This window comes from Schistocerca americana, chromosome 3 (assembly GCF_021461395.2).
Source record: "Schistocerca americana isolate TAMUIC-IGC-003095 chromosome 3, iqSchAmer2.1, whole genome shotgun sequence".
Classification (NCBI taxonomy): Eukaryota; Metazoa; Arthropoda; class Insecta; order Orthoptera; family Acrididae; genus Schistocerca; species Schistocerca americana.
Genome location: NC_060121.1, coordinates 142,283,284 through 142,427,462, shown reverse-complemented (window position 1 = coordinate 142,427,462; position 144,179 = coordinate 142,283,284).

Genomic DNA, 144,179 nt, shown 5'->3' with positions numbered 1-144,179 from the left:
TCGACACGACGGCAGACATAACAGGGCCATTTCATCTCACATAAATAACACTCACTGTGACAATACCTCCACCAGCTGTTAATTGATTATTTCTCTTTTCAGAGACGGGCCGCACCTCTTTAAGTGACGGTCACCTGTCTCACCATCGGTGTGTAGTTACATGTGTCCAGCATCCCATCAGGCTACCTTTTCGCACGTCTAGTCGTCCAGTAAGGGTTATTTGGCCTCTCAGAGGTTCTCTTAACGCTGTGACATTTGCTTAGAAATACCTAGGACAGAGTCTGATCGACTATTTAGTGAAAGAACCTTCATCAGTACATTCAGGAGCAGCGGAAGCTATCTTACCACACAGGGTGTACCATTTATCCTGATTACCACAAACAGTCTTTTATCCAGAAACAAAATAAAAAATTTACAAAGCGAATATTGTTTAACTGTTTTTGTTGTTGTGGTCTTCAGTCCTGAGACTGGTTTGAGGCAGCTCTCCATGCTACTCTATCCTGTGTAAGCTTCTTCATCTCTCACTAATTACTGCAAGCTACATCCTTCTGAATCTGCTTAGTGTATTCATCTCTTGGTCTCCCTCTAGGATTTTTACCCTCCACGCTGCCCTCCAACGCTAACTTTGTGATACCTTGATGCCTCAGAACATGTCCTACCAATCGATCCCTTCTTCTTGTCAAGTTGTGCCACAAATTTCTCTTCTCCCCATTTCGATTCAATACCTCCTCATTAGTTATGTGATCTACCCATCTAATCTTCAGCATTCTTCTGTAGCACCACATTTCGAAAGCTTCTATTCTCTTCTTGTCCAAACTATTTATCGTCCATGTTTCACTTCCATACATGGCTACACTCCATACAAATACTTTCAGAAACGACTTCCTGACACTTAAATCTATACTCGATGTTAACAAATTCTCTTCTTCAGAAACGCTTTCCTTGCCATTGCCAGTCTAAATCTATACTCGATGTTAACAAATTCTCTTCTTCACAAACGCTTTCCTTGCCATTGTCAGTCTACATTTTATATCCTCTCTACTTCGACCATCATCAGTTATTTTGCTCCCCAAATAGCAAAAATCCTTTACTACTTTAAGCATCTCATTTCCTAATCTAATTCCCCCAGCATCACCCGGCTTAATTCGACTACGTTCCATTATCCTCGTTTTGCTTTCGTTAATATTCATCTTATATCTTTCTTTCAAGACACTGTCCATTCGGCCGGCCGCGGTGGTCGAGCGGCTCTAGGCGCTACAGTCCGGAACCGCGCGACTGCTACGGTCGCAGGTTCGAATCCTGCCTCGGGTATGGATGTGTGTGCTGTTCTTAGGTTAGTTACGTTTAAGTAGTTCTAAGTTCTAGGGGACTGATGACCTCCGATGTTAAGTCCCATAGTGCTCAGAGCCATTTGATTTGAACCACTGTCCATTCCGTTCAACTGCTCTTCCAGTTCCCTTGCTGTCTCTGACAGAATTACAATGTCATCGGTGAACCTCAAAGTTTTTATTTCTTCTCCATGTTTAACTACCATGGGGACATTTACCAGCATGACTGTCATTGTTGTAACATCGTTCTTTAAGATGATATGGACAGCAGTCTTTTTTTTCAACAGCATCCTATATTTTTTTATTGGGAAATCATAAATTAAGCAATAATATTATAACAAACAATTTAGAAATATGACCTACTGGAAACTAACACAAATGTCCACTTTAAAGACAGATGGAATCTCGGAGGAAAGTCCGACGCCAGCCGCAATCGCGCGTCAAAATAATTCAATAGTGAAAGTTGAAAATTTATGCGGCACTAGACCGATTGTGGTTGGTGTCTACCTTTCCTTTGAAGTTTGATATTTATGCCCACTGAATCAACAACAGTGTGATGTCCGTTCCGTCGGATATGTTTTAGCATACCAACCACTACAAACACACATACATTGAGGCGACGAAGTAATGCGATACCCCATAATATCATGTCGGATCGCCTCTTGCACGGCGTAGTACAGAAGCTCGACGTGCCGTGGACTCATCGAGTCGTCGGAAATCCCTGCAGATACACTGAGCTATGCTGCATCTACAGCTGTCCATAATTGCGAAAGTGTTGCCAGTGGAAGATTTTGTTCTCGAACTGACCTCTCGAGTATATCCATCCGGGTGACAAATCACTCGCTCGAACGGTCCGGATTGTTCTTCAAACCAATTGCGAGGAATTAAAGCCCGATGACATGGCGCATTGTCAACCATCAAAGTTTCATCGTTGTTTGAGAACATGAACCCACGAATGACTGAAAATCGCCTCCAAGAGGCCGAACATTACAATTTCCAGTCAATGATCGGTTCAACTGGACCAGTGGATCCAGTCCAGTCCAATCAAACACTGTCTACACCAAATACGGAGTCACCACCAGCTTCCACAGTGCCCTGTTGACAACTTGGGTCAATTGACTTCGTGGGGTCAACGTCACACTCGAACGCTGCCAACATATCTTACCAACTGAAATCGGGACTCAATGTTCCATGCGTATAGTTCCAACTACCATTCCGTGTTCAAAGGAATCAGAATGGGTTTCGAAAAATATGATCGTGTGAAACGCAGCTCGCGCTATTCGTCCACGAGACTCAGAGGGCCATAGACACGGGTTCCCGGATGGAAGCCGTATTTCTTGACTTCCGCAAGGCGTTTGATACAGTTCCCCACAGTCGTTTAATGAACAAAGTAAGAGCATATGGACTGTCAGAGCAGTTGTGTGATGGAATTGAAGAGTTCCTAGGTAATAGAACGCAGCATGTCATTCTCAATGGAGAAAAGTCTTCCGAGGTAAGAGTGATTTCAGGTGTGCCGCAGGGGAGTGTCGGAGGGCCGTTGCTATTCACAATATATATAAATGACCTTGTGGATAACATCGGAAGTTCACTGAGGCGTTTTTGCGCATGCTCCTGCAGTATATCTAGAGGTTATAACAATGGAAAATTGTGCTGAAATGCAGGAAGATCTGCAACGAATTGACGCATGGTCCAGTAAATGGCAATTGAATCTCAATGCAGACAAGTGTAATGTGCTGCGAACACATAGAAAGAAAGATCCTTTATCATTTAGCTACAATATAGCAGGTCAGCAACTGGAAGCAGTTAATTCCATAAATTATCTGGGAGTTTTCAATAGGAGGGATTTAAAATGGAATGACCATATAAAATTAACCGTCAGTAAAGCAGATGGCAGACTGACATTCATTGGAAGAATCCCAAGGAAATGCAGTCCGGAAACGAAGAAAGTAGATTACAGTACACTTGTTCTCCCACTGCTTGAATACTGCTCACCGGTGTGTGATCCATACCAGATAAGGTTGATAGAAGAAACAGAGAAGATCCAACGGAGAGCAGCACGCTTCGTTACAGGACCATTTAGAAATCACGAAATCGTTACGGAGATGATAGATAGACTCCAGTGGAAGACTGTGCAAGAGAGACGCTCAGTAGCTCGGTACGGGCTTCTGTTGAAGTTTCGAGAACATATCTTCACTGAGGAGTCAAGCAGTATATTGCTCCCTCCTACGCGTATCTCGCGAAGAGACCTTGAGGATAAAATGAGAGAGGTTGGAGCCCACACAGAGGCATACCAACAATCTTTCTTTCCACGAACAATACGAGACTGGAATAGAAGGGAGAACTGATAGAGGTACTCCAAGTACCCTCCGCCACACATCGTCAGGTGGGTTGTGGAGTGTGGCTGTAGATGTAGATGTTGAAAGTCTTTTAATTCCGTCGTGCATCCATAATCACACCGGAAATCTTTTCACATGAATCACCAGAGCACAACCGACAGCTTCACCAGTGCAGTGTCCTTATACAGGGTGTTACAAAACGGTACGGCCAAACTTTCAGGAAACATTCCTCACACACAAATAAAGAAAATATGTAATGTGGACATGTGTCCGGAAACGCTTAATTTCCATGTTAGAGCTCATTTTAGTTTCGTACACCTACGCTCAATGGAGCACGTTATCATGATTTCATACGGGGTACTCTACCTGTGCTGCTACAACATGTGCCTTTGCAAGTACGACACAACATGTGGTTCATGCACGATGGAGCTAATGCACATTTCAGTCGAAGTGTTCGTACGCTTCTCAACAACAGATTCGGTGACCGATGGATTGGTAGAGGCGGAACAATTCCATGGCCTCCAGGCTCTCCTGACATCAACCCTCTTGACTTTCATTTATTGGGGCACTTGAAAGCTCCTGTCTACGCAACCCCGGTACCAAATGTAGAGACTCTTCGTGGTCGTATTGAGGACGGCTGTGATACAATACGCCATTCTCCAGGGCTGCATCAGCGCATCAGGGATTCCATGCGACGGAGGGTGGATGCATGTATCCTCGGAGGACATTTTGAACATTTCCTGTAACAAAGTGTTTGAAGTCACGCTGGTACGTTCTGTTTCTGTGTTTCCATTCCATGACTAATGTGATTTGAAGAGAAGTAATAAAATGAGCTCTAACATGGAAAGTAAGCGTTTCCGGACACATGTCCACATAACATATTTTCTTTCTTTGTGTGTGAGGAATGTTTCCTGAAAGTTTAGCCGTACCTTTTTGTAACACCCTGTATAACTTATATACGCGCTACGACCGTCCTCTGTTCAAGTGCGTGTGAATGTCCTATAACTTTTGTCAGCTAGGTGTCAGCTATAGGTAAAATTGTCAAGACACTGAAGAAACTGAGTTCATTTTCAAATGCCACGTATTGTACGGAAAAGACGTTCTTCAGTTTCAAGATACAAGATGAGACCCGACCGACGTGCTACGGCTTCGCTGTCCACCTGTTATACAGATAATTGGAAAAAGTTTAGTGTGTTACTAAATTCATTACCTGAACAATTAACAATATATTTCGAAAAGTTTTAATATATTGTACACCACTTAATTGTGTAGCACGCGAGATATTTAAAACTGTTGCGCGAAACACAACCTCATCTCTAACAACAAAAACTCCAGAAAATAGCGATAACAGCTTATGGCCGTCTCTAGAGCGCAGTTCTTCATGTGATTCTAAAATCAGTCACTATACTGAACTACTGGCAAAGTAATCATGCGTTATTATGTAGACTATCTTCTAGGTACAGCAGTCTCCTCCACTGCCGTACAGTAGAGTGCATTTACGTGAGCTAACGTAGCTCGTCCTTCCTTTCTAGCTGACAGTAAACAAAATAATGGAAACAGGAGTAAAATTCGCTCCGGGTACTCAGTTAACATTCTTCAGCTGAAGGTTTGTGTGAGTTAAGAGTACACCTACGGTGTGCAATGCGTGGCAATCGGTTGACTGGTGGCCGGAGGCCCTATTTTCGAAGTCTCTATAGATATCTATCAACAAGATTACGCAAGAGCCAATGTTGCCAATGTAGTGCTGGCTTACCTTCATATGAAACTGGTTCGACTGTTGCCATAGCACAGTACAATCTCTAGACCATTGAAAACAGCCGGTCCGGTCAAGAACTGACGATAGTCTGCCAAGCCCTTCCCCCTGCTCCCACCCCCCCTCACATACACACACACGCACACACACACACACACACACACACACACACACTCGCCCCGTCCACGGCCCTTCACGGGCCACAGGCATTGCAATATCGTATTGTACAATTGATGAACTTCTGCATAGAGCTGAAGCAGAGTGGTATTCTGCAATCCAGGTTCAGTTCGACTCGAAGCCCACTGGAGCCATTCCACTGTGCCGAATATCTCATTACAGAGGTCAACTATCTGTTTTCTCCCCCTGTTTCCGAGAAACTTCAACTCTTCCCCCAGTGGGCTTTCAATTCCACACGACTTCGGATTCTTCATCTCCTTCAGCGCTTAATCTACTTCTGTCTGTCCATCTTCTGGCACGTATACCTCCTCTTCAATCTTAATTTCATTTGGTATTTGATCCATCTCATACAAAGCATGCTATATATTCCTGCCATCTGCTCAAAACCTTCCGTGTTTCTTCGGCTAATGTGCTATCTGCTCTTTCTATTTACATCTTAGTCTTCCTTCTTTTACATTCAAAAACGATCTTACTACCCAATCTGTACATCATTTCATACTTCCCCATTTTTCCATTTTCTGTATTTCCGCGCATTTTTCTTTCATCCATCTTCATTTTGTTACTTCAGTTTCTCTTCTTAATTCGTCACTCATTTTCTTTCCTGTGCCTCTTTTGCCTTCTTCATTTTCCACATTTTTCCACATCCTCTGTTCTTCCACCTTTTTGAAAGTATTTTCCGTTATCCATTCTTTCCTTACACTTTTGGACACTGTAAGTCTCAGTACCGCTTCTTTCGCAGAGTCAATGAGTCGTTCATTGTTATTCACTTGTAATTTACACATTCTTTAACTCTGTCCCATTTTGCGATAAACCTGTCATCCAACCTCCTTGAGTGTCTCCGAGTTTAATCTTTCTTTTGCTTTCCCTCTCCCCTCTTACTTCAAATTCACTTGTATTTCTGTCACTACAAGGGTTTGATCTGGGTAAGCTTTGACATTCTTCAGACAGTTCCTGACATTTTTTGTATGGAGATGCAGTCCACCTCATCCCTTTCTGTATTGAATTTTGATATCCATGTGCAACGTCTCCTTCTATGATTTTAAAAAAATATGTGAGTTTTCTTCGCAAAACTAGTTACCCGTTGACCTGTCTTATTTCTTTTCCATAATCGAAATTTTCCTGCTATATCTTCGTCTTCGTCACCCATCATTGTATTCCAGTCAATTAATGATCACTTACAAGCGTTTCGATTGCGTCATCATCAAAGACGTCATGATGATTTTTAGTCCTGTGATCCTCAGACAGGTCATGGTCCTGTCCACTGTTTTATGAGTAATGTCTTCTACAATGACGACAGTGTGACTGGAGAACTACCGTGCTAGCGAGATTGAGTTTTCTTTAACGTCTACGATTACGTCTGAAGGTGAAATTAGTGGTCGATAGAAGGTTACTAATTTACGCTTTGGTTTGATGTTGCGTCTTGCGTATCTTAGATGCAGGTTCATTTTACATCTCGGTAGATTTCAGCTACTAGTCTACTGCAAGTAATACACCACCGGCATTTCGCGTTAGACTACCGTTTCGATATCTACTTGCAAGATTAACTCCGAAAATGTCAATGTTGTCAAATTCAGGTTTTAGCGAATTTCCTGTGCCCAGTATTATGTGAGCCCAGAGCTGCTTTTACAGGCACTTCAAATTCTGAGATTTAGTTGTGAATGTTCCGGAAATTTATCATTAGAATTTTAATAATCAGTCCTGGGGAGGGCGGATTTATTTGAGCTCTATTTCAGAGTGTAGAACAGATACCATTATCTGAACTGTATGAAGAGATAAATGGTCAAAGTAGCCCTTGTGTGCAGTCCAAACACTGTCAACTAACTGGTTACCGGCGCTTGAGGTATACTGCACGCCGGATCCATTTATCAAGACACTACACTTCTCATTCCGGTCAAAACAGTCACAGCCTAGCTCACCGCAAAACAATCGAGATCGCTAGTACCAGCCTTCCACTCAGAACCAGGGGTCCCACGGTTAGTTCTGGAAAGAAATGAGCTTCGTTGAACTGCGTGTGCAACAACAGAGTTCTCAAACGTCAATCGTTAGAAAGATCCAAGCGTGACATCGGAGCGCAAATAACAGACATCATTTGAAGTTGGAAGAGCCTGCCTTGTATCTGGTATGGGAAGGGAGGTCGCCCCCCCCCCCCCTACATTCCCTATTATTCCATTTTCTCTATTTCCTTGTATTTTTCTTTCATCAATCTTCCTCTTGTTTCTTCGGTTTCTCTTCTTAATTCGTCACTCGCTTTCCTATCCGTCTTTTGCCTTCTTCATTTTCCACATTTTTCCACTTTCTCTGTTCTTCCATCACTTTTAACGTATTTTCCGTTATCCATTCTTTCCTTATGCTTTTGGACGCTGTAACTCCCAGTACTGCCAGAGTCCATGAGTCGATCATTGTTATTCATTTGTCCTTTACACAGTCTTTACCTCTTTCCCATTTTTCGATAAACCTGTCATCCAATCCTGAAGCATTACTTACCTCCTTGAGTGTCTCCGAGTTTAATCTCTGTTTTACTTTACCTCTCCCCTCCTACTTCAAATTCACTTGTATTTTGTCACTACAAGTGTTTTTCTCACAACAAAATGATTAAAAAGTCGGTATTACGTATGTTTTTAACAAGATCGAAACTGGAACATTTTTATGGCTACTTTCAACTCACTATTAGTCTTCCAAAATATTAAAAATACTATTCGTCTTTCAAAATGTTAAAAATATTCCATGCTCCCACCCAGGTCATGTTCCACCCGCCTTCCCCTTAGTAACTACCATGTGTGAACTAAGAGTAAAGACTCTCTCGCAGATTTTTTACTAGAAACAGCTTTCATATAAAAATTATGTGAATTATGATTTTGAGTAATGAAGTATCAATCACGTGTAAGGCCAAGTTGAAACTCATGTACGCAGGAAGTCTGCTCAGATACCACATTTCGACCATTAATTGTGGACCGCACTGCAGTTATCGGTGGCCTGCCCTAGTACCCACCCATAGTTTTCTCTAATGTAACCCTGTATTAGTGTCCATTCTGTACCTTTCCCTTTGCAAGTTAATCTAAATTCGTGCTTCGATTGCCATTCCTAATTATATGTGACCTGAATGATCATTTTACCTCCGACGTAATCATATCTTTCATCTTATATATGTTGTGAAGTAAAAGTCAGAAAATCCGTCGCTTGGGGAGCATCATAATGAAAAGCACCAATCAGTACTGGCCTAAGCAATATTTTAAAACCACGGCATAAAGTTACAACATAACATCGTTGTCGAAATATCCTCAGGTGTCCTTAAAACTCGTAACACTAGGACGCTAGCGTTGGAAGGTCGTAGCCGCTACTTCCCCACATAGCTCTTCTCTTATCAAGCAAATGATCCTTCTAAAGTTAGAGCGTTGTCTCTCGAATATAAAATTGTGACCTTCTGACCTCCTTCACACCTTTCGCTTTTAATTTTCCTCCCATTACATGTTCACACAAAGGAACTGCGTATGTTACGTTTGCATTATTCCATTATTAAAACTGTACATTTCATAAGGCTTGTGTATTACAACAGTCAAACGAAAGGAAAATGTTATCGAAAACTGTATGCAATTTACTATCTTCATTGTTGACCATCTGAGGCTATTCGCTCCACGTAACAGGACTGAGACGTTTTCGTATCACGAAGCTACCTAAACGTTTACTTTCCTCAAATTGTCATGAGATTCGAGCATCGTCCTTGAAATACAAATCATTCTATGCAGTATAAAGGACTGAGCTGTAGGAAAGGTAAAGGCACCAGAGAGGCAACTCTGACGTTGCAACTGTTAATCGAAGCAAGACTAAAGAAAGATAGGATTTGTCGATCTAGAAAAAGCGTTCGACAATGTAAAATGGTGCAAGGTGTTCGAAATTCTGAGAACAATAGGGGGTAAGCTATAGGGAGAGACGAGTAATATACAGTATGTACAAGAACCAAGAGGGAATAATATGGTCGACCAAGAACGAACTGCTCGAATTAAAAAGGATGTAAAACAGGGATGTAGTCTTTCGTCCCTACTGTTCAATCAGTACAATGATGGAAATAAAAGAAAGATTCAGGAGCGGAATTAAAATTCCAGGTGAAAGGATATGAATGATACCATTCGCTGAAGACGTCGCTATTCCGAGTAAAACTGAAGAAGAATTACATGACTGCTGAGGAGTATGGACAGTCTAATAAGTACAGAATACGCACTGACAATAAATCGTAGGAGGACGAAAGTAACGAGAAGTAGCAGAAATGAGAACAGCGGCAAACTTATCATCGGGATTGATGGTCACGAAGTAGATGAAGTTAAGGAATTCTGCTACCTAGCCAACAAAATAACCATTGACGGACGGAGCAAAGCAGACGTCGAAAACAGACTAGCACTGGCAAAAAGGGCATTCCTGGCCAACAGAAGTCTACTAGTATCAAACTTAGGCCGGAATTTGGCGAAGAAATTTCTGAGAATATACGTTTGGAGCACAGCAGTGTATGGTTGTGAATGATGGACTGTGGGAAAACGGGAACGGAAGAGAATCGAAGCGTTTGAGATGTGGTGCTAGAGACAAATGTTGAAATTAGGTGGACTGATAAGGTAAGGAATGAGGAGGTTCTGCGCATAATCGGAGAGGAAAAGAATATGGGGAAAACAATAAGACGGAGAAACGACAGGATGATAGGACGTTTGTTAAGGCATTAGGGACTGACTTTCATCGTACTAGAGAGATCTGTAGAGGGCTAAAACTGTAGTGAAAGACAGAGATTGGAAAACATCCAACAGGTAACTGAGGACGTAGGTTGCAAGTGTTACTCTGAGATGATGAGGTTGGCATAGGAGAGAAATTCGTGGTAGACTGCATCAAACCAGTCAGAAGACTGATGATTCAAAAAAAGTACAACAAGATGGCAAAGTATGACTGTGTAACTACACTACTGGCCATTAAAATTGCTACTTCAAGATGAAATGCAGATGATAAACGGGTATTCATTGGAGAAATATATTATGCTAGAACTGACATGTGATTACATTTTCACGCAATTTCTACATCTACATCTACATTTATACTCCGCAAGCCACCCAACGGTGTGTGGCGGAGGGCACTTTACGTGCCACTGTCATTACCTCCCCTTCCTGTTGCAGTCGCGTATGGTTCTCGGGAAGAACGACTGTCTGAAAGCCTCCGTGCGCGCTCTAATCTCTCAAATTTTACATTCGTGATCTCCTCGGGAGGTATAAGTACGGGGAAGCAATATATTCGATACCTCATCCAGAAACGCACCCTCTCGAAACCTGGCGAGCAATCTACACCGCGATGCAGAGCGCCTCTCTTGCAGAGTCTGCCACTTGAGTTTATTAAACATCTCCGTAACGCTATCACGGTTACCAAATAACCCTGTGACGAAACGCGCCGCTCTTCTTTGGATCTTCTCTATCTCCTCCGTCAAACCGATCTGGTACGGATCCCACACTGATGAGCAATACTCAAGTATAGGTCGACGAGTGTTTTGTAAGCCACCACCTTTGTTGATGGACTACATTTTCTAAGCACTCTCCCAATGAATCTCAACCTGATACCCGCCTTACCAACAATTAATTTTATATCATCATTCCACTTCAAATCGTTCCGCACGCATACTCCCAGATATTTGGGTGCATAGGTCCTGAGAAATCAGTACCCAGAACAACCACCTCTGGCCGTAATACCGGCCTTGATAAGCCTGGGCATTGAGTCAAACAGAGCTTGGATGGCGTGTATAGGTACGGCTGCACATGGAGCTTCAACACGATACCACAGTTCATCAAGAGTAGTGACTGGCGTCTTGTGACGAACCAGTTGCTCTGCCACCATTGACCAGACGTTTTCAGTTGGTGAGAGACATGGATAATGTGCTGGCCAGGGCAGCAGTCGAACATTTTCTGTATACAGAAAGGCCCGTACAGGACGCGCAACATACGGTCGTGCATCATCCTGCTGAAATGTAATGGGTCGCAGGGATCGAATGAAGGGTAGAGTCACGGGTCGTAACACATCTGAAATGTAAAGTCCCCTGTTCAAAGGGCCATCAATGCGAACATGACGTGACCGAGACGTGTAACCAATGGCAACCCATACCATCACGCCAGGTGATACGCCAGTATGCTGATGACGAATACACGCTTCCAATGTGCGTTCACCCCAGTGTCGCCAAACACGGATGCGACCATCATGATGCTGTAAACAGAAACTGGATTCATCCGAAAAAATGACGATTTGCCATTCGTGCACCCAGGTTCGTCGATGAGCACACCATCGCAGGCGCTCCTGTCTGTGATGCAGCGTCAATGGTAACCGCAGCCACGGTCTCCGAGGTGATAGTCCATGCTGCCGCAAACGTTGTCCAACTGTTCGTGCAGATGTTTGTTGTCTTTCAAACGTCCCCATCTGTTGACTCAGACGTGTCTGCACGATACGTTACAACCATGCGGGTAAGATGCCTGTCATCTCGACTGCTAGTGATACGAGGCCGTTGGGATCGAGTACGCCGTTCCGTATTACCCTCCTGAATCCACCGATTCCATATTCTGCTAACAGTCATTGTATCTCGACCAAAGCGAGCACCAATGTCGCGATACGATAAACCGCAATCGCGATATGCTACAATCCGACCTCTATCAAAGTCGGAAACGTGATGGTACGCATTTCTCCTCCTTATACGAGGCATCACAACAACGTTTCACCAGGCAACGCTGGCCAGCCTCTGTTTGTATATGAGATCGGTTGGAAACTTTCCTCATGTCAGCACGTTGTAGGTTTCGCCACCGGCGGCAACCTTGTGTGAATGCTCTGAAAACCTACTCATTTGCATATCTCAGCATTTTCTTCCTGTTGGTTAAATTTAGCGTCTGTAGCACATCATCTTCGTGGTGTAGTAATTTTAATGGCCAGTAGTGTATGTACTAGGCCTGTGGTTCACTACGTATCAGAGGAAGGGGGAGGGGATGCTGCGATGAGAAAAATACAGTACTGTACAAAAACTAAGAATGACAGTAGCTTTCATTCGATGTTTCACTGCTAAGTAACATAACTCGATGAAACTTGGTCTGTAGATAGAAAGAACTGCTACAGTAGATAACAGGATGAACTGAAAGAAATACATTATGAGAGGAACGGAAATTATACTTTTATTCAATGACAAAGTCACCGCGTTTTATAACGGTCACTTGGACACTGCAAAGGGCGGCATGTTGTTCTTAACAGGGTACATGTAAGGCAGTGCAAAAAAATAGTTCAAGTGGCTCTAAGCACTATCGGACTTAACTTCTGAGGTCATGTGCCCTAGAAATTAGAACTAAGTAAACCTAACTAACCTAAGGACATCATACACTTCCATGCCCGAGGCAGGAGTCGAACCTGCGACCGTAGTGGTCGAGCGGTTCCAGACTGTACCTCCTAGAACCGCTCGGCCACTCCGGCCGGCAGGGCAGTGCATGCTCTGTGAAATTCTCCCATACGGATCACACGATTCTAAGGAGTTTTTGTGGTAGGGCGTTCCATTACCCCACCAGAGCGGTTCACGACTGTTGGATGGTCGCTGGTGCATGTGTACACGCTACAGTATGTGTCCCGAACTCGTTCCACATGTGCTCCATAGCATTTAAATCGGAGAACGCGCAGGTTAGTCCATTCACCGGATGTCCTCTCTTTCCAGGAGCTCCTCCACCTGTGCTGTGCGATGAGGTCAGGCATTGTCATCCATAAAAACGACGCCAGGGCCGTAAGCTCTGATGAAACGACTCTCATGGGGAATGAAAACAGTGTCACAGCAACGTAGTTGACATAGAATGTGCCGCTATTTGGGGGTCAGTATGCCTATGAAGGATTATGCCCCCCACATCATTACACCTCTACCACCAATACATCATGTTCGACGATATGTCTGGGTGCATTATGTGTTGCCACGCTCGCCATATGGCGTTGTTGTTGTTGTGGTCTTCAGTCCAGACGTTGGTTTGATGCAGCTCTCCATGCAACTCTATCCTGTGCAAGGTTCTCCATCTCCCAGTACCTACTGCAACCTACATCCTTCTGAATCTGGTTAGTGTATTTATCTCTTGGTCTCCATCTACGATTTTTACCCTCCTAGCTGCCCTCCAATACTAAATTAGTGATCCCTTGATGTCTCAGAATATGCCCTACCAACCGATTCCTTCTTCTATTCAAGTTGTGCCACGAATTCCTCTTCTCTCCAATTCTATTCAATACCTCTACATTAGTTATGTGATCTACCCATCTAATTTTCAGCTTTCTTCTGTAACACCACGTTTCTAAAGCTTCTATTCTCTTCTTGTCTAAACTATTTAACGCCCATGTTTCACTTCCATACAAGGCTACACTCCATACAAATACTTTCAGAAACGACATCCTGACACTTAAATCTATACTCGATGATAACAAATTTCTTTTCTTCAAAAATGCTTTCCTTACCATTGCCTGCCTACGTTTTATATCCTCTCTACTTCGACCATCATCAGTTATTTTGCTCCCCAAGTAGCAAAACTCATCTTCTACTATAAGTGTCTCATTTCCTAATCCAACTCCTGCAGTAACACCCGATTTAATTTCGACTACATTCTATTATCCTCGTTTTGCTTTTGTTGATGTTCATCTTATATCCTCCTTTCAAGACACTGTCCATTCCGTTCAGCTGCTCTTCCAGGTCCTTTGCTGTCTCTGACAGAATTACAATGTCATCGGCGAACCTCAAAGTTTTTATTTTTTCCCATGGATTTTAATTCCTACTCCAAAATTTTCTTTTGTTTCCTTCACTGCTTGCCCAACATACAGACTGAATAACATCGGGGATACGGTTCAACCCTGTCTCACTGCCTTCCCAACCATTGCTTCCCTTTCATGCCTCTCGGCTCTTATAACTGCCATCTGGTTTCTCTACAAATTGTAAATAGCCTTTCGTTCCCTGTATTTTACCCCTGCCACCTTCAGAATTTGACAGAGAGCATTCCAGTCAACGTTGTCAAAAGCTTTTTCTAAGTCTACAAATGCTAGAAACGTAGGTTCGCCTTTCCTTAATCTGTTTTCTAAGATAAGCCGTAGGGTCAGTATTACCTCACGTGTTCCAACATTTCTACGGAATCCAAACTGATCTTCCCCGAGGTCGGCTTCTACCAGTTTTTCGATTCGTCTGTAAGGAATTCGTGTAAGTATTTTGCAGCAGTGGTTTATTAAACTGATAGTTCGGTAATTTTCACATCTGTCAACACCTGCTTTCTTTGGGGTTGGAATAATTATATTCTTCTTGAAGTCTGAGGGTATTTCGCCTGTCTCATACATCTTGCTCACGACATGGTAGAATTTTGTGAGGCCTGGCTATCCCAAGGCTGTCAGTAATTCTAATGGAATGTTGTCTACTCCTGGGGCCTTGTTTCGACTCAGGTCTTTCAGTGCTCTGTCAAACTCTTCACGCAGTATCATATCTCCCATTTCATCTTCATCTACATCCTCTTCCATAATATATTGCTCTCAAGTACATCGCCCTTGTATAGATCCTCTATATACTCCTTCCAACTTCCTGCTTTCCCTTCTTTGTTTAGAACTGGCTTTCCATCTGAGATCTTGATATTCATACAAGTGGTTCTCTTTCCTCCAGAGGCCTTTCTAATATGAGGGTACGTCCTGTAATAAAACTGAGTACGGTGAGATAAATATACCTTTGATCTTGGATCATATAAAATGAGCGATTCCTAAATTGAAGACTTAAAACCCAGAAATCCAATACAATAGAGCTAACGCAGAAAGCCACTATACGAAAATGTATAAACTGCAACACATGTAAACATTTTATGCAATTACTATATTGTGGACTTCTTAAAAAGATAAACAATTATTTGTGCTTTATTTTTGGAATGTAGGTTTCAAAGATAATTTTGAGTGAATAGATCGATATATGAGAGTATTTTCTTTGCTACTTGTTGTTATAAACTGAAGTGAAAAGACACCGGTAACGCCTGTATAAGACATGTGTCTGTTGCAGTGGAAACAAATGCAAAGCACTGTGACACTTAGCCCGCTTTTGTCTCACCAGTCAGCAGGCACACACCGCTCATGTTATCTTTCGGGTCTAATAGGCACTGCTAGAAATGATTGTTGCGCTTAACCGGCTTTTCACATTGCTGGGAACGGCACTTAGCTTGGTTTCTCAGGTCTAACTCAAAAAATTACTTTTAGCACTTACCCCGTTATTGACGTCCACTCTGCATTTGTTGCTAAATATAAAACGTATTTCATCGATTACCTCTACACTTTTAAAAGTAATTGTAGAAATCGTGACATTTTATTCGGTTTTTATTAAGTTATGGAATTAGATTTTGATCGCTCAATTAGAGATGTAATGTTCTTTTCGTTTAAGAGTTTTGTGGCTATGCGCTTGCCCTCTTGTATGCTCCTATAAACATGGTAAACGAGCATTCTGCGAAAGATACGTCCGCCAGGGCGCTAAATCCACCGCAGCAGGCTCCGTTGTCGCTTCATTTCAGGCTCGTAGTGCCGCCTCGCAGCTTCCCTTTAACGATGACGTCACTGGTGCCGGTCTGAAGGGCCGCGCGGCCACGAGAGCGCTGTTCTGTCCAACCAACCCACTGCCACCCACTCCACACCCCCGCCCAGCTCAACCCCTTCCACCCGCCGCACACACACACACACACACACACACACACACTCACAAAGAGTGAGAGATAAGGATGGCTATACACAAGAGGGAGCTAGAGATTAAAGGAAAGGGAGAGAAAGTTCTCCTCCCCCAGCTGTTTCTGCTGCGCCAGAAAAACACCAGGAAATTAGGGGAAAAAAAAAGAGAATGAACAAAATGAAGGAGGAAACGGAAAGAGAGAGGCGGGCCATTAAAGGGACAACGTCAATTTTACCAAAAAAAAAAGAAAGGAAGAAAGAAATGGATACCAGAAAGGATGGTAAGAGACGGGCCGATATCGAAGCTAACAGCTGGGTATTTTCTGTCGCTCTCTCTGATGTTGAACCTCTGTTCACGCCTGTTTCAAAAAGCTCCAGGTGTGACGACTGCGATGTTTAATTTTACACTTTAAGTTTACGGATCTGTTAACCTCACACTGCATTTCTTCACATAATTGGACGTCCAATTACTTCAAACAGACGGACAAATGTACTCGTATTTTACAACACGTTTAATCGTTTTACTCATTATTTCGGAACTTAAATTTTTAAAACACTGTATGTCGGTGCTATATTCATTATCAAGTACTCAATAAACGATGGAAGTTCTATGTGATTAATTTGACGCTGGACTGGATTGATGTTCTGTCTTTCTACGCGAAAAAAACCGAAGCAATTGGTGTGCTACGTTTTGTTTAACAGATATTTATTTCACACCCAGATAATTTCCACAGTTGTAACTTTTCCTATCTGTTAATTCCTCTTTTTGTTTGTAAACAAATAATATTAGAATTTAATGCCCGTTTACGCATTTCGGTATTGCAGAAAAAAGTGAAAACATCCTGAGCGCAAATTAAATTACTGCTGATTGACTGTTTTAGTTTTATATCATAAAACTCTTTTGCTAAGAGAGTGAACAGTTAAAGAGACAACAGGTGAAGGAAAAGGAACGATTTTTGCGTCATTTCAAATGAGTAAAGGTTTAACACTCGAACTGAGCTGAGATGCTATTTTAGAAAAAAACTACTACCGAATTAGCCATATCTGTTCAGTGTCCCTACCAGCTGATGAAGTGTACATTCCACTTACAGTCAGTAACGTTTAAAAAGCGCTGGTTATATCTGGCCGAAACTATTCAGTTGCCTTTTCATCTGTAGTTTTCCTACATGCAGACGATGCGTAATGACTGAAGTAGTACAGTTCATACGAGAAAACGTTCCAACACAGCTGTACGTTGAGAATGTCTTTATTCTATCGCACGACTAGTTGGCATTAGCGACAACGCAGTGCCGAGTGTAGATTCCTGATGAAATCTAGCCCATGCGTGCTAGTAACAAGGATCTCACTGTAAATGCGCCAAGGAAATAAGAACATTCTCAGGATACAGCTATGGTGGCACTTTTTCTCATTTATATCATCAGTTGAAGTCGCTCGTCCATGCAGTAAGGAGGACATCCATAAATTTAGCCCTGTTTATTCAGTAAAGTGTCGGGAGAAAACACTGAAACGAGACGCAGATAATAACTGCACTTGATGTACTCCACTGGACAGGAAAGTTGAGTGCGTCAGTCCAATTCCGGACGTACTGTTCTCGCGAAATGACCTAGAGGGTAATATCAAGCCTAATATTCGCTGCAATACTTACAAATGAATAAGATACACTACTGGCCACTAAAATTGCTACACCACGAAGATGACGTGCTACAGACGTGAAATTTAACCGACAGGAAGACGATGCCGTGTTATACAAATGAGTAGCTTTTCAGAGCATTCACTCAAGGTTGGCGCCGGTGACGACACCTACAACGTGCTGACATGAGGAAAATTTCCAACCGATTTCTCATACACAAACAGCAGTTGACCGGCGTTGCCTGGTGAAACGTTGTTGTGATGCCTCGTGTAAGGAGGAGAAATAGGTACCATCAGGTTTCCGACCTTGATAAAAATCGGATTATAGCCTATCGCGATTGCAGTTTATCGCATCGCGACATTGGTGCTCACACTGGTCGAGATCTAATGACTGTTAGCAGAATATGGAGTCGGTGGGTTCAGGAGGGTAATACGGAACGCCGTGTTGGATCCCAACGAGGCCGTATCACTAGCAGTCGAGATGACAGGCATCTTATCCGCATGGCTGTAACGGATCGTTCAGCCACGTCTCGATCCCTGAGGCAAAAGATGTGGACGTTTGCAAGACAACAAATGGTTCTGAGCACTATGGGACTTAACATCTGTGGTCATCAGTCCCCTAGAACTCAGAACTACTTAAACCTAACTAACCTAAGGACATCACAAACATCCATTCCCGAGGCAGGATTCGAACCTGCGACCGTAGCAGTCGCGTGGTTCCGGACTGAGCGCCTAGAACCGCTAGACCACCGCGGCCGGCTGCAAGACAACAACCATCTGCACGAACAGTTCGACGACGTTTGCAGCAGCTCGTAGGCCATGGCTGCGGTTACCCTTGACGCTACATCACCGACAGAAGCGCCTGCGATGGTGTACTCAACGACGAACCTGGGTGCACGAATGGCAAAACGTCATTTTTTCGGATGAATCCAGGTTCTGTTTACGGCATTATGATGGTCGCATCCGTGTTTGGCGACATTGCGGAGAACGGACATTGGAAGTGCGTATTCGTCATCGCCATACTGGCGAATCACCCGGCGTGATGGTATGGGGTGCCAATGGTTACACGTCTCGGTCACGTCTTGTTCGCGCTGACGGAACTTTGAACAGTGGACGTTACGTTTCAGATGTGTTACGAGCCGTGGCTCTACTCTTCATTCGACCCTTCGAAACCCTACATTTCAGCAGGATTATGCACGACCGCATGTTGCAGGTCCTGTACGTGCCTTTCTGGATACAGATAATGTTCGACTGCTGCCCTGGCCAGCACACACTCCAGATCTCTCACCAATTGAAAACGTCTGGTGAATGGTGGCCGAGCAACTGGCTCGTCACAATACGTCAGTCACTACTCTTGATGAACTGTGGTATCGTGTTGAAGCTGCATGGGCAGCTGTACCTCTACACGCCATCCAAACTCTGTTTGACTCAATGCCCAGGCGTATCAAGGCCGTTAATACGGCCAGAGGTGGTTGTTCTCGGTTCTGATTTCTCAGGATCTATGCACCCAAGTTGCGTGAAAATGTAATCACATGTAAGTTCTAGTATAATATATTTGTCCAATGAATACCTGTTTATCATCTGCATTTCTTCTTGGTGTAGCAATTTTAAGGGTCAGTAGTGTATTTATGTAGGGCAGTGTTTTTATGCCCTCATCTACGAGGCGGTATGCACTGCATTTGCGAACTGTAGTTGCCCTGACCAAATTGTTCGATGCTGCCCACGTGTACGTCGCTGAATAGGAGGCAATCAGGCCGTTACTACGACATAGAGCGGTGATATGCTAGCCGTGAAATTTGGTCCTGGAGGCGTTTAACCGAACTGGTTATGTTACAGAGGATAAGCAGGAATTGCGACGAATTTGAGTAACGAAAGGCGTAGCATCCTCAGGTGGGTGTGACTATGGAGTGGCACTGATGGTATTTCAAATCGGCGGTCACCAGACTGGGGAAGAAGTGTTCGAAATGTGAATACCCGGAACTAGTGCGGGTATCATTTGAACGCAGTCCCAGACATTCTGTACGGCGACGTGTTTAAACATTACATATGTCGCGACGTCCATCAGGCCGCTTATTGGATGATTTGAAGTTTCATCCTTATAAATGCCAGCTGGTTCAAGAGTTGAGAGACACTGCAGTGACATTCTTGCAGTGATTACCGAAGACGCAAATGAAGTAATATTTTTCATGGTTGGATGTGTTAATAATCTAAACTTGTGGTATTGGTATGAAACTTCCTGGCAGATTAAAACTGCGTGCCGGACCGAGACTCGAACCCGGGATCCTTGCGAGGGAAAGTGCTCTACCAACAGAGCTACCCAAGCGCGACTCACGACCCGCCTTGACAGCTTAAATACTGCCAGTACCTCGTCTCCTACGTTGCAAACTTTACGGAAACTCTTCTCCGAAACTTGGTGTCACAAGAATAAAGGACGCGCACATGAAAAGCTCCAGGCCACTCTAAAATCTGTGATATGGCGCGTTGTTGGCATGAGTGTAATTATCGGCCCATATTTTTTTGAGTATGATGCCGGAAGTGTAGCAATAGTGAATGCCAACCGTTACTGCAAAATGTTGCAGGATTTCCACATTCCGAAATTGCAGGAAAGATGGTAATTGAATAACATTTGGTTTTAGCAGGATGGCACGCCGCCTCTCAAAGCGAGCCGAAGTACAGCTGTACAAACGTGTCCAAACCGTCTGATACCCCTCTTTGCTAATGTGACGTGGTCATCATGTCCCACAGTTTTAACAGCTCCGGATTACTTCTGCCGAGGTTGTGTGGAAGAAAGGGTTTCCGACAGTCGTTTGCAGAGAACTGAAGAACTTGCGACTGCCATTTCCCGTGAAATAAGCTCCATTCTGCAGTATACATTAGGGAAGGCTAGGGAAGGCTTCACGCGATGACTTCACACAGAGTATCCAGGCAAATGGGAGTCATAAGGAGAAAGTTCTTTTCAAGATCTAATGAGGTCTTCGTGCTGCAGTAATAATCAAGTTATGTACTTCTTTCATACCTGTACTAAATTCAACTTGTTTCTGTTATCTTTTGACATTGGTACTTATAATAAGCGCCACCTTGCAGATACTGCAGAGTTTGGGAACGATAATTTAGTCTAGTCTTGCTGATTCCTCTATGTAGCCCTAAAAGAATCTTTCCGAAGAAACAGAATGAGACGAGCTACACAAAAGCAGGTGACTAACAGATTTCCACTGATACACCAAAGTTCTCCATCGTTATACTGGTGTGTGTATTTTGCTGAATCTTTAACTAATGCTTAAGATATATTTTCTTGATATTTTGAGTACAAAATCAAGAAGACATTTTTGAAGCTTCTGTTTTTGGCCGTAACATTCGACTTCATTCCCTGATTTTTAAATTTTCGTTTGTCTGAATCTGTTTCTGGCCAATCTGAAGTACATTATCTGATCAACAGTATCCGCACATGTGTTAGTCGACATTATTAAGGGGTGTGTCCATCCTTCGTCTTTATGACAGCTTCAACTACGCTGGAAACTGTTTCAATGAGGTATCTGAATGTCTGTCGACAAATGGCAACCCATTCTCTCTCAGGATCCAACAACAGACAAGGTAGTGATATTGGACGCTGGTTAGCACGCCTGGATCGAAGTCGACGTCATTATTCAAGCCTAAGTTGTCCCATCGGGTTTATATCGGGAGTCTCCATTGAAGGACCTTTATTTTCCATAACCCATCGCTTCGTACACTGAAGCGCCAAAGAAACTGGTAGAGGCATGCGTATTCAAATACAGAGATTTGTAAACAAGTAGAATACGGCGCTGCGGTCGGCAACGCCTAAAACAACAAGTGTCTGGAGCAGTTGTAAAATCAGTTACCGCTGACACAATGGTGGGTTGTCAAGATATACAAGTAAGTGAGTTTGAACGTGGTGTTACAGTCGGCGCAAGAACAATGGGACACAGCATCTCTGAGGTGGCGATGAAGTGGGGATTTTTCCGTACGACCATTTTACGGGTGTACCGTGAATATCAGGAATCTGATAAAATATTAAATCTCCGACATCGATGCTGCTGGAAAAAGATCCTGCAAGAACGAGACCAACGACGACTGAAGACAATTGTTCGACGTGACAGGAAAGTAAACCTTCCGCAGATTGCTGCAGAGTACAATGCTGGGACATCAACAAGAGTCAGCGTGCGAAGCATTCAGCGAAACATTATCGATATGAGTTCTCAGAGCCGAGGGTCCACTGGTGTTCCCTTGATGACTGCACTACACAAAGCTTTAGCCTCGCCTGGGTCCGTCAACCACTGGATTGTTGATGACTGGAAACTTATTGCCTAATCGGATGAGTCTCATTTCAAATTGTATCGAGCGGATGGGCGTGTACGGGTATGGAGACAACCTCACGAATCCATGGACCGTGCATGTCAGTAGGGCACTGTTCAAGGTGGTGGAGACTCTGTAATTATGTGGGGCGTGTGCAGTTGGAGTGATATGGGACCCCTGATACGTTTACCTACGACTCTGACAGGTGAAATGTACGTAAGCGTCCTGTATGATCACCTGCATCTATTCATGTATATTGCCCATTCCAACGGACATCGGCAATTCGAGCAGGACAATGCGACAGCCCACACGTCCAGAATTGCTACAGAGTGGCTCCAGAAATATTCTGAGTTTAAACACTTCCGCTGATCACCAAACTCCCAAGACATGAACATTATTGAGCATATCTGTGATGCCTTTCAACGTGCTCTTCAGAAGTGATCTCCACCCCCTCGTACTCTTACGGATTTATGGACAGCCCTGCAGTATTCATGGTGCGAATTCCCTCCAGCACTACTTCAGACATTAGTTGAGTCCATGCCAATTTGTGTTGCGGTACTTCTGTGTGCTCTCGGGGGCCCGTACACGATATTAGGCAGGTTTTCCAGTTTCTTTGCCTCTTCGGTGTAGATGCTGCCTAATGACGGATGCATTTTCATGCTGGTACAGTCATCGCCTCTGAACGGTTCATCTACTGTACGCTGTACATATCGCTATAAAATGCTTTCCGGAAAAAAAGCAGTCTCGGTTGCGAAATTATTTAATGTCAATGATGCGTTTCACCCTTTTGGGGCACCATCAGATTGTGTACAAAGAGAATAAACCAGTCAGTTAAAAATAAATTGAGGAAAAGAGCTTGGTCCTATCTTGCACTGCTACGGACACAACGTGAACTAAAAGTAGTAAATTTTTTCCTAAAAGTATCTGGATATGAGACCATTCAGTCATAAACCACATATAATGTAAGATAAACACCAAGGTAACCAGATACATAATCCCCCCGTCATGAAACATCTAAAAAATGTAGTGGACCTATTGAAAGGAGAGAAACACTCAGAATAACATCGTGTGTTTGGTCGAGCACACCAGCATGCTCCGCCAAGGAATTACAAGATAGGGCCACGCTTACAAAACCACGCACGAGCCGCACACGGCACAACGTCTGTTTTGGCGAGCACACAAACATTACTATGACAAATTGCTGTAGTAATATAGTGCGACAAGTAGTATCTATGTGGCGCACATGACCGGCTTAAGGCACATTTTCGATAAAGAAAATTGAGTAAACTAGTAATTAAAACGCACATAAACAAAGCAATGCAGACACATAAAACCCAAAGATGAGATAAAATAAAAGTACCCCCACATATAGAATAGGTAAAACGATTATATGAAAAACAACGAATCAAAATATGTCATTAAAACTCCGTCACAGGGAGTAAAATAACTAAATTTTTGAGTACATTCATAGCGTATGCATTCTCAATCGATAAAACTTCAAGACACCAGGATCGGGGGCAATCTTAATCAAGAAATTACAAAAATGGTTCAAATGGCTCTGAGCACTATGGGACTCAACTGCTGAGGTCAGTAGTCCCCTAGAACTTAGAACTAGTTAAACCTAACTAACCTAAGGACAGCACAAACATCCATGCCCGAGGCAGGATTCGAACCTGCGACCGTAGCGGTCCTGCGGTTCCAGACTGCAGCGCCTTTAACCGCACGGCCACTTCGGCCGGCAAGAAATTACAGTTAAAGCAATACAATGAAATGTATACATGAAGAACAGATACCATCTTCATATATACTCTTAATCATCGCAAACAAGAGACAAACGTATTCCAGTCGTTAAAATAAAGAAACAAATTATAAAACGTAAAGAGGTAAAGCCATCTTCGATAAAAAGTCATTAAAAATTCCCCTCTAAAATATGGTTACCCCAACTTTCCACACAAAAACGACAAACTGAGAGTCATGCTGTCGATATAAAAGAATCTGTGCGGCAACATTCCGATTACTGGAAACATTTTATGATAATACACTCCTGGAAATTGAAATAAGAACACCGTGAATTCATTGTCCCAGGAAGGGGAAACTTTATTGACACATTCCTGGGGTCAGATACATCACATGATCACACTGACAGAACCACAGGCACATAGACACAGGCAACAGAGCATGCACAATGTCGGCACTAGTACAGTGTATATCCACCTTTCGCAGCAATGCAGGCTGCTATTCTCCCATGAAGACGATCGTAGAGATGCTGGATGTAGTCCTGTGGAACGGCTTGCCATGCCATTTCCACCTGGCGCCTCAGTTGGACCAGCGTTCGTGCTGGACGTGCAGACCGCGTGAGACGACGCTTCATCCAGTCCCAAACATGCTCAATGGGGGACAGATCCGGAGATCTTGCTGGCCAGGGTAGTTGACTTACACCTTCTAGAGCACGTTGGGTGGCACGGGATACATGCGGACGTGCATTGTCCTGTTGGAACAGCAAGTTCCCTTGCCGGTCTAGGAATGGTAGAACGATGGGTTCGATGACGGTTTGGATGTACCGTGCACTATTCAGTGTCCCCTCGACGATCACCAGTGGTGTACGGCCAGTGTAGGAGATCGCTCCCCACACCATGATGCCGGGTGTTGGCCCTGTGTGCCTCGGTCGTATGCAGTCCTGATTGTGGCGCTCACCTGCACGGCGCCAAACACGCATACGACCATCATTGGCACCAAGGCAGAAGCGACTCTCATCGCTGAAGACGACACGTCTCCATTCGTCCCTCCATTCACGCCTGTCGCGACACCACTGGAGGCGGGCTGCACGATGTTGGGGCGTGAGCGGAAGACGGCCTAACGGTGTGCGGGACCGTAGCCCAGCTTCATGGAGACGGTTGCGAATGGTCCTCGCCGATACCCCAGGAGCAACAGTGTCCCTAATTTGCTGGGAAGTGGCGGTGCGGTCCCCTACGGCACTGCGTAGGATCCTACGGTCTTGGCGTGCATCCGTGCGTCGCTGCGGTCCGGTCCCAGGTCGACGGGCACGTGCACCTTCCGCCGACCACTGGCGACAACATCGATGTACTGTGGAGACCTCACGCCCCACGTGTTGAGCAATTCGGCGGTACGTCCACCCGGCCTCCCGCATGCCCACTATACGCCCTCGCTCAAAGTCCGTCAACTGCACATATGGTTCACGTCCACGCTGTCGCGGCATGCTACCAGTGTTAAAGACTGCGATGGAGTTCCGTATGCCACGGCAAACTGGCTGACACTGACGGCGGCGGTGCACAAATGCTGCGCAGCTTGCGCCATTCGACGGCCAACACCGCCGTTCCTGGTGTGTCCGCTGTGCCGTGCGCGTGATCATTGCTTGTGCAGCCCTCTCGCAGTGTCCGGAGCAAGTATGGTGGGTCTGACACACCGGTGTCAATGTGTTCTTTTTTCCATTTCCAGGAGTGTATATTTGGTTAGTGCTGTTCAGTTGATCGTTCAGCAACCTGTCTTTCTCAACACCGAGATGTTTAACAATTTCCAGCTCCTCAAGTAGATTCAACTTCTGCTGCTTCTGAGCAAGGTGTAGTACCCTCAGGTTTGCCTGCCCGGTTGACCGTGCGGTCTAACGCACGGCTTTCCGGGCGGGAAGGAGCGCCTGGTCCCCGGCACGAATCCGCCCGGCGGATTTGAGTCGAGGTCCGGTGAGCCGGCCAGTCTGTGGATGGTTTTTAGGCGGTTTTCCATCTGCCTCGGCGAATGCGGGCTGGTTCCCCTTATTCCGCCTGTTACACTATGTCGGCGATTGCTGCGCAAACAAGATCTCCACGTACGCGTACACCACCATTACTCTACCACGCAAACATAGGGGTTACACTCGTCTGCTTTGAGACGTTCCCTGGGGGGTCCACCGGAGGCCGAACCACACAATAACCCTGGATTCGGTGTGGGGCGGCGGAGGGATGAAGTGGACTGTGGTAGTCGTCGTGGGGCTGTGGACCACTGCGGCTGCGGCAGGAACGGAGCCTCTCCGCCGTTTCTAGATCCCCGGTTAACATACAATGCAATACCCTCAGGTTTTCTAGTGTGTGGGACTGGCGCTATATGATGCTCTCGTACCCTACCACATACATTGTTTCCTTAAGCGCAATAAGCGAGCCACACCCCAATCAAGAGAAAATATCCAGTGCTGACACGCAATGTTCTCGGTACCTAACAGCGGGCACTATAAATGACTGCAGGCGACGTTCTCTACGAATGCCACAGAGTAAAGTGTGATTGATCACTACAACCCCGGCGACAAAGGCTGGATGGAGTTTACACGCTAATACCACAAATGGACTTGCACTGGGTGGCGACACGTGGCCTACTCAGATGAATGGCCTTTTAGGCTCCAGCGAACTGAAAGCTAATACCTTGAAACAATCGACGTACGGGTTCAGGTCGGAGGAGGGAGCGTCATTGTCTTGGGAATGTTTTCGCGACCTTTCCTGATTGATCTCGTCATTCTGGATGGCATAAAGCATGCATCAGTACTTGGAGACCATGTCCCACATACAGTGCCCTTTTCCTCCCCACGGCAGCCACCAACAGCTCGACCCAACGTGTCACACAGCTAGCAGTGTACGTCCGTGGATCGAAGAGCACCATGATGAGTGTACCATATTCCCCTGCCCACCAATTGAACCCAATGGAGAAGGTGTACGATCACCTCGCGCCATGGATCCTCAACCGAGACCCTTAGTGCAGGTGGCCATTGCTCGAATCGGCATTGCTACACATCTCTCACTTTCCAGAGGCTCACAGACGCTCTTCCTGCATGTTCCGCAGTGGTCCGCGCACCAAAAGGTGGTCACGAAAGGTGGTCTCATATTAATGTGGCCAGACAGTACGTGACACAGTATTTAGGTGGCTTTGTCGCTTCCGGTGTGGTCAAACAAGTGTGAATTACGAAGTGACAGACTACCTCTCCGTAAGGAACCGTGATTCGAGAAAGTGGAGCGCCTGGTGCTCGAAGACGGGGGAATCACAATCGAGGTGATAGCGGAAAAAGTGAAAATCCCTCATGGGTCAGTCTTCAAGATCTTGCACGCATTCCGCAACACAGACACCCGTTCTAAAAATCTGGCGAACGGAAACGGCATCGGAATTGTTGCGGCTGTGTCAGGACTTTAATCACCACGGAGGAGTGCCAGGTGATCCACTATGACTCCAAGACAAAGGAGAAAAAAGGAAAACATTGGCACACGCGGACGCACCACCGCCGAGAAAGGCGAATACCCGACCTCAGAGTCGTCGGCAAGGAGATGCTGAATGTGCTTTGCTAATACCATTATGTCGTGCTAATGGATTATTTTCCGAAGGAAGAAACCGAGCAAACTACCGAATATTGCTGACGGGATTACCACAGGATGTCAAGACAAGGTGCCGAGATAAGCTGTCCAGAGCGGTGTTTCTACCCCACAATAACGCCTCAGATCACTTTTCACAGGTCAGTGCCCCCTGCTGCTCCTTTGGGCCATCGAACTGACCATCGGTGCCACCATTACCTTTTTACTCTTTCTTCGGATAGAGGAACTAGACGTTTTTAAAATGAGGACGAGGTCATTTTAAAGGTACAACGTTTCCTGAACAGTAAAAATTCAGACTTTTGCCAACAAGAATTCCGGAAATCATCCAATTCAGAACAAAATGTATCGCATTGAAATGTGTTCAAATATGGAATTTTAGAGAAAGACTGGCACCAAATTTCATGGTCACAGCTTGGTTTTTATTAGGTAACTATAATTCCAACCATCGTATGCGAGGATGTGTTGAAAAGTAATCCCTCCGAATTTTTTATTTGAAAATTCTTAAAGCTTTTAAAATGAAATAAAACCAACGTTGTTGACATTCTACATCTTTATTCTTCATCTCTACGTATTTGCAGCACTCTGATACTAGGGGGCTCCGAATTGTAGGGTGTAACACGGCGTTGTGTGACGTGGATAAGCCTGTGCTTGAGAAACAGCGCGCCGTGATCGAGTTTCGAACTGGAAGAATCTGCCCACACACAGAGCATCATCTCTTTTAGCACGGCAATGCCAAACCACACACGAGCACTGCGACCTCTGCGATAATCCGACGCCTTGCGTTCACTGTCACCTGTCAGTCCATACGATCGCGACTTGTCCCATTCCGATTTTCGTCTATTTCCAAAACTTAATTCACCTTAGAGGACTTCATTTTGATAGTGATCAATCGGGCAAGCAGAGGTGAGGTAGTGGCTCCGTCTTACAGTGTCTGTACCCATGAAGTGGCCTCTCGTCGGGGGACGGGGGGGGGGGGGGGGGGGGCGAATGTGTTTCCTCGCCATGGTGACTATGTCGAGAAGAGAATAGAAATGTAGAATGTTAGTAACGTTTGTTTGATTTAAAAAGCCTTTAGAGGATTTACAAAAAAAATCGGAGGCATTACTTTTCAGCACGTCCTCGTATAAGTTTTATACTCAGAAATCTTTTGTCAGTAGATAGGTATGATGCACAGCTTGCTCAGGGGAACCACATTCTTGCAAACATCAGGGCTGCTTTTATGTTACCATAGGACCCATATTTTATTCAGAAACTGGTCATCAGTTTTACCACTTGTACACTGAGCAAAATTCACCCCCAGTTTCTATCTTCATACATATAAAAGGCATTTTTTGTGAAATCGGGTGAATAATTTTGGGACATCCTGTAGTTTCACTTTCGCTTCTCATACAAAACTGATAACCAGACACATTAATTAACGTCTCACTTATCATAACTAATCCTCTTTATATAAGATTAATTTGACTCCTTTTTCCACTAGTACCCGCTCGCTGATTTACTGGAACGGTTTCTCTCTCAAACTTGGGGTCCCACTGCTTTAACCGTTGGCCAGCGACACCTGCTATTTTGCAAACTTCAGGTACCAAAAGACGGCCTCCCCCTCCACCTCGTCCCCCCCCCCCCCTCCGAAACCACCTGCCCCCCTCCAGGTCCACCAGCCCAGCGAACAACTCTCACCAAGTAACAGATTTTTGTCACGTAATCACAGTAGCGAAAATTTGTCCACCCACCAATACAGACGGGACTGCAGCAAAGGTATTGGAAGGCAATACCGAGAGTAGCGGTCGATTGCTCGCACACGTACCCCAGAGTGGAGATAGTAGCGAGTAGATTTAGCATTCTGATCACGTCCTATAACATTCCGCAGGAACGTTTTTGTGTCACATTTCTGGACACGTGAGCGTGACTGATATCGAGAGCAGTGGATGGCAAGTTTTCAGTACCCGCGAGTCGCAGAGGCAAAATCTCGATGGCTTGTGAGCCGCACAAAGTCCCAAGTTCTTGAACAAAAAGTAAGTCAAAAATCGAGCAACAATTTTTTTTCTTTTTTCCTTTTTTTTTGTAGCAGTGATACAAATCCACTTAAAATTTGACGTGAGTAATCTACTGAATGTATTTAAATCACAAAGTTATTGGAGAAGAATAAAATTAAAAACAATACTAGTAAACATATGTTTCTAGACTTACACAGAACATTTATGTACGTCTACGAGTCATATAATAGCAGTTTCAGAGAAACCGAACTAAAAATAAAGGACTGGAGAGAAAATTTGTATCCTTCAGTTGACGACTTCGAGGTCACATAATTCCTGAAATATTATTGGTATCTGGCATAGTGTAAATAACAAAATGTTCTGGTCTTGAGCCTGAGTAAAAACAATCATGGAAATTGACACATTTTGAAATTTGTATACAAAAATGGATAAATGAAACTGCATTTAAAAAGAAACGACTTGTGATTATTTCGAACATGCTACAGTATCAGAATATGAGGTAGAATGCTGATTAAAGCGTTTAATGACAGCAATTTTTGAATTTAAATATGCATCTTAGTATTCCTAACAAAGCAGTGGAAAAGGAAACGAAATTAAAAAGATATTGAGCAACGTCGACACAGTAGCAGCCACGATATCTGTAAGCAACCAAGCATAGACCGCAGTTTTGAAAATGTAAGATAAATACTATAGTAGCTCGGTTCCATTGGATGTCATAGTGCATCGAAGTTTTCGTTCATTCACTTATATGTCCACCGTACATTGTAGACCCCGAAAACAAGAAAATTCTCAAGGGACGAGCATCAGATAACGAACATATAATAACCGAAATGGAAAGAACTTTCGATTTCTTTATACTTTTCATTGTTAGGAGCAAAATTTGCCACCAACCACAAGAATGCATGAGAAATACATGACATGTAGTCGGAGTTGCGAATGTGAATAACCATCAGCTTTACAATGGAATGACAACAGTGAAAATTATTCTCGGACCGGGACTCGAAGCCTGATTTCCCGCATATCGCTAGCGGTCGCCTTACCATTGGGCTACCCGATCGCGACTCAGCACCACACGCAACTTCTGTATGTCGCCTGCACTCGTATACTCATTATGTATGTTCCCGCGCAGGGGAAACATGTGAATTGAAAGTCGCTTGCACAGTGTCGGCGGATAAATACGACACTACAGTGCCTGCATTGTTACAGAAATTCCTTTGGAGATGCATGTATATATGCACGAGGAAGGTGGTAAGGCAACGATCTACTGACGAAGGTAAACCGATGATTGAAGCAAAAAAATCGCTGCTTTTGTGTGTGTAAGGGTTGTTTAGAAAGCTATTTTCTTGTATGAAAAACACATTAAATCTCAGGTACTATTATTCCGGGTATCACGATATACACATTGGATGGGTTGCTGACCACTGTGTAGGGAAAATTAATTACCAGCGTCTCTTAAGGTTGATCTCTCATACTTATCTCTACTAAATTCCGACCTCTTATAACCGAACGAAACAAAATCGGGATTTTGTATTCTGTTGTAATTTATATCAGTGCTCAGTAACTAGTGGTAACTGTTGTTTGTAATAGTATGAAGTACAATGTAACAGAGATACACTCTGACTTGCTTTCAACTGTAAAATCGTGCTCTTAGAACAGCTATCACATTTTGGATGGTAAAATGAATTCCAAAACGTGGCGATTTTCTTACATTCTAGTACAATAAGCAGGTACATAATAACTATTTGATTCATACCTAGAATTACAATAATTATTATAAACACTAAAGAACATTTTACATTATAATAATTGTTGATGCTCCTCAAAATATTTATCTCCGTCACATATAAAAGATAAACTTTAATCGCGCTCCGTGCACATTCATGTGATACTATGTGAAACGAGGGTAATACGCAGGTTCAGCTCAGAGCCACTAACATTATAATATACACATAGATCTTACTGTTTTAGCGATCCCCATTCTATTTCTCAGCCCTCCTTACCACTTCGCACTGTTTTTACTGTAACAAAAGTATAGGTCCACACAGAGTGATGGGCAATTTAGGTGCTCTATAGAATCGACAGGAAGATACCACCAAAGGCTTGACAGACGGATGATGTGAACATAAAGTTAACATAGCCTCATAATCAGACAGTTCTTTATCCGAGATGCCGTCTCGTGACTTGAAATAACTGATCAGCGCAGCGACTTTCCTGAAAGATCTGGGTTAACACGATCGTTAGCAATCCTTGTCCCACTTTTATAATCTAAGAACTTGGTAAATTTAACGTATCTGATTTGCACACAAATGGCGGGTAAATCCGCTGTATCGGCGACAGCTTTTACAATTTAGTGCGATCAAAATCGCATCGGAACACCGCGCCTGACGTAGTGCTACAAGAAAAAGAAAAAAGTAGAGCGAAAAGCAGCTCTTTGAGGCCAAGAAGTGAAAGACTACTACCTTGTAGGCACCTTGACTAAACCGCTTCCAATTTAAAATCGTGCATAACACGAAAGAATGTGCTGTCAAGAAATGGGTGCCGTTTTACTTATTTTCTATTCTGAAAGATTCTTTACAGGATGACCAGCAGCTATCATTAGGTCAGCGAAAGACGCAGTAAATATTTTCCCGTTTTATGTTGCACAGTGATTTTATTAGCTCGTTATTTACACAAAGGATGAGTATCATTGGAACAGTTTGCCGTTTTCAAGTTATCCTGCAATACACAACGTACAGTTTTTTCTGTATGGAATTAGAAAATGTAAGTTACATGACTTACGTCTACTTTCGTAGATATTTACGTTTTTATGTGTCACAATATATTATGTACAGAATGTCTATTGAGATTGTGTCCCAGATTTCACGCTGCTGTCTTCGAACTTTATATATTGTGTGCACTTTTTTATTTGCACTTATGATAGTCTAACGGAAACATTATATATTTCCAATGAATTTACATTTCACTTTCACGGAATTTCAGCCATAATAATTGCATTAAAATTGTATTGTTCTGTGTCTTCATGTGCTGTGCAAAGATATAAATTCGTTCCAGAGTCCAAATGTTTTTATTCACAACGTGGCATCGGCAGGCACTGGAAATTATCCTTTCTGTTTATTCAATCTGTACACCTAGAAGTACAAAACACAAACGCAGAAATAACAATGATAAGAGAAAAAAAAATGCAAAAAATACTTACACAACAGCATCGTACATTGGCCAACTCAATAAAATATTTAAATGAATTAATCCGAAAATGGCGTTCTGAACCAGTAACGCTTTGCAAACAAAGATATCAGCAGAGAAAATAAAAATTCCAGTTTTTTCGAACCCAAGAACTTATTAAATCTCATTCAATGATTATAACCAGATTTATGTCGGACAAACGGGTAGGAACTTGTCAATTAGATTTAAAGAAAACATGCGAAATTTTGAAACAAATCAATCCATAATTTACATATGCTTACGCGATTCTATACAGTAAGCACAAAAAATAGAAAATGCAATGTAAATTGTACTTCGTGTACCTAAAGGAAACAAAATGAATATTTTGGAAAAACTCGAAATTTATATCCACACAGACACATTTCCAGACAAAATTCTTAATGTGCAAAAGAAACTAAAGCACAAGCAATATTTAGAGCACTTTATTGACTTTTTAAAAGAGAAAGTATAATTTTCAGCACCTCACGAAGCAACGAAATAAATAAAAAACTGTTGATCTCTCAAGACAATTTATATCTTCGTACAGTGCGTGAAAACAAGAAATAATACGATATTTATATGTAATTATCATCGCTGGAATTCCATGAATATAAAATGTAAATTAAGTGTAAAGATGTGTCAGTGGAGTGGATTGTGCTGTCAAAAGAAGTGCGTACAATCTATGAATTTCTGACAAGCTTCAACAGCACGGAAACTGACACACTCTCAGCAAACACTCTAAAACACTGTATTGCGACATATAAAAAACACAAACAGCTACAAAAATTGACGTAAGCTACCAAACTTGTCTATTATAATTTTATAAAACTGTACATAGTTTCTTGTAGAATTACTTGAAAATGGCAGATTGCCTCAGAGGGACCCTTCGTTTATGCACATGACAAGCTAATGAAGCCATTGTGCTGGAGAAAACGGGAAAATATTTAATATGTCACTCGCTGATTTTCTGACAAGCTGTCCCTGCTTGTGCCGCAGGCGAAATATGACACATCATTCACTGAACCTTCCACTTTTCCACGTGCAACTTCAGTACAGTACACACTCCTCTGCTTATTTCCAAGGATTTAATTCTCTCTTCTGTACGAATTTTCGATGTCATTCAGAAAGCTTTCGTTGAAGAGCGACGTGTTACCCCTGCTCCACTCTGCTTCTGGTATCAACCAATATTGCATACGGGACAATGTACTCCATTCGCTTCTGCTACTGCATGTTGCACATTTTCGTATTTAGTATGCCAATAAGCTCTTTCTTCCTGTTGACAAGTTTCATCTTGCCTCCATCCATCACCAATATTCTGTCCTAAAGCTAATTGCAATTCAATCAACATGTCTTCTATGCCTCTTCTGACTGGTGACTGTGTTCACTAATAGACTGATATTTATATTCATTTCCTTCTTTATCCTTCTAGAAATCTGGCTGAGCACATCATAGATGGAAATGAATTGAGCAGTATCGAATAATTTTATTTATTTCATGCGTTATTTATTTTCTAGTCCCCTACAAATGTGAGACAAAAGCAAACATTCATCTTACAGAACCCTTATTAAGGATTTTGGAATGCTAACATCCTCTTTCCTACTCATTTGCTTCTCAGTGACAATAAAAATCAGTTTCATCCTAACAATGAACTAGGCAAACATTATACATGAAATAAGAATACTTTTCGTATAGACTTCGCCTCCTTAAGTAGAGTTCAGAGAGAGGAAATGTGCCGGCCTGTGTGGCCGTGCGATTCTAGGCGCTACAATCTGGAACCGCGCGACCACTACGGTCACAGGTTCAAATCCTGCCTCGGGAATGGACGTGTGTGATGTCCTTAGGTTAGTTAGGTTTAAGTAGTTCTAAGTTCTCGGGGACTGATGACCTCAGCAGTTAAGTCCCATAGTGCTCAGAGCCATTTTTTTTAGAGGAAATGTTATTTGGTGCATCTAACATGAACCAAGAAATTGGAAATCTTAACCAGTTAAACAAAATTGACAATAAATCTCATTATCCACTCTCTTCCACAATTTACCTGATTATTTAAATTCAAAGGCTGGAAAGAAAACGACGCACCGTGAAGGAATTATGTGAATGGATGTAAGTTGGTAGATGTGAAGTACACAGTATGTGATCAAAAGTATCCGGACACCATCAAAAACATACGTTTTCCATATCAGGTGCATTGTAATGACACCTACTGCCAGGTACTCCATATCAGCGACCTCAGTAGTCATTAGACATCGTGAGAAAGCAGAATGGGGCGCTCCGCTAAACTCATGGTCAGCTGGTTCGGTGTCACTTGTGTCATACGTCTGACCGCGAGATTTCCGCTCTCCCAAAACATCCCTAGGTCCACTGTTTCCGATGTGATAGTGAAGTGGAAACGTGAAGGGACACATACAGCACAAAAACGTACAGGCCGACCTCGTATGTTGACTGACAGAGACCGGCGACAGCTGAATAGGGTCGTAATGTGTAAAAGGCAGACATATATCCAGACCATCACGCAGGAATTTCAGACTGCATCAGGACCCACTGCAAGTACTATGGAAGTTAGGCGGGAGGTGAGAAAACTTGGATTTCATGGTCGAGCGGCTGCCCATAAGCGACACATCACGCCAGTAAAAGCCAAACGACGCCTCGCTTGGTGTATGGAGCGTGAACATTGGACGACTGAACAGTGGAAAAACAATATGTGAAGTGATGAATCACGATACACAATGTGGCGATCCGATGGCAGGGTGTGGGCATGGCGAATGCCCGGTGAACGTCATCTTCCAGCGTGTATATTGCCAACAGTAAAATTCGGAGGCGGTGGTGTTATGGTGTGGTCATGTTTCACATGGAGGGGGCTTGCACCCCTTGTTTCGCGTGGCACTATCACAGCACAGGCCTACATTGATGTTTTAAGCAACTTCTTGCTTCCCACTGTTGAAGAGCAATTCGGGGATGGCGATTGCATCCTTCAACACGATTGAGCACCCGTGGATAATGCACGGCCTGTGGGGGAGTGGTTACACGACAATAACATCCCTGTAATTGGCTGGCCTGCACAGAGTCCTGACCAGAATCCTATAGCACACCCTTGGGATGCTTTGGAACGCCAACTTCGTGCCAGGCCTCACCGAGCGACATCGATATCTCTCCTCAGTGCAGCACTCCGTGAAGAATGGACTACCAGTCCCCACGAAACCCTCCAGCACGTGATTCAACATATCCCTGCGAGAATGGAAGCTGTCATCAAGGCGAAGGTGGGCCATACCATACTGAATTCCAGCATTACAGATGAAGGGCACCACGAACTTGTAAGTTATTTTCAGTCAGGTGTCCGGATACTTTTGATCACATAGTGTATATAGACGCACAGATGATTGCAGTTTGAGGATAACTGGATGATTTATTCAGGAGCAAAAGCTTCGCAAATTGATCAAGTGAGTCTTCATGTCCATATGCAAACACATTCGGTTTGGCATTGACAGGGTAATTGGATGTCCTCCTGAGCGATGTCGTTCCAAATTCTGTGCAATTTTCTCGAGAGATCGTCAAATCCCGAGTTGGTTGGAGGACCCTGCCGATAATGCTCCAAACGTTCTCAGCTGGGTAGAGAACCGACTACTGTGCTGGCCAAGATAGGGTTTGGCAAGCGCGAAGACAAGCAGTAGTAACTCTCGCGTTGTACGATCGAGCATTATCTTGCTGAAAAGTAAGCCGAGGGTGGCTTGCGATGGAGGGCAACAAGACGAGGCGTAGAATATTGTGGACGTACCTCTCTGCTATAAGCGTGCCCCGGACGACAATCAAATTAGTTCTGCTGTGAAAATGAATGACACCTCAGGCCAACACTCCTGGTTGTCGGGTTGGAGAGTGTCCAAAGACGTCTCTGGCCTGCAATCTCATTGACTCTAGTAGAATTGTCTTCAGTGAAGAGTCCCGTTTCGAACTGAGCCCCGATGGCTAGCGAATACGTATCCGGATGCGCCCCAGGCAGCGATGGGTTACCAATCTGTCACCCACTATACAGCACGTGTGACGTCACTTCCCTCCTTCTGCACTCGTCGGGAGGAGCCGCGACTCGTAATGATGTTCGTCCGCGTCAGTATGACGTGGAACAGCACCTGTAACTCTCGTAAAACACAGCTCCTCGTTTAGTTAAGAAATATTCTATTGTTCGTCCGTAACAGTCATACCAGTTTGTGTCAACTGATCAATTGCAATTGTTTATCTTTTATCTTATGCCCGGTTAGTTTTGTTGAGCAGTGAAATCTTGGTTCTTAATCCTGTCATCACGGTCGTTGTTCACATCATCCTTAGCGAGGATTAATAATTGCTGTTCGTAATTCCGTCGCTATGCCGGCCGTGGCTACTTCAAATTATTAACAAGGGTCCAACGTAACTCCAGAGATCACTTATGTTGAAGTAACGTCCTTGTAACACGCCGTAATGCCGATTTTTATATTATTCACCTTTCACTTTCTGTTATTCCTGTCTTTACACAGTCACTTAAAATTTTTAAAAGACTCAATCACTAGCATGAACACGCGTAATATTATTCCATGAATCATGTTGGCGACACATCTGATTTATCTCTTGACTAATAATTTATTAATCTTTTTGTAATTAATTTTTTGTCCCTATCACGCACACACACCGATATCTCATTCAAGATTAACTTCTCGTCAGTCCAGTAATCGTGACGTTGACAACAACTTTTGATTGAACGACATATTGGTTTTCTTGATGACTTTCTATTATTGCGTCCTACTCATGACTACGACTAGTTTTCGTGTCACTGATCCACTACTATCAAGTTCGCAACTGTTCTTCAGTCCGAAGGTTAAGTCCAGTAAATCAGTATCAATTAAAATCACCGTCGCGTTGATAACGGTAAAGATTACTTTATTCAGTCGAATGACTGAGTATGGCTTTAGCCTCTCCCTCACGAACTATCGAACTTTCACAACTGAAACAATCTAATAGCGTTTGCTTCTAGAAGACTATCGCAATAGTACTCTAGAGCGACTCAAGAAGAACTAAGTAAACATTTCCATATCCGAGTGGCATTGTAGGCGCATTGAATTTCCTTTTAGATGTGGCTACAACTCTCTTCCGTGGTAAATGTTATCTTTGACCGAATTACCTCTGTGGATTTAACCTTCGTTCATATGAATGTAAATTTATTCTATAGATGTTTAAAAGATAATGCATGGCATCCCTTTCCTTTGATCTCCTCTTTTGTATGTTACTCTCAGTATTTAAGTGTTATAGTTGTTAATCAAAACATTATGAGTGTAACTATTTTTTTATCACCAATAGTTTTTGTCCTTGGGGTGTTACACACGACAAATAAGGGTAACGGCCTGAGGTGCTATTTCTTTTTAGGACGCCTTTGGTTGTCACCGGCAGCATCCTTACATCACAGCGGTACGTCGATGATATGCTACGCCATGTTTTGTTGCGCTTCGAGGCAACCCATCCGGGGCAAACGTTTCTTAATGCCTGCTCACACATGGCGAGAGTTTCTATTGCTTGCCTACATGCTGGTCAATCCTTACCTTGGGTGACAAGGTCGCCAGATTTTCTCTGCAGATGGAGTCATGAGCAAGGTATTCCAAACAGATAGGGATTTTGACGCTCTAACTTGGCAGTTGGAGAGAATCTTGGGCCCTAAATCTTAATAGTTTTAACTTCTCTGGGATGAAAGCGTTCAAAATACCTTTATTAATGACACAGACACCTAGGAAAATGTGACAGTTATGTGTCACACACCAGGTGCTAGCAGAAAAGTATTTATTAATTTTAAAATTTTTAGACAAACAATTATATAACATTAAAGTAATTTAACAATACGAGAGAAGGGAAGTTACTACTAACCATATAGCGGAGATGCTGAGTCGCTACTACTGAGTGTAGTTTCAGCTCTCTGAGACTACAGACGTGTGCGCAAGTTGCGCTTGCGTGAGTGTGTGCGCGTGTGTGTATGTGTGTCTACTGCTGACAAAGGCCTTAATGGCCGAAAGCTATGATTGTGTGAATCTTTTTATTGTGCCTATCGCGACTCAGCATCTCCGCTATATGGTAGCAACTTTCCTTCTCTCGTATTGTTACATTCCATCCTGGATTTGATTAAAGTAATTTATATGCATAGAGAAGTAATTATATTTAAAATATCTGTATTAATGTATTTAAAGTAGTATCTGATACACTTGTAGTGTTGGCATACTCTTATGGTATCAATTTCGCAGGAAAAACTTATACAGGGTGTTACAAAAAGGTACGGTCACACTTTCAGGAAACATTCCTCACACACAAAGAAAGAAAATAAGTTATGTGGACATGTGTCCGGAAACGCTTACTTTCCAAGTTAAAGCTCATTTTATTACTTCTCTTCAAATCACATTAATCATGGAATGGAAACACACAGCAACGGAACGTACCAGCGTGACTTCAAACATTTTGTTACAGGAAATGTTCAAAATGTCCTCCGTTAGCGAGGATACATGCATCCACCCTCCGTCGCATGGAATCCCTGATGCGCTGATGCAGCCCTGGAGAATGACGTATTGTATCACAGCCGTCCACAATACGAGCACGAAGATTCTCTACATTTGGTACCGGGGTTGCGTAGACAACAGCTTTCAAATGCCCCCATAAATGAAAGTCAAGAGGGTTGAGGTCAGGAGAGCGTGGAGGCCATGGAATTGGTCCGCCTCTACTAATCCATCGGTCACCGAAACTGTTGTTGAGAAGTATACGAACACTTCGACTGAAATGTGCAGGAGCTCCATCGTGCATGAACCACATGTTGTGCCGTACTTGTAAAGGCACATGTTCTAGCAGCACAGGTAGAGTACCCCGTATGAAATCATGATAACGTGCTCCACCGAGCATAGGTGGAAGAACATGGGGCCCAATCAAGACATCACCAACAATGCCTGCCCAAACGTTCACAGAAAATTTGTGTTGATGACGTGATTGCACAATTGCGTGCGGATTCTCATCAGCCCACACATGTTGATTGTGAAAATTTAAAATTTGATCACGTTGGAATGACGAAACTAACATGGAAATTAAGCGTTTCCGGACACATGTCCACATAACATCTTTTCTTTATTTGTGTGTGAGGAATGTTTCCTGAAAGTTTGGCCGTACCTTTTTGTAACACCCTGTATACTGTAATACATTTTTCAGTATTTAATGCACAACGACAATTATCTTGGCCACGTAAATTGCAACTAATCTTGAGACTGTTTCTACAATGTGGTCACAAACCACACGTGTTACAAAAACAGCAATCACATGCTTTTATCCTTCCAGGAAAAAATTCTTCTGCATAACTCATATGTAATTAGCACAATATTTTTCCCTTTAGTAGCATTCGGCCTGTTTAGGATTCTCAGCAATTTGTTTAGTGCATACAGATAACTCAGGGATCAAAGAGAGGAAAAGTACGCACATTTTATACCTACGAATATAAAATCACATTCCACTCAAGTATAGTATTCCAAATCAGCTCTTCATATGCTGTTTGTCAGGAATATACAAGCAGCTAGTCACATGACATTCTATTTTGGTCCAAAATATCAAAGCAGCCAGGCATTTTACTAGCATGAGATACTCCCCTGGTAGCACCGAGATCAGCAAGTGCAAATATCTCTGGCTGACATGTTAAAATTCTCACTTATCGGAGATTATAGTTGCGTATTTCATGACACTTTAATCCCCTCCTGAATAAGAAAACTAATTCCTTTTTACTTTTGCATCATATCACCAAGTCAAAGATTAACTAGTACTTTCCCTTAACTTAAAAATAGAATTTAAATTTTCATTCAGAGAAAAGACACCCCTATCTACGACATTCAATTCTATTAATCAGTACACCAGCCCGAATAACTGCTCGCGCAAGGGCCACAAGTGGACCACCAAGCTACTGGATTGCTCAGTTTGTGAAGCGCTTTCTCTTGAATAATTTCATCCAAAATTTCTGAAATCGTGTTCATTTATTTGTCTGTACATGTACGTTACTTTACCTGTTTCCATCTCATTTGGATGGTGCGTTTTTTTCTTTCCTAGTGTATTACAACTTCTGGCTTTAAAACTTGGCTTACTTTGTTCAAACTGTAACGTAAGCTTACACGTCTTAATGCCGAGATTATTTAAAATTTTAAACTCCGGCAATTATTAATTACTGTATATGAAATACTGAGAGTAAAAGTGTTGTTCACCCTGGAAGGCATTACAGAGGCACACGGGATGAATGTTGTGCCTGTTTAGAATATAGGTTAGTGATGAATTATTAATGATGTGTTTTAAAAATTTATGACCAACAGATTTTTCATTTGTTACTGTTTATTTTCAACATTTTATTTCCACTTTGGGCAAGCAGGCTGCAGTGTGCTGTTGAAGAGGTAAATGTCGCATCGCAGACCGACTATTGTAACACGACTAGTGACTAGCAAGTGCACTCTAGAGACGTGTCGAAACTGCCCGGCGCAGAAAAAAAGAGTGAGGGAATGGAGGAAAGCCTGGCGAACAAGCGAAATCCATTTTAAAGCGGCGCTGCGCGTTGCGGTGCAGTCATTTAGTGGCGTAGCGGCGCGTGCTGTGTTGAGTTGCGTGTTCCGGCATCGGGCGGATAGCCGCAGCGGCCGGCGCGAGTATTTGGCGGCCGTAAAGCGAGCGGCAAACGAGGCAGCTTGTCCACTGAATATTTCAGGCTCTCCGGAGCGGCGGCGAGTGCTGCGCCGCGCCGGCCGCCGGTGGTCTGGAGAGCGCGCCGATCGGATAGGAGGCCACTCCTAGCGGCTAATTGCCGCACCTTCTGCTCGCCACTGCCTGGCGTAAGCGCCACTGTTCGCCTCAGGCCATTAATGGAACCAACCACCTTGCAGTACCAGCGAGGTACCAGCCTCTTGGCTAGAACACTCGAAGAAGAAGCCAGAGTGGATATGAACAACAATACTGGCCATTAAAATTGCTACACCGCGAAGATGACGCGCTACAGGCGCGAAATTTAACCGACAGGAAGAAGATGCTGTGATATGCAAATGATTAGCTTTTCAGAGCATTCACCCAAGTTCGGCGCCGGTGGCGACTCCTACAACGTGCTGACATGAGGAAAGTTTCCAAACGATTTCCCATACACAAACAGCAGTTGACCGGCGTTGCCTGGTGAAACGTTGTTGTGATGCCTCGTGTAAGAAGGAGAAATGCGTACCATCACGTTTACGACTTCGATAAAGGTCGGATTGTAGCCTATCGCGATTGCGGTTTATCGCATGGAGAAATTGCTGCTCGCGTTGGTCGAGATGCAATGACTGTTAGCAGAATGTGGAATCGGTGTGTTCAGGAGGGTAATACGGAACGCCGTGCTGGATCCCAACGGCCTCGTATCTCTAGCAGTCGAGATGACATGGCTGTAACGGATCGTGCAGCCACGTCTCGATCCCTGACAAGACAACAACCATCTGCACGAACAGTTCGACGACGTATGCAGGAGCATGGACTATCAGCTCGTAGGCCATGGCTGCGATTACCCTTGACGCGGCATCACAGACAGGAGCGCCTACGATAGTGTACTCAACGACGAACCTGGGTGCACGAATGGCACAACGTCATTTTTTCGGATGAATCCAGGTTCTGTTTACAGCATCATGATGGTCGCATCCGTGTTTGGCGACATCGCGGTGAACGCACATTGGAAGCGTGTATTCGTCATCGCCATGATGGTATGGGCTGCCATTGGCTACACGTCTTGGTCACCTCTTGTTCGCATTGACGGCACTTTGAACAGTGGACGTTACATTTCAGATGTGTTACGATCCGTGGCTCTACCCTTCATTCGATCCCTGCGAAACCCTACATTTCAGAAGGATAATGCACGACCGCATGTTGCAGGTCCTGTACGGGCCTTTCTGGATACAGAAAATGTTCAACTGCTGCCCTGGCCAGCACATTCTCCAGGTCTCTCACCAACTGAAAACGTCTGGTCAATGGTGGCCGAGCAACTGGCTCGTCACAATACGCCAGTCACTACTCCTGATGACCTGTGGTATCTTGTTGAAACTGCATGGGCAGCTGTACCTGTACACGTCATCCAAGCTCTGTCTGACTCAATGCCCAGGCGTATCATGGCCGTTATTACGGCCAGAGGTGGTTGTTCTGCATACTGATTTCTCAGGATCTATCCACTCAAATTGCGTGAAAACATAATCATATGTCAATTATAGTATAATATATTTGTCCAATGAATACCCGTTTATCTTCTGCATTTCTTCTTGGTGTAGCAATTTTAATGTGCAGTAGTGTAACAACAGAAATACAGGTTGAGGCAAATAAAAGCGGACTGGAGAACAGAGTTCCAGGGAACAAAGAGACACAGCAGAGGAAAGGAAATACAGCACTAACCTGACTATAGCAGAAGTTGATAGTTGGCACTTTTGGTCAGCAAGTTTCTGAAGGTGGATGGAATTTGGACTGGTGGAATTGCTGCAGTCTCATCCAAAATGTTGTACTGCCGTTCTTGAAGACTATAAGGGTTGTTGCGATATACGTTAGACTTCGGGGGTCCCCACACAATGTAATCGCTCAGTGACAGATATGGTGACCTGGGTGACCAGCAAGGGCCGAGACCGGACTGACCTCTGGAAACAACTCCGTCAGGCGTGATGATTGTGCAAATGTGCTCGAAGGTTCGGCCGGCTGTATGGGCAGTTGCTTCATCCTGTCGGAAGTAACTGTAGGTCTTTTCCTGCACCGTTAAATCTGCTACAAGTGATTTCAAAATGTTTGCAATGTAACACACCGAAGTCAGGGTCTGATGAAATAAGATGGGTCCAATAATGCGGCGTGCAGGCTTTGCACACAAAATCCCAACCTTCGATCCTTGCAATAGTGTTTAGTGGAAGTTATGCAGATTCTCCGTTGCCAGAAGCTGTGATTCTATGGGTTCACATAACTACTGAGGTGAAACCAGGCCTCATTACAAAGAACATATCCATATCAAGCCAATCATTGTTGTCTCAGTGAACAGCTACTCACAATACTGGAGGTGCTGCGGAGCGTCTGCTGGTTTGAATCCATGAACCACTCTGTGGGGATGCATGTGCGCGCCCAGGTGGAGCACTCGTCTGCTTGATCGATGTGATATGCCGGCTTCATGCGACAGGCGTCGGGTTCATTTGGAAGGAACCTGGTGAACTGCAGCCACATTTTCTGGTGTGCGGGCATGTTTCGGAATGTTTTTTGACTTGTCCAAAACAAATCCTCTCTGATACCACTTGGGGAGAAAATGTTGCATCGCACTCTTTGCTGGCGCTTTGACACCGTTACACTTCTCAGCAAACAAGTGACCACAACGATCCCACGATTTCGTTGTCACGTAATTTTCGACAACGAACATCTACTGCTTCACTGTGCGTTCCATTGTTCCCTTTTGCACTGCTCCATTTACATGACACAGCCTGTACTACGCTCTGAACTGGTGTGAATCAAGTGGCGGAACTAGTCGTGGTGTGCGCGACACGGGGTGTAGTTATACCCATGCATTCACGTCCAGTCGTATACACTCGTCCGGGCCACTTTTACTTGCCCCACCCTGTATAAGGGCATAGGCGGTCGCAGCCGCGGTACATCACAATAAAATTCTTACAGGTGTTTGATCGCGTCAGGGGTGAAACCGTAGTAATTACAATACATATGGTGAGGTCACACATTACAAAAATTTAATTGAGAACGCAGGAACTTCATTCTTGATGAGTAAAATGTGAACATTGGCTGCATAAAATTTGTTATGCCCTCGGACTTTCTACCCTCCCCCCCCCCCCCACCCTCTATCTCCCCCACTCGAAGACACAAGCAGCAACAGGTAAGTAACCGACTCTGTAACTTTTACGAGTTCCTAACCAGGACCGAATTTTATAACATCATCTGAGTCCTTTAGTTTCTTGAGTTTCTGCGTGTTAATTTAATATCTAATAGCCACAGTTCTCGCGCTTTCGTTTGCATCGGAAAGTAAACCGATTTTGTGACATATTACAAGTTCCTAATCAGGGGCAAATTATTTTTTCACCTGAGTGCTTCGGTAGTTATGTTTTTGAATCTCTGCATATTAATCTAATTTATTACACACAGTTCCTACTTTCTTGTCAGGGTCTATAGTAGAGTTGCGCAGCGCGAGTCGACAGTCCATTTATCCGCATAGTTTCGTTTCCACGGTCGTTAGTATGGATGGGAACTTCGAGCCAAGTTGGTGACACTTCGCTCTCAGCTCCAGGCTGTGATGGCCTTGGTTACACAGCTCGAGGCTGCAGTAGATGGGCACCACTACTGTGGGCCGACCATGGGGATCCAACGAACGTGTAGCACGTCAAAGTCCTCCGTTCGGTCCTGAGTAGTGGCCATCCCAGTTACTGCTCACACTGAGGTTGACCTCTCATTTGTGGTCGAGTGGGAGGTCGCCCCAGGCCATAGCAGGTGGCGAAAGACATCACAGGCGGTCGCACATAGGGCCTCCTCGGTTTGTCTGACAAACAGGTTCCAGGTGCTGTCTGTGGCTGACACTGTCGCTGAGCCAGACGCTGTCGCCTATCCTGTTTCAGAGGAAACCACTCAGCCTTCAAGATTCGGGCAATCACAGAGGGTGGGATTATTGGTAGTTGGGAGCTCCAACGTTAGGCGCGTTATGGGGCCCCTCAGGGACTTGGCTGACAAGAAGGGCAAGAAAACCTATGTGCACACTCCGTGTGCATACCGGGTGGAGCCTCTCCAGATGTGGAAAGGGTCCTCCCAGATGCCATGAAGAGCACAGGGTGCAGCCAACTGTGGGTGGTTGCTCACGTCAGTACCAATGATGGGTGTCACTATGGATCAGAAGAGATTCTATCTGGTTTAGAGACGCTAACAGAAGTGGGAAAGGCTGCCAGTCTTGCTTGCAAGATGAAAGCAGATCACTATCTGCAGCATAGTCGACAGGACCGACTGCGGAGCTCTGGTACAGAGTCAGGTCTGAATCAGAGGCTGAGGCGGTTCTGCGACCGTGCAGGCTGCATATTCCTCGACTTGCGCCTAGGGTGGTTGCGTTTTGGGTTCCACTGCGTAGGTCAGATGTCCACTATAAGCAAAAGGCGGCTGCATGGGTAGCAGGGGCTGTGTGGCGTGGACTGGGCGGCGGTTTTTTTGTGTTAGTGGGTCTCGGGAAAACACAAGAAGGGCTTCAGTCACAATGGGTGCAGGCCGAACACAGAAAGAACGTAGATACAGGAACCATCGGTATTACAGTTGTAAATTGTCGTAGCTGTGTTGGGAAAGTACCAGGACTTTAAGCGCTAATAGAAAACACTGATGCTCAAATCTTTATAGGCACTGAAAGCTGGCGAAAGCCGGAGATAAGCTCAGCCGAAATTTTTGCTAAGAACCTAACAGTGTTCCCAAAGGATAACCTAAACACGGTTGGCAGTGGCATCTTTGTTGCTGTTAGGAGTAGTTTATCTCGTCGCGAAATTGAAGTAGAAAGTTCCTGTGAGTTAGTATGAGCAGAGGTCATTGTTGGCAACCGGAATAAAATAATAATTCGATCCTTTTACCGACCTCCCAATTCAGATGATACAGTTGCTGAAAGGTTAAAAGAAAAGTCGAGTTTGATTTCAAACACGTACCCATGACTTTAATTTTCCCTCGATATGTTGGAAAAATACATATTTAATTCAGGAAGTACGCGTAAAACATCATCCGAAATTGTGCTAAATGCATTCTCTGAAAATTTATTTCGAGTAGTTAACTCATAAGCCCACGCGAGCAGTAAACGATTGTTGAAACACACTTGACCTCTTTGCAACAAACAATCTTGAGTTAATAACGAGCATCAAAACCGATAGAGGGATTAGTGAACACAGTGTTGTCCTAGCGAGATTGAATACTGTAACCCCCAAATCCTCCAAAAATAAACGAAAAATATACCTATGCAAAAAAGCAGATAAAAATTCACTTGACGCCTTTCTGACAGACAATCTCCACTCCCTCAAAATTAATAAGTGTAGACCAGATGTGGTATGAATTCAAAGAAATAGTAGCGGCAGCAATTTAGAGACTTATACCAAATAAACGACGGAGCTGATCCTCCCTGATACACAAAACAGGTCAGAACACTGTTGCAGAAACAACGAAACGAATATGCCGAATTGAAAGAGACACAAAATCCCCAGGATTGGTGATCTTCTACTGAAGCTCGAAATTTAGCGCGGACTCCAATGCGAGATGCTTTTAACAGTTTGAACAACGAAACTTTGTCTCGAAACCTGGCAGAAAATCCAAAGAGATTCTGGTCATGTGTGAAATATGTTAGCGGCAAGAAACAATCAATGCCTTCTCTGTGCGGTAACAATGGAGATACTTGAGGTGTCAGGTCAGAGCGGTGTTCTGAACACAATTTCGACACAAAGCAGCTGAATAGGCTGTGGAGTGGAAGGGGTAGGCTAGCAACAGAACAGTGCATCATCATTGACTAGACACTCATTTATTGAACACATAAGTCAGGTATTACCCAAAAGGAACAATGAGTACAAATTACAAAATAATATTCTTTTCCTTTAAGTCACTCAAACATTTAAACAGGCAAATAGCAATCATTTAACTGAAAGCCTTTTAAGAAAGCAAGACTAAAAAATTTGAATGATGAGTTAAAATCACATTTAAATAGGCTCTGACAGAGCACATATTTTAAAACGAAATACTTCCTTTAAGCAACCAGCGATCAAAATTAATTACACAATCCTCAACAACCATATTACATCCAAGACATTTAAGATTAAACAGTAATATATAACTTCAGAGAGCTGCAGACCCAAGGTTTAAGCAGCACGTTTCAAATGGATTGTACTGCAACAGTACAATACAAGTCCCTCAGAGGATCTCCCCACACAGGGAGTTATTGCTGCAATCGACAAAATATCAACATAATTCCATGTACAGACCTAAAACAAATTACAAGCTCTCTTAAGTTTGGTACAGTTAATTCCCTTTCAACATAACATACATCACAAGTCTAGCCCTAGGACGGCACCGACACCCCACAATTTAGCACGTAAAAAACTACAGCGATGCACTCACCACGTATCCTTACAAAATCCAAGAACAGAGAGCTGGCTCCCCAATAGCGGAACATTTAACCACGCGCAGCATGCGGGTTTGCGGGATGCTGATCTCGCCCTTAACCCCAACACCAGTTCAAATACTCGTCAGCCTGAAATCCTGAACCACCATACACATTCCTTCCGTTACTGCATAGAAAGCCAATGTGATAGGCAAACAGACCAGCATATGATAAAAGCTTAAGCAATTTCCTTACTAGACAACCCTTATGAATAGTAGCCGTAATTGTTTTTTAAACGTGAGCACACTCACAATCAAAAGACAAACAACGCCGGTCATAAGGACAGTAGCACATAAGCAAGTAGCAATGGTAACTTCTGCTTAGATTGGCTACAAATCCGCGCTTGATTTAACACACCAGAGAACAGTCTTTACAACATAACCATCAATACAATAGCAAATTACTCACACGTGTACTCCCCTACGATTTCAATCCGCAAAGCCATTGACAAAACGTGGAGAACGTATCACTTAGACCAACATAATGGTGCTCCCTCAGTTGCCCCAAATAACTGACTCCCTTAGTTGCACAGCAAAGAACCAGCCCTAATGAAACCACCACAGTTTTCGCCTCTAAATTGTCACAGTACAAGTGAGACGCAATCGCAAATGTAATTTTACATCACCAGTTCCCGTATAGTCAATGCAAGCGCCTGATTTTCACCTGTTTATAACGGCAGGCAGCAACATCCTACGGAAAAGAGCGTAGACACAAGCTCTTACCAATTCTCTTCTCCGAAAGCAGCCACCGCAACTCTCGGGAACCACTGGGACATCCAATGCAAAAATCGTTACTCCTTCACACAAATTACAGGACGCCCGCTTCCCGCTGCTTGCTACGGCGCCTTCCGTTCAGAGCCAACTTGTATATCTCCATGGGATAGGTCCGGTCCCACACTCGCTGCGTCAACCCGACAGCCGTCTTGCACCACGTCCCGGATCACACCCCCACAGGACCTCGCCTCGTTACTCCTCGCGTAGGCCCCAGAGGGCGCTGCTTACCGCCCTGACCGTGGCAGGAAAAATAAACCACCAGAGTGGCACTATCGATATGAGCCGCCACGGTTCAATACTATCGAAGACAGTGCTGCCAAAGCAGAGTTACTGAACACAGCCTTTCGAAATGCATTCACAAAAGAAGACGAAGTAAATATTCCAGAATTCTAATCGAGAACAGCTGACAACATGAGTAACGTAGAAATAAATATCCTCGAAATAATGAAGCAACTTAAACACTTAATAAAAGGAAGTTTTATGGTCCAGAATGTATACCAATTAGGTTACTTTCAGAGTACGCTGATGCATTAGCCCCCTACTTAACAATCATATACAACTGTTCGATCGACGAAAGATCCGCATCCAAAGACTGGAAAGTTGCACAGATGAAGCTTCATCTACGAGGTCCAACTTTAACATCGTCTCAGCTGAAAGAAATGCTCTACGAGAATTGAGAGAAGACCAAGACATCGTCATCTTACCTGCTGACAAAGAAAATGCTACTGTGTTTCTCTCACACACTGAATATAACAGCAAGATATACAAATTGCTCGACGATCCTGCATATAGTAAATTAAGAAGTGACCCTACGGGTAGGATCCAGAGAAAAACTGTGGACCTCATCAGGAAGAGCTCGATTCCAGTGAAAGTCGCTAAGGGTTTGCGTCAACAGGCTGCAGTTCCTCCTACACTCTTTGGCCAAGATCCTTAAGAATGGGGTGCCTCTCCGTCCCATTGTAAGTAACATAGGAGCACCTACTTATTTTGTTGCCAAATACCTGTCATCACTATTGGGACCTCACGTAGGCAAGTGCGAACATCACATTCGAAACTCTGAATATTTCATATGTCGCCTGAAGACTCTCAGATTGCAATCATCGGATCTGTTAGTAAGTTTGGATGTTGTGCCTCTATTTACAAAGGTCCCCTTGCAGGACTCTTTGGAGCTCATTAGCAACAAGTTTCAGGAGGACATAGCAGCATTATTTAAACACGTGCTTACTTCAACATACTTCTTACTTTATGACCAAAATTTTGAGCAAGTGGACGGTGTCGCCATGGGAAGCCCTCTGTCTCCTGTGGTGGCCAGATATTTTATGGAGGACTCTGAAGAAATAGCACTACAGTCAGCCACTCTCAAACCCTCTTGTCTTCTGCGGTATATGCCTGATACATTTGTGGTGTGGTCACATGGACTTGATACTCTACGTTTCTTCAGCATCTAAATTTGCTCCATTCGAATATAAACTTCACAATGGAAGTAGCAAAAGATGGTGCTTTACCTTGCAAGATATCACGTGTGGGAGGGAGAAAGAGGTGTGAATTTTATTTAAATTCTATAAACCAAATGCAAGGAGGGCTGTTCTACATAAATGTGGTTTATTGAGTGAAACTGCATTAAACTGCATATGCAATAATTATTGAAATTTTATCCAATTCATTTAACAATCACATACAAATTGTTCAAGTAATGATAAACAAAAGCAGAAAGTTTGGGTCGCCAGATACTGTGGAAAGTATTTTAAAAAATATATATAATTGAATTTGCACCAACAGCTCACAACAAGTGAATTATATAAGGTGCCTGCTCTGGTATTTGCCTTTTAATATAAGCATTGTATGACTTCATTCTAATTTAACATATAAATAAATTACACAAGATGGGTTGACCTGGTGTAATAAGTGAGGAATCAATTAAAAAAAAAAAAACAGCTGAACATATGACTCTCTTCGCGGGGAAACGGTGAATACTGTGTCTTGCGTCTTTATGAGTATCTGACACATTGCAAGGAAACTGAAGAAAGCGAAAGAAGAATGCGCAGCTAGGAAAGCTTGCGTTTTCTGTATTACCATGTTCATAGCGTGGTCGGCGTGGCGGTGGAGTCGGCTGATTGCGTGTGGCTGCATCAAGGCTCTGCCGGCGACGTGGTTGATAGCGTCTAACAGGCCCTACGCTGAAAATAGTGACCGAAACCTGCTACTGGAAGTTATCATTACTGGACGACGGTATGCGTACATCTGCAAGTGCAAACTTACGTGAAACTGCATTAAAGAAAGTTCAAACCTGTTCTAACATTACTACCGTCATCGGACACGTAGTAAATCAAAATGTGATCCTGAGTTAAGCTCTTGATAACGCGCACAGTGAGTGAAGCTCGCCTACTTGGATATAACAAACTTTGCTCTCTACGCTGTTGCCACAAATGCAAAGTGCACTGTCTCATGACAAGCGATAAGGGAAGCCTTGCGACTTATCGGAAGCAGTCAAGAGTGAACTCCTGCCTCCTCAGAAGCAAAATTCGGAATCCAATACTAGTGCGCTCCTCGCACCTGGAGAGAGAGAGCCGCTCCCCTCCAGCGTCTTGTCTCCGCCCTGCCGCAAATTACGTAGCTCGTACTATTTTTCAAAGCGAACATTAGATTATTGCCAATGAAAAGGTCCCTTTCAAAATTTCCTCCCTCTTTGCCGTCGTATTTCGCGGGGAGAAGAGAGCCATTCTCTGTATGAGACAGAGTATACAAATAAACCTTCTCTCTGCTGCTACGTTCCCAGATGTTCTGCTCACGGGAAACGGCCAAAATTTCCCGAGCCACTTGAGATTCTTGGACACCCAAATCGGGCTGTTGCTATTCAACTCGCCGCTCTGTCCGCGTTACCTAGAATCGTGGCAAAGCTGTTTTTCGCTCTTATTTTATAGTTTCCGTTGCCTCGGGCACACGTGCGAATGTCCACGGCTTCCCTTGGCAGCGTGTTGATGTATGCAGCGTCTTCGCCTGTCGCTAATCCTCTGGGGGCCTGCCCTCTGTGAAGCGTGCCGACATAGGAGCGCGACCGCCGCTCGCCCGTGGGCGCACTACCTGCGTTCACCTGGTAGCCGGGCTTCCCAGCTAGGAACGCATCAGAAGAATTCCTTTCATGCACAAAGTTTACCAAGTTTGCAAAGAGAAGAATCATAGCCCTTTACCGGCGCTTAATGACACAATAATTCACCTCCATCACACTTCATATACGAGGTGCATTCAAGTTCTAAGGCCTCCGATTTTTTTTCTAATTAACTACTCACCCGAAATCGATGAAACTGGCGTTACTTCTCGACGTAATCACTCTGCAGACGTACACATTTTTCACAACGCTGACGCCATGATTCCATGGCAGCGGCGAAGGCTTCTTTAGGAGTCTGTTTTGACCACTGGAAAATCGCTGAGGCAATAGCAGCACGGCTGGTGAATGTGCGGCCACGGAGAGTGTCTTTCATTGTTGGAAAAAGCCAAAAGTCACTAGGAGCCAGGTCAGGTGAGTAGGGAGCATGAGGAATCACTTCAAAGTTGTCATCACGAAGAAACTGTTGCGTAACGTTAGCTCGATGTGCGGGTGAGTTGTCTTGGTGAAACAGCACACGCGCAGCCCTTCCCGGACGTTTTTGTTGCAGTGCAGGAAGGAATTTGTTCTTCAAAACATTTTCGTACGATGCACCTGTTACCGTAGTGCCCTTTGGAGCACAATGGGTAAGGATTACGCCGTCGCTGTCCCAGAACATGGACGCCATCATTTTTTCAGCACTGGCGGTTACACGAAATTTTTTTTGTGGCGGTGAATCTGTGTGCTTCCATTGAGCTGACTGTCGCTTTGTTTCTTGATTGAAAAATAGCATCCACGTCTCATCCATTGTCACAACCGACGAAAAGAAAGTCCCATTCATGCTGTCGTTGCGCGTCAACATTGCTTGGCAACATGCCACACAGGCAGCCATGTGGTCGTCCGTCAGCATTCGTGGCACACACCTGGATCACACTTTTCGCATTCTGAGGTCGTCATGCAGGATTGTGTGCGCAGAACCCACAGAAATGCCAACTCTGGAGGTGATCTGTTCAACAGTCATTCGGCGATCCCCCAAAACAATTCTCTCCACTTTCTCGATCATCTCGTCAGACCGGCTTGTGCGAGCCTGAGGTTGTTTTGGTTTGTTGTCACATGATGTTCTGCCTTCATTAAACTGTCGCACCCACGAACGCACTTTCGACACATCCATAACTCCATCACCACATGCCTCCTTCAACTGTCGATGAATTTCAGTTGGTTTCACACCACGCAAATTCAGAAAACGAATGATTGCACGCTGTTGAAGTAAGGAAAACGTCGCCATTTTAAGTATTTAAAACAGTTCTCATTCTCGCCGCTGGCGGTAAAATTCCATCTGCCGTACGGTGCTGCCATCTCTGGGACGTATTAACAATGAACGCGGCCTCATTTTAAAACAATGCGCATGTTTCTATCTCTTTCCAGTCGGGAGAAAAAAAATCGGAGGCCTTAGAACTTGAATGCACCTCGTATTGCAATAAACTAATGACTGATTTTAAAAGCAATTATCTCCTTTAATTATAAACATGAAAACCTTTGACGCTTTTCAACCTTTTCATGATGTCTTGGTACGGAGGAAAGCAGCTGGAACCTTGGGACACAGCGTCTAGCGCAAGCCAACACATACAGATGTATATATGCAGGCCACAATCTGCCATCCTGCACAATGCGGTAGTGCATTACGTACGTTAGTTCATAGAGCACATGTGGTATTGATCCTAAGAGCCTTTTGAGTGAAATACAACGCTTGAAGACAGTGTTCCGACAAAACGGTTATTCTGAGAGAAAGATATGTAATACACTCAGGCCCAGGCGAGCTCATTTTATGGAGCAGAATGAAGATACGAAGACACCCACCACTTTGGCTCTTTTGCCGTATTTTGGTGCCATGTCGTCGAGAATCGGAAGAGTCCTCGGAAGACACGGAATTAAGTGTGTTTTTCAACCATCTGCAAAACTGAGAAACCTGTTGGGTTCGGTTAAGGATGATCTTGGCATGAGGAAATGGGGTGTGTACAAGATTCCTTGTCAGTGTGGGGCAGCGTATATAGGCCAGACATGCCGCACAGTACAAGAAAGCTACGATGAGCATCAGCGTCATACACGGCTTCGTCAACCGGAAAAGTCGGCAATTGCGGAACACTGCCTGAATACAGGACATCGTATGATTTATGAAAAGACGGGAGTTCTATCTCCGGCATCATCTTTCTGGGACTGCGTCATTAAGGAAGCAATTCATATCCGTACAGCCGATAATCTCATCAACAAGGATACGGGATTTCAACTGAGCACAGCGTGGAACCCTGCATTGGCTGTAGACTTTCACGACCGGGTGACATGGCTGTTGATATACTTTCCGGGATGTGAGGTCGTGGTCCAAGAACTTTTCTGCTCCTTACGTTTCGTCCAGGACTGCGCTGGACTTCCTCAGAGGCGCTGCTCCGCTGAGTCTTGCCGACTGACTGGTCGGGTGTCTGAGCGACTTATATATTGTGAAAAAGGGGGGCGTGGTTCAGGTGACACGTGATGAGCAGTGATAATCCATAGCAAAGATAACATTCTTCGATTACCACCTTGTCAAAGATAAAAATTGTTAGCAATTTTGTAGAGCCACTGTCCATATATCGCTAAGTTTCATAGCCTCCTCTTTCCTATTAAAATTATCGTGATGTTTATAAATTTCAATAGCTTCTCTGTATAGCCGTGGATAGTAATTTAACGTTGTAGATAAAACTTCGGTATCCGAAAACTTCACTTGGTGGTTGCCTGGTTGAAGAGCATGTTCCGCTACAGCTGATTTTTCTATTTTTCCAAGTCGACAAAGACTTTTATGCTCTTTCAGTCACGATAATTTTAATAGGAAAGAGGAGGCTATGAAACTTAGCGATATATGGACAGTGGCTCTACAAAATTGCTAACAATTTTTATCTTTGACAAGGTGGTAATCGAAGAATGTTATCTTTGCTATGGATTATCACTGCTCATCACGTGTCACCTGAACCACGCCCCCCTTTTTCACAATATATAAGTCGCTCTCAGACACCCGACCAGTCAGTCGGCAAGACTCAGCGGAGCAGCGCCTCTGAGGAAGTCCAGCGCAGTCCTGGACGAAACGTAAGGAGCAGAAAAGTTCTTGGACCACGACCTCACATCCCGGAAAGTATATCAACAACCTGCATTGGCGCTATTAAGTCACGACGCGAAAATCAAGATTCCGCGACGACAGGCCCGTCATAATATTGGCCTAGTACGGCCGTTGGTGAGAAACGTCTGGCCGCACTGTTGACAAACGCAGTGTACAGCGCACGCGCGAAAGAGCCGCTCTGCGATTTTAGGCAGAGGGAGTTTGAATATGACAAAACATTGCGCATGGACGATTTCCGCGGCTGTACATTCTTCGCAGGCGTGTTCTAGAAACGGGGCGTCGACGTGCGGATACCGTCAGTCGTACCTATCCACCCACCAGCAAGGTTGACCCACCTGAAGATGTCGGACAGTTGCTCCGAGGAAATATTGTGGAATTTGCACAACGTGATCCGGTGGCAAATCCGTGAAGACTATTTATAAAGTAATGTTATTCGGACGTGGAGGAGATACAGAGAGACGGGAACATGCCTGGCTCAGGCCGCCGAAGGGTTGCTACTGCAGTGGACGACCGCTAACTATGGATTATGGCTCGGAGGAACCCTGACAGCAACGTCACCACATTAAATAATGCTTTTCGTGCAGCCACAGGACGTCGTATTACGACTCAAACTGTGCGCAATAGGTTGCATGGCGCGCGACTTCACTCCCGACGTCCATGGCGAGGTCCATCTTCACAACCACGACACCATGCAGCACGGTACAGATGGGCCCAACAACATTCCGAACGGACCCCTCAGGTTTGGCATCACGTTCTCTTCACCGATGAGTGTCGCATATGCCTTTAACCAGACAATCGTCTGAGGCGTGCTTGGAGGCAATCCGGTCAGGCTGAAACCCTTAGACACACTGTCCAGCGAGTGCAGTAAGCTGCAAGTTCCCTGCTGTTTTGGGGTGGCGTTATGTGGAGCGGACGTACGTGGTCATGGAAGCGTTATGTGGAGCGGACGTACGTGGTCATGGAAGGCGCCGTAATGGCTGTAAGATACGTGAATGCCATCCTCCGACCGATAATGCAACCGTATCGGCAGCATATTGGCGAAGCATTCATCTTCATGGACGACAATTCACGCCCCATCGTGCACATCTTGTGTATGAATTCCTTCACGATAACGACAATCGCTCTACTAGAGTGGCCAGCATGTTCTCCAGGCATCAACCCTATCCAACATGCCTGGGATAGATTGAAAAGGGCTGTTTATGGACGACGTGACCTATCTACCACTCTGCGTGATGTACGCCGAATAGCCGTTGAGGAGTGAGACAATCTGGAGCAACAGTGCCTTGATGAACTTGTGGATAAATATAATATGTATATACGAGTCGAGGAGGAAGAGGGGGGTGGGTTATGGGTTACTAGTTTTCTCCTCACGTGGGTGTCTCCTGAGACAGCGGAATGGGGTTGCCTCCCACCTACCGAGAAAATGAAATACTAAGAGCAGGCCTTAATTAAACTGGTCTACAAGTGGGCAGCACCACTTTTCGGGTTCAGTTAGAGACAGAATAGGTACAACAATGGAGTAAACACGACAGGCGAAGATGGCAACTGTTAACACGACTGTTTGACTGCAATGTGGAAAGCATGAAGAAGTTATGACATGAACACATAAATCATCTGACTGCAGCAGACTATATCTATAATGATATATCGTGCTGGGATTAAATTCTCTATAGCTAAAAAAGTCCCCCATTCGGATCGCTGGATGGAGTCAGTTTCGGAGGGTGCTAATAATAGTAACCAAGACAAGAATAATATTCAGTTCAGAGAACTATATAAGGAAGTAGCGACATGGCATGTTACGTCACTGGTAGTCTGTGGTAAAGTAGAGAATGTGAAAGTGAGAGATGACAGCTTGTAATGGTACTTGAATTACGCAACCATTAGGGCACCTCATCTGAACCTCTCGATACCAGCTATATTCTACTGTGTTTCTGCAAAGTAGTTGACATATTTCTGAGACAACATTCAGATCTGATTTCATTTGTGATACATCGATATGTTTATATTGCAATGATATTATTCTTATGTATATTCTTTCTTTTGTCACTATGATCTTTGACGTACTTGTAACTCTGATTTTTGGGCGCGTAAGCGATTATTAGTTAGTTGTTAACTTGCTAGAGAGTCGGACGTCTTGGACGTAATGTTGGAAAGACACGTATAATAGTCCGCTTATAAAATGTGAAATTTAACAGTGACTGTGAGGAAGACGTTTTCAAGTATGTTTTGTATTGTGAAGTGATGGTTCAAATGGCTCTGAGCACTATGGGACTCAACTGCTGTGGTCATAAGTCCCCTAGAACTTAGAACTACTTAAACCTAACTAACCTAAGGACAGCACACAACACCCAGCCATCATGAGGCAGAGAAAATCCCTGACCCCGCCGGGAATCGAACCCGGGAACCCGGGCGTGTGAAGCGAGAACGCTACCGCACGACCACGAGATGCGGGCTTGTGAAGTGATGTTTGTGTGTCACGTGATATTGCAATTAAAAGGAAGTGTAACTTAAATTCGGAGTGCTGATTATTTTTTTACATTACTATTGTCCAGCAAAAGTGTAATCTTGAAGAATGTTTTGAGAAGCGCATCTACAAAACTTTTGAATATAGCAGAATAAAACCTAGGCCTCTTTGCATCCGAACTTGGAATCATAACCGCCTAGATTCTCAACGATTGAGCCATGATTTTACGACGAGACCAGCGTAGGAAACACAAATAGATGAGTGCCCAGTTTTTTTTATTATTACATGAAATGACTTTATTAACTGTGCTTTAATGACACCTGCCACATAATACGACTCTTGTTGTACGAAAATGCAGTATTTAGCAGCGTGAGCAACACCACAATCGTTATTAAAATTTTGACCTTTGTTGTGGGAGGGTTGTTAGAAGCTCTAATAGTAGATATATTTAGCGAAATTAAATGGTAGGGTAAAAGGAATTTCTGGTGCGAACATTTCCTTGAGATGTACTCAGTTTAACAAAACAAAATAACTGTAGTTGGCTTAGTATTGTCCAGGAGCTGGAGAAAAAGAGTCAAAATCTGCTTGTTGTATAGCGACACAATAGTGGTAGTTAAACTGTAATAAAAACGAGTGTATTCTGCTGTCATCCAAATATACATGCGACACCTAGACTTAGATGATGAAATAAAAGAAGTTTTAAAACATTCTGAAGAAGCTCTGAAATATGTTGAATGCAGAGATAATCTTATTTTTAACGGCGACTGGAATGCTGTGGTAGGAGACAAACAAGAAGCTGAAGTGACTGGAGGGTATGGATTAGAGACTAGATACAAAAGAATGCAGACTTCTTGACTATTCCACAGAAAACGAGTTCCAAATACATTGTTTCATAACCATCCTAGTAGACTTTATTCATGGACAAAACAAGGCGATAGAAGACCCTATCAAATTGATTTCATCATGGTCAGAAAGAAATCAAAAGTAAATCTTATCTTGGAGGTGGTACATTCTGCGACAGTAACCTAGCTGCAATGCGGTACAAACTACTACTTAAGAGAAATTTTAAATTCTAAGTTGTTATAGAAATTCGGTGAAGTTACAACTGAATGTCCCACACAAAAATGAGAACTTATTTATAATAATTCCAATATCACTCCATTCATCAGGAAATACTTAGTCACTGTCAGTGCTTACTGATGGAAAGGATGGACCAGTCCTAAGTGTGCCCTGTAAGGGCAGGCGCCAAAAAGTTATGACAGTTCACTAGGCAGTCTACGATTATTCTTCGAGGTGGCAACAGACTAACTGGTGTGTGAAGGGCAGCTCCGAGAGAAGACGGAATTAATTGTTAAATTTATCTCGGAAAATATATTTGTTCAGTATCAGTTCTAAAATCGAGTGACGTATATTATTGTGACTTTTGCGGTGGTTGGGAGCTAATGATTAAGACCGAGAATCTTGTTATGAATATTAACGTCAGACTTGTTTTCAGACGTCTTTTCTTGATTGTTTTTTGTTTCTACAAATTGAAGTGAAAGTCCAGTGGCATCCCAATACTCCTTAATTTCAGTTTTGAAAGCACTGAATTTTGTCCCATTTTCCACTTCGTTATGCACTGTTTATTGCATGCACGTTAGAGTCTACGGCAAGCAGAGAAGAAAGCAATTGGGAAGACAGCTACATCTTTACAAGACGAGAGGCAAGCCAGTTACTTCCGGTGTGCTAGGGATATTTACTGAAATCCACCGTGTTCGTGAATGCTGGGATATTTTTCGTGGAATGTGTTATCTTCGGGAACCGAGTATGTCGTATTTTAAGGTAACAATTTGAGTATTTTGGGGATTACACTTGAAGTACCCTCATGAATATTTTACATTTGGCATCCTCCGTGTGGGAGAAATGCTTTTAATCGGCGTTTAATTTTAGCAGGAAGCTTTAAACCTTCGTTATACTCTACAGTTTGCAGCCTTGTGCTGGATGTGTACCTAAAGTGGCAGACTACATTTTTAATTGAGTGTTGATGGATTCGGCCATGAAGGAAGTAGGCAGCTTATCTTAAGTTCATAGGCGTAAGCAGCTTGGCGACTAGAGGGTTAGAACAAGGTAGCCAACCTTTCCTCCTACTACCCTCTTTTGTATCTCTGTTGGTAGCAAGATTTTCTAATGCCCACCGGTTACAGGGTAATGGTTATTTATAAAGCAGGGATGTATATAAAAATACAATAATAATAATTGCTTTGTGTCAAAACTTTATGAAAACCTAATGGAAATTTGTTTATGGGTGCACAGTATATGGGTCAGCGAGGCCATCTTATTTGCGGATCCTTGACGCTGTTCACCATGCTGGGATCCGACTGGCCACGGGTGCTTATCGGACCAGTCCCGTTCCCAGCCTCTGTGCTGAGGCCGGGGAACCGCCACTTACCATCCGGCGGCAGCTCCTGCTGGTGCGCCAGGCTTGTAAGTTTCTTGCAGCTCCCAGATCACCTGCTCACCATCTTGTTGCCCATCCACCTCTGGACCGCCTTTTTGCCCGCCGTCCCCGGGCTACGTTGCCGTTTTGGATCCGTGTGCAACGTGTACTAGAGTCCCTCGGTGTGGAGTCTGTACAACCCCAAATCCAAGGTTTTAACCGCCTGCCACCCTGGTTACTGAAGAGGCTCGGAGTGATTTTAGATTTATTGCAGTACAAGAGAGATTGCACTCCTGCCACCGTTTTTAATGCAGCATTTTCTGCCATTTTATCTGAGCACCACGACTATGTAGCTGTTTTTACGGATGGGTCGAAACAAGGGGATTCTGTTGGTTGCTCAGTTGTTTTTCCATATCGTGTCCTCAAGGTCCGACTGCCTCAGACTTTTACTGTCTTTGATGCAGAATTGTTTGCGATCTTGCGGGCACTGGAGCACATGAGACATTCTTCCTCTCCTAAATTTCTTGTCTGTTCCGATTCACTCAGTGCCCTTCACTCATTGCAACGTTTGTATCCGGCGGACAAAATAGTCCAGACCATCCAGGATGCCCTCCTCCGACTACAGCGACTGGGGAAGGTTGTAGCTTTCTGCTGGGTACCGGGGCATGTCGGCATTGCTGGGAATGAAAGGGCAGATCTCGCAGCCAAGGAGGCGTGTCTCGCCCCGCAAGTATATCAGTGTGCTACCCCCTTGCACGCACTCACCTCGCTGTTGAGCTCACGGGTCATGCGTCGGTGGGAGGATGAGTGGCTGGAAGTGACTGACAATAAGCTCCGTATAGTGAAGCCCACAACGCGTGTGTGGTGCACTTCCTTTCAGCCCCATCGACGGGACGAGGTTCTCCTCACTCGGCTTCGAATAGGCCACAGCCCTATGACGTATGGCTTCCTGCTCCGGCGAGAGGACCCTCCAATGTGTGGTGCTTGCGGCGTCCAGGTCACTGTGCGCCACGTTTTACTGGACTGCATTTTATTTTCTGACCAGCGGGTTGCGGCTGACTTGCCAGCGGACCTTCCGTCTCTTTTAGGCAACACTCGGACGAATGTGGTTAAAACTGTGCCCAGTCAAATGTTTTTACAAAGATTTTAGGGAGAGGATTTTAATTTGCTCACTGTGTGACAAGCTCGCCCATATTTTATGTAAGTGGCCAGCCAATAACAATTTCCTGTGACATTCTTGTTGCTATGTTTCCCCTTTCCTTAGGTTTTACTTTAGCATTTTCCTTCTTTTCCTGCTTTCTTTGAGTGTGTGCTTTAGTTTTCTTAGGTCTGTCCACATTCGTTCCTTTTGATGTGTGTCAGGGCGCTGATGACCTCGATGTTGAGCGCCCATAAGCCCCAACACTCCACCACCACTGTTTAGAGGCCCCGTCGCCTACCGCTGGCCATGACAGTTGGAACGCCCATTAGTCGGACCACTGAGGTTCGTGAGAGCGCATTACAGAGATGGTTTTCTTCATATGCGGTATCGATGAGCCAGAACCTCATGAGCACTGTCCACAGCGAGGTTGTATGCTGACTGGTGGTTCTGAGGGCATGTAATAGGGCAAGAAAAGTACATGAGCGGAGCAGAAATGAATGGGGAATCATTCTAGCGATGATAAGCGGTGCAGATGCGGAAATCCGCGACTTTAAGAAAAGCCAGATACTTGTGACCAAGTAGCTGGGAGCGAGCGTCTCCGAAACGTCGAAGATGATCGGCTGTTCGCGTTCTGCTGTCGTAAGCATCTATTAAGAGTGGTTGAAGAATTCTGAAATCAGGAGTAGGTGACAAGAAACTGGACGTCCATACGTCGTCACAGAACACAGCCATCAAAGCCTTGCCTGCTCTTTAATGCAGAGTGGGCGGCCATCTGTGACGGATCTGACGCCGGCCGCGGTGGTCTAGTGGTTCTAGGCACGCAGTCCGGAACCGCGGGACTGCTACGGTCGCAGGTTCGAATCCTGCCTCGGACATGGATGTGTGTGACGTCCTTAGGTTAGTTAGGTTTAAGCAGTTCTAAGTTCTAGGGGACTGATGACCACAGAAGTTAAGTCCCATAGTGCCCAGAGCCATTTGAACAGATCTGACGGTAGAGCACAGTGCTGGCGAAGGCACAGATGTTTTGGAGCACAACATTCAGAGGACAGTGTTGGACAAGATGTTACGCAGCAGAGGACCCCTACGTGCTCCCATGTTGACCCAAAACATCGTCAGTTGTGATTACGGTGGGCACGGGATCGTCGAGATTCGACCGCGGATCAATGCAATCATGTCGGCTGGTCGGAAGAACCCCGTTTATTGTTAAAACAGGTCGATGGTGGTGTCCAGTTACGCCGTCTGGCTGCTCGAAACACGCAGCGCCACAGGTGCAGGCAGTTGGGGACGGTATTACGTTAAGGGGAGCACTCACCTGGGCCTCCATGGAACCTGTGACAGTAGTCGAACGCACCATGACAGATGTGGCTAGCGTGGACATTGTTAGTGACCACCTGTAACCCCCTATGCTTCATGTTTCATGTGCTCCCCAACAGCGATGGCAGGATAACTGTCCGCTTCACGCTGCCAGAATCGCACTGCAGTTGTTTGAGGAGCACGATGGTGATCTCACGTTGATGTCTTGGCCATCAAATTTGACTTATCTTGCCGGCCGAAGTGGCCGAGCGGTTCTAGGCGCTACAGTCCGGAACCGCGCTGCTGCTACGGTCGCAGGTTCGAATCATGCCTCGGGCATGGATGTGTGTGATGTCCTTAGGTTAGTTAGGTTTAATTAGTCCAAGGTTCTAGGGGACTGATGACCTCAGAAGTTATGTCCCATAGTGCTCAGAGCCGTTTGGTCGATTTTTTTTCGGCTTACCTTAATCCGATGGATGCCAACTGGGACGCTATCTGGCGCCAGATCCTCGCATATAAACTAGGAGCCAGTAAATTACGGAAAGCGTAGCCGTATTTTGCCACAAACGTCGGCGAATGTCTCAAGTACTTGTCGAATCCATGGCACGCGGAGTCACTGCTGAATTGTGTTCCAGAAGTGGACCAACACGCTTTTAAATAGGTAGTCATAATATTTTGGGCCCATCACTATATTTGTAGCAAACAAGATAGAATTAATGAAGGCTGTTGTAGAAGAACGCAATGAATAGAAGATAAATGGCATCAAAGAAATAATAAACTTTGTGTTTCATATCGCGTAATGAATTTGAATGTAAGTACAGTTAGTCTGATCATCTGCTTGCGCAGACAACATAACATTTCGTCAGGCAAGTACAGTGTCACATATTTGGGGATCGCTGAGGGTGGCAGAAACGTGAAACATGACAATTGACGCGAAGTATTGTGAATGCTGCCCACTGTTAACAGTCAGTAGATGGTGGCGGGGCGGCTGCCAATTACCGCGCCTTTATTATATATAGTCTGTGGGAGGCTCATAACATACAAATTTATCCACAGTAATGATGTGAGCTGACGGAATGAATTAAAATTTGCTCTACAGCTGGGACAAACCCAGGTCTTCTTGCTTACTAGGCAGGAGCGCTAGCCGTACACCAGGCCACAGCATGACAGGCATCAATGTTGCACAGACTACCCAAGTCGAATGCCCTCCCTAACACATTCATTTTAGATCTTCAGCTTCCTTTTCCTTTCTTGGCTCGTTGCTGTTAGGGTGTAACGGCTAGCATTCCTGCTTAGTAAGCAAGGAGGCATGGGTTCAAGTACTGGCTGTGGCACTAATTTTAATACATTTCTTCAGCCTCCAGAATTATCGTAGATAAAGACGAGGCCCATATGTCTTGAGCAAAATTTAATTATAAGATACAAATTTATGTAGGTTAGCAACTGATGTACAGCCCGAGGTGTCACTCCAGAATGTCATATTGGCTCATCAGCAAAAAGATGTGACGAGCACTGGTGCAGACAGCGAATTGTTCACCGATGTTATTTTTTTAAACAAGGCTAGTCACTAGTATAAATGTGTGAATACTACAACGTCTCCGACCTTAGAATGTGACTTTATTTTCATGTTTTACTCAAATGCGACCTCTGTAATCATGTGTCGTCTTCCTGCTTCGCGATAACGCTGGTATGCCCGGCGTTATTCTTCTTACTGAAATATTTACGTTAATCCGATTATGCTAAACTAATCCTGTTCTTGTGTTTTTATCTCACTCCAGCTGGTCTGCCTTTCTCTGATAATAAGTAGGATTACTTGTAACTTGCCGAGATGCGCAAAGTCTGGATTAATTGGCTCCGAGGCTCTAGCAGCAGTCGCTGAACTATCCAGACAGATTACTGCCCTGCAAAGTCCCAGAGCCGCTGAAGAAACATCGTTTCATTAAAACACGTTCTTGCAATCTACGCGGGTCTGGTAAGTACAAACTCTTTGTGCCTCTTATGAAAATATTTTTATGTTCGGAAGTTATTGCTCAAATATTACACAGATCAATTAATGAAGTAATTTTCTTTTGTGGGAAAATTTCAATTTATGAACATCTAAATACCTGTCTATGATCCTAACCAAAATTAAATGAAGTCTAGCTCTCACTGATTTGGTTACTAGAAATTCATATCCATCACTAACCAAAATATTTATTATTTTAGTGTGCTGTTTTAATATTTCTAAAGCTAATAAATCACTTTTCACTAAATCTTCTAGAATTTTGTGGACGTCTTATTAATCATCATACCACACGTCACCATTGTTGTTGTAAAGATCTGTCTTAAAGACATCGTAATACAAATTTTTAGGGCTGGAGTCTTTGACCTTTCCCTTATTTCTATCGAATGGGTAAAGATGTGAAGCTGTCCTAAACTGGAAGATTGATCGGAAAACGGCAGTGCTTCACTAGGCAGGGTGCTGTCGATGGTGGAACATCCTCGCCTATCCTCGACCTCTGAAATGTGTTATACAGGCAGCAGCTGTTTCCAAACCACATTGACAAATTATCACTGGCGAAAAAGCGATAAGTCATAAAAATAGATCCTGAGATCGACTTAAGGTTGAAGCACAGACATTTTCGTTTATACCAGTATCCAACAAATTATCGTCATACGTATAAAACGAATTTTGAATTCACAATTACGTATTAGGTGATACAGACAGCAAAAGTATACATCTATCTGCTGATCTGACCTATTGTGCTGTCATTGGTGAATAGTATTCCAGAGGGTGTTTTCCAGTACGATAATGCTCGCCCACTTACCGCTTTAGTAACTCTACATGCTCTACAGAGGGTCGAAGTGTTGTCTTCACCTGCTCGACCACCATATCTGTCTGCAGTCGAGCACATATGAAATATCATCGGTGGACAACTCTAGCGTCATCCATAAACAGCATTAACCATGCAACGGGCACGGAACTTCATCGCACAAAATGACGCAATGTAAGCGCGTTTGAGTGCTTGCATTCAACATTCTGGTGGTTACACCAGTTAAAAATAGACCATCATTTAAGATTTCCAATGGCTTATTTCGCGCTCACATTAACCTGTGATCTTATAGTATTAATCACTTAAATATATCACCTAGACAAACATATTCCCAAAACGCTACTGCGCTGCATTAATTATTTTTCGGTGTTCCGATTTTTTTTTCCGTCAGTGTATCTGGCCTTGCTATATCCACATAGTTTGAGGAACGCTTTGCCAAAAACATCAACTTGAATTGCGTTCAGAATCACCGCCACATTCAGATCAATCAACACAACATCCTCAAAATGCTTCTCTTTGAGAGCAGATTTGAGTTAGAGTATTAAGACTTCTGAGGTTGATTAAATGACTCTTGTGGGGGGTTTAGGGTCGCTCTTACACCTCTTGTGTCAAAACCTGTCGCAGAAAGTCACTACTGAGGACCGGTAACGTACTCGAAACAGTTTGTAGCCGGCGGCTACAAAATAATAAAACTCTTGGTATAAAATATTTGAGCCTACATGGTTCCATGTTTGTTCGAGTAATAGAGCCATTTTTGCCAATCTAAAAATTAAGTCTCGTAACTTATTGAACTGAACATGCTAGCGAATCAGTTACAGTGTGCAATATCTTCATTCTCATCTCGGCTCAGAATTGACATTTAATCAAAGCATTATTCCTGCACATCCTATACAAATACAAGAGAATGAAGAGCACAAGAAGGCCAGAGGTTGTGCCCTATCGTCTAGGCCTCCGTGACATTTTCCAACAAGATATCGCAATACTACATTTCGACCGAGCTGTTTGTCTTACTCAAGCTTCCACGTTCTCTATCGCGTCAAAACTTCTGGTCATGGATTGCGAGGGACTTGTACGCAACCATCCTCGAGCTTCTACGGTTAATGAATTCCCGTACAGAACTGAAGCAGTATGGAATGACGAATCCGTATGTTTTATCCGAGCTCCTTTTTCCTCGCAGCCCAACTGGGTTGGAGACTCAGTTGCCAAAGCTGGCAGCTGTGTGTACTACACATCCCGCCTAAAAATTTGACAGTTCTTCCTACTATAATGTACACGCAACATGAAATTTCATTATTTGCGATCCTTCAAGATGCTGCAATTCTAATTGCAAGTAGTGTAAGTCAACTTTCAAGATGTCGAGTCAACAGCACACGATTTCACATTTTTTACGACCACATTCGTAGTCTATATCCACATAATTAAAAATGTATATGTTCGTTTGTTCAGAATTCTATATTTCAATTAGTTCTTCACTTATTGCTTTGAAATTTTGACAACCTGTTATTCGGATACGCGCACGTTTTTATGTACCTTCTGGACTAGCGCTTCCGGAACAAACGACTATGAGAGTTTTGCTAACAACGAATATGGCGCTGCAGTAGGCATATAAAAACACGCGCGTATTGAGATGCAACGTTATGTTAAATTTGAACTCAATCGGTGAATGACTTTTAGAGATTTAAGATTTTGCACAAATGAACATGAGATTTTTGCTGATAACACAGTGCCTTTAGATGTCTAATATATTTATGTACCATATGACGCTCCAATACCTATACGAAATAAAAGCGCATATTCGAATGTGGTGTGTAAAAATTTCAAAGTAAACTGTGACGAACTTTTGGAGATTTAAGATTTTGAGTAAACGATCATTTAAACCTATATACATGAAATCTGTATAAAAAAATCTGTATGAATAAAAATGTAAATTTTCGTTTGTTCAGAATCGTCTATCCCCAATAATCCTTCACCGATAGCTTTGAAATTTTGACGCAGTGTTGCAGTCGAATACGAGCATTTTAAAATACCCATTTTAATACGTACAATGTGTAAACATGTGTGTAATATATAAAGGGGGAATATTACTTTAATAAAAGTTAGAAAACATACATGGTATGTTCTTAATTACATATAGGGTGAGTTACTAACTATTTCCACTTATAATAACTCCGAAAGCATGATAGTAGCTGAAACGTTTGCGGGACAAATGTTGCGTGGGACAACGGGGGCCGTAATATGACGTTGGTTTGTTGTTGCTAGGTGGACTCGCGTCAGAGATCGTCAACTTTTTTTTTAAATGGAATGCTATAGTTAGGTGCCTATTTTCTGATAGCGGCTATCGAGACGAATCCAATGATGTGCAACAGTAAGGTCTTTGAAGGTCAACGAAGGTCAAAAAGGTGGCATGAACGTCCATTTGCAGAAGGTGTTCGTAGTGATGATTATTGGTATCAATGCAGTGCTGCAATCTTCATATCATGGATTGAGTGGTATTCCTTATCACATCGACATTTATCTACATCTACATCTACATCTATACTCCGCGAGCCACCTTACGGTGTGTGGCGGAGGGTACTTATTGTACCACTATCTGATCCCCCCTTCCCTGTTCCATTCACGAATTGTGCGTGGGAAGAACGACTGCTTGTAAGTCTCCGGATTTGCTCTAATTTCTCGGATCTTTTCGTTGTGATCATTACGCGAGATATATGTGGGCGGTAGTAATATGTTGCCCATCTCTTCCCGGAATGTGCTCTCTCGTAATTTCGATAATAAACCTCTCCGTATTGCGTAACGCCTTTCTTGAAGTGTCCGCCACTGGAGCTTATTCAGCATCTCCGTAACGCTCTCGCGCTGACTAAATGTCCCCATGACGAATCGCGCTGCTTTTCGCTGGATCATGTCTATCTCTTCTATTAATCCAACCTGGTAAGGGTCCCATACTGATGAGCAATACTCAAGAATCGGACGAACAAGCGTTTTGTAAGCTACTTCTTTCGTCGATGAGTCACATTTTCTTAGAATTCTTCCTATGAATCTCAACCTGGCGCCTGCTTTTCCCACTATTTGTTTTATGTGATCATTCCACTTCAGATCGCTCCGGATAGTAACTCCTAAGTATTTTACGGTCGTTACCGCTTCCAATGATTTACCACCTGTGGCATAATCGTACTGGAATGGATTTCTGCCCCTATGTATGCGCATTATATTACATTTATCTACGTTTAGGGAAAGCTGCCAGCTGTCGCACCATGCATTAATCCTCTGCAGGTCCTCCTGGAGTACGTACGAGTCTTCTGATGTTGCTACTTTCTTGTAGACAACCGTGTCATCTGCAAATAGCCTCACGGAGCTACCGATGTTGTCAACTAAGTCATTTATGTATATTGTAAACAATAAAGGTCCTATCACGCTTCCCTGCGGTACTCCCGAAATTACCTCTACATCTGCAGATTTTGAACCGTTAAGAATGACATGTTGTGTTCTTTCTTCTAGGAAATCCTGAATCCAATCACAAACCTGGTCCGATATTCCGTAAGCTCGTATTTTGTTCACTAAACGTAAGTGCGGAACCGTATCAAATGCCTTCCTGAAGTCCAGGAATACGGCATCAATCTGCTCGCCAGTGTCTACGGCACTGTGAATTTCTTGGGCAAATAGGGCGAGCTGAGTTTCACATGATCTCTGTTTGCGGAATCCATGTTGGTTATGATGAAGGAGATTTGTATTATCTAAGAACGTCATAATACGAGAACACAAAACATGTTCCATTATTCTACAACAGATTGACGTCAGCGAAATAGGCCTATAATTATTCGCATCTGATTTATGACCCTTCTTGAAAATGGGAACGACCTGCGCTTTCTTCCAGTCGCTAGGTACTTTACGTTCTTCCAGCGATCTACGATAAATTGCTGATAGAAAGGGGGCAAGTTCTTTAGCATAATCACTGTAGAATCTTAAGGGTATCTCGTCTGGTCCGGATGCTTTTCCGCTACTAAGTGATAGCAGTTGTTTTTCAATTCCGATATCGTTTATTTCAATATTTTCCATTTTGGCGTCCGTGCGACGGCTGAAGTCAGGGACCGTGTTACGATTTTCCGCAGTGAAACAGTTTCGGAACACTGAATTCAGTATTTCTGCCTTTCTTCGGTCGTCCTCTGTTTCGGTGCCATCGTGGTCAACGAGTGACTGAATAGGGGATTTAGATCCGCTTACCGATTTTACATATGACCAAAACTTTTTAGGGTTCTTGTTTAGATTGTTTGCCAATGTTTTATGTTCGAATTCGTTGAATGCTTCTCTCATTGCTCTCTTTACGCTCTTTTTCGCTTCGTTCAGCTTTTCCTTATCAGCTATGATTCGACTACTCTTAAACCTATGATGAAGCTTTCTTTGTTTCCGTAGTACCTTTCGTACATGATTGTTATACCACGGTGGATCTTTCCCCTCGCTTTGGACCTTAGTCGGTACGAACTTATCTAAGGCGTACTGGACGATGTTTCTGAATTTTTTCCATTTTTGTTCCACATCCTCTTCCTCAGAAATGAACGTTTGATGGTGGTCACTCAGATATTCTGCGATTTGTGCCCTATCACTCTTGTTAAGCAAATATATTTTCCTTCCTTTCTTGGCATTTCTTATTACACTTGTAGTCATTGATGCAACCACTGACTTATGATCACTGATACCCTCTTCTACATTCACGGAGTCGAAAAGTTCCGGTCTATTTGTTGCTATGAGGTCTAAAACGTTAGCTTCACGAGTTGGTTCTCTAACTATCTGCTCGAAGTAATTCTCAGACAAGGCAGTCAGGATAATGTCACAAGAGTCTCTGTCGCTGGCTCCAGTTCTGATTGTGTGACTATCCCATTCTATACCTGGTAGATTGAAGTCTCCCCCTATTACAATAGTATGATCACGAAACTTCTTCACGACGTTCTGCAGGTTCTCTCTGAGGCGCTCAACTACTACGGTTGCTGATGCAGGTGGTCTATAGAAGCATCCGACTATCATATCTGACCCACCTTTGATACTTAACCCAGATTATTTCACATTCGCATTCGCTAATAACTTCACTGGATATTATTGAATTCTTTACTGCTATAAATACTCCTCCACCATTGGCGTTTATCCTATCCTTGCGGTATATATTCCATTCTGTGTCTAGGATTTCGTTACTGTTCACTTCCGGTTTTAACCAACTTTCCGTTCCTAATACTATATGCGCACTATTTCCTTCAATAAGAGATACTAATTCAGGAACCTTGCCCTGGATACTCCTGCAGTTTACCAATATTACGTTAACTTTTCCTGTTTTTGGTCTCTGAGGACGGACGTTCTTTATCAACGATGATAATGTCCTCTCTGGTAAGCCGTCGGGTATTTTATCGTTTCGCCCAAGGGGGGGTCCCTCTAATCTAAAAAACCCCCGTGTGCACGCCACACGTACTCTGCTACCCTAGTAGCTGCTTCCGGTGTGTAGTGCACGCCTGACCTGTCTAGGGGGGCCCTACAGTTCTCCACCCAATAACGGAGGTCGATGAATTTGCAACCATTATAGTCGCAGAGTCGTCTGAGCCTCTGGTTTAGACCCTCCACGCGGCTCCAAACCAGAGGACCGCGATCGACTCTGGGCACTATGCTGCAGATATTAAGCTCAGCTTGCACTCCGCGTGCGATGCTGGTTGTCTTCACCAAATCAGCCAGCCGCCGGAAGGAACCAAGGATGGCCTCAGAACCCAAGCGGCAGGCGTCATTCGTTCCGACATGTGCTACTATCTGCAGCCGGTCACACCCAGTGCGTTCAATAGCTGCCGGAAGGGCCTCCACCACATTACGGACGAGACCCCCCGGCAAGCACACCGAGTGCACACTGGCATTCTTCCCCGACCTACCCGCTATTTTCCTAAGGGGCTCCATAACCCGCCTAACGTTGGAGCTCCCTATAACTAATAGGCCCGCCCTCTGTGACTGTCGGGACCTTGCCGGAGAATCGGCCACTGGCCCAACAGGCGAGGCATCCTGTGGTGGCTCGGAAACGATGTCATCACCACTAGGAAGCACCCCGTACCTGTTGGAAAGGGGTAAGGCAGCTGCCACGCGGCCAGATCCCACCTTCGCCTTTCGGCCAGGCACGCGCGAGCCCACCACTGTCCGCCATTCACCCTGGAGTGATGGCTGACCGGTAAGATGCTCACTGCCGGAAGACGCAGCGACATCAGGGGTTCCATGTGATTCCAAGGCCACCGAAGTAGGCATAGGTCTCACCACAGTTGCCCCAACGCCACTACGAGCCGACGCCTGCGCCTCGAGCTCGATGAGCCTAACAGACAAAGCCTCCACCTGCCCCCGAAGAGTGGCCAATTCTCCTTGCGTCCGCTCACAACAACCACAGTCCCTACACATGACTATGTTTACCCTACTCTATACGGTGACAAATTCCCAAGATAATCTTCTGATGAGCTACTCTGATAATCAAGAAACACTCACTGAAATACGAGACGCGAAAACTACGCTAGGTTTTCCCAGAAAAACTATTTAAAAGCTAAGCGCAGCAAATAAGTACAAATACGCTTTATACAAACAGTACTCGCTGCTGCTGGTGCTCTCGCTCTGGCTGTCACAAGACAACTGCTGATTCAAGTGACTAGTGGCTAACGGCCGCGAAACAAACAAAAGACGGTTTTAGGGCGCTTTCTGTTCTAAACGATCAAGAAAACACTAAGAAATCTAACACGAAAACTACGTAAAGTTTTATCAAGAACTGTTAGTTACTATGCAGAGCAGATAAACACAAATAGAATCCCTTCCTTAGTGGAAGGTCGTAAACAAAATGCAAAATAAACGCTTTATACAAACAGTACTCGCTGCTGCTGGTGCTCTCACTCTGGCTGTCACAAGACAACTGCTGATTCAAGTGACTAGTGGCTAACGGCCGCGAAACAAACAAAAGACGGTTTTAGGGCGCTTTCTGTTCTAAACGATCAAGAAAACACTAAGAAATCTAACACGAAAACTACGTAAAGTTTTATCAAGAACTGGTAGTTACTATGCAGAGCAGATAAACACAAATAGAATCCCTTCCTTAGTGGAAGGTCGTAAACAAAATGCAAAATAAACGCTTTATACATACAGTACTCGCTGCTGCTGGTGCTCTCGCTCTTGCTGTCACAAGACAGCACATACTCTTGACAGTTCTCTCTCGCATATCTTCAGGTGTAGTTGGAACGTCTTTATAAACAATGTCTTTTACGAATCCCCGCAAGAAAAAAATGCAGAGGCGTTAAGTCTGGCGAACGAGCCGGCCACGACACATCTCCTCCGTGTCCAGTCCAACGATCTGCGAATTGTCTCTGCAGCTCATTTCTAGCCATCTGCAAGAATGTGCGGGACACCCATCGTGTTGATGCCGAATTCTTCTCCTTGTTCCTAAAGGTATTTCTTCCACTAACAGACCTGATGTTTCTTGCATTAATGTGGTGTACTTCCTATCATTTAGATCTCCTTCGTTGAAATAGGGGCCTATAATTCTGTCCTCCAGAATCCCACACCATACATTCACCAACCACGGTTCTTCAAATGGTTCAAATGGCTCTGGGCACTATGGGACTCAACTGCTGTGGTCATCAGTCCCCTAGAACTTAGAACTACTTAAACCTAACTAACCTAAGAACATCACACAAATCCATGCCCGAGGCAGGATTCGAACCTGCGACCGTAGCAGTCACGCGGTTCCGGACTGAAGTGCCTAGAACCGCACGGCCACCGTGGCCGGCCACGGTTCTTGGTGTGCAACTTGCCGCAGCCAACATAGATTTTAAGTTGCCCAATAATGCATGTTATGCAAAGTAATATTTCGATGGTTCGTGAATGTAGCCTCGTCAGTAAATAAAATCAAATTAATAAATGTCTCATCTGTCTGAATCTGAAGTTGAGCCCATCGGCACAATTCACTGAGACGCATACAATCCGTACCAGTTAATTCTTGGTGCTGACTGATATGGTAAGAATGATATTTATGGCGATGCAGAACGCGAACAACACTACTCTGGTTCATGCCAGATTCCCTTGCGATTTGACGCGAACTAACACAAGGATCTCGAACCACAGTAAGCTAGAGTACCAATTTCCGTTTCCTCGTTAGTAATTTTCCTTTGTCGGATATGTTTCCGATGCATTAAAGATGCAGTTGTTCTCAATTTACCATACACATATTTAAATGTACAACGTGTAGGGTGAGTACGCTGGGGATATCTTTCTGCGTGTAAGTCTCTAGCTCTCACTGAATTTCGTTGGCATTCACCATAAATAAGATGCATATCGACTTGTTATTCGAAGGAATACATCATTCACATTCGTTTGATTCGACGATACTAGTCTTACCCCTCCTGTCAGTGCTGTATTGCGAAACCGTCGCATGGTGTTTACATTTCAATAGCACGTTAGATGGATACGCCGTATTCTGCGTATATTTACTATTTGCACCATATACGAGAGAGAATTGTCAGAGCACGCACTTCGATAAGTGCCGATTTGATAAAGAAATACCACTCAGTCCAAGATAAGAAGATTGCAACACTGCATTGATACCAATGGTCATCGTTCCGAACACCTTCTGCAAATGGAAGTTCATGCCACCTTTTTGACCTTCGTTGACCTTCAAATACCATACTGTTACACATCAGTGGATTCCTCTCGATAGCCGCTATCAGAAAATAAGTACCAAGCTACAGCATCCCATATAAAAAAACAAAGTTGACCTTCATATCTCTGACACAAACCCACCTAGCAACAAAAGACCAACGTTATATTATGGCCCCCGTTGTCCGATGCAACATTTGTCCCACAAACCTTTGAGCTACTATGATATTTCGGGAATTATTCTAGGTGGCAATAGTTAGTGACTCACCTTGTATATAGCAAACAGGAAAATTGTATTTATAGCTTGTGATTACACTACTACTATAGAATTTGAATATGCAATAACAATAAACGAAGCTCAAGGTCAAAGAGGGGGGAGGGGGAGATGAGATGGACAGGAGGGTGACAAGAAATAGATACAGAAAGCGGAAGGAAATGGATAGAGAGAGGATGCAGAAGGACATGCAGAGAGAAGAGTGAGGAAAAAATAGGCACAGAAAAGGGGAGAGTTGCTGATGGGCGGAAATAGATGCAGAGAGGGAATGTAGGATGAGATGGAGGAAGAGGAGAGAAAAGTGGGTAGACAGAGAAAGGGAAGAGGACATGGCGGACAGAGAGGGGGAAGGAGCAGGAGATGAACAAAGAGAGGGGGAAGAGAAGATCGACGGATGCAGAGCGGAGAAGAAAGTTAGGACATATTTCCAATTTCCATACATATTAGAAATGCGTGCTTTCTCTTTTCTTTCTCTTCCATTTCACCAGACTGAGACAGAGCAACGCGAGGCCTTGAATTACTAGTAAATAAATAACATACTGTGACTTAAGGTGCGACATAAAGTCTCGCAGATGGTCAGTTACCATGACGTAAAATTGAACAGATTTACGCCACTGCTTTAAAGGTCCATAGAATGACTGGTCATTTACTGTTCAAAAATTCTTCTTTACTGTCGCATTTCGGGCACAACTCATCATTAGAACATTAAAAAGAAATATCTTCATACAAGGTGTGGGGTCAAATGTATCAGGCGTCAGCATCAGTACTGAAGCGATGCTGATGGCTGGCACATGCGGCTACATACTTTGTATGAAAACTTTTCCTTTTACTGTTCCAAGGATGGGTTGTGTCCAAAACACGTAAGTAGAAGAGAATATTTTAACAGTAAATGACCAATTACTTTGGCGACCTGTTTAACAGTGGCGTAAGTCTCTTAAAAAACGTCGATTGGACCTAGTCAACGCCCATTGTTTTGAATGCCCATTTGAACAGACATTCGTAGACATTTATGGGAGGGCATGGTCAAAATGGAAAACGGTGCTGCTTTGAAACAGCTACCTAGATGATTCAGAAACCTCCATGCAGTGTCTTTCTGTCTCTTTTTTTTTTTAATCAAGTTATACTACAAATAGGCGATTACGGTGCGTTAATGAGGAACTGCTCGCGTTGCAGCTGTGTGTACACTAAAGCTTCGTTAGGCTTTCATGTTTTAGAGCAAACAGAATTAGAGAATCTGTACTCTTAGGCCCCATCCATATCCCTCGTTAAGCTGCTCCCCGTCCTCTTTTTCATTTTCTCTCTCCCTTCTCGTTTTTACCATGGTGTCCTGGACGGAAAGGTTGGCGCGGAATTACGAATTCTAAGCTGCAAAAAATGAAAAGCTCCGGAAAAGGCTATGGTAAAAAGCAATCTCATTAGCGGGGTACGAAAATGGCGTGTGTGCCTACGTTTTGCTTCTCGCGACTTCTGGAAGCGGCATGCAGTCCATGTGTAGCGTTGAGGATGCACGAGCGCTTCCCAAATTGTCATTCATTTTGCCATTCCGTGTATACTAAAGGAATGAAAACTAAAGTTCCTATTGAAACCAAAGATGATTAAGGAGCACTGTCAGAAGCGTGGATAACTTGCCAAGTGTGGCCGTTTGAATTAATGCTAAAGAAATTAATTATAAATAGCTCATTCATCACAAATGCGAGTAGCAACTACCCGAACATCAAATTAGGGTATGGTTTATCAAAAGTAACTGTCTGGTGTCAAAGATTATCTGTGCTTGGAGATTAGTTTTTAGCAGCTAGATACTGGGCGCACAGTGTGTCATAGAGGTTATTTATCGCAGGAACGCGGGAAACGAATAAACGGAGTAATTTTCTACTAGTGATACAAACACTCATTGTAAGTCAGGTACAATATCGGAAGTTGAGATTGAAGAGAATGAAAGTGAGGCATGTATTTTAGGAAGTGTCCTACATTTTAATACAATTGAGCATTACTGAAAATTAGAAAAATAAAACGTGAAACATGTCTGGAAAAGAATACGTGTTGCAACAAGGGCCATGAGAGTTGCATCAATAAAAGCCCGCAGTGTAGGATCTCTATCTGTTCACGTTCTTTGCTCATTTATTACCGTTTGTGTTTGGCTTTTCACTTTACCTATGATTCTGTGACGACCTTAGGCAACTGTACTGGGAGGGACTGTATGCCCGCATGGTACTACTCTACTAGTCGATTAGTCGGCATCGGAGTCCACATTTTGCTGCATCAATAACCTCCCCATTGTCCATGTATTACTTCCCCTGAAGTCGGAAAGTGCAAAGTCCAGCTCCACTGAGGTGTGCAGGTTTGTGTGAGGCTTTACTTAAGTCACTGAGAAGGAGACGCTACTTTGCATTTTTGAGGCGACGAGCACGTTGAGGTAGCTTCTTCAAATTCCTGGGAGTGTTTCCGGCTAGCTGGCACGCGGCAGATCGGTCAGGTTTGCGCGGCCTTGTTGCGTCGATGACAGACGCCTCACCCAACGACTCACCCTGCTTTTGTTCATTGCCAGGTCTCCTCTGAAATTTTGCAAGCACCTACGGATATCTGCGATGTTCTAGTTTTATGCTAAAAGAACCTTAATGACAGCTCTTTGCTTGGAATACACGCTACAGACAACATTTTGAAGGCTATATATGGCGCCGCCACCTGTCGAAACGTCATAAAACTGTAGGGCAATGGTTCCCAACAGGTGGTCCGCGGAACCACAAGCTATGCCAGAGGGGTCCGCAAACACGTATCGGTGTGAGCAAGCATTTTCTTCCATGTATTTAATGAAAAACAAATATATGAATCGGCTCGACATGCGGTCGGATTTCAGAATGAAAGTTTCAAGTTTGGAACCTAATATTTCAGAAATAATGGACTCACAGGTGACACTGAACTCATCTCATTAAGAACTGAAAATTAAAACGACCTGTATACTGATGGAGTACTCTGTTGTAACTGTATTTTTTCAAATAAATAATACCTTGTATGAAATTAGTGTTTTCTTATTCTTCATACATGTCTACTCAATGCAATCTCAAGTGTAGTACACTTGAAAGACTAATACACTCAGTTTTAAATTTTCCTGCCTTTTCAGTTCATACTCAATTTTTATTTTTTTAAGGAGTTTGTTATACTAAAAACCCAGATTTGAAGACAAAGATTTTGAGCAGTAATCAAAAATTTAACAATAACAATGATGGCTAAATTGAAAAAGTTTTAAGCTCAATATTTTTTCAATAATGAATATGTCAATGTTTTTTATAAGTACCAAAAAGAGAAAACGTATAAAAAGACTCTTAATTTGGCTTTTTAGGTACTTGATACTGTGATATGACAAGGTACCAATGATGCTCGATGCGGGGGTCCTCGAGAAAATTTTGTTTGGAATCCCTGCTGTAGGGGCTGATGCGGGAGTATTCCACGATTTCGCACAACAGGTTTCATATTTTTTCAACCGAAACTGGCCGAGGGAAAGAATGTGCTGCGTTGCTTATTGAACGTTTCTTACAAATTTAAAATGAACCCTTTCACTATCGAAGAGACTCGGTGCCAAAAGTGTATGAACTGTGGTTGTAATTGGTTCCGCATCCACCTTAATCTCCTTCTTTAGCTCCTCACTTCCAACTTCCTGGTCGGAGGGAATCTGCATTAAATAAAAACGTGAAAATTTGTCAGTGGAAAATACAGAACGACGTTGGACCAAACGACTGGCATGGGTTGTGTGAACGTTTGGAATTGAATTAAGATTTTTAGTCTATATATTTTTGCGTCCTTTCTGTCATATTGTAGCAGTTCACGTGCACTGTTATCGATCATTTCAGAGAATAATAGGTATCTACATTCTATAATTAAAGTTCTTTATTGAATTACGCGGTACAACACCCAGAAGAATATTAATCATCACATGCGGAAGCCTATGTAGCTATGTCAGATTACTGTGATTAGACGAAAACAATATTTTTGAAAACCGCGGCGTTCCACAACTACAGACTAGAACAAAGTCAGCTTATGGTGCTATGGACAAATGAATGTCCTCATGAAAGTATTGAGGAAAGTTACATTTTCAATCACCAATTAAAAATCATTGAAGTACCGAGCGAGGAATATCTTTCACTATCTTATCTGTTGGATACGGTAGATTTTATTTGCCTCCAGCAGACTGATACATTTCCTGAATGATAAATCGTGATACGGAATTATTCACTAGCTTCGCTGAGCTTTCGTATCTTCTTTGGACACTCGTCCGCTACTTCAGTGTGTAATTTCTTTGCACGAACGAAAATAAAAACAAATTTCGCTTGAAGATATACCCGGTGATCAAAAAGTCAGTATAAATTTGAAAACTGAATAAATCACGGAATAATGTAGATAGAAAGGTAAAAATTGACACACACATCCTTGGAATGACATGGGGTTTTATTAGAACCAAAAAAGTACAAAAGTTAAAAAAATGTCCGACAGATGGCGCTTCATCTGATCAGAATAGCAATAATTTCTTTACAGGAAATGCTGAATATGTCCACCATTATTCCTCATTAATAGCTGTAGTCGAGGAATAATGTTGTGAACAGCACTGTAAAGCATGTCCGGAGTTATGGTGAGGCATTGGCGTTGGATGTTGTCTTTCAGCATCCCTAGAGATGTCGGTCGATCACGATACACTTGCGACTTCAGGTAACCCCAAAGCCAATAATCGCACGGACTGTGGTCTAGGGACATGGGAGGCCAAGTATGATGAAAGTGGCGGCTGAGCACACGATCATCACCAAACGACGCTCGCAAGAGATCTTTCATGCGTCTAGCAATATTGTGTGGAGGGCCTGGTTCTAATAAAAACACACGTCATTCCAAGCATGTGTGTCAATTTTTACCTCTCTATCTACATTATTCCATGGTTTATTAAGTTTTCAAATTTATACTGACTTTTTGATCACCCGGTACTTGCGCAGTTCACGTTTATGTCAAACAATCCAAGATCCGTGAATGACCTTGCGGTCAAGTTCTTAACTGCTGAGGTACAACATTAAGTGCGACGGTGGTCAGTTGGCGTGCGCCATAAACTAAAAGCTCGGCTTTCTGCACAGCAAACACTGTGTGAGCAGTCCCGATAGGAGCACAATAATTATGTAATTGCTCAGCATTTATTCCGTGCTGAGTTCTCCCGCACGCAGCGAGCATGCAAGGCAACCATAAAGCCGTCGGACCCACCTCCTCCTACTTATCGCTAACTTCGCTCTCACGAGACCGGAAGATTTGTGTATGCTACACAAATTGCAGCGAAATGTATGTTATTCAGCTCATAAACCCTAATGTAAAACTCTTGTGTAACACCTGAATCTTTCCATCAAAAAATTATTGCTTATCATACTACACAAAGACGAATGTATATAATTAAATTGTTCTTTAGTCAAATCTGGACCCCCGCTGTATCCTGGTGTAAAGTGAATTGTTCTCCGGCTGACAGTAGATCAGTAAGTCTTACGGGTGAAGTGAATTTATTTTTCGAACTAGCCCTATTTAATATCAGAGCACTTTCGGCAATAGGCCAATGATTTTCCTATTGGATGTTTCCATGCCGTGTAATTGACGTCATGTATGGGACAACGGAAAAGAGCTAGTTATTCGGTAAACTGCATCAACGCTTCCGCTGGCACCAATAACATGTATCGAAACGACAGCATTGCTGTACCACTGATACATGTGCTATTCAGATCTAAGAATGTCGCTAATACATTGAGCCTTTGAGATAAACACTTTCATTTCCTCTCAGGTGTGGTTGTTGACCGATAATGGAGAGTTTGTGTAAGTGCTTCAGAATTTGATCCGACATATTTTTCTTGCATCGTCAGCAGAGGAGATCTTCCACGTACCACATTAAACTTTTTCTCGTTTCTTATGTGCATTTAAAGGCGAAGAAAAACTTTGTGAAACCGAAGGTATCAGAAGTGACTGTTATATGATGCTGAAAGCCAAATTACTGAAGATGTCAGTCAAAAATGTGTCATACTATTGTAATTTTACAGACCTAACTGTATCAGGTTCTCAGATTTACAGCCCATTTCTATGACGAATTTGAGTTGCTGAAAGATGCCAAATCTGCAACCACTACGCAATGAAATTCCAGCTCCTTATGTACGCATTAAACAATGGAATGTGAAATATGCTGAAGCCCTCCTTTAATTTATAGGAGGAAATGAACATGCGTGGTTTACAAACGTTTTTAAGGAAGCTGAATGTGCGGTAGTGATTCATTATGATGAGGGTAACGCTTGGACATAGATTTAAGCTTGTAAAATGAGGGTATTTCTTTTGAATTAAGACAATAAAGTCAGTTATTAGGAAAATATTCCGAGTTTAGAGTAAAGTAGCCACTCAAAGATTAACAAAAAAAAAAAAAAACGATCCATAACATCAACATAAAAACATACAACTGACTTTTGGAGCTTAGTGAAGCGTAATGCAAAAATAACTATTTTTCTTTTAAAGGAACCAATTTTAACTTAAATATCTCGAAACTAGTTTTATTAGTTACACTCTTCACCTGTGCAAGTCGTCAATTCTAGAAGGTATGCTAAATCGCCATCTACAACTACCATGCTTTTATTGGATAAAATACGATTTTCTGCTATACATTTATTTGAATGTTTGAATTGGTAGGAGTCATTCTGGCTTATATAAGCTAAATATTGAGGGTGTATCAATAATTACTACTACACACACCTTAGTTTTTCCACACTATTTCACTTTTTTTTTTTTTTTAAAGTGTGAAATGATCGCACACTATAACGTGCCTCTAACATATCTTACATTTCGTAGGGATAGCATAATAGGAATGTGTTTCGTTAGAGAACCATTTGATAACATTGTAACACAACTAAAATAAAAAAGAGTGATTATTTGTTGTTCTTAGATAGATTATGCATAACTCACTGGATGCGACGGTTTACTAAGTGGCACGATTATTGTACCAACTTTCAAACTCAAACTTTATACCTATTAAAGGTAAAGAAATGTATTTCTGAGGGGACTTCGTATTCACGTTCGAATGTGCTACTTATTATAATATCCACTGTTGCGATTTCGAACTTAGGTCATTTTCAAGTGCTAACAGGGGCCAAATACACAGCGGTAGTCAACGTAATTAAAAAGAATGAAAGTGATATGAACTTCTATCGCTCCTGTCAGCCTTTGCCATAGACACTATCAGCACTTGACAGATGGGAGAAAGCTCACAAAAACTAAATTTTTCCTTACTGTACATGTCAGTAACGAATACCGTAACGCGGCGGTAGGAGAAGCCTCCTATACTTCGTAGAATTATGAGATGAGACATCAATCATACCCTAAAACATAAAAGGAGGTAGTCATATGTCTGTACAATCTACCTTAGATACAATGTTAAGCTAATGCAGTTGGATAATCATCTATGCTTCCAAGCGTTTAGGCAAAAGTAATTCTGTTCGGCTTCACCAACTAAGGCAATTGCTGCCACCAGTTAAATTCCTGTTCCCTACGACAAGGAATTTTTTACGAGATAGGAGCAATCACATCATCGAGAGCACGGAGGTCTTTACGTGCCTCGTGCTTTTAAAGGTTTAATTGCACGAATCTCGTCATTACACGAAGATAGTCAGCAACCTGAAGCAGACTCATAGAGCTTAGTATGTGTATTTTCAGAACACCTGTGCGGAGAGGGAATCATGGTACGCTTACGTCATTTTGACTCTTAGATCATTTATAAAATTCTCACCTGAAGAAGTTGCTGTGGTGGCGATATTCCACTGCAGGCGATCTGAAACAAGGGAAAGCTATGTTTACTTGTATCCTGAAAAACTACAGTGTCAATTTTTTTTTGTAATGATAAGAATTCCGGAAATCGCTTTACACAGTGTTCCACAGCAGATTGTTAACAAAAGGTCCGAGCATACGAAATAGATTCTCAGATATGTGAGTGAGTAATGGAATACAGTGCTTCGTTCATCAGAGACAAGGATGTCATCAGGAGTGCCCCAGTAAAGCGCGATAGGACCGCTCCTGCTCCTTATACACATAAAGATCTGATGGTTAGGTTTAAGAGTGATCACTGTTTGTTGAGGGAACTGTAGTGTAGGGGAATAGAGGACGACTTGGTGTGATGAACGGCAGCTCGCTCTCAGTGTTGGGAATTGTAAGTTACCGCGTGTGAGCAAGAAAAAAATTCTAATGTTCGAATACAGTGTTAATGGTGTGCTGCTCGGCACAGTCTCGTGGGTTAAATGTGTAGGCGTAAAGCCGCAAATGGAAATAATGCATAAGGCCGGTTGCAGGGAAAGTAACTGGTTTACTGGGAGAATTATAGGAGAGTGTATATCTGTAAAAGACCGTGCAAACATATCACTTGTGGGTCTTTTCCTTGAATTCTGCTCAGCTGTTATGGATCAGTACCAAATAAGGTTAAAGGATGACGTTGGAGAAAAAAAAATGGTTCAAATGGCTCCGAGCACTATGGGACTTATACGAAAGAAAATGACTAACAGCATGGTGGCTCCTATGCAGATGTAGATAATATCAGTTTTACGACATCTCAAATGTAAGTAACAATTTAATGCAGTACTAAAACGGCAGCCATTCTTTTGGGTACGATTACCCGTCTTCGATTAACCTTATGCAGCTTCCCATTTCCACTTACTCAGTAACGATCTCTCTGTCTATACACATTTGATGCAAGCAACGTCGTCAGCATTTACGCTGAGTGCACACCTATTTTGCCCTATGCTTCTTTTCCAAGCCGGCCGCAGTAGCCGAGCGGTTCTAGACGCTACAGTCCGGAACCGCGCGACCGCTACGGTCGCAGGTTCGAATCCTGCCTCGGGCATGGATGTGTGTGATGTCCTTAGGTTAGTTAGGTTTAAGTAGTTCTAAATTCTATGTGACTGATGGCCTGAGAAGTTAAGTCCCATAGTGCTCAGAGCCATTTTAACCATTTTTTCCTCCAGTTTGCAGGTAACCTGCACCAGCGAGGGTCACTTCAAAGGAAATACGCAATGCTTTTACAAATATACAATTCATTTTCTAGACCTTTGGCATTTTGCAGTATGTTGATAGAGAGAGAAATAATGTAAGTTTTTACAAAATATTCGTCTCTTTAAACTGGCTGACGCCTCCGTGGAATCGAAGCATGGTAGAGGCCAGGACCAGCACGTTTGAGCCACTGGTTTGTAGCAGTCACAAGTCGGTCAGCGCTTTCAGATCTCCTTCCGCAAATGGATTCTTTCAATTTACCGAAGACGCGATAATCATAAATTGCGGGATCGCGGCTGCAGAGTCGGTGTTTCGCGTTGTCCATCGACGCTTTGCAACATTATTGGTGGTTTTATCACCGATATGTGGCCAGGCGTTATGATGCAAGAGCAGAAAAACAGCGTATTTCTGCCGAACGTGACACGTTCGAGCATGTAGTTCAATATAAACAGTAGTCTTTCTGAATCATAAACATACAATTTTTGTCTGAAGCATAAAACGGCAGTTCTCTTAGCGTTATGCCACTCCATTAATTGCCTTTTAGTCGCCAATTAAAACTGATGCAACCAAGTATCAAGTCCTGTCAAAATTCTCTCAAGCAGGTTAGTCAGGACGAGTACTGTTCCAAAATTTCGCTGCACACTGTTTCCATTTTTTTTTTCCTTTTTTTTGGCATCCGTCAACATTCTGGAAATCCTCTGGGTGCAAATCTTTTCAGCTTCAACTGCCTCAAAATCCTGCACACTATCACTTCTCCTATTCCCATTCGGATTGACAATTCGTTCACTGTTAAGAGTTTGTCAGCCAAAATCAGTTCGTCACTACGCTGCACTGTGTCATAAATCTGCAGTACTCGGTCTTAGTCTAGGTCAGGAGTGTTTGGGTGCCCACTTTCACCAGACAATCTGCTGTACTGCGACCAACAGCGTCGTCAGCATACACCTTCTCCTGTGAATGTTTGTTACTGCCTTGTCTCACAGCACGGGAAGTCTACAACAGCACGCTACCTCAGACAAACATCAGCTGCAGGAGCCATCTTGATGGAGTGCTACAACAGCGCGACTTGCGAACACATTTATTTAAATTTCAGTACAAGCTGGACGAATGTTTCTATGCCCTCCGAGAACAACGAATATTGCATAACATGTTACTTAAGAGGTTGCCTAGAGCTTTGCAAGGTATTGCTCTTTTAAGTAACGTGTTAAGCAGTAGGCGATTTAAAGTACATCAAGTAGAAGAGAAAAGCAGATGGCATGTAGTCAATGATGGATTACCTCAGGGCTCTGTTCTTGCTCCAGTGTTATTCAACCTCTACACAGCTGACCTGCCGAATTTGACCTGCCGAAAATTTCAATATGCTGATGACCTGGCAATTTCATATGAAGACCTTTCTGAATGTGAAGAACACCTAACGAACAGCCTCACTAAACTTTATGAGTGTTTTGAGACATGGCAACTGAGACTAAATGTTTCTAAAACCGAGGTACGCTTGTTCCACCTCTCTAATCGCCTGTCATCAGCAGTCCACAGTTCGGCCCTCTTGGCACAGTCAGATACAACGAAAGCCCAAAATACCTGGGAGTCACTCTGGAGAGAACTTTAACATACAAAAAACACCTTTCCAACTTGGCCGAGAAGATACAAACACGAGTGAACCTTGTGAGAAAGCTGGCAGGCAGTACATGGGGAGCAACCACATCAGTCCTCCGAGGAGCATCTCTTGCACTGGTATACTCTGCAGCAGAATACTGTGCACCAGTTTGGATCCGAAGCGCCCACGTAGTGAAAGTAGACGTCCAACTCAACTCAGTTATGAGAGTAATTAGTGGTACAGTCCGGCCTACACCTGCTTTCAAACATCTGTCCACCAGACCTCCTTCGACAGGCTGCTCTTTACAATTTCTGTCAGCAAGTTTCTGTAAACAGCTCGATCTCTTTTCCTGACGATTTGCTGTCACTGCCAAAGAAACGCCTCACATCTAAAAGACTAGCATATGAAATGGGAGTCCAAATGATATCCACCGGATTCGACCAGGACGCATAGTAGAAACGTTAGTGGCAAGCTACAAACCACGAACTTGTAACAATCCAACAGTTCCAGTTCCAGGCTTCCACCAACCAAGGGAGGTGTGGGGGCAGTTAAACAGATATCGGACTGGAGAAGGTAGGTGCAAATACAACATGAACAAGTGGGGCTTTTTAAGTGGCAGTGTGTGTGTGACTGTGGTGACACCCAAACAATGAGCGACACTGTGAATGAATGTCCCATCAGACGCTTCCTGGTAGCATTGAGAAGCTCCATCAAGCATCCCACGAAGCACACCGCTGGATCGAGTGTAGTCTGAGCTGTTTTAAAACTTGTGTACTGTATATAATTTCACATGTTCATTTTTATATATATTTCTTTGTTTTGCTAAATGTGTATTACTGTGATTGATGCATACGATAATAATAATAACAACAAATATGTGGAAGAAAGTTGAAAGAATGTTGTGCATTCCTTTTGGATAGACCCTCGCAGGTGTTTTGGGACTTGTTCGATGTGTTCGTCATGTTTATTCAAAATAATAGTTGTGTGGTTGCTTTTCATATTACTCCATAATAACAAAATTAATCTGATACGAGGTAAAATATCTCAATAGTGAAACATACACAGCTGGAAAGAAATTTGTCACCCTTTTAGAGGATTCCAATTCACTAAAGATCCATCGTTACAACAGGGCATGTAATGATTGCATTTACAGATCAGTAACGGAACTATCAGTTTAATAAGTCACAGCTGCAAAATACTAACGCGAATTCCTTACAGACGAATGGAAAAACTGGTAGAAGCCGACCTCGGGGAAGATCAGTTTGGATTCCGTAGAAACATCGGAACACGTGAGGCAATACTGACCTTACGATTTATCTTAGAAGAAAGATTAAGGAAAGGTAAACCTACATTTCTAGCATTTGTAGACTTAGAGAAAGCTTTTGACAATGTTGACTGGAATACTCTCTTTCAAATTCTAAAGGTGGCAGGGGCAAAATACAGGGAGCGAAAGGCTATTTACAATTTGCACAGAAACCAGATGGCAGTTATAAGAGTCGAGGGGCATGAAAGGGAAACAGCGGTTGGGAAGGTAGTGAGACAGGTTGTAGCCTCTCCCCGATGTTATTGAATATGTATATTGAGCAAGCAGTAAAGGAAACAAAAGAAAAATCCGGTGTAGGTATTGAAATCCATGGAGATGAAATAAAAACTTTGAGGTTCGCCGATGACATTGTAATTCTATCAGAGACAGCAAAGGACTTGGAAGAGCGGTTGAACGGAATGGACAGTTTCTTGAAAGCGGCATATAAGATGAACACCAACAAAAGCAGAACGAGGATAATGGAATGTAGTCGAATTACGTCGGGTGATGCTGAGGGAATTAGATTAGGAAATGAGACACTTAAAGTAGTAAAGGAGTATTTGGGTGCAAAATAACTGATGATGGTCGAAGTAGAGAGGATTTAAAATGTAGACTGGCAATGGCAAGGAAGGCGTTTCTCAGGAAGAGAAATTTGTTTACATCAAGTACAGATTTAACTGTCAGGAATTCGTTTCTGAAAGTATTTGTATGGAGTGTAGCCATGTATGGAAGTGAAACATGGACGATAAATAGTTTGGACAAGAACAGAACAGAAGCTTTCGAAATGTGGTGCTACAGAAGAATGCTGAAGATTAGATGGGTAGATTACATAACTAATGATGAAGTATTGAATAGAATTGGGGAGAAGAGGAGTTTGTGGCACAACTTGACAAAAAGAAGGGACCGGTTAGTAGGAGGTTCTGAGGCATCAAGGGATCACAAATGAAGCATTGGGGGGCAGCGTGTAGGGTAAAAATCGTAGAGGGAGACCAAGAGATGAATACACTAAGCAGATTCAAAAGGATGTAGGTTGCAGTAAGTACTGGGAGATGAAGAAGCTCGCACAGGATAGAGTAGCATGGAGAGCTGCATCAAACCAGTCTCAGGACTGAAGACCACAACAACAACAGTAGAAGTGACTCTGAGGTAGCAGATATCGATCCAACCCGAACACCCATTTTAGTACGTGGTGCAGGCACTGACTGGCATCCAGTCGATCGTACAAGTGGGGAATACAGTCACTACTCGTCCAATCGTATCCAAAATGTGCTGGATTGGAGACCGTGCTGTTTGGAGATCTTACTGACAAGGGAAGCTGTTGCACATCTTGCAGAGTGCGCTGAGTTTCACGGCCAGTGTGCGGGAAAGCATTATCCTGTTCGGGTAACACACCACGTTTCTATTGCAATAGCGGCAAAAGAACATGTCGGAAAACATTCTGCACGTACTGAGTGCTGGTTAGCACCCGTCCAGAAACACCAAAGCTGAACGAGAGCTGTAGCTTATCGCACCGCGGACCATAAGGCCTGGGGTGCAGCTAGTGTGTCTTGGGCGGATTCTCTCCATGAGACAACAGCACTTCACAGGTGTACGTCGCACGCACAAACGACCATCGCTTGCTAGCAGGAATACTCTGCCTTCATTGCTGTAGACCATGGCACATCATTCCATCTTCAAGGTTTTCCTCTGACGGCATTAGTCGAGCCGTGCACATCGAGGCTGTGGCGTGAGTGGAAAAGAGGCTGGAGGGGTGCCTACCAGCAGTCCCACTGCGAATAACTGGTTAGCAACACTTCGTGTTGACACGTATCGGCTTACAACCCTTTTATGTGTTCTGTGGTTGCTGTATGATCTGCCACTGCTGCACTTACAACACCACTCCCTGAGGGCGTCTGTGCTGTGTGAACGTCCAAAACCTCTGAGCCATGGCGGCTGGCGATAGGGTGCTCTACTTGCATCGCTGATATCGATATTCGGCTGTCCTGCAGTCGCTCCCCACGGCGGTTTTCCGGGTGAAGGTGTGACGAGCGAGTCTCTGCATCTACGTCTACATCTACATTTATACTCCGCAAGCCACCCAACGGTGGGTGGTGGAGGCCACTTTACGTGCCACTGTCATTACCTGCCTTTCCAGTCGTGTATGGCTCGCGGGAAGAACGACTGCCGGAAAGCCTCCGTGCGCGGTCGAATCTCTCTAATTATACATTCGTGATTACCCCGGGAGGTATAAGTAGGGGGAAGCAATATATTCGATATCTCATCCAGAAACGCATCCTCTCGAGACCTGGACAGCAAGCTACACCTCGACGCCAAAGTGCGTCTCTTGCAGAGTCTGCCCCTTGAGTTTGGTAAACATCTCCGTAACGCTATCACGCTTATCAAATAACCCTGTGACGAAACGCGCCACTCTTCTTTGGATCTTCTCTATCTCCTCTGTCAACCCGACCTCGTTCGGATCCCACACTGATGAGCAATACTCAAGCGTAGGTCGAACGAGTGTTTTGTAAGCCACCTCCTTTGTTGATGGACTACATTTTCTAAGGACTCTCCCAATGAATCTCAACCTGGCATCAACCTTACCAAAAATTAATTTTATATGATCGAACGAAGAGGCAACTTCTGTTGAAAACAAGGCCGCGTCCCTAACTGTGGTGCGTGGGCCTCGCCGTGCTCGCCGCCCTTGTCTTTCGGCGCGCGCCATATGCACAGTGTCGATCATTGGGCGCTTTGACGTGCAAAATTGTGGTGGGTTCGTCGTCTCATGCTGAACACCTTCCGAGCCGGTAATTTGCAAGCTCCAAGTTATTTATTCTGTGTCCAAGTAAGAGGTTTGTTGAAACTTATGGTGGCATGGGTAGCTGTCGGAGATGGTTCTGAACTTGGTTCCACAGTGTCTATTTTTAGGGAGACTTATGTTCCACATTACGTTTCTGTTTATCCATGGAGTGTGTGTTTGAAGTGATTTTCATGCAAATTTTGACTTGTTTTAGCTCATATTGCCAGCTTTGTGACTGGCTGCAGTTGTGACATGTGCCTGGCAGCCGTAGAGTTTCATCGTTTGTCATTTGTCACGGCAGCATTTTGTATGCTTATTTAATGCTGAAAGAGCCTTAAGGCAACTGGAAGTGATCTCTAAAGTTTCCCGCTAATTTATGGGCAAACCGGTAATGTTAGATTATTGCTCCGTAAGTATTTGGTGTCCTTATTATTTATTCCAGTGTGGTTGTGATTTGACCTTGTTATCATTGAAATCTATTTGTGCTGCAGGGCATTTGTTAAGACTGCTTGTTCCCTGGCGCGGTTATGGATTGTCAGGACCGCTCATGGTGGTGCCCGTCGGATTATATATAAATAAATATATACCGTCTGTTATGCGACCCTATGCACAAGTGTTGGGCAGTGAACTCTTGTATTGTCTGCTGGCCGTAGCGCTATTGCTTCCAAACACTGCTATGGGCCTTAACGCTATTCTCTAAAGTTAAGTGCAATTTGGCAATCATTCTGAGTAATTATGTCCGTTAGTTAAGTGAGGCCACCCTGTTATAATATTATCGTTTCTGTAAGTTATTCTTATTTAACACCTGTTTTAATCATTTTTTTATTTTTGATGAACATGCAACTTGTTATTATTTCTGTATGCAAGTTTTGCGACCGTGGTTAGCCCACCTTGAATTTTTAGTATAAACATGTTTCACTGTGGGCCTTCATGTGGGCAGTTCAGTTTTATTAAGCTTTAAGATCTCTTGTTGTTCATGAAGTTGTGGTATTGTGTGGCTGTGTAACTTTGGTTATTAGGCTTTTGAGATATGATTAAACAAGAGCTATTGTTTTTGATTGATTATTCACCGTACCTACTATCAATGATTTTGGTTGCGGACGCAAAATGATTCTTACTCGTGTTTATGTAATTCAATTAAAGTGAAGACTTGTATATTGCATCAGTAAGAGGGCAAATGTCCGAATTGAAGTTAATAATAAAGCTTGTTTTGAGTCAAATTAAAATTCTAAAACAATCACAAGCTTGTCCGTCACCAGTGCTCCCGGCCTTCCTATCTCTTTTAAATAATGTTGTGAGATTCTAATTTTTATTTTCTGAAGAATTGAGTAGTACCAGGGTTCAACCTCCTCTATGGATGTGAGAATTTTCACGTGACCACTAATACCAGCATTGTTGTACAACTGACGCAGCACGTCCAACTTAGTGGTAATTCTCTGGAAGGACCAACCCGCCACCTGTTTCAAACTTGCTCAGTTGGCTATACGAAGCTCGGATGCGTCTCCATGGCGTGGTTGTCTGCTTGCTTCACATGTTTGCACAATATTGAGGCTTCTGACTGTGAGCATTCCCTCTTAAAGTGTGGACACAGATGGCACGCCGGTAGCTATGACAGTATGCTATCTGTTGTCAGACGACGTTGAAACTATTACCAGTGGTCTAATGTACCCCAGGCGGCATATGCTGTCATCAGATGCTAACCGAAGTCGCCTTTCGAGGTGTTCTATTTTTTTTAGGGCAGTTTATATACAGGGTGAAAAGTATTTTAACCGACAAACTCTGGGAGGTTGTAGGGCACATCAAAACAAATATTTTTCCCTAATGTCATTTTTTCCTATGAGAAGTATTTAAACCGGTAGAGGAAGATTTCTCTGGCGGCAAATCAATTAAACCAAAAAACATTTTTCCATTTTTTTATGACCAAGATACAACACATTAACACAACCCAATTTCAATTACAGTAGATTTTCAAAATTGCCTCCATTGACACGTAAACAAAGGTTACACCGTAGGATCATGTCAGAACATGATCCTACGGTGTAACCTTTGTTTACGTGTCAATGGAGGCATTCTGACACCGGCAAAAACCCCAGGAGTATCCTGAACTATTCCTGCTGCTGGTACTGTCCGGGCAACCAGATCCTCTTCTGATGCAACAGGAGTTACGTAAAAAAGGTTGCGCATCTCTCCCTGCACAGAAAGTCCAGAGGGGATATATCTGGGGATCGAGCAGGCCATGGTACAGGACCACCTCTGCCAATCCACGTTTCTGGGAACCGTCGGTCCAGGAATCGACGCACACAACGAGTCAAATGTGCCGGCGCCCCGTCATGCTGGAACCACATGCATTGTCTTGGAGGGAGAGCGACGTCTTCCAGCAGTTCTGGCAATGCTCTGGTGAGAAAATTGTAATAGTGCCTGCCATTTAATGGCCTAGGTAGCAGATACGGCCCAATTAAACAGTCCCCAACAACACCGACCCACACATTAACGAAGAACTGCACTTGATGAGCGCTAGTAACTGTGGCATGTCAGTTATCCTCATTCCAAACATGCGAATTGAGCAAGTTGAAGACTCCATTACGCCCGAACGTTGCTTCATTGGTAAACAACACACAGGATGGAAATGTAGGATGCATTTCACACTGTTCCAGGTACCATTGCGAAAACTGTGCTCTGGGTGGATAATCAACTGGTTCCAGGTTGTGGACACGCTGTAAGTGAAATGGACGTAACCATTGCTCTTGAAGGACTGTTCTTACATTCGTCTGATTCGTCCCCTGTTACGTGCAATTGCACGAGTCCTGATTGAAGGATCCCGCTCCACATGCTGCAAGACAGCTTCCTCAAATTGCAGCGTTCTTACCGCGCGTCGGCGTCCCTGTCCAGGTAATCTGCTAAATGACGCGGTCTCACGCAGACGTTGGTACACAGCAGCAAAGGTCCTATGATGCGGGATTCGACGATTAGGATATTGTTGTTGATAAACCCGCTGTGCAGCTCGTCCGTTGTGGTGCGCTACGTAGTACGCACCAACCATATAATTGTACTCATTCCAGGTGTATTGCTCCATTAGCAAACAGAGACAATGCACTACTGCACTGATGGACAGCAGTTGCCTACAACTGAAGAGCGTAATAGGCCCTCTAACAACTGAAGATCTTAATACGGCCTCTAACATCTGAGGAGCGTAATACAGCCTCCATCGGTTTAAGTACTCCTCATAGGAAAAAATAAGATTAGGGAAAAATATTTGTTTTGATGTCCCCTACAACCTCCCAGAGTTTGTCGGTTTAAATACTTTCCTCCCTGTATATACAGTTCAGTTCAGTGTCAGCAGCAGGATGGTATTTTCGTTGGTGAGTACCACAACTATTAAATAATTCATTGTTATGTGTTGTGTGAAGTTAATACCTCTGTTTCTAACTACCTGTACGAAACAGAAATGGACGGCCTTAGTCACATTTCTTTCCAGACCTTTTTTTGGATATTGGTGACGTCTCGTAGACAATGTGTCTCTTTAAACGCCATTTTCAGTAAATCGTGGTCAGTAGCGATGAAATTTCACGATGTGAAGCTTCCATTCACTATCAAAAGGGACGATTTTTTTACTGCCCGCTTCTGATGGCTCTCTTCGATGCGATAAAATGCACATGGAGTGTCGGCGTAAGTCATATTCAGTGACGTTGTCAGTCCATCATTACCAGAGACCTGCAGCAATTTCATTGGCATTAGTATTCAAAGCTATACCTGCAGAAAGCTTCACCGTCCAGACCGATTTAGGTCCCGTAGAGCGATATCGCCAGTTACACGAACACGATATTCGCGCCGGAGTTACCTGAAACGTTTCTCCGTTTCATCACTGAATATTGCATCAAGTAGGGGCATGCGGCTTTTGTAGCGCTATCGACTAGCCGACTGTCGTGCAGAATATTCATGAGCATCGTCGGTGCGCCCCCGCCGAAAGCAAAACACGGTGCGGCGTACGATGAAATTCAAATTTGAAAGCTGTAAGAAATAGACACCAGTTTGAGGTGGCAGAGTCGTACAGTTTCTCTCACCCCCTCTCCCTCTTCCCGTTTAAAATTGTTGTTTTACTTTTTAAGTTCGTGGATTTTTTGTTCTTTTGTATACCTATTCACATATGTGTATTTTGTTAGTTGAAAATAGTATGTACTCACTACTATGGTAGGAAATAATAACAACAGTGATAACTTGTAAGCAAATGCTTAAAACATGCGCATAAAATGAAAGTAATTTCTTCACACAATATAGACGAAGAAGAAGTGAATATAAAACAAAATTCAATACGATTTCAAATGTGGCTGGCGGTGCTCTAAATATCGTGATCGTGTGTGGCTTATTTCAGTACTTTGGTAAGCCTTTGCGAAGGTAATTGATTATGACTAGTAACAGCGGCTTGATTGTATTGTTTCTCATGTGGAGATTGATATCGTAATCATTCAGCAGAACTATATCTGCAAACCATCTCACAAAGTTTTTCCGTATACGTTTCCCTGTTGTACCTGTACCGTCGAGTGCTTTGGGATCACAGGTATTTATTGCCACAGGACACGACGTTCAAAACGTTTTTCTTTTTTCACATTGACCATCCACCTTTTCATAGTTTTAAAAGAAATTAATGGTGAATTTGGATCGAGAAATCGATAATCTGTTTATGAAGCTCCAAATGTCCTTGTGGCAGCATCGAAATCTGGTAACAAGCGTCTTACCAGGTCAAAAGATATTTGAAAGATGTTTTCTTTCACAGTGGGGAAGAAATATCTGTAGTACTGTTAGATTCTTGCCGTGATCAGTGTCAAAGAACCATTTAGAGCGTCGTATGTGAATACCAGTAACGTGTTCGTCTGGTGATACCAAAGAGTTCGGCGACACTGGTACAACAGTGGGTCGGACACAGCTTTCGATGTTGGAAGAACTTTGTAAGAAGATTTTCAGATCTAGATCTGCTGAATGGTTGTACTGTCAATATTCAACTGACAATCAATATAATAAAACCGCAGTCATTAGTAATAATCAGTTCTCTTCGGCAAAGCGTAGCAAGGTACTGAAATATGTCTGACACATATCAGGATATTTAGAAAGCTACATGTGACAGTGTCACATCCTACCGAATTTCTTTTTATATTGTCTTCACGGTCTTGATTTTTACGTCAAGAAATTTCGCTTATTTCATGTGCATGATGGAAAAACAATGTTGTTTTCAGCATTTCCTTACAAACTTTGGTTGTTGTAATTATTTCATATCATAGTAATAAGTTACTTATTATTTACAATTAACAAAATACACGTATGTGAAATGGTAATATAAAAAACAAAATACCATGAATGTAAAACGTAAAGTAACAATTTAAAACACAACAAAAATAAAAGTAGAATAAATAATTGGAATACTAATGAAAGTTTAGAAATTTAATTAGGTATATTAAAAGTATTACGACAGCACATTGTATACATCTTATTTAACAAAAACGATATTTCAGAAACCATCTTTATTACCAGGGATGTATGTGGCTTGAAAGCTTCTTAAATTAATGGTTGAAGAGAAGTTTCAGTTATTAAAAACTGTTAATGGTGGTGAGGCTTTTGCAAAATATTGAATTATTACAAAATTTGATCAAACAGTTTTTAAGAATATTAATTACATATCAACTTTTACGTGATAACATTTTTATATGTACCATTTCTAAGATACTCCCTAGAAACCTAAAATGCCAAATTAGTTTTCGATGTGTCTTTTACCACTTAAAAGTGACACTGAACACAAACAAAGACAATAATCAAATGGCTCTGAGCACTATGGGTTCAAATGGATCTGAGCACTATGGGACTTAACTTCTAAGGTCATCAGTCCCCTAGAACTTAGATCTACTTAAACCTAACTAACCTAAGGACATCACACACATCCAGGCCCGATGCAGGATTCGGACCTGCGACCGTAGCGGTCGCGCGGTTGCAGACTGAAGCGCCTAGAACCGCTCGGCCACCGCGGCAGTCAAAAAAACAATAATCACTGCACTATTTTGCCTCCTGTATACACACACACTAAGCTTCATCAAGATTGTTTATTGACACTTATGAATATTCCCTTGGAGTGATTCCTCGTAAATGCCAGCGCTACACAACTGTCGCACAGAGTTATACAGCCACGCATGAAAGGTATACGATGTCACACCAATTCTGCCTGTAAAAGCCGAAGCTTTTGCTCACACTTTGTGCCATCTTGCAGGGAAGATATCGATAGCTGTGCTCCTCACAGCTCCTTGAGGCACTGACATCGTGATTTCGAGAAGGAATATAGAATGTGTCAACCTGGAACAAAAAACGCGCGGCTTTAGGCCGCTGTGGAGGAAATTGAAAAGAAAATAGACGCTCTGCATTCTCAGCATAGTCGAGAAACGCATCTCACTAAGGTCTCCTAAGAGAAGTGATGCTGATAGCGAGGATGTTAATATGTCAAAGGTGGAGTTATTTGGCACACTTTGATTCACCAGAGACCAGGACCGGCTTAAGGCCAAACACAAGCGGCGGCTTAGAGCGTCACGATCAGAGGAACGGCCTAGCGATGTGGCGCAGCGGTTAACACACTGCACTCGCATTCGGGAGGACGACGGTTCAATCCCGTCTCTGGCCATCCTGATTTAGGTTTTCCGTGATATCCCTAAATCGCTTCAGGCAAATGCCGGGACGGTTCCTTTGAAAGGGCACGGCCGATTTCCTTCCCCATCCTTCCCTAATCCAAACTTGTGCTCCGTCTCTAATGACCTCGTTGTCGACCAGACGTTAAAAACTTATCTCCTCCTCTCCTCCTGAGAGGGGCGACACACAGATGTTTCATAATAAGTAGCAAGAACTGACACGGATGGAGGTACGCGGTAGCAGAAACAAAGACAACCAAGTAAACATGGTCCCGCTAACGAGCTGACTGCCAGATAATTGCGACGGTGTGGTTTCGAACTACAACTGACTTCAGTGTCAGATATTGTCCTAGTTGGTAAAGGAGAGAATTAAATTTTTGGGAATCCCAAATCCAGTCACTAAACGACAGTACGTTAGTACACTGAAGCGCCAAAGAAACTGGTATAGGTATGCATATTCATACAGGGAAATGCAAACAGGCAGAAGACCATTTCACGAGTGTACCGTGAATACCGGGAATACGGTAAACATCAAATCTCCGGCATCGCTGCAGCCGGAAAAAATCCTGCAGAACGGGACCAAAGACGACTGAAGAGATCGTTCAACGTGACAGAAATGCAACCCTTCCGCAAATTGCCGCAGCATTCAATGCTAGGACATCAACACGAGTCAGAGTGCGAACCATTCAGCGAAACACGAATGATATGGGCTTTCGGAGCAGAAGGCCCACGCGTGTACCTTTGATGACTGTACGTCACAAAGCTCTACGCCTCGCCCGGGCGCGTAAACACAGACATTGGACTGTTGATGAATGGAAACAAGTTGCCTGGTCGGACGAGTCACGTTTCAAATTCGAGCGGATGGACGTGTACGGGTATGGAAACAACCTCATGAATCCACGGACCCTGCATGTCAGCAGGGGCTGCTCAAGCTGGTGGAGGCTCTGTAATGGTATGGGGCGCGTGAAGTTGGAGTGATATGGGATCCCTGTCACGTCTAGATACGACGATGATACGTGGCACGTACGTAAGCATCCTGTCTGATCACCTGCATCTATTCATGTCCATTGTTCGGCGGACCTCGGTAATTGAATCCGGGTAATGCGACACCCCAGATGTCCAGAATGGCTACAGTGTGGCTCCAGGGACACTCTTCTGAGTTTAAACACCTCCGCCGGCTACCAGAGTCCCCAGAGATGAACATTATTGAGCATATCTGGGATGCCTTGCAACGTGCTCTTCAGAAGAGATGTCCACCCCTCTCGTACTCTTACGGATTTATGGACGGTCCTTGAGGGTTCGTGGTATCAGTTTCACCCCACAGCACTACTTTGGACTTGAGCCGAGTCCATGCCACGTCGTTTTGCGGCACTTCTGTGTGCTCGCGGGGGCCCTTCACGTTATTACGCAGGTGTAGCAGTTTCTTTGGTTCTTCGGTGTATATCCGAATGTCAAGCAACAGGACATCAATATGGCTATCTACAGCGCAATACTGAACTCAGTTTTCCGAAACTGTTTCATCAGGATATATGGCAAACTACTTTTACATCTGTCGATTTTGTCACTTTAAAAATAACGCCTTTAAAAGTAGTTAAAGTCCAGAAAAATTTTATGTAAGGAAAACCTGTTCAGCATGCGGCGCCACCGATCTCTGTAATACTGTTGCAGGGAAAGAGGTGTGCTGGACGCAGTGATTTTGAAATGACAGGAAGCATCTGGCGTTATTAATACAAGCTACGTTTCTTTATTGTTCGAGGGTTATTCAGAAAGTAAAATACGAGTACAAACGGTCGCGAAATGGAAAATCAAAACTGTTTTATTTGCAGCAGTTACCTATCCCTCCCAGCTACTTCTCCACACAGTAGTCGGTCCAACATAGACATTTATCGTACCGTTGTACCAATTTCACAATACCCTCGATGTAGAAGGTAGCCTTTGTGCTTTCCAACAATTTTCTACGATGGACTGCAGCTCGTTGTCTGCGTCAAAATGTCATCTTCATAGCTAGCAGTTCGTCTGAGTAAACATGAAAAGTTAAGGGAGCCAGGTCCTGACTGTATGATTATTGTTCAGACACTTCCCATCGAAAACTCAGCAGGAGCATCCTCATTGCCCGTGCAGTGTGCGACTGAGAATTGCGAAGAAGAGGAAACTGCCTGACAGTTTCTTTATGTGGAGCTCCATGAAATCTGGCGAAGTCTGTCACCGGATATCCATACTTGGTGGGACACAATTTTTTATGCATTTTTACGCTCTCACTGTGCGCCCAGAACCGAGAACAGCGATGTAACGCTATCTACGGGCGTACCAGAGACACATCTGTGCAAAGCTTTGCGACCGATATCTTACTTTCCATATAGTGTCCGTAATTTTAAAGCTTACTATTTCGATTACTTAATGGCCACAGATTATAAACCATCACATTTCATCACTGTGCTACGATAAAATATACAAACATTCTAGTTCAATGTGAACGACAGTAACGCTGTTACGTAAAAAAAAGAAAAAAAAGAAAGTAATACCATCTTTGCTACATTTCAGAAGGGAGCTGCATAGAACTGCTACGTAGACTTTTATGACATTTTCTGTTCCGTTTTCATTTAACTAGTTTATCAATCTTAGCACATAATGTTGGGATGTTTGTCATTGAAGATTTCATGTTAGGCTGCGATCTGACACGGTGATCCAGGATTTTCATAACAGAAATGAATTGTTCGCTTACACATGTCGAACCGAACATACATAATATCCGTTCAGAAAGTACATACAGCCTTGTAAATGGACGGCTCGGGTGGCCGAGTGGTTCTAGGCGCTACACGCTGGAACTGCGAGACCAATACGGTCGGAGGTTCTAATCCTGCAGCGGGCATGGATGTGTGTTATGTCCTTAGGTTAGTTAGGTTTAAGTAGTTCTAAGTTCTAGGGGACTGATGACCTCAGAAGTTAAGTCCCATAGTGCTCAGAGCCATCTGAACCATTGGAACCTTGGAAATGTTATTTGGGGAACATTATTGTACAAATCAGCCATAGGTTCCTTGTGGTTATTCTTGTTCTTTAACAAAGCGTCACACTGTAAATTTAACAATTCCATTTGGTAATTGGTAGGAATGTTGTTGAGAACCACTGAATACCGTCCTGCAAAGAGCTAAAAAATTGTTGACAATGTTTGTACACCTTGACAACCGTACTGAAACTGGTTACGAAGATTTTGTGGGATTTGCACATACTCTTCAGAAAGACAAATATCTGGAATGCGCACTTCCGATAGCGACACAAAATGCACTATATTGCTAGTCAGCAACTGATTCATCCACAGGGACAAAGTTATTTTGAAGGCTTTGATTCTGTAGTACATATCTGTTTTGAAGAGGCCCTTCCTTCGAGTGAGGTATTTATGTTGTTCAAGTGACCTGTTAAATCAGCAAGGAGAGTTAATTCACAAATCCAGGGTTTTTCCTGCAACTGAGGAATTGGATGAGTTTGATTAATCACGAATAATGCTGCTTCGTCTCTTAATTCCAACACTTAATCTAACACCTTATACCCGCTAAACCAGGGCACATTGCAATGCTTGGGGAAATCAGCATGCTGGCTGTCACATTCTTCAAGAAGCGTTTTAAGCTCTCTATGTCATAGGCCTCTTGACCGGATGGAATTTGTAACTTGTATCACGGCATCCGTAACATTTTTAGCTTTAATGTACTTGGTGAAGATTGCAGTGGATTGCAATGAGATCATGTACTGCAACAGGAACACGTTTCATACGTTCTTCCGTGCGTGTTATTAATCCAGCTTTGACCCCATGTGCTGCCACAGAAACAAGCTTATTCTAACTCAAACCACCAATTGCAACAGCTCTTTCAACATCTTTGAAAATATCCATCCCTGTGGTGGTGTCCTTAAGTGGACTAAATCCAACAGTTCCTCTGTGATGTTTGACTTGTTATGGACGACACTAATTTCACCATTCTCATCGTCAGCTAATGAATAATATACAAACTTTCGTGACCTAACACCTTGTTCCTCTTGAACATTTGTACTCACTTCCTGAACAGTCTTGGGAGACGAACTCCATCACTTACCCGTCTTAAATTCGTTGCTATATGAAGATCTATTCTGCAGCTGAGATGGCCAGCCGCCTTACTCCACATCAATATGTTTCTTTAATTCCGACATTATTGCGTCACACTGTTCTCCTCGATATTTCTCCTACTCATTTTCGGACACACAGAATAATGGCGGTGTAAGTATCATTTCTTAATAATACATACTTTTTTATTACATAATAAATACTTTGCAACTTCACCGCATAGCACAAATAGAAAAGATTTACCCATACAGACAGAAAAACTAGCTGCTCCGATTTACTTGTGCACGCCCTGCTATTGTCATCGAGGGCGCGTCATCTGACTAAACCCTACAGCTCCATACTCACAGCCCGTTTCTGTAGGCAACACTGCGGTACATAGCTCTCGCCCGACGTCACAGGAGCTCGCTGTCTTCACCTATGCCACGACGCGTCACACCGCCTGAACCTGTCCCTCTCTGATTCAGCTTATCACACACAGCTTTGAGTTTCCCTTTACAGTCCATACACAAAATTTTTGACCATGTTTAGCAATATTCAACTGTTTTCATAGCAAATTTTTTAAGTTTAACTACTTATTGGCGAGATTTCTTCACGCGTAATACACTGAAGTTCCAAAGAAACTGGTGTAGGCATGCGTATTGAAATACAGAGACATGTAAACAGGAAGAATACGGTGGTGCGATCGGCAACGCCTACATAAGACAACAAGTGTCTGGCGCAGTTGCTAGACTGGTTATGCTTCCACAGTGGCAGCTTAACAAGATTTAAGTGAGTTTGAACGCTGTGTTATAGTCGGCGCACGAGCGACGGGACACAGCATCTCCGAGGTAGCGATGAAGAGGGGAATTTCCCGTACCACCATTTCACGAGTATACCATGAATATTAGGTTCAAATGGTTCAAATGACTCTGAGCACTATGCGACTTAACTTCTGAGGTCATCAGTCGCCTAGAACTTAGAACTAATTAAACCTAACTAACCTAAGGACGTAACACACATCCATGCCCGAGGCAAGGATGTGTATTACAGGCCATCTATAACTGGGACGAGATGGACCGTTGACCGTTGTAGGTGTGGTGTCACCGCCAGACACCACACTTGCTAGGTGGTAGCCTTTAAATCGGCCGCGGTCCGGTAGTACACGTCGGACCCGCGTGTCGCCACTGTCAGTGATTGCAGACCGAGCGCCGCCACACGGCAGGTCTAGAGAGACGTCCTAGCACTCGCCCCAGTTGTACAGCCGACTTTGCTAGCAATGGTTCACTGACAAATTATGCTCTCATTTGCCGAGACGATAGTTAGCATAGCCTTCAGCTACGTCATTTGCTACGACCTAGCAAGGCGCCATTATCATTTGCTATTCATTTTGTGATGCATGTACCGTCAGACCGATGTTCACCAATTATGGATTAAAGTTAAGTATTCCAGCAGCTATGTACCTTTTTTGCTAGTCTCAATTCTTTGTCATTTTCCAGACCTCACGCCATCCTACGTGAGCTTAAACGCGTTCCCTTCGGCCTCCCGTCCTCGTGGATTGGCTGTCTTGCCAGTCCACAAAAGTAGGCACTTAGACTTCCTGTTGTAGGTCATACAGTGCTACGCAATGTGCCCAAGACAATATGCTGAAAAACACCTGCACGCACGTACGGATAGTATCCGCGTAACACACCGCCTACCGCTGTAGACATGGGATTTCGGTGTTCGTGACACGACTGTAGAACGACGCGTGCAGCGGAAAAACATAAAGCTACAACACAGATAAAATGTAGGTGACGCACAAATGGTGATTTCCCGTTCGACCACGCAAGTGTGTTGCGTAGCGCCCCACAGAAAGCGCTCTTACACGTCTACTTTAATTTTTGCACATCTCCTTCGGCTCCCTACGCCAGCGTCGCTGGCTACAGTGGAGAGACGCCGTCCATTGGGGAACCGTCACCATCGCCCTGTGGAGACCCTCCTGTCCAGAAGGGGCGCCCCGAATATGCAGCCAGCAGCGACTGGCGGCTGGGCCCCCACTTGCCACGTTCCAGGTATCTGGAGGGCCCTTCTCCAGGTAGCCAGCAAAAGGTAGCGGGCACCAACTCCACTCCCAGCTTCCATCGTGCAGATTCTGCTCTTGCAGCAGAGGCGGTGCAGAAGTACCGCTCACGTCCCCTTGGCACCCCTCCTACATGTTCCCTCTGTCTACTGATTTTTCCGTTTAAGTTTAGTGATGTATCGAAATGAACACCTTCTTACCTGATTAAAATTTTCGGGTTCCCGTATATATCTACAGGAAATGCTTCTCGACACACACAGTAAACGGTAACATACAAGGGTAGCTTCAAAAGAACTACACAATGCTTTTTTAAACACCCCATGTATTTTCCATACCTTTGATTTTTTTACAGTATATTGACACATTTTTCAGAGGCAAAAAGTCAGTTTTATGGTTCCGTACCTCAATCGGTAAAAACGAAAACCTCATAGGATCAGACTTTTGGCCGTCTGTCCGACTATTAAATACCCTTATCTCAGGAAATTTATGTCACCTACTGAGGTCTATGGTATCTTGGTGATGTAAAAATCTTAAGCTTCCAAGGCAGTGCACTCACGAGATACGGCCATTTATGTCACGTATTTTGATACTCACAAACTCAGTCATTAAAACCTACACGGTACTTGATCTAGAATCATGAAACTTGTCAAGAAACCAACTTTCACACAACAGGTAAAGGAAAAAATTCATGAAGCTGTTAATCTTTAATTATATCAAACAAAAAAAATTCTTTTGTCATTTGCTATTCCAATTTCAAAATTTGAAATTAAAACGTTCTCGAAAATTTTGGAGGCCCTGAGATCGATATCTTGCCTGTCAATGTCTATAACAAACAAAAATCGTCGAGATTCTCGATTCCCTGAATGCATGAATTGTCTGTAAACATGATTCAATTTTTATGGGATTCTCAATGCGTGGGGGTTTCGGCCTTCTATGCCATTTTCTAGTATTTCATTTTATGTTTTTGAAAACATATTGCAGGACATTTAACATGTTGTCAAGCCTGTTCTTATTAAACATGACGTGCTCCCACGATTATTGACTGATCTGTTACAAGATGGTGATTTTTACATCTGGCATTTCATGGAGAGCCAATATTTTTTCTTCATTTACGGCCAGTTTTGAGCGGGACGACTTGTTGAGTATCCTACAATATATGTTAAAGACATAAAATCAAATGCTTGAAAATGGAATAATAGGCCGAAACCTGGGCGGTACTAAAACAATAAAACAGTCAAATGATGGTGTGTTTTTATAAAATATTGTAGGCCGACGATTGTTGCTCAAGAACATCAAAAAGTGCCTTCTTCTTAGTTGAGTTCAGTTCAAAGTGATGCAACCAGGTTTCATCTCCCGTCACATCTCTACAATTCTCGTACTGTTCCAGAAGTACACTGCACACTGTCTTCCGCGTTTCTTTGTGGTCGTCCGTCCCACTCGGCTTGGCAGTTCGTTCATTGTTAGGCGTTTGTCAGCAAACATCAGATTATGGATATTCTGCCCACTGTCAGGAGGCTGCGCTGTGTTGTGTCTACCCTGCGTGGCAGGACTAGGGTATTGCCGTCCCCGCTTTCACCAGATAATTTGCTTGCCCAGCCACTAACTGTATTGCAATCAACAACGCCATCCCCACATACCTTCTGCATTCTCTTCTGAACTTTTGCCACTGTCTCGATCTCACGACAAAGTAACTCTATAACAGCACGCCTTTCCGACGAACACGAAGTGCTGCAGTCTTCTAAACGGAGTGCTACGACCGTGTGACTTGCGGAAATAGGTTAAATTAAATATGAATACAAGCAGGAAAAAGGATTCTATGACTTCCGTGAACAGCAAAGACGTAGAACAAACGTCATATTTTGGAAAAAAGAGTGCATTTCTTTTGGAATGATCCACCTACAATACTGTCATCAAATGAGTATGTCTTTATGCTTCAGAAAACCTAATTTTGAACAGGAAAACAGGTACAGTCGACTCTCGATAATTCGGCGGGTCAAGAAGCCTCACAAGAAATTCGAATAATTGAACTTTAAATTTGATGGAAGTTCGACTGATCAAGATAGAATCAAGGAAACCACAAAATAATATTATCACCTACGAAAGTAAGTTGGAAAGTGGTATTGTAATTTCAACAGTATTTCAGTTTTTTTCCGAACAGCAGTAGGAAGCAATAACTAGAATTAAAGAAAGTATATTTTTTCGATTTCCAATTTTCTGAAAATACATGAAACTTCTATTTTGAGAAGAAATCAGTGATTTTTTTGCTGCTTGAGTCACCTTCCGCGTGCTTGGTCAAGCACAATTTCTATCGTGATCGAATACGAACATACCGCTTACGAGTGGCGGACCCTTCAAGCCACACACTAACCAGAGAATGATTTGAGCCGTTTCTTTAAGCACATAGCCTCAGACATGTACGTCTCCTGTTTTTCATTGACTAAGACATTTCAGTCAGCATTCTTCAATACGCAAGAACTACCCTTGCTGGGTCTGCCTCCTCCCTCGTTACCTTCGCAGCAAACGGATCTTTCTGTTTCAGAATTGTCGGCGATGTGGATGACAGAATGTCTCCGGTACATCTCTTTCTTCCACTCCAAAATTCCATTCAAAATTTTGGAGTGTTTGGAGAAGAAAAGGAATTTCTTTTTATTTGACAAAGTTGTCACTGGTGCACCGTTTCCATTCTAGGAGCCCATGAACATTTCCAGGCAAATGATGTTCAAAGACGTTGTTCAAAGTACCGTCTGATGAATACTGTTTTAGAGATGGCGTTGACATCTTATGGATATCTTTTTTAGGCGGAAGCGTTTGGTGTACGAGACAGCGATACATATACCAGAAAAGCATACCGTCCTGTTGGCTGAAACTACAGCTATCATTAGTGAGAGAATCTCTAGCACGCAGATGCAAGTTTTTCATTAATGAAAACTGACGACATCTCTAAAACAATATTCATCACACGGTAATTTTAACCCCGTTTCTGAACATCACTAGGGTAAAATGCTTCATGGATTCCTAGAGGGGAAAAGTACGCCAGTGACATTTTTGCCACATAAAATGAGCACCACTTATGTGTTTTGGTACGTTCTGCATTGTTCAGTAACCAAAGGAATATCGTGAAGATTTGAATGGCAAAACTGCTACCAAAACAAGTGACGAAACAATTCGAATTATGGAGTATTGAATAGTCACAGACTTGGACTTACAGAGCGTTTGTCGGCTGGCTGTCAAGATAATCAGCACTAAATTATTATCAATCACTTTTCACGGGAAGGGACGAATAGATTTATTAAGATATTCTGTTTATGGAGGAACGAGACAGTAACAGATGGCTGTAGTCTGCTGAAAACATTCGGAAAAGAGAATGGAAAATTATAAGAAAAATCGTCGGATCGAAATGTGTAGGCAATCATATCAGGATGTGAAACAACTAAGAAGTCAAACACTACACAGACATTCCCAACGACATTAGTGAAGGGTGATTAAAAGTTTGAGGCCATGTCAAGAGTATGAAAATCAGACAAACTTAAAAGAAATATAGTTTAATTTTGTGAAACCAGTAGGAGCCTAATCAAAATCAGAGACAATGAAATGGATCTGATAAAAGAAAAGATTTAGAATATGCAAATATCACACATGAAGATATCCAGAAAATAGGTGAGACAGGCGAAATATCTTCATACTTCAAGAAGAATGTAACACATTCAAATCCAGAGATGGCAAAGCTGGCAGGTGTGAACAAAACCTTACTATCGGTTTACTGAGTTATATCTGCAATTTCCTGACATGAATTGTTTACAGAAGAATGGAATGACTGGTAAAAGCTGGATCACTTTGGGTTCCATAGAAATGTAGGATCACATGCAGCCATACAGTATGTACGATCTACGACCAAATAATTGTGTGAAGAAACGCAAACCCACGTTTATAGTATTTGTTGATTTAGACGAAACGTTTGGAAATGTATAGTGGCACATTTTTTGAAATTCTGAAAGTAGGAAACTAAAGGTTATTTGCAGCCTTTAGGGAAACCATGAAGATTAGTTTGTTGGGGATCAGATTGGCTTGAGGAAAGGTAAAGCCACCAAACAGGCAGTTCCAGCCTTGCAGTTGGTAATGGAAGCAAGACTGAACAGAAGTAATGACACGTTCAAAGAATTTGTTAAGCTGGAGAAAGTGTTCGACCATGTCAAATGGTGCAAGATGTTCGAAATTCGGAGAAAAATAGGGGTATGCTATAAGCTATAGGGAAAGACGGGTAATGTACAACATGTACAAGAACCAATTGGTAGCAGGAGACCTCGGATTAAGAACGGTATAATACATGGGATGTCTTCCACCTCTCCTGTTCAATCTATACATCTGAGAAGCAATGAAGGAAATAAAACGAAGGTTCCAGAGTGGAATTAAAATTCAACTTGAAGGAGTATCAATGATAAGATTAGCTGATGGCATTGCAATCCCGAGGACAAGTGACGAAGACTTATGGAATCTGTTGAATGAACAGTCTAATGAGTACAGAATATGGATTAAGAGTAAATGGAACAAAGACGAAAGTACTGAGAAATAGTGAATATGAGAACAGCGAGAATCTTAACATCAGGATTAGTAATGACGAAGCAGATGAAGTTAAGGAATTCTACTACCTAGGCAGCAAAATAACCCATGATGATGGTGCAAGGAGGACATAAGAAGCAGACTCGAACTGGCAAAAAGGGCATTCCTTGCTAAGATAAATGTACTAGTATCAAATGCAGCTCTTAATTTGAGGAAAAAGTTTCTGGGACTGTACGTTTGGAGCACAGCGTTGTATAGTAGTAAAACATGGCTGTTGACAAACCGGAACAGAAGAGAATTGAAGCGTGTGAGGTGGTGCTACAGAAAAATGTTGAAAATTGTGTGTACTGATGAGACAGGGAATGAGTAAGTTCTCCAGAGAATCTGTGGCAAACACTGATAGGATGAATGGACAGAATGGCAGAGCATCTGTTAAGACATCATGGAGTAACTTACATCGTACTAGAGGGAGCTGTAGGCAGTGAAAACTGTAGAGGAAACAGAGAATGGAGTACATCCAGGAAATAACTGAGGACATATATTGGAAGTGCTTCTCTGAAATGAAATGGTTGGCACACGAGAGAAATACGTGGCGGGCTGCATCAAACCATTAGTGAGCTGAGAACGAAACGAAGAAGAAATTGGGGAATGTAAACACAGATCAGGGAGATAAAAAAAACACTGTAATTTTGTCATAGACAGCAATGAATTTGGAGGGGCAGCTGAATGGAATGAATAATATCTTGGAAAGATAGGGGGTCTATTCGAAATGTAGCTTCTGATCGGTCACGGAATGGAAACCACAGCAAAAATCAAAAATTTTTTGTTTCCAATAGTTAGTTACACCTTACAGATACTTCTCTAGTCACCGTTCCGACTTAGACATTTGTCGTAGCGATGTACCATTTTTCCAATGGCCTCGTCATTGAAGGCAGCCCATTCTGCTTGCCGCCAATGCGCTACGCTTGGTTACATAGCGGTGTCTGTGCTAAAATGTTGTGTTCTTAGCCAGCGGTTCGTGTGAGAAGAAATGAAACTCAAGATGAGCCAATCACGGGTTTTATTGTGGGCGATCAAATACTTCCCATCGAAAACGCTGCAGGAGCTTCTTCATTGCCCTTGCAGAGTGTGGCCGAGAATTGACACGAGATAGAAACGCGTGACAGTTATGTTATGTGGGTTGCACGACATCAGGCGAAATCTCTCATCAGGCCTAGGCTCCTTTACGTGCTCACTGCGTGCTCAGAATTGAGAAGAGCGACATGCCGCGATCGATGATCATACTAGAGACACAATCCAATAACACCTTGTGCAAAACTTCATCGGATTTTCACATGTCTCCATGTCCCTAATCTTACTTTCCGAACAGCCTGTGTATTATAAGATTATTATATCAACGATAGCAAAATAAATGTAATGAAATGCAGTCGAATTAAATCACGCGATGCTGAGGGAGACTAAGAAATGAGTTGCTAAAAGCAGCAGATGAATTTTACTATCTGGGCAGCAAAACGATGTCAGCAGAAGGGAGGATATAAAATACAGACTGGCTACAGCGAGAAAAACACTTCCGTAAAACACAACTTCGTTAACATCTAAATTAATTTTCAGTGTTAGGACATCTTTTCTGAAGATACTTATGTGCAGTATGCCATTGTACGGAAGTGAAATGTGGATGATAAGCAGTTCAGACAAGAAGTGAATAGAAGCTTTTGAACTGTGGTGCTGCTGAAGAATGCTAAAGATTAAATGGGTAGATCGAGTAACTAATGAGGAGGTACGGAATCGAATTTTGGAAAAAAGGAAATAAGTGGCTCAACTTGACTAAAAGCTTGTGTTTACACGACACATTCTGAGGCATCAAGCAATCGTCGTTTCGGTATTGAAGGGCAGTGTGAGAGGTAAAACTTATAGACACAGATCGAGAAACGAATGCAGCAAAACTTTTCAAATGATAATATGATAAAATTGACTCTACAATACTTGTCGATTGATCAAGAAATCTCATAGCTGAGTTTGCAGCATCATAAGGAAATTTAATACAAGTTGTATAACCAGATTACTATCGATGAAAAAACTAAAGATCAAAGACAAAACCTAGTGTAAGATATGACAGCAAATATTACACAAATGACAATTACAGCATGATAACAATGAACTAAAAATTGCGGCAAACGTCGCCGAACGTTTGGTATTGCAAACAGTTGATGCAAAGAGTGCATACTTTTTACTTCAAATGGCAATTGAAGGAAATTATCAAAAATATGAAAAAAAAAAACAATCTGTTGTTCCACTGATCTGCTCATTAAGTAATCGGTCATGGATGCGCCGTCTATGTACGAAAATTTCTAGGTCTTCTAAAACACCTTCATTCTCATAATGAAGAATCTGCAAATTGTTTTCAGTGTCATGAAGCTGATGATTGCACTGAAGTAAATGAGCTTCTAGTGCGCTACCACACCTAGAATAACCATGTTCCCTATATCGCATTCGGAACTCTCTCCCAGGCTGTCTGATGCAAAACTTATCACAAGCTCTACACTTAATATTATAGCCCCCCCCTCCCCATTTTTCAATAATCAACAAATATTTTTAGAATCATCTTTATCATATTTGTCATGATGGTTGCCTACCTCTAACAGGACTTTCAGTCCGAAATAAAGTTTCAAATGGATGCAGCTTGCAGTAGCTATGCAGATATAAAGAGACCTGTACAGGATAGACTAGCATTGAGGGCAGCATCAAAACTGGAGACCACAACAACAACAGAGAGTGCAAGAAGTACAGGATGGTCAATGAGAGTGGAACCACCCTTCTAAAACAAAAATAGCTGGATGAACAGAAATTTACCATGCTGTAGTATGAGTTGGGAGAGAAGGAGTCTTTTTTAACATCATGGGGGCCACTTTGGCAGCCACTATCTTGGATGCAACTCGTAATCATTAAATAGAAAGGTTAGATTGTGACGTATCAGACAAATTAAGAATTACATGAAATATGCAATGGCTTCTTCCATTTGGGCATATCTCTGTCCATTCTCGAATTATGCCTCGTTTTGCACAGAATGCATGACTGGTGGTGAGTCATTTATTATTGAGGTTCTATCCTACGTTGGGCACTTTCTGAGACGCCAGGGATCACCAATTTAGTACTAGAGAGAAGTGGGTGGTAAAAGTCGTAGAGGGTGATCAAGAGATGAATTCAGTAAGCAGATTCCGAAGCATATAAGTTTCATTAGTTATTCAGAGATGAGGAGGCTCGGACAGGATAGAGTAGCGTGGAGAGGTGCATCAAACCAGTATTCTGACTGAAGATCACAACAACAACACGCTACGAAGCCAATCGCATGTGGGCAACTGATGATGGCACCAATGCTCCGAAACATGTTTGGGCAGTAAAAAGACTTCGTGTTTTGCGAAACCCAATTCCCGTATTGTAATCGGTATGCACCCTGCTGGTTAGGCTGCCATAAACCGAAGGACGACGATGCATATAACGAGAAGTGATTGACCAGATATCGACCTAGTGCTTCCTACCGATATTTGAACTACGGGAGAGGCGGATAATGTGAATGAAGTCACAGGTCGACGCGGTGGACGTAATTCAGCGATGTCGCGTGTTTTATGGGAACATGTTCCGCTCCATATGATTCTGCCTGTCTACCCTATCCAGTACTGGCGACACGGCACCATTCAACAATCTCGCACCGTTAACGCTGCAAAAATACAGATGTCACGTGCACTCCACTGGCCTCCCGTGGCCCCTGCATACAAACCGCGGGAAAGTAACGGACAACGGCTCGGAAAATAGCTGAGGCGCCTGCGTTTAATTCTCGGACAGACCGTAAAGATAAATATTTACAACTGGCTGGCGCGCTGTTTTGCATATCAGTGTCTGCGGTCGCAGCAGCTGGGAGCGCCGCATTTTATCTTCATTGTTGCGCGCGGCACTGCCGCAGGCGGTGCGTCGCCGTACAGCCGGCGACCTTATTAGGCAGATGGGCGGGCCGGTACCTGAGCGCACGCCCGTGACAGCTGCGCGTGACGCTGCCGCCAGCGCGCCATGCGGCCGCGCCGGAAATTAACACTCGGCGCTGGCCCGGCGGCCAGCGTGTTTACACCGCGCTCTGAGAAGTTACCGAGGATGCGTTCTTTTGAAGTTGCTCTGCAGCCCGGCATGGCAGCCATTACGTAACTAATGGTCCGATGGCTATCAGCACGTCTTCATGAACGTTCGTATGGGAGCAAACAAGAAAATGAAGGGAAGGTTCGTAAGTACGACCAAAGTGAGGGTGTAAACGTAATGCCCTGTGCGATCAACTTTTTCCTTCATTTATCTCTTTCATGTGGTTATGAATTCCACTCCTGAGCCAATCTCCGCATCCAACAGCAGCACTAACATCCAACGTCCTCAATTACCTCTCCTGAGCCAATCTCCTCATCCCAGAGTAGCACTATTATCCAACGTTTGGTATACAGTGTGAAGGAAAAAGGTCACAGCTTGCAGGTTGACACGCGATTGCTCATCCAGCGTCAAGACAAAAGTTTATCTGGCGAAATCGGATTGGGTGCGTTTTGAAAACACATATATGAAAACGAGGAACCATCAACCTTGTCATATCGTGCGGCACATCGGAAAATACACAGTAACATGTATCAACCCACATTATGGTACCGGCCATCATAGCTCACTGAGTAGGCTTCTGGAATATCAAATGGTTCAAATGGCTCTGAGCACTATGGGACTTAAGATCTGAGGCCATCAGTCCCCTAGAACTTAGAAGTACTTAAACCTAACTAACCTAAGGACATCACACACACCCATGCCCGAGGCAGGATTCGAACTTGCGACCGTAGCGGTTGCGCGGTTCCAGACTGTAGCGCCTAGAACCGCTCGGCCACATCGGCCGGCTCTGGAATATCAAACCCACATCCACTATGGACGTATGTTTCGAATACTCGTCTGGTTCGTTTTTATTTTTTAGATGTCCGTTCTCTAATTCTCGTTGTTTAGAAGCAGGACATCATTTTGTCACATGACAGTAGCTTATCATGTGACAGTGGGACCCACTAAACTGCATGCATCTTGAACCGTGATTTATTTTCAAAGAATATTCTTAAGAATTTATTTTATTTACTAGCGATTTATCAAGAACGTTAACACCTTTAATCACACTATGTAAGCATGGAAGTAGTTGCCAGGGAGTAACTGATGAAATGATAACCAAATTCCTTTTAACAAATGGGAATTTTATTCACTTTAATACTGCCTAAAAGCATTTTTTAAAAGAAACAAATTTAAAATTATAATCAGAAAGAACCCTCTAAATATCAAAGTTACAATTTATTTAGAGGCAAAAAGAAACAAGTTTTGACTATATGAGCTTTCGGGCAGAGAACCTTGCCGCACCCTTTTGACACGGCCGTAGTTACGACTGCTCACAACAGCCTCTGAAAGACTACACTGGTGCAAAACTGCAACACACCAGATAACTTTAAACTGAGAGTTTTAACAATTTACACAAGCACACAAACTGTGCACCCCTTAGCAGGGATTGAAATGATACATAACACTAACAATTAAAATATTAACCTCGCCACCGAAGATGCAACTTGATTTTAACTTCTAAGCAAACTCTTACGGTGAAAGGGTGGCAACTTTATATACTAAGATGATCATTTAAATAAAAGACGTGAAATGCAATCTTATATAAAATTCTACAAGGTTGGCCAAACAATAGTTCAGATGCTCTACAGAACACAGATACCGCCTCTCAAGATCATAGGCAATAATATCAAAGTGTCCAAAGATCAAAACGTATTTCAGGTACTAGGCCGTTACAGTCCAATCAATAAATTCGTTAACACACAAATCCGACTAACATGACAGAGGCAGCTACTAACGTATGGTAGATTGATAGGGAGATTACCGAACAACCCGAACCGCAGGTTGCTCTAACCCGCCCCTACTCCACAAGAGAAAAATGGACCACCCAATTTATAAACAATCACCTTCCCGCGGGTGGGCAAACGGAGAAGAATGGTGGGACGACCCCGAAGCAAAACGGCTGGTGACCTCACCAAGAAAAGAAGTAGAATTTAACAAGAGTAAATCAAACAAGATATCACCAATCACTTAACTTGTAATAAACTGCGATTTCTCAAGAAGACCTGGCGCAGCACCCCCAAATCGCTCTCCCGAACCGTCCGCTGTCAGCCGCTTCAACGGACACAGGAAGGCGCGCCGATCTCCCGTCTCGCGGCGTCGCAGCTCGCACCGGCCAGACTGATGTCGTGGGTTGACTTCTGTTTGCTCTCGTGTCGACCGCGTAATCACTACCCCTCGCTATACGCCACGGCCCGCTGGACCCACGTGGCGACCTCACATACGCCGACGCTCAAAACGGACAAGTCATCTTGTGTCTCAGTGCGCGACCGACCAACCGATCGATCCAACCGACAATGACCATTGCCTGAGCAAACTCGAGCAGACTGGCGGCCTAACGCGCGAACTCTGATGCAGGAACTAAGCCCCGACTGGGCGACCACTCGCTGAGTTCTCTTACTGGCGGAGTGGAAAGACTCTCATTTTGCCGGCTTCAAAGGTTGATCCAAACGGAAGACATACTAGCACCCCGAACGACAGACAGACACTAACTGCCTAAGAAATGCGGACGAGAAGCAGACTAGCAAACTGTGGACGAAAGACTGACCCAGACTGACTGACTGGCGAACTAATAGCGCCCCTTAAATGCACGTGAACAGGCAACCTTTCCCCTTTCCCACCAGAGGGAGACACCAAAGCTGCGATTGCCACAGCGGCGCCACCGCCAGAAACGGAGGCAGACTGCTTCACACTAGCGCTGCGGCGCGCTCTTCAAAACAGCAATTTTTACCACGGCTCACATGTGTCTACAAACCGCGCAGAGCACAACCACAAGTGGTCCTGTAAAGTTCATTTAAGGCAGTTTCCCGATGGAATAAACAAACTATGAATACGTCGATATGCCTAAGGTGCTGTATGCATCCATTAATCATGCTGCTGCTGCTCGTGCGTATGCTGCATGGTATTCTCAAAAACACCATCCTGGTACGGATGTTATTCATTGCCAGGAACAATGCATTCGGAAAACATGTAATTTTCATCCACAAGTAATGGACTTAGGTCGTCCAAGGACTACAAGTACTCCACAAAAATAGGACACGATTCTTGAAACCGATCACCAATCACCTCGGCAAGGCATGTCAGGGTATCTCAAAGACTGGTCGTAGAAGTAGCGTACGCTGAAGAACTCCATCTATACCATTACACGTTAACTCAACACAAGCGGCCTGAAGACAGCATTCGACGAATACACAATCCTTTGGGCTGGAACAGTGAGGGTGCTTTCAGGTCTTTACTTATTGCTGGACAAATTGATTGCGCACGTATGCCTAACTCATTGGAAAATGTCGCGCTTGTATTCGGCGACAGCAATGGTTTGAGCATGATGGTGTATCGACACAGTTTGGAATGAATGTTTATAGCTATTTAAATGTATCGTTTCCAGGGAAATGAATTAATCGTGGAGGTCCAATGTTCTGGCCTCCATGTTCCGTGGACCTTAATCCACTAGCCACTTATATGTGGGACACTTAGTCATCCATGGGTGTAGACGATCTAATACCTCGTGTGCATGCCGCCTCAGCAGTGGTGGATGCAGGTGTGTTGCGCAGGATCCAGCAAAATACGATTCTGCGAGTGGCGAAGTAAATATAAGCTGATCGCTTTGAACATCTGTTGTAAATTGAACGTTGCTTGGCGTTTGCATAGCGGGTCTGTGAAGATGAGCCTGAACATCATATGTACAGAATGGAATTACTGTGCGTAACACAATGCGCGGTCTGTTGTAGCCTACCTGCTGCCATGTTTGTGCCTCATTGGCTACAGGCGATGTTACTGTATCCACTGTTGTTTTCTGTTAGGCTTTATTTGTGTCGTGGGAGAAACCAAATGGTCGTTCACGTCTGTAAGAAGTTCATTTTATGTCTTAGATAAGTTTCCTTTAATTTACGTCTATGGTCACAAACTTTTTGTTAACAGATTACCGGTTTCGGTCTTTAATGACCATCATCAGATCTGCAGCAAAATTGGGAAAAACATAAATACACTCGCAAACTGTCTACAGCTTAAAAACAATACATAGACCATAATGAAAAGTAGTACTGACAAAATTAACATTTGTGCGCTTTAAATATGAAGAGGCATACCTGTTTCATAAAAACAACGTACTAATGTACTGCAGCCATAGTGGCATCGTCACATGTTAAATACGGAATCATCACCAGCATCGTCAAATATATATAAATAACATCACATGCACGAGTCATGTTGTAAGTAGTAGTACTGTTTAAAACAAGCTGCCGTACAGTAGCCACAATGTTTGTGTTGTAAGTTCACCAGATGTGGCTAATGTCGGCATACACTAGTTTTCAATAATTAATAGAAACAGCGAAAATAAAGGGGGATACAATAGTTGAAGTCTGTAATAAGCTTATAACGTAGAAAAGGCATTACAATAATAAACAAGCAATAAAAAGAAGAACACGCCAAAAGTAAGATAGAAGTATGAATAGTTAAGAAACAGTGGTTGACATGTGCTCTAGTGCCAATATTCGAGATAATGACATAAAAATTAAACACCGTTGATAGTGCACCGTGTAATATTAAACAACCATAAAACCAAATCGCTAAGGGAGCCACAAATGAAAGAAAATATAGTTCTGCACATAATCAGCGCCCTCTGTTAGCGCTGACGCCAGAATTCCGCACAGGCGGGAAGTGGTTGGAGGAACGTGACCGGCAGAAGGCTCCTCGTACCCTGCGGTTCTCCGTTGCAAGAAAAGAATGATAAAATTCCGTAACAGTGGATGACCCATATTATCTGATTAATGCAGTCTATGAAATGAACAGAGAAGGAACAAGAACATATTAGAGTCATGCGTAAATAGTTTAAATAAAGGTAACAGTAGCAGAAAGAAATACACAAGATACTGGTGTGAATTGGATACAGTTTGATGCTGTGACTGACAAAAAAAAAAAAAAAAAATATGTGTTGGCGCGAATGCGACTCGAGCATAAGAGTCTGCATGTAGCATTGGCTCGTCTCATTAAGTTAATGGGACAGCTCGGGCACAAAGCAAAGTTCACGCCACCTCTTCTTGGCCACGCTGCACGCAGTTGCAGCGCTGTCACAGCCTCGTTTTTCTTAAATCGCATTTCTATTAAACCTAATGGACTAGGATTTGCTACTTACTTTTGTAGGGCAAGATATACTTTTATCTTGGAGTTAGGTATCACATACGGACCGCCAAATGTAGCATTTTTTCATCTCCCTGTAATCTAACTTGTTTCTGACATGCGAAATGCCCTCGGAGAAATGTAACAATCCGAATTCCAAAGAAAGCAGGTGCTGATAGATGTGAAAAATGCCAAACTACCCCTGCGAGGGTAGTCGCGCGGTCTTGGCACCTTGCCACAGTTCGTGCGGCTCCCCCCGTTGGAGATTCGAGTCCTCCCTCGGGTTTGGGTGTGTGTGTGTTGTCCTTAGCGTAAGTTAGTTAGATTAAGTAGCGTGTAAGCCTAGTGATCGATGACCTCAGCAACATGGTCCTCTAGGAACTTACCACAAATTTCCAATTTTGCCAAACTACCAATTTAATGAGCCGTGGTGGCAAAATACCTGCACGACGTATTTACAGAAGATTGGAAAAATTTAGGAGCATACAAGACAAAATTGACCCTAAGACGTACCTTATATTATAGGATGCCAAACCTACGTCTGTAATATTCATAGAGTTAAAGATAGCTTTTGACAATGTCACTCGAAATGCTCTCTTTCAAAATCTGAAAATAGCAGGGCTGAAATAGAGTTACAGAGATGTTCTACACAAATTGTACCAGACTGAAGTTATAAAAGACGAAGGGCGTGAAAGGGGGCCAGTGGTTGAGAAGTGAGTGAGACAGGATTGTAGCCTGTTCCGGATGTTTTTCAATCTGTACAGTGAGAAGATGTAAAGAAGCCACGGAAAAAATTTCAGAAGAAATTCAGGGAGAAAAAAATAAAAGAAGTTCATGGAGAAAAAAATAAAAGCTGTGAGGTTTGCCAATGAGATTGAAATAATGACATCAAAGGATTTGGGAGAGCAGTTGAACAGAATGGACAATTTCTTGAGAGAAATCAAAGTTCAGGAAGAAAAAAATAAAAACTTTGAGGTTTGCCAATGAGATTGAAATAATGACATCAAAGGATTTGGAAGAGCAGTTGAACAGAATGGACAGTTTCTTGAAAGGAAAACAAAAGTAGTCAAATGTAGTCGAATGAAATCAGGCGATGCTAAGAGAATTAGATTATGAAATGAGGTACTAAAAGTAGTACATGAGTTTTGCTGTTTGGCCAGTAAAATAGCTGACGATGCCCGAAGCAGAGAGGATATAAAATGTACACTAGCAACGGAAAGACAAGCATTTCTGAAGAAGAGAAACTTGTGAACATCGATTTAAATGTTAGCAGTGCTTTTCTGAAGTTATTTGCCTGAAGTGCAGCCTTGGACGGCAGTGAAACGTGAACGATAAGCAGAATAGAAGCTTTTGAAATGCGCTGCTGCAGAAAAATGTTGAACTTTACATGGGTAGATTGCGTAACTCAGGAGGTACTGAACTAGAAATGGGGATAAAGGAAATTTGTGGCAAAACTTGACTAAAAGAAGGGATCGGTTGAGAGAACACATTCTGAAATATCAAAGAACCACCAGTTTAGTACTGGAAGGAAGTATGGAGGATGCAAATATTATGGAGGGAGATCAAGGAATGAATACAGTAAAAAAGATCGAATGGATGTAGGTTCCAGTAGTTATGGAGAGACGAAGGGGCTAAAGTAGCATGGAGAGCAGTATCAAAGCAGTGTTCAGACTGACTCCATCTAGGACAGAGTGGTTCCGATCGACTCAACCGGTCTGACATGTCTATGTCTTCTGCATAAATGACGATAGAATCTTTAGCATAATTTTAACTTACCGATATGACTGCAAAGTTTCTGTTTTTAGAACGATAATCCTATCTTTGCTAGAGCGTGTATTAAGTTTCACGTGCCAAATTCGCACCAGCAAATCTGCGAGGAGATAGGAATCAATATAACAGTTACCGAATACTAATTAATAATAACAAAATCGCAACGGGTACCTCGGTACTGATGGACTATACATATATCTGGACCCAAATACGGAAAAATTGCAAGCACTCGCGAGACACGAACATTACTTGAGTCCAACAAATCAGCTATTTTTTCTGTCTACATTCAGACTCCCTGTCCGCTCATACACTATGTGCAACAGAAAAATCTTATGCCAACGAAGTAGGCTTATTCTACCTGCTACAAAAGTAAAATCGGACCCAGATAATCAGTGGCTACCTTTTCCCTCGCTTTAATTATAAAATCGGAAGCCCTTTGTATCCAACAGATTTCTTTGCCGTTCGCATGTACTCGTCTCATTTGTCAGAGAAAGCTGCAGAACCCCAGCACGCGAGCGGAGAAAGACCCGCTTTCAACACACGTCCAGTGGCTCACAATTTCTCTTTCCCACCGCGTCAGACTCGGCCTGACGGCTCAATACGCAGCCTTTTCTGGAATTCGAGTAGCGCGAATCGCTTTTCTACACAGAACACATGAATGAACGAAGCAGTGAGCTCTCCTCTCCCTCTGAACTGTAAGTAAGACAGTACACGTTTAATTCCGAAAAGCGTACTGCGATTAACTATGAGTCAGAAACGGTAAAGTCCTCTCACTAATCGCTAAGAATAAAATTAACAAACTTGCTACTACAAAACAGCAGGTCGCCATTCCACTAGGGACAATTCCACAGCATAACCAATTAATCACCCAGACACTGGTTCTCGTAATTTCGACCTACACACTCATTTATTATTACGCGATTGCATTGCAAGTACAAAGTAAAAATTTCCCTCTCCGAATCAGTTTTGTCCCTTAATGTATTTATCTTCGTGTCATTAGACAGTGAGGACGTCTCTTACACTATCTGATGAACGCAATGTGCAGATTCCTATGTACAATGAAGTGGTTAAGAAACTAGTACACCTTCCTAATACTGTATGTGGCTCCGCGAGCACGCAGAAGTGCCGCAACACGACGTGGCATGGACTCGACTAATGTAGACTCGACTAATGTCTGAAATAATGCTGGAGGGAGATGACACCACGAATCCTGCAGGACTGTCCACAAATCCGTAAGAGTACGAGAGGGTGGAGACCTCTTCTCAACAGCACGTTGCAAGGCATCCCAAATATACCAGTATCCTCAAAGAGACTTACGTTTGTAAGAAGAAAGGTGAGTGGAAAAAATGATTCAAATGGCTCTGAGCGCTATGGGACTTAACTTCTGAGGTCATCAGTCCCGTAGAACTTAGAACTACTTGAACCTAATTAACGTAAAGACATCATACACATCCATGCCCGAGGCAGGATTCGAACCTGCGACCGTAGCGGTCGCGCAGTTCTAGACCGTAGCGCCTAGAACCTCACGGTCAGCCCGGCCGACTGGTGAGTGGAGTTTTGAAAATCACGGTGCTTTGCAGCAGACCCCTCTGTAATGGTCGAGGGTCCCTGTCCATCACTACGTGAGCCCTGCCTGGTCCCCGTTTGGCTGTGGTTGTTCATCAGCGTTTCCGCTACACAGTCACATCACCAATGCGCCTCTTCGGCACCGAGACATTTGCTGTTACTGCTTCTCTACTGACTCCCCACTTCCTCTTCTAGCTGCGAGTCAGCTCTCGTCCTATCCGGAGGTCAAGTCCGTATTACGCTTAACCGCCAAAGTAACTGCTGCAGGCATGCGTTTTCAAATACAGAGATATGTAAACTGGCAGAATATGGCGATGCGGTCGACACCGCCTATATAATGCAACAAGGGTTGAAAGAGGATTATTGTTAGTGAAGTAAAAGATTCACACAGTGGACACCAAATGGAAAAGCTACTCCTTATGTTTCAGATCTAGACTGCCATAAAAATGCGAAGGAACTGTTAATCAGAACTCAGGAAGAAGTTGTAGTCTAATTCACAATCGATTTATTGATCTTAAACATGACATGACACAAAATTATTAAAGACACATCACACAAAAAATATTTATTTAATAAAACCCTTACTAAAATGGGATCTATGGTGGACAAAGTGATCTGCTGGGGATCGACACACGGCGCTAACTGGAACACTACCCGCTCTGTCTCACTTCATGCACGTGAATCCAGGTTATGGCATAAACTACGCCACCACCAAGCATCTATATTCTACCATACAAAAAAAGGAAAAATATGGTTTGAAAGAACAGGATGCTGAGAAGTATATATTATAGCCCTACGTCGCAGCAGCGAGTACTTTACCATCCTGCTGGTCAAGGCGGCACACCACGATGCATTCAGCGACTGAAGTCATGGATGGGGGCAGTCTGTTGTTAAATACGCGTTCGCGAAAAATGCAAGTACCAGGTCTCGTGTTCGGTTAATTCAGAACGCAGGTACTTCCCTATCTGAAATCCCGATTGATTCCAGTGTGCAAGTGGACCCATTTGCTGGTATGCCAAGCCAATTTGACTCGGTGCCACGACTGTGCGTCAAACGTTTTAGACGGCTGACTCAAGACAAATAAGTACACGCACGAGTTACTGTGACCATGATGACATAAGCAGTACCTCTGACGGATCAGAAGGTGACTGGCACAGGCTCTAAGTCACACACTAGGAACGGACACAAGTCTCACTGTTTAAGCAGAGACCTGCAGTTCCTTACTAGCGAAGAGCCAGTACAAGAGACTTGTAGAAGAGTGCCCTTTCTTCCTTTTCTTCCCCATTTCCTCCTCAGCTCAGTTCCAAAAGCACATTTCTCTTTTGTGACTTCTCCCACTCTGCACAAGCCAATCACAATCTGGAGCCCAGCATTCTCAGCTCGGAGAATGGTCTTTGCACTGCAAACCGATTTGACCAGTCAGAGACTTTTAAGTTAATTGGCAGAAAATGGAAAAAAATTCAGCTTTGCGGCCTCTTTCCAACATGTTTGCCATGTCTTTTGCTAACACAATACAGGGTGGAAGCACAGCCCTCCATAAACAGCTTGTTATCTCCCCTGTTGTGTCCATTTCAAAGTTTGCAAAGAACGGCCAGAAACATGCAAACAGCTTCATGCATTGACAAAAAGTTGTTTTGAAACAGAGTCTGGACGTCCAGGCGCCAGTTTCCCTGTCCTACGGACATTTGCAGAACGTTTACATTTCTTATGGTGGCTTGCTAGTTAACAAGGTCTACAATGTGCTGTCGGCGACTTTTCGGCTCTAGGCCGTATACCTGGACCTCTGCCACCTGTCCGGCGCCAAGCATAATGTGTTTCTGCACAATGTGACCATGGCGCGGCCATCTGGAAATGTCTCCTCATCGTTCCCCAGAAAAAACGCGCATTGTTGGCCCACCAACTGCGTGCTTTTACTGCAGTCGTTTAAGTTGGCACCCTGTTCCTTTGAACACATGTAAAGCTTACCGTATTTCTTTCCCTAGAGCAAACAAACAAGACCATAAACTGCTGCCCAGCATTTCATCACAATGTATGAAGTCAAATCGCAGTAGATCGTATTACCTACACCGAATCAGAAGTGAGAGTACCCTGCAATCTCTCAGTGTCTCACGCAGTTCTTAGATCGGTTACTGCTGCTATAATGGCATTTTGTCAAGATTTAAGTGAGTATGAATATGGTGTTATAGTCAAAGGTGACACACCATAATCTCAAGTCGCACTAAAATTGTTCTGGCGGTGGAAGGAAATAGTTAATTGAGAGTATTTGTATGGTTAATATTTCACTCAGTTACAATAAGCTTGCAAACACCAGTCATACCAAGCCTTACTCTGGACTGCACATAGTCTGAAAAGTTCACACACACACACCTCATTCATAACCGTAGCCAGTTTATGGTAATCCTTCACTGAAAATTTACAAACCGATTGCTTCTTTTAGCATTGCTCTATCAAATGTTGCTAATATCAGTCTCATGGAACAAAATGTACAAGTTCACAAGTATGGAACACGCCGTGCGGTATTTCTGTATTTAAATGTCAAAAAAGTTCCGAAATTCACACTGTGCCTTAAATCGAACTCCCTTCCACACTTTATGGCACTTCTCAAACATTTTGGTACCGAAATACCACAATATTTATAATTTTCAACGGAGCACATATCAGCAGCTTCGGTCACTGTGAGGTTCAAGCCACGACTCTGTTCTCTCTACACAAAATACACGTGACTACGCTAATTTCTGATTCAGGGAGAAACATCACAGCCAATTGGAAAGCAGCACCAAGCCCACTCAGACCTGCGTATATACAGAACCAATCAAAATTCGTCACTCAATCATAACAGTAGCTTACCATATATAAATTTTGAAAAATTACAAATGAGAAATTAATTCCCTTCTAACAGAACTATTTTTCCGAAATCATAATCTCATTTCCCCAGTACTAAAAGCTGACGAAACAGTTTATAATAAATTCCCAATTATGAATGACGAACACACGCCATTCTCAAACACTCTTCTTATTTCAGTATATAGTATAAAAAACTTACATAAAACAATATTTCACACTCACACCTTCTTTCACTCTCAGAACGAAACAAAATTATAGGAGTAATTAATAAAGAACTAGAAAATTAAACAACCAAAATAGAGAATAAAGTTCGTAGGAACCTTACTGCAGCTCCAACAGTATACGTCAGCTAGTGACCTCTATCAAGCGGCATAGAAACTACATACACTCGAGCCATCTGACACCACCTGTTCTGTTCGTGAGTCACAGTGCGCGCCTCGCGCCTGTTCACAGATTTCGACAGTGACGATGTACAGACGTGTTCAAATTATTAGACTAAAGACATTTTTTCCTAAACTTTACATTTATTACGCATTGGCACCCACATACAGATTATATTTGTACATTCAATATTTGTATGTGTGCCTTTGTTCGTAATCAACATTTTTATCCTGTTTCGCATAGTTTTTATTAACTTTTCACATGAAATTTTAATAGCATTGTGACGGTACCAAATTTCTTCTAGTTTTTCCACGACACCTTGTTTGGTGGTTTTGAAAATTTCCCTATCCTCTGTTTCACAGTATCCCATAAATTTTCAGTTGGGTTCATATTATGGCTATTCTCTGGCCAGGGCAACACTTTCAGTTACTTTTCATGCAAGTACTCGAAAACACTTTAAACTTTGTGGCAAGGTGCCCCATCATGCATAAAAGTGACATTGGGAGCAACACGAACGCAAGTCACTGGAGAATCTCACAATGATAGAGGTTTCTCTACTTGAATCCAAATGCACTCAACTTAAAACTTGCAGCATCCGGTCGTGCACCCTCGTGACCACAGGCCTTCGACCTGGCAGTTCATGTGCGCTGCCAGCGGTCATGGCGTGTTCTAACACTGTGCGGACCTGGCTCCTCCTGAGTCCCCAACCAAACTGCCCATTGACTCGACCCAGAAGAATCACTACGTCGCCCCAAAGATAGGGCCACAGTTACTACATATCGATAACCGCCGCTGCTAGCACTAGTAGACAGGCAACGCTAGCGAAAACAAGCGGCGCCAGTCAACACCAGGACAAACAACCACAACCATGTTAACTCAACGATACGGTCTGGCCTCCAACAGAGGATGGAAACCTACAAACAGCACCAACGCGAGCCGCAGCATATAACTAGGGACACTGTTGTTAACTTAATTAGGGTACTGCAAAGCTGACCTCTGCTTCGCTGGGGTCGCTCCATTCCAATTCATCCATCTAAGAGGGTTGCCCAGAGAGTAATGCACTGCATTTTTTTCTTCAGCAGTTCTTTATTGAACATAATGACAACTACACACACGAAAGAGCGGTGTTTTATGTACAAACGCTATTTTTCCACTAATCTCTGTCCCGTCCTATGGCCTTCCTCCAGAGCGAAGAAGGGGCGTGTGTGCCCTGTCGGTACCAATCCTTGTCCTGGTGGAGGAGCCAATGCTTTACTGTGTGAAACGCCTCCTCATCGTCCTCAACATGTCTTCCATGGATGGTCCAAACAAGTTGAAGTAAGTGGGGGCTGGCTCAGAGTGTTATATCCATTTCGTCGGAGGAAGATGATGACCCGGTTTCGCCGTGCACGACCGCGGCGTTGGATACACCGTCGGAACATTTTGACTAGGCCGTATTTCGGGCGAATGTGCAAGTGGCGTACAGAATATACACAATCAGATGGTGTTCGTTTTGAATACGGAAAAATGGGAGCCACGGAGAAATTCGACGAAAATGCCCATAATTTTACTACACTGAAACATTATGATATTACGGATGAATTTAAGTTCTTTTCTAATAAATATGACCCTGTAATTATTAACAAAATTGTAACCTATGTCTATAGAATTAATGTTAGGGTAGAGCGATTAACACTTGATGACAGAGCTAACAAAAAATATTTGAAGATCAGGGTGCATTGGAGAAAGTACGTTTAGCATGTAGTAATAAGTTGGGTCCATTTAGTTTAAGGCCTGATAAATCAGCCGGTGTTCCTTGGAGGAAATATAGTAGACGTAATCGTTTTAAATTTGTTACGTATTGCAAACCAGAGACAAGTGCTGATATAAGTAAAGTAAAGGGATGGCCTGATTTAGAAAATCTTTGTAAATGTAAGAACAACTATTCCAAGGTGTTAATCCTTTTTATATCGGGTTGGAAATAGCTGTTGATGAACCTGCAAAGAATGATGTTGTACAGAGTGAGGTTAAATATGTTACATTTGTAGTTCGCAACAGAGTGTATATGACCTTCTGTAAAAGGAAAGGTACAGTTACTTTCTAAATAAAGTTTATTATTTACAGCTAATGTCTGCGTTGGAATTTTTTTATGGAGACTGGGACCATATCAGGAACTATCCAGACGACCTTCGCCTCGCCTTCCTTGTTCCTACTACGCAGGAACGAATCGACGATTTGGCATTAACATTTTATGGAAATGAAATTAATTATTCTGCTGCTGTTATTGTGTTGGAGGAGCTTTGGTTTTATAAACCTAATTTGGAACAATTGATAGAGCAATTTAGAGAAGCATACAGAGAATTTGTATTCATGCCAAATGGTGTAAGATGTGCGCATCGCTACTACGATTTTAGGCAGGGTAGATACAGACCACTGTGGTACAATTATTAGAGCCAAAACCCTGTTTTGCGGTGTGTTCAGCAGTCCTCAGACTTTTGTGGGGCCGAGCGTTATCGTGTTGCAGCAAAACATCTCCTGGGTTGCTGTGACGTCGAAGTCCCTGGAAGCATATCTTAAGTTTTGTTAATGTGTTGACATGTGCTTCTTAATTAATGGTACCGCCTCTTGACATCACATCAATGAGAATCACTTCTTCACAGTTCCGGAACACGGTGATCACGACCTTACAGGCGGAAGCAGTTTGATGTATTTCTTCTGTGGGGAATGGGAATGGCGCTATTCCATTGACTGTGGTTTAGTTTCGGGCTCAAAATGGTGAACACAGGTTTCATCTCCTGTCACAATCCGGGACAAGAAGGCCTGCCCCTCAGCTTCAAAACGATCAAAAAATTAAGACAAATATTTTTTCTGTGCGATTTGTAATCCACCATTAGACACCGCAGGCCCCCTCTTGCACACACATTTGAATATCTAAGAGCGCGGATAATTGCATCCACACTTCATTTGCTGATTGACAGATGCAGCACCGACTGTAGAGTCGCAATGCATCTGTCCTCGAGAATGACAACATAAGCTCGCTGCAACATGTCAGGTGTGACAGCCGTGGATGGTCTCCCCAACCGCTGCAAATCGTGGAGCTCCACCGAACCGCCTTCTGATGATCTCACCCTCTGCACCCAGCCACTAAATGTACTTCTGTTGCCTGAAGATGCTCCATAGACTTTTTACATTCCAACATATCTTTTCAGTACTCTACACCACATCTTCTTTCAACCCACAAGCCTGCCTAACATTAATTTAATAAATTTTGTTTAAAATTTTAAGTCTTTGTTAAATTATAGGTATGTTGAACTAAACTTGACATATGTTTCAATAACGATATTCTTTATTCATAAAATCAAATCTTAAAAAATATATAAAACTAAATCACGATAATGACTGACAAAACGCTAATGTGAACAGTGACCTGGCATCTTCTTGGAAAGTACTGGTAAATCAAGTTTGTAGGTTGTTTCCAATTTTAGGCACTATTCCAGGTTCTCATCAATGTGACGACAATTTCCTCCCAATAAAGTTCATGTTTGAAAATGATTTTTCGCTCGAATATGTAGACCTGAATAAGAAAAATGGGAAACTTTAGTTTTTTTTCAGCTTATAAGTTAGGGATACTACCCCAGGTGTTAACAATAAACATGAATTTCTTCCCTAGATCTTTCGAAGCAAACCACTTGTGCTGTGATGTAATTTCACATCTGTTTTTCTCCAGTATCTCTGTATCAGCACAAATCCGTTCTAACTTGGGGCTCCTTAATTCTTGTTTTTTTTTCTTTTTATTTTTATTATTTTAATTTTTTAGCCCAGTTATAGCATATCAAAGCTGCCAATGTCAATATTACAAGGCGAAAAATTAAATTCTGTTACAGTAACATTAGGGGAGTCTTTTTCTTGTGAATTCCTGAAAGCTGTTGAGGAAAACTTGCCTCGTACATATAAATATTGTTTTGAAATAAAAAATTTCAATATCAGAATTGTTTTATTGGTGATTTTTCCACAGATTTGGAAAGTGAACAAATGTTTTCCTTCAAACCCTAGAGCGAAAACAGATAATTTGTTTTCAAATGCCGGCCACTGTGGCCGAGCGGTTTTAGGCGCTTCAGCCTGGTACCGCGCGACCGCTATGGTCGCAGTTTCGAATCCTGCCTCGGGCATGGATGTGTGTGATCTCCTTAGGTTAGTTAGGTTTCAGTAGTTGTAAGTTCTAGAGGACTGATGACCTCAGATTTTTTAAAGAAAAAGAAAGAAAAAAATCACAAACATTAACATAAAAAAAAGAAACGCACCCCCGTGTGACCACAAAAACTTGTCCCATAGTGCTCAAAGTCATTTGAACCATATGTTTTCAAATGAAATAACTTCCTATAAAATAAAATAAACTTTTTCTTTCCCCTGTGGTTTAAGATTAAGCTGACTGAATGTCTACCACGAATAAAACTTTTGGATCCACTGATCGTTCCTTGGTTTTAGATAGTGAACACTCATCACAAGCAAAAATGCTTTGGTTTCTGTTAACAAGGAAGTAAAATCTTTCAAAACGCGTCCTGTTGACAACCAACTTATCTTGCTACGCAGCAGAAGATCTGCATATTCACTCTCCACTTCAACTAAAATTTCACTAAACTGGCGATGATCAGAGCGCGCCCGGATGTGGTATTTTGTGGAAGAGCCACAGTCAAAGGTCTGAAGAACCGCATATAAGTTGTGAGCCACAAATTGCCGTCCACTGTCTTAACACATGTGCTGTCACTCTACATCAACACCTTCTTCTTAATATTTTCCACGTTTTCCTCTCCTAGTCAATTCTGCTGTCCACCTAATTTTGAACAACCCTCTATAGCACCATATCTCAAAAGCTCCAGTTTCCTTCTTCTCTCGTTTTCTGTAATATCATTATTAAATTACTTCACTTTTTTGATCAGTACGAAATAAATCTGATACACATTTATTTTACGACACTATCGCAATCATGTCTTCGGAATTGGCTAATGATACGGAGACTGAAAGTAACAATTATTTTGTCAGTTATACTACTGATGGCCTTGGGAGAGCCAGTCATGACAAAACTCTACCATCTGGTGAGCAGGATGTATGAGACAGGCGAAATACCCACAGACTTCAAGAAAAATATAATAATTCCAATCCCAAAGAAAGCAGGTGTTGACAGATGTGAAAATTACAGAACTATCAGTTTAATAAGTCACAGCTGCAAAATACTAACACGAATTCTTTACAGACGAATGGAAAAACCGGTAGAAGCGGACCTCGGGGAGGATCAGTTTGGATTCCGTAGAAATGTTGGAACACGTGAGGCAATACTGACCTTACGATTTAACTTAGAAGAAAGATTAAGGAAAGGTAAACCTACATTTCTAGCATTTGTAGACTTAGAGAAAGCTTTTGACAATGTTGACTGGAATACTCTCTTTCAAATTCTAAAGGTGGCAGGGGCAAAATACAGGGAGCGAAAGGCTATTTACAATTTGTACAGAAACCAGATGGCAGTTATAACAGTCGAGGGGCATGAAAGGGAAACAGCGGTTGGGAAGGTAGTGAGACAGTATTGTAGCCTCTGCCCGATGTTATTGAATATGTATATTGAGCAAGCAGTAAAGGAAACAAAAGAAAAATCCGGTGTAGGTATTGAAATCCATGGAGATGAAATAAAAACTTTGAGGTTCGCCGATGACATTGCAATTCTATCAGAGACAGCAAAGGACTTGGAAGAGCGGTTGAACGGAATGGACAGTTTCTTGAAAGCAGCATATAAGATGAACACCAACAAAAGCAGAACGAGGATAATGGAATGTAGTCGAATTACGTCGGGTGATGCTGAGGGAATTAGATTAGGAAATGAGACACTTGAAGTAGTAAAGGAGTTTTGCTATTTAGGGAGTAAAATAACTGATGATGGTCGAAGTAGAGAGGATATAAAATGTAGACTGGCAATGGCAAGGAAATCGTTTCTGGAGAAGAGAAATTTGTTAACATCGAGTATAGATTTAAGTGTCAGGAAGTCGTTTCTGAAAGTATTTGTATGGAGTGTAGCCATGTATGAAAGTGAAACATGGACGATAACCAGTTTGGACAAGAAGAGAATAGAAACTTTCGAAATATGGTGCTACAGAAGAATGCTGAAGATAAGGTGGGTAGATCACGTAACTAATGAGGAGGTATTGAATAGGATTGGGGAGAAGAGAAGTTTGTGGCACAACTTGACTAGAAGTAGGGATCGGTTGGTAGGACGTGTTTTGAGGCATCAAGGGATCACAAATTTAGCATTGGAGGGCAGCGTGGAGGGTAAAAATCGTAGAGGGAGACCAAGAGATCAATACACTAAGCAGATTCAGAAGGATGTAGGTTGCAGTAGGTACTGGGAGATGAAGAAGCTTGCACAGGATAGAGTAGCATGGAGAGCTGCATCAAACCAGTCTCAGGACTGAAGACCACAACAACAACATACTAGGGTTGACTGAAAAGTAATGTCATCACCTTCGTAACTCTTCAACAGTTGGCAGCATTGGTATGCGACAGGTACTGGCTTGTTCCGTAGCCTCTTCTCTACAGCTACAGTTGGCAGGAAGTCTTAGCAGTGAACGGCTGTGTTGTTATAGTGTAAAGTATGGAGCTGTGCGCAGACGCTCGGTCAATGCGATTTGAGGAACGTGCAGTCATTGAATTCTTGACGGCAGAAGGTGTCACCCCAAAGGAGATCCAGCAGGGAATGAAAGCAGTTTATGGCGATTGTGTTGATGTGAGTACTGTCCGTCCGTCGTTGGGCGAGTAAGTTTAAAGATGTTGAGGCGGGAGCATCTGACCTACGTGACAAACAAAGAGTTGGACGTCCTATGATAGCAACCACCGAGTTTCACAACCAGAATGTTGACAGATTGACTGAGGACGATCGTCGTGAAATTGCAAGCAAAATCGGCATTTCACAAGAACGTGAGTGTCACGTTATTGTTTTGTTTGGCTATCGGAAGATCTGTGCACGATGGGCACCCCGGATGCTGACTCCTGAAATGAAAGCGCAAAGACTTGAAACTTGCCAGGAACTCCTCTCGCGTTACGAGAATGAAGGTTACGCCTTTCTCCATTCAGTTGCGACAGGAGACGAAACGTGGGTGCAGTATTACGACCCGGAGACGAAACGTCGGTCTATGGAACATCGTCACAAAGACTCGACCGAGGATAAGAAAATCAAGACACCGCTCTCAGATGGAAAAATCATGGCCACAGTATTCTAGAACGCAAATGGTGTTATCGATGTTGATTTCCTTGATCGCGGAACAACAATAAATTCAAGAGCGTTACATCGCATCGATGCGAACTCCGAAACGACGGCTAACAAGAATCCGAAAGGAAACGGGAAATGTTTTCCTGCAGCATGACAATACCAAACCACACACTTCACGTGCCACCACAGCAGAACTTCAGAGACTGAATCTCAGCCCGAGCGGTCTAAGACGCTGCAGTCATGGACTGTGTGGCTGGTCCCGGCGGAGGTTCGAGTCCTCCCTCGGGCATGGGTGTGTGTGTTTGTCCTTAGGATAATTTAGCTTAAGTAGTGTCTAAGGTTAGGGACTGATGACCTTAGCACTTAAGTCCCATAAGATTTCACACACATTTGAAAATCTGAACTGAAACTCAGCACCGTAAGACATCTTCCATTCAGTCCAAATGTAGCAGCGTCATACTTGCATCTGTTGCCGACAATGAACGACGACCTGCGGGGACATAATTATGCTTCTGATGAAGATGTCAAGAGAACTGTGAGACTGTGGTTGCGGAAACAGAATGTCGATTTTTTCCGTGACGACTTAAGAAAACTTGTTCATCGTTGGCAGAAATGTGTTTAATTGGATGTTGATTATGTGGAAAAGTGAATATTGGTGATTAATGATCACATTAATATTTTGAGGAATCAGCCTCAGTTGCACAAATTTTCTGGTCTTTACCAGGTTTCGGCTAAATTAGTCTAGCCTTCTTCAGCAGCATAAAATTACTATAATATGCCAGAGTAAGGCAGAGTCAACATTAAAACTCAAAGTAGTTTTATTCGACATGGTACCACAGTACTATAGGTTTCAATTTTAATGTTGACTGTGCCTTACTCTGGCATGGTATAGTAATTTTGTGCTTCTGAAGAAGGCTAGATTAATTTAGCCGAAACCTGGTAAAGACCAGAAAATTTGTGCAGCTGAGGCTGATTCTTCAAAATATTAGTCTAGTTGCTGACGGGGCAGAGATATGCTAAAAATTTTTGAATATCACATTCTAAGAATTATTTTTGCGTTTGATTTATTAAAATATTCCCAACCAATCCCAATTAACGGAGGTGGTGGGATTACTTTTCATTCAACCCTCGTAGTGGCCACAGTCGCACCCTGACCATAATGTCGTGCTTTATAAAATATGATACAAGCTTTGAAAGTCCTCTCCGTGATTCACCGTCAGACCCGAAATATAAAGCCGCCCCTGTATTTCAGTACAGGTGTTATTTAGCAGGGAACATGCCTGGAATGCCACTCTCGTCATAATAGAGGAAGTTTATAAAAACGTGCGCAAAGCCTGAGCTCCGTCCTCGCCTGCAAGTTTCCGCTTGACATTTGCCTTCCCGCCGCCTGCAGCCCGTCGCGAAATTAGTTTCCAGCGAGCCGATGCAGCGCCGGCGGCATAGGCGTAGGCGTGGCCCGGGGGTAGGAGTGGATGGAGAGGGCAGGGGAGGGGGCGGGGTCATTATGGCGGAGGCCTTATCTCGCGGATAAATTGCTCTTAAAGACGGAGCAGCACAGCGCCGCACCGTGCCATGTCGCTGACTTCGGTCGTCTCTCTGCGTTCAGCAGGCAGCGTCCTCAACAGTCAAGCCATAGTCACAATCCTACCTGCTCTACGCACATATGTGTAGCATTATAATACAATAGTGGAAGCGAAACAGGTGAACTGCTGTAGACGATGATTCGAAGTGGCGTGCTGTGAACGTAGCAGGAACCTGTGACGTTCTCGACCAGTTCTAATACGTCCCTAAGCCAGCTTTGTTGACATTTCCATGCGATCTGATACAATTTTTTTTTATTTACGTTAGGAACTGTAAACTCGAAAGTCCAAAACGCATGTTGAATCTCCTTTGTTTGAAGTGATTACTGGTTTCGGCTGGCTATATTCAAACAATAGAACATACTTGATTTCTGTTGGTACCATTATACACTACGTGATCAAAAGTATCCGGACACTTCCAAAAAACATACATTTTTCATATTAGGTGCATTATGCTGCCAGCTACTACCAGGTACCCCATATCAGTGGCCTGAGTTGTCATTAGACATCGTGAGAGAATAGAATGGAGCGCACCGCCGAACTTACGGACTTTGAATGTGGTCGCGTGATTGGGTGTCACTTGTGCCAAGCCTGGTCGCGAGATTTCCGCACTCCTAAATATCCCTAGGTCCACTGTTTCCGATGTAATAGTCAAGTGGAAACGTGAAGGGCACGTATAGCTCAAAAGCGTACAGGCCGACCTCGTCTGTTGACTGACAGAGAACGCTGACAGTTGAAGAGGGTCGTAATGTGTAATAGGCAGACATCTGTCCAGACCATCACACAGGAATTTCAAACTGCATCAGGATCCACTGCAAGTACTGTGACAGTCATGGCGGGAGCTGAGGAAATTTGGGTTTCATGGTTGAGCGAATACTCATAAGACACACATGAAGCCCGTAAATGCCAAACGACGCCTCGGTTTGTGTAAGGAGCGTAAACATTGGACGACTGAACAGTGGAAAAACATTGGGTGGAGTGACGAATCGCGTTACACATTATGGCGATCCGATGGCAGGATGTGGGTACGGCAAATGCCCGGTGAACGTCATCTGCCAGAGTGTGTAGTGCCAAAAGTAAAATTCGGCGGCGGTGGTGTTATGGTGTGGTCGTGTTTTCTATGGAGGGGGCTTGCACCTCCTGTTGTTTTGCGTGGCACTGTCGCAGCACAGGCCTACGTTGATGTTTTAAGCAACTTCTTGCTTCTCACTGTTGAAGAGCAATTCGGGGATGGCGACTGCATCTTTCAACACGATTGAGCACCTGTTCATGATGCACGGCCTTTGGCGGCGTGGTTACACGACAAGATCTCTGTAATGGACTGGCCTTCACAGTGTCCTGACATGAATCCCATACAACACCGGTGGGATGTTTTGGAACGCCGACTTCGTGCCGGGCCTCACCGACCGACATCCATACCTCTCCTCAGTGCAGCACCCCGTGAAGAATGGGCTGCCATTCCCAAAGAAATCTTCCAGCACCTGATTGAACGTATGCCAGCTGTCTTGTGACAGCCAGAGCGAGAGCACCAGCAGCAGCGAGTACTGTTTGTATAAAGCGTTTATTTTGCATTTTGTTTACGACCTTCCACTAAGGAAGGGATTCTATTTGTGTTTATCTGCTCTGCATAGTAACTAACAGTTCTTGATAAAACTTTACGTAGTTTTCGTGTTAGATTTCTTAGTGTTTTCTTGATCGTTTAGAACAGAAAGCGCCCTAAAACCGTCTTTTGTTTGTTTCGCGGCCGTTAGCCACTAGTCACTTGAATCAGCAGTTGTCTTGTGACAGCCAGAGCGAGAGCACCAGCAGCAGCGAGTACTGTTTGTATAAAACGTTTTTGTACTTATTTGCTGCGCTTAGCTTTTAAATAGTTTTTCTGGGAAAACCTAGCGTAGTTTTCGCGTCTCGTATTTCAGTGAGTGTTTCTTGATTATCAGAGTAGCTCATCAGAAGATTATCTTGGGACTTTGTCACCGTATAGAGTAGGGTAAACATAGTCATGTGTAGGGACTGTGGTTGTTGTGAGCGGACGCAAGGAGAATTGGCCACTCTTCGGGGGCAGGTGGAGGCTTTGTCTGTTAGGCTCATCGAGCTCGAGGCGCAGGCGTCGGCTCGTAGTGGCGTTGGGGCAACTGTGGTGAGACCTATGCCTACTTCGGTGGCCTTGGAATCACATGGAACCCCTGATGTCGCTGCGTCTTCCGGCAGTGAGCATCTTACCGGTCAGCCATCACTCCAGGGTGAATGGCGGACAGTGGTGGGCTCGCGCGTGCCTGGCCGAAAGGCGAAGGTGGGATCTGGCCGCGTGGCAGCTGCCTTACCCCTTTCCAACAGGTACGGGGTGCTTCCTAGTGGTGATGACATCGTTTCCGAGCCACCACAGGATGCCTCGCCTGTTAGGCCAGTGGCCGATTCTCCGGCAAGGTCCCGACAGTCACAGAGGGCGGGCCTATTAGTTATAGGGAGCTCCAACGTTAGGCGGGTTATGGAGCCCCTTAGGAAAATAGCGGGTAGGTCGGGGAAGAATGCCAGTGTGCACTCGGTGTGCTTGCCGGGGGGTCTCGTCCGTAATGTGGAGGAGGCCCTTCCGGCAGCTATTGAACGCACTGGGTGTGACCGGCTGCAGATAGTAGCACATGTCGGAACGAATGACGCCTGCCGCTTGGGTTCTGAGGCCATCCTTGGTTCCTTCCGGCGGCTGGCTGATTTGGTGAAGACAACCAGCATCGCACGCGGAGTGCAAGCTGAGCTTAATATCTGCAGCATAGTGCCCAGAGTCGATCGCGGTCCTCTGGTTTGGAGCCGTGTGGAGGGTCTAAACCAGAGGCTCAGACGACTCTGCGACTATAATGGTTGCAAATTCATCGACCTCCGTTATTGGGTGGAGAACTGTAGGGCCCCCCTAGACAGGTCAGGCGTGCACTACACACCGGAAGCAGCTACTAGGGTAGCAGAGTACGTGTGGCGTGCACACGGGGGTTTTTTAGGTTAGAGGGACCCCCCCTTGGGCGAAACGATAAAATACCTGACGGCTTACCAGAGAGGACATTATCATCGTTGATAAAGAACGTCCGTCCTCAGAGACCAAAAACAGGAAAAGTTAACGTAATATTGGTAAACTGCAGGAGTATCCAGGGCAAGGTTCCTGAATTAGTATCTCTTATTGAAGGAAATAGTGCGCATATAGTATTAGGAACGGAAAGTTGGTTAAAACCGGAAGTGAACAGTAACGAAATCCTAGACACAGAATGGAATATATACCGCAAGGATAGGATAAACGCCAATGGTGGAGGAGTATTTATAGCAGTAAAGAATTCAATAATATCCAGTGAAGTTATTAGCGAATGCGAATGTGAAATAATCTGGGTTAAGTTAAGTATCAAAGGTGGGTCAGATATGATAGTCGGATGCTTCTATAGACCACCTGCATCAGCAACCGTAGTAGTTGGGCGCCTCAGAGAGAACCTGCAGAACGTCGTGAAGAAGTTTCGTGATCATACTATTGTAATAGGGGGAGACTTCAATCTACCAGGTATAGAATGGGATAGTCACACAATCAGAACTGGAGCCAGGGACAGAGACTCTTGTGACATTATCCTGACTGCCTTGTCCGAGAATTACTTCGAGCAGATAGTTAGAGAACCAACTCGTGAAGCTAACGTTTTAGACCTCATAGCAACAAATAGACCGGAACTTTTCGACTCCGTGAATGTAGAAGAGGGTATCAGTGATCATAAGTCAGTGGTTGCATCAATGACTACAAGTGTAATAAGAAATGCCAAGAAAGGAAGGAAAATATATTTGCTTAACAAGAGTGATGGGGCACAAATCGCAGAATATCTGAGTGACCACCATCAAACGTTCATTTCTGAGGAAGAGGATGTGGAACAAAAATGGAAAAAATTCAGGAACATCGTCCAGTACGCCTTAGATAAGTTCGTACCGACTAAGGTCCAAAGCGAGGGGAAAGATCCACCGTGGTATAACAATCATGTACGGAAACAAAGAAAGCTTCATCATAGGTTTAAGAGTAGTCGAATCATAGCTGATAAGGAAAAGCTGAACGAAGCGAAAAAGAGCGTAAAGAGAGCAATGAGAGAAGCATTCAACGAATTCGAACATAAAACATTGGCAAACAATCTAAACAAGAACCCTAAAAAGTTTTGGTCATATGTAAAATCGGTAAGCGGATCTAAATCCCCTATTCAGTCACTCGTTGACCACGATGGCACCGAAACAGAGGACGACCGAAGAAAGGCAGAAATACTGAATTCAGTGTTCCGAAACTGTTTCACTGCGGAAAATCGTAACACGGTCCCTGACTTCAGCCGTCGCACGGACGCCAAAATGGAAAATATTGAAATAAACGATATCGGAATTGAAAAACAACTGCTATCACTTAGTAGCGGAAAAGCATCCGGACCAGACGAGATACCCTTAAGATTCTACAGTGATTATGCTAAAGAACTTGCCCCCTTTCTATCAGCAATTTATCGTAGATCGCTGGAAGAACGTAAAGTACCTAGCGACTGGAAGAAAGCGCAGGTCGTTCCCATTTTCAAGAAGGGTCATAAATCAGATGCGAATAATTATAGGCCTATTTCGCTTACGTCAATCTGTTGTAGAATAATGGAACATGTTTTGTGTTCTCGTATTATGACGTTCTTAGATAATACAAATCTCCTTCATCATAACCAACATGGATTCCGCAAACAGAGATCATGTGAAACTCAGCTCGCCCTATTTGCCCAAGAAATTCACAGTGCCGTAGACACTGGCGAGCAGATTGATGCCGTATTCCTGGACTTCAGGAAGGCATTTGATACGGTTCGCACTTACGTTTAGTGAAAAAAATACGAGCTTACGGAATATCGGACCAGGTTTGTGATTGGATTCAGGATTTCCTAGAAGAAAGAACACAACATGTCATTCTTAACGGTTCAAAATCTGCAGATGTAGAGGTAATTTCGGGAGTACCGCAGGGAAGCGTGATAGGACCTTTATTGTTTACAATATACATAAATGACTTAGTTGACAACATCGGTAGCTCCGTGAGGCTATTTGCAGATGACACGGTTGTCTACAAGAAAGTAGCAACATCAGAAGACTCGTACGTACTCCAGGAGGACCTGCAGAGGATTAATGCATGGTGCGACAGCTGGCAGCTTTCCCTAAACGTAGATAAATGTAATATAATGCGCATACATAGGGGCAGAAATCCATTCCAGTACGATTATGCCATAGGTGGTAAATCATTGGAAGCGGTAACGACCATAAAATACTTAGGAGTTACTATCCGGAGCGATCTGAAGTGGAATGATCACATAAAACAAATAGTGGGAAAAGCAGGCGCCAGGTTGAGATTCATAGGAAGAATTCTAAGAAAATGTGACTCATCGACGAAAGAAGTAGCTTACCAAACGCTTGTTCGTCCGATTCTTGAGTATTGCTCATCAGTATGGGACCCTTACCAGGTTGGATTAATAGAAGAGATAGACATGATCCAGCGAAAAGCAGCGCGATTCGTCATGGGGACATTTAGTCAGCGCGAGAGCGTTACGTAGATGCTGAACAAGCTCCAGTGGCGGACACTTCAAGAAAGGCGTTACGCAATACGGAGAGGTTTATTATCGAAATTACGAGAGAGTACATTCCGGGAAGAGATGGGCAACATATTACTACCGCCCACATATATCTCGCGTAATGATCACAACGAAAAGATCCGCGAAATTAGAGCAAATACGGAGACTTACAAGCAGTCGTTCTTCCCACGCACAATTCGTGAATGGAACAGGAAAGGGGGGATCAGATAGTGGTACAATAAGTACCCTCCGCCACACACCGTAAGGTGGCTCGCGGAGTATAGATGTAGATGTAGATGTAGATGTAGTAAAAGCTGTCATAAAGGCTATGGGTGGGCGGGCAACATACTGAATTCCTGCATTACCGGGGTGGAGGGTGCCACGAAACTTGTAAGTCAGTTTCAGCCAGGTTTCCGGATACTTTTGATGATATACTGTAGCTTCGCATATCTTTAAAGTCTTTCTTAAAATGACAACATGCATACATGACATAATCAAGGTCTTCATTCCATCGTTCGTACCATTCATTGTAAGTAAACGATGATCACAAAACAAAGGAGTTTTGCCGTTACAACTTACCTACTGACACAATTAGTAGTTACATCATTCCGTAACAGAACTCATCATATACATGTGGCTGTAACGTGCTCCTTGTGAACAGTGTGGCGGCTGATGCTCATTACAACGTTCAAGCAACTCATCAGCTGTTATACGGTTTACGAGTACCACGTTACCACAACATATGGGAAACCGGCTCCTGTAATGAGTGCACATTGTCGATGAGTGTGCAATACAACAATGCCTCGAAATGTCACCACCAGAAAGTATATCTAAGACATTAAGATCAGACGAACAAGGCCTTCAAGAGCAATCCATCGTTCTTCATACGTTTGTGTTCTGGACCGTCGTATGAGGCATACAAAATGGGAGTGTAAATCTTCCTTATGACCATAGGTAATCCTCTGCAAATAACTTTTGCACAATGTGATAGCGTGCGATTCATTTCTATTCCCTTTTGTATACCCTATTATCACAAACAGGTATGGTATGTAATGAATTTCTGTCTGTTGTCCAAGTAACTAAATGGATTCCATAGTATTACATACGTGATGTATGCTGCAATAAAATTTTATAAATGCCTCGTAAGTGTAATACCATGCTGTGTGAGTTAATTCACCTTTTATCGCCGACCAACAGTCGGTGTGTGTGTGTGTGTGTGTGTGTGTGTGTGTGTGTGTGTGTGCGTGCGTGTGTGTGTGTTTGTGATTTAACGGTTGTGATTAATAGTAGAAGGGTTCACAAATGGGTTTAAATTTCAGAGTGAAAGGTATCAGTGGTAAAGTTCGGCTTTGACATTCCTGTCCTCCACGAAAGAGAGAAGGAATTACCTGAAGAATGGAATGCACAGCGCACTCGGCAGAAAATATGGAGTGAAATGTATAAGTAATAAAATAACAGGGTATATACAGTGCATAAAAACCCACAATAAAATCAATAAATACAATAAAAATGGAAAAAACAATATGGAACAGACAAAGCGGGAAGAAATCAACAAATTTGAAGCTTAAGAATAGTTTAGAAGATGGGAGATCGCTATGTTTGGTCATTTAGTGTTAAAAAAGGACTGTGAGCCAGATTAATAAATACTGTCGAACATTCACAAACTAATGTTTTTGATTTATCATTATGAAATTATGGTACCAAGAAACAACGGAACAAACATACGAACATACATGCTTAAGTGTCTGACAGAAGGTTCATCAAACAAATTCGCTACTATTTACCATTCCACTCTTGCACTCTTGAACAGCACGTGTGAAAGGCGAGCACAGTGGAGGCTCTGAATTCTTGTATTTGATTACATAACAGTTTCTCCCCATGTAAGTTGAGGTGAACAAAATATTTCTGCATTCTTAGTAGATAGGTGTTGTGGACAGGTCTCGCCACATCGAAAAACGCCTCTGCTTCAATGATTGCCACCACAAGTTGCATATCATATCCGTGACTATTTCTCCCCAATTTCGCGGCAGTACAATTCGAGCTGCCCTTCTTTGAACTTTTTTGATGTCCTCCGCCACTTACCGCACAGCTGTGCTCTAGCAGAGGATGGACAAGCGTAGTGTACGCAGTAGCCTACCTGTAGTGGATTTGTTGTATTTTCCAACCGTTCTGTCATAAAACACAGTCTTTGGTGTGCCTCCTGAGCCGTGGGGGCTCTAATATGGGCGGTATGGCTTTCCACTGGCGCCATTAACTGCTAAGGTCATTAGTCGAGGTGTGTGTGTTGTTGCTTTGGCGGGGCCTGTGGAGGAGTTGGCTGAGGGCCACGTGGCTGGCAAATTTTGGGTTTTGTGGGACACCTGCTGTCCGTCGCAGGTGTCAAGGAACGACGTAAGGTTAAACCGGCGGGGGCAAGACTGGCCGGCTCGCTTAATTGGTAGCGGTGGGCGGTGCCAAGAAAGACAGACGTCGCATGCAACCTGGTCGAACAGTTCCCGGCCTATTCTGCAGACTTAAGGTTTACGCCATCTCGAAGGTCGTCTGTGTGGATCGGAAGCAACAACGCCCTGGCTGGAATCCTGCAAGTCGCGCTTCTTCTCACCTAAGTGGAGTTTAGTGTAAAGCCACGCCTGTCTTATATGCAATGAGGCTTCTTCTATTAACGCGCTTGCCAGTGTTTGAGCGCATGCTCGTCGGTCAGTGTTACTAACTCCAGTTTGTGTTCTGGATCATATTTCGCGCAAGTGTAAGAGTGTGGTAAGTTTTGTGAAGGGAATCATTTCTGGCTCGATCCGTGTGGGAGGCAAGGTGGTATTGCGTATACTTTTATGTTACTTAATCAGCGGGTGCTGACATGATTGGGAGTGAATATTAGTAGCTTTAAGGAGTGTTAAATTAAACCTATTGGTACCCGCTTGCCATACATATTTCATTTTTACTCTCCTTCCATTCTTGTGTGGAAACTTAATTTGCGCAGGTTACTGTTCCCTTTTGATGAGTGTTGGCAGCGTTGCTTTAGCGGCAAACGCCGCTTTCCTGTTTCATGGGCCCAGAACAGAGGCGTTCTTGTCTATTGGCGCGGCGGCACTCCGATCGTCACACGACGTCTGGGTTGGTCGGCAGTCGGCCGCCCCTACGAGCCGCGTCGGAATGGCTCAAGTAAGGCCGATTCTGTCATGAGTGCCAAGGCGGAGATCGCCGTTCGTTAGGCGACCAGTAGCTAGATCTGTTCCGCGACTTTAAAGCGCTCAGGAGCTTAAGGCTTGTTGGAAAGCCTGAGATTTTTCCTCGTTACACCTATGTAACTGTTCTTTAAGTTTGGCACCTTCATTACTACTTCTGAACGTGTGGAGTTTAAGACTTGTTGCTGGACTGAATTCAGTTCAAGTACATTTCAACTTCATGCATTTCAGCTTATCTTAAAAATTTGATCAATTTCTTATTTATTAAGCCTTGTCGCTAATGTATGGTTGCGACATACGGGTGGCCATTTATATTTAAATTCTTATACCTTTCTTGTTGGTCTGTTTGAGGAACAGCGTAGTTTATTGTTTAGGGATTTTTGTTAAGGGTTATGCATTGCCAAGCGGCCTCCCAACAGCTTCAATCAACGTCGTGTTTTGTGAACAACCCGGGATTTCGATGAACGTTGTTCAAGTGTGCAGTGGTCAGGTAGGCTTGATATTTGTTAGTACATTTATGATCCGTTCATCATAAGAATAAACCTGGTGTAAACAGACAAAAACGCGATGACTGATCAGAAGTCGTAGCACATGGGCACTGGTGTTGTTACGCTCTTGGAAGTAGGTCCTACTTATGTATTAGATATGTTATTACTAATTTACGTTAAATGATACTTTAAAGATATTCAAACGTAAAAGGGGGATATAAGATGCACATCAACAGCAGCAAAACGAGAATGATGGAATGTAGCCGAATTAAGTCGGGTGATGCTGAGGGTATAAGATTAGGAAATGAGACGCTTAAAGTAGTATATGAGTTATGCTATTTGGGGAGCAAAATAACTGATGATGGTCGAAGAAGAGAGGGTATAAAATGTAGACTGGCAATGGCAAGGAATGCTTTTTTCAAGAAGAGAAATTTGTTAGCATCGAGTATAGATTTAAGTGTCAGGAAGCCTTTTCTGTAAGTATAGTTTAGACAAGAAGAGAATAGAAGCTTTCTAAATGTGGTGCTACAGAAGAATGCCGAAGATTAGATGGGTAGATCACATAAATAATGAGAATGTATTGAATAGAATTGGAGAGAAGAGAAATTTCTGGCACAACTGGACTACAAGAAGGAATCGGTTGGCAGGGCATATTCTGAGGCACCAGGGATCACTAATTTAGTATTGGACGGCAGCGTGGAGGGTAAAAATCGTAGAGGGACACCAAGAGATGAATACACTAAGCAGATTCAGAAGGATGTAGGTTGCAGTAGGTACTGGGAAATGAAGAAGCTTGCACTGGATAGAGTAGCATGGAGAGCTGCATCAAACCAGTCTCAGGACTCAAGACCACAACAACAACAGCCACCAACATTTTCCTTAATCACGCTTTAAGTACGCAGTTTCAATTTCAACAATCGTCTACGGTCTCAGATTCTTCAGCGTTGTGCTCTGATTGTCGCGCTGATAATGCGCAGTATGAAAATGGCTGAGACTGCTTTCTGATCCGTAGTGAAACACGCGCGTGGAACACGGTTAAAAAGTGCCAAGAAATAGGCTGTTCTTAATGTTTCTCATAAATTTACGGAGATAATCGGCTTTGAAGTTTTCCCAGCGGTGTATATAACGCAGTTGATACACTGACCCCTACTGAACGTATAGTGCAGGCAGTAGCTTTATGGAATGTGAACCAAATGCGGTTGTTTGTGCGTTGGTTCAGAACTCCCTAGTGTCCTTTGTGTTTTCTCTTTCGATTTGAAATACCTACCTCCCGTAATTTTAAAACTCTTCATTATTTTTTATGAATAATACGCGTCTTCTAGTTTCTAATTACACATAGGACGCAAAATTCTTGTTTCCATTTCAAATAAAAATTCTTAATCACCGATGTTTTATGAAAGACTGTTCATAAAAGTTGTTTCAGTTAAGAAAACATAACAATTTAACTTTTAAGACAAAAATGTGAAACGTCCCCTTAGAAAAATTATTGAATTACTGTGCTGATAAACCTCTTACATTATTTGATTTTCAAACAGCTGAGCAGAACTGAATGTACTCAGACATTTCGCTCTTTATCTGTTCTGATCAACAATAAACAGACACACAATATTTTTTGCGCAACGCAATCTGACTTTCAATAATCCCTACAAGAGAATGGCCCTGACTAACATGAACCTATACCTTTCACAAATCACTTACCTCACAAAAATCTTCGTTACTCGAACTACTGCAATACAGCGAGTGCCACTACTGCCAGCTAAATAAAAGATTCAAACTACTTAAGGCACTAACTACTGATAGGCATAGTTAGCAAATGAAAGATTTTGATAAAGAACAAACAATGTATTTACCTTAAAAGTGTTCAAAAGTCATAATATGTATATAGCAGTTCATGACATCCAGTCTTACAAATGTACTGTCTCTGATGGACACACGTCCAGATCATCCGCTCTCAAAAATCCGCCATCTCACTTCCCCACACCCACCACTGCTGGCGGCTCACCTCCAACTGCGCAACGCTACGCGCTGTTCACAGCCAACTGCCCAACACTACAATAGCAAATTCCAACAATGCCACCCAGCCACAGACTGCACACATCACAGCCAGTGATTTTCATACAGAGCGCTACATGGCGGTGGCATTACCAATATAAGAACCTAAACAGCCTACTTACATAGCCCCCATGCTCCCCACAAAAAATTTTACAAATTGTTTTGGGCAGTGGCCAATACAGATTTGAAAACATTTTTCATAATTACAATAACAAAGAAATCAAATGCACACACTTATTGATACAATGTTGGACAAAAGCTAAAATTTTCTCACAGTCCATAAAGACAGTCCTGATCACTCAGCACAGTAAAACTGGAGTGTTTTTTTTTCTCAAAGTCTCAGCAGTAAAAGGGAATGCACACAGAAGCAATGGATTTCCATGCAGTCTTGAAGAAGTAGTGTTGCCCTTCCAATGGAAAGACAGTGCTGACTCTTGACATGCAGACAGGTAATGGGCCACAACAGAGCAAACCCACAGCAGAGTCAGTCAACGTTTTGAAGAATATTGATAGGTAGGTCATCACAGAGCAGCCCCACTGTAGTCCTGGTAAAGAGTATGGTATTGGTGGGCCACCAGAGGTGCAGACCCACTGCAATCCTTGTAGAAGTAATGGTCTTGGTGAGTCATCAAAGGTGCAGACCCACTGTAGTCCTTCTAGAGATGGCTAGCAGCCATCTGTTGCGACTGTGCAGGTGCACAATCACCATAGAAGAGTCCTGCGGACAATATAGCAAGTCCATGAACCACCACTTGTGCACTCACAAAAATTTTTTTTTGAAATCTCCTTAGAACCAGCAATGCTGTTATCCAGTCCCTTGCTGAATTATTAACACACGTGCAAACACTATCAGTCCCTACTTTCACATATTGTCCATATACTATGACCAACAGAAACGTGTGCAGTGAAATGTAACTTACAAGTTACTTAATTTGATGAACTGGTGTCAGTTACAATTTTATAACATAAGAATACAATAACAAAGGTACAAAATACTTCATTAAAGAACATAACAATACAGATAACATTTGTAGTAAAACAGGCTTTACAAAAGAATAGAAATAAACATGTACAATAGTGTTACAAGAATTATGACATAAGTACATACATAAAAGATCAGAATAAGTTTTGAAACATCAACTTCACACATGATCATTAAAACAAAACAGAATAAATAATGTCTAAACATCTTTACAAAGTAAATAACGTATTATCAGACAAATTCTACAATGTAGCTCTCATCAGATAAACACATAAAGACAGGAAAAACACAAATACCCAAGGGTACACAAACACATTGTGGGATAACACAAGGAAAGGACAGGGTTTGTTTTACTGCAGTATTTTGCAAAAAAAACTTTCATTACTTCGTGGAGATCTCCCTTCATTCATCATTATTCCCAAAAGGCCCTATCTATACCTGCTTTCTGTACTTTTTTTGTATAACTTCTCAATGCATTTTTTCCTATTCATCGCAACTCATTCTCTTATATAGCCTACCCCATCTTCAGCTAACTTAAATCTACTGAGCTCAGATGCTAAACTAAGGGACGAGGCAATGCAGCAGCACAAAACAATTAACACAAACAGCAATGACAAAAAAATGGAAATTGGCGAAGCAAGCAGCAGTATATATAAATTAGCAGAGCAAATGCAACATTACAACGAATATGATCCAATGTACAGCAACAAGAAAAATAAATCAGTAGTAAAACTGGCTTAACAGAGTAATGCAAAGTGAAATTCAGTAGCACTATGCCTGGCACACAGCAGCAGCAAATGCAATAACTTATACCTAAACATGACAAAGCTCAAGCAGAAAAAATAGTACACTAAAGACAACAATGCAGATAAGGGAAATGTCTATTGCCATCTTAATATCTATGTCATTAAAGTGGTGCACCACAACTTATTCTACGAAAAATATTACCAAGTAGTTGAAAAGAAAATTATGTATGCAATTCGTGTGAAGGGAAATGTCTTTTTGTGCTCCTTCGTTTTTTGAAGTAGATCATAAAGTAATTATTTACTGGATCTGTAGGCATAAAATATCTATATTAGTACATCTATAAAATTTTATTTTAATGAATGCTGCAGTGCAGCTAGAAACTAGATATTAAACAAAATGAGCAAAGTCTCAACTAGAAATATAACAGATGTAAAATGTTTCTCATCATTTCATTAGGCATTTTAGTAAATATCATAACTTACGAGCTCCACAGTGTAATCAT